Below are 144,179 nucleotides of genomic sequence, written 5' to 3' on the forward strand. Positions count from 1 at the left end.
ATCTTAACAATAAATTCTTAAAAAGAAAGAAAGACGTTAATCCACAAAATAATTTAATATGTAGACATGACAACGTAGTAGAGAAAATTACAATATTAAATGAATCAAAGGCATGCATGGAGGCAAAAAGTTTTAAGAATTTACACCGACAAACTAATTTTCTTTTTTAGAAATTGATTTCTCGATCTAAATGATTAAGATTTTTTGTTTTTAACGTAACTTTTACGTTCTATCATAAATTATTTCAATGGAATGAAAAAGGCACAGTATATATTGTCGTAATATCTCATTTATAGATAATTCAAAAAATACGATTGTAAAGTGTGCAATAAAAAAGATTTATACAACTTGAACACGAATGCATGTATGTATATTATTCATTTTTTTCCTTTTATTTTATTATCGTCATCTGTGTTTGTTTTTTATAAAAGAGGTGAGTAACAAGAAGAAAAATACTTTTGTATAAAGTACAGGAAATAGTAGTAATAACAATAATATTACTACTAAAATATATATCTTTAACCTTTTGATAGGTTGATTGATTGAATCGAAAGTACACGAAGTGGTTGATTAAAGTCTAAAATAGATCCAAGAATAAGCTAAGGTCCAACAATATTTAAAGTAACATTAAAAAAATTAACTAGTTGATCCATTAAATAATCTTCTAAACAAGGGAAAATGAGTTAAAAGGGTTATTTGAGAGTGGAATGAAGGATAGGAAAAATCTATTTCTTTTTCCTTTTCTTTTGTTATAAATATTTAATTAGGGGTTAATTATGAAGAGATGGAGTTGATTTAAAATATTTGTAAACTTAGGGTAAAAAATTAAAAGATCAAATTTTTTTAACAAAATCCAAAATTTCATCAATTTTCTCCATTTTTTAAACGCAATTCTTCCTATTTCTCTGTTCTCCTCTCTTCTCTTCTCTTTTCATTTTCCCAATTCTTTCTCCTTTATTCGAAAATCGAAGGTAGATCAGCAATATTTTGTCAGCTTTTAAGTTCACCTTGAAGACAATTTTAATTTTAAGGTAATATCATTTTTTTCCCTCTTCATGTTTTCCTCCTCTTGAATCAGTGAAATATTATATTATGTGAGACATAGTTGTATATGGAATTAATAATGGAAGTTGACATGTTTATATTTGTATTTGGATTGTGGTGGGTATATGATTGATTGTTCTCACTTTTTAATTCTTTTTGCCTTTAATTTTTGTTAGATGAGAATTGAATATTATTAACTCTTTAAGAAAAGTTGTATGTGCCGTAGGTGTTTGATAAATTTTCTAAGAGAATTGAGTTTTTATTAAGCTTCTAGATTCTTATGTCTCCTAGATTTAGTCTGATATAAGTATCAGTATCTTGCGAACTAATTGCGTCAAAGAATAACAGGGTTGATGTATAAGCAATTACATCTTTATTAAACAACATATTGTTGTTTATACATTGAGAAGGAAGTTGCACATGTTTCATGTCTAAACAAAACAGGTTGTTGTTTATGGATTAAATTCTGGAAAAAATGTCAATTTGTTGTATAAGTTTTTTTTTTCATAATTTATTTATTTATTTTATCTTATTAATAAAAATCCATAGTTCTAGAGTGTATTATGAGGATTTGGCTTATAATTGGCTAAGACAACTTGTTGGTGATTTTGTTCTAGCACTTTCTTGGATGTTTTTGCTTGTTAATTCATGGAGAAAAAAGTATGATTAGAAAGATTTTTTTTTCTGAACTTTTGTTAGCGTTAGATGTTTCAGAGTCCCAAATAATGATGTTTGATGGAAAAAAACAGATTAAAACACTTCTAGCATCTTAAGATGCTTGATCAAATTCTTTTCTTTTTCAAATTGGTGTTATTTTAGCTCTATGCTTGCAAGAAATATTTTATTTTGTGGCTGCTATTATTTCAGAATTTCTAAGTATTTTGTGGCTGCTATTGTTTTATAATTTCTTTTATGTGTAAATAATCGATGGTTGTTTAAACAACTTGTGTTTATTTTATAACTTCGAGAAGTTTATTCATTTGGTATATTGTTAATAATTTTATGATGCTTCATGTATGTAGATAAAATGGCTAGGTCAACGGAAGAGGAGTCCGCTTCTGCTCAAGAAGCGGATAGGTTTCCACAAGCTCAAAAAACAAAAGAATTGACCTCATCAGCTCGTGGTTCAGTTAGAGAAAAAGAAAGTGTAGAAGATGAGGAATCAATAAATCAGGAAGATAAAAATGAAAGTGGAAAAAAAAGCGTAGAAGATAAGGAATCAACGCATCAGGAAGGACAAAATGAAAGTGGAGAAGAAAATGCGGAAGATGAGAAATCAACGGATCAACAAGAAGAAAATGAAAGTGGAGAAGAAAGGAAAGAAGAAACAAATCATGTACTTTTCGAACAAAAGAAAAAAGTATTACATGATGAGAATGCTGCCCTTCAAGATCAAATGTGAGTGTTTTTTTAAATTGTCATTAATGAAAATAAAGAGTAGGTGTTTTAGCATTCATTAACTATTTTTTAGAAAACTACCCCCAGTTTAAACAATTAATGGATGCTTAAACACCTACTAATTGTTTATTGTAAACAAACAGTTGTTATTTAAGCATCAACTAGTTGTTTAAACTACCACCAGTTCAAACAACATATGTTTGTGGATTTTTTATACTTTTTTTTAATTAATCAATTTTATAATCATGTACAATTTGCTGATGATTCTGATACTGAGATTCCCGAATGTATCAAGTCCATTGATCTTATAAAATATAGCTTCAAGACACATTATTCCGCGCACGATGATATTTCGAGAAAGATTTTTGTAAAGTCACCTCTAAGAGGAAAAGCATTTCTTGAATTTAGAGGACTTCTAGTAGAACAAGGTATTTTAGATAGGTTAAAAAAAATTGTTTTGGGCATTTTATAGATATTTCGATGCAGCGGATAAATTTTGGATCGATGATAGTTCATGGTCTTCTACTCCGACGCATTATTTGTCAGAAAAAGATAGAGCTGTGATTTGAATATGAAAATATGCATGTGTGTTTTGGATTAAGGAAATTTGCCTTGATGACGGAACTACGGTGTCACCCTTTTTCTTCTGAAGAGGCATTGGGTAGTCGGGTAAAGAAGGGTGAACCATTATAAAAATTTATCTCCGAGGAAGGAAAAACTGTTACTGCAACTTCCTCCTTGAAAAGATCAAATCACCTGAAATATCAAAAAATTATAAGTTTTCACTTGCCTTGATTCGGTTCTATCACTGCATCTTATGTGCAAGAGATATATCATCAAGTGTTGATGCCGACATGACCAAGCTAGCTTGCAAGCCCTTTGTCTTCAATGAATATCCGTGGGGTCTCAAAAGCTATATTTTGACTATTGAGTATCTTGCAAAACCAATGAAATCTGAATACAACCTCTACGACTTTCCGTAGGCATTCCTGATAACTAAATATATTTTTTTAATATTATTTGCTTTTTATATTTATATTGATGGTAATTTATTGCTACGTAATTTAGGCTTGGGCTTTTGAAGCTATTTTGAAACTTCAATGAAATGCTAAGAATGTTTCCCTGAGAAGACATTGCCACGTATGCTAAGGTGGATGTCGTATGGAGGCCTAAAAAAATCTATGGATCCATTCGGTACCACTGATGAAAACGTAAGTCTCTAAAACTTGTTAAACAACCTAAGACTTGATTAAACAACCTAAGACTTGATTAAACAACTTGAGGTTGTTTGAACTAAATAATATTCAGTTGTTTAATATAAATGATGTTGTTTATAAAGGAAGATCATAACATTGATTTTTTTATTCTTTCTATGTAGGTAGTGCACCCTTTCCTGATTCCTACAAATGTAGAAAAAAGGGAAAAATACATGAAGGACCTTGAGCCATTTTCCAGTTAGGAAGCCGATGAGAAAATTGATATGTTAAAAGCAGAATTGGTTGAGGCGACAACAATCACAATGGGTGAAGTAGGAGCTAGGGAGGTTGGTGGTGAGGACAAGATCTCAGTAAGGAGTGGGGCAGAAGAAAGGAGCCTACCAAAGGTGGGGGTGTGGAAAGAAACACTCTAAGAGGGACGGGTGATGAAAGGAACCCGCGGAGCCCTTTAGTGAATTCTAGTGACAAATTTGTTGGTAGTCCAGTCAACTTTGATTTTGGTGGTCAGTATAGTGATGGAGGAGTTGGTGCAGGATCTTTTGGTGTTTGTCCTTCAAATGCAAAGTGCTTCTGTGAATGTCTCACTTTTGTGGAGAAATAAAGACAATTGGAGCTGAAAATTTCTAAAATGGAGGAGGAGTTCAAAGAAATAGGAAAGTCTGTCAAACAACTTATAGAAGAATTATCTACTTTGAATAAAAAGCTCGAGCCTAGGAGGATGTTAAGGAATTCCAAATACATAAGAACTCTATTTACGACTGGTGCACATAAAACGAAGAAGAGGATAAGTGTGATAAATCTACTACCTGATATTTACAAGCCTCTTGATATTGATAACAGCATGGAAAGAGTTGAACCATAAACTAGGGATGTGTTTGTTGGGATAATTTTTATTGATATGTTTGTGGTAGATCTTTTTGTTAGACTATTTCTTAATGTGGAAATATGATAACTATTTATGGATAATTTGTAGAAGATGTTATGGATCTTTTTATGATGTATATATATATTTATTTACTAAAACAACATGAAGTTAATTAACAGCTTCAGTGGTTTCTTAAACATTCACAGTAGTTGTTTATGATGTTTATAGATGGTTGTTTACTAAAATAACATGATATTGTTTAACAGCTTCAGTGGTTGCTTAAACATTAACAGTAGTTGTTTACGCTATTCATAAAAAACAGGTTTGTTTACAGTATAAAGTCTTTCCTTAAAAAGTAAGTAAACAACTAGTGGTTGCTTAAACAGACATTGGTTGCTTTAGAACATATCTAATTATTTATATTGAAAAATTATTGCTCATAAAAAATTATTAAACAAGTAGTGATTGCTTAAACAAATAATTGTTGCTTATACAATAACTTCATATCTCGTAAAAAGTAGGTAAACAATTAGGGGTTGCTTAAACAAATATTGATTGCTTACAATAAACAACTAGTGGCTGCTTAAACAACTATGGATTGTTTACTTTAAAATCCATCAAACGGAAAGTTGGATGTTCAGTTGTTTCAAGTCAATAAGTTAATGTTCAAATATTCATATAATCAAACAACATTGATTATATTATCACTTGATCAATAAGTTATAGTTATACTATTAGTAGGGTCAATCAGTTGATGATCAAATTACCAAATTGAATTTAATTACTAATTGAACGACTCGTTTGATGTGTTGTCAAGTCAATAAGATGATGTTCAAATATTCATATAAATGTCCAATTGAAATTCTTGTATAAGCAATAAGAAGTTGTTTGAACAACTTCTTGTTGTTTATTGTAAGCAATCAATATTTATTTAAGCAGTCATTAGTTGTTTCTAATAAGCAATCAGTATTTGTTTAAGCAACCCCTAGTTGTTTACCTACTTTTTACGAGATATGAAGTTATTGTATAAGCAATCAGGAGTTGCTTAAACAACTTCTTGTTGTTTTGTAAGAAACAATTATTTGTTTAAGCAATCACTACTTGCTTACCTACTTTTTACGAGATACAACGTTATTGTATAAGCAATCAGGAGTTGCTTGAACAACTTCTTGTTGTTTATCATATCGTTATTTGTTTAAACAATTGTCTATTGTTGCTGGAACAACTTCTTGTTACTTATCAATATTTTTATGAGCAATAATTTTCCAGTATAAATAATTAGATATTTTCTAAAATAACTAGTGTCTGTTTAAGCAACCACTAGTTGTTTACCTACTTTTTAAGCAAAAAACTTTAAACTGTTAACAAATAATATCCACATATAAAGACCAATAGAAAAAACAGCCAACTTAGTACATTGATTCAGTTTCAAGTACAAAATAGATTGATTCGGTTACAAGTACGAATTTAAGAAGCTACACTACTGCTTGTTCCTTCATTTTGTCTTGCTCTGAGACTACACGTAGTTCTTTTGTGACCAACTCTTTTGCATATGGAGCATTTATTTTTATTTTTCTTTGAACCCTGCTCCAAGACTGAAGGTGCACGTTTTCTCTTCTTTCGGCTCAGCTTGCGCACCACATATGGACAAGGTATTTTACTCTCCAAAAGCTCTGGAGGAAGCTCCCAAAATTCTTCAGATAATGCTGGATAAATTAATTTTTCATATGCATGTTTGTATGACCATACTGAATAATATGAAAAAAGAAAATCATAAACTCTTAATCCATAATCATCCCTGAACTGGGTTCTTATCGCTGCAATAGCATGTGGACAAGGTATTTTGTCCAAATCAAACTCTCTACAAGAACATGTTCTATTTTTTAGATCAACCATAGCCACTGAACCATGACCAATGATGCTAAAAGTGTGGAAGCTTATTTAATGGGCCAATAGTGTATTGCCTATAGTTACATTTTCTCTTATTTTTCTTTCAACAAAAGGGACACATATGGTTGATGTGTTGGCCAAAACCATATGCCTCTCATAAATTTTTTGAGCAAACCTCCTATTTATAGAATTGAATAGAGCAGTGATCGGGAATTCTCTTTCCGCCAAGAACATCGAGTTAATTGACTCAACAATATTGGTGGTCATTACATCATACCTAGAACATCAAGAAATACATACATATTAACTAAGAATCTACACCGTAAACAATCAGGAAGTGATTGAACAACTTCTTGTTGTTTAGTGTAAGCAATAGAAGTTGTTTAGTGTAAGCAAATATAATTTGTTTAAGCAACCAATGGTTGTTTGTAACGTATCTGTCATCAGGAAAGTGTGCTCTACTCCATCTGTGGAAACCAACATCCTCAAGATATTTGGCGACAGTCATATCCAAATCTTTGATTTGTTGAAAATGATCATTAAACTCGTCATTCTGATATGCTTTCGCTGCATCATAAAAATGGTGCATCCAATCTCCATAGTGAAAGTTTTTGCGGATGCTTTCACCAAAATGCCTCATGCAAACTCCATAATGAGCTTCAGTATAAATCTTCGAAACAGTTTTCTTTATAGATGGATGTCTATCAGAAATTATGCTCAACTCATTAGTGTTGGGGACGATCTCGAGCAATTGTTCAAAAAAGTACTGATATGAGGCATCACCCTCCGAATTTACTATACAAAATGCCAAGTGAAATATGTGATTTTCGGTATCCAACACCACAGCAGATAACAACACTACGCCATACTTTCCAAACAAATGTGTTCCATCAACAGCTAGGACTTTTCTTGTATAAGAAAATCCATTTATCCAAGCTCCATAGGATACAAAAAAATACAAGAACCTGCCACAAGAATCAACCTTCAAATCTGTCTTGCTTCCTTCATTTGTAACAAGAATCATATGACGATACTTATCTATAACTTCATATCCGTGTTCTGGCATTCCTCTTGTCAATGATTTTGCAATATAACTACCCGCCAAACATTTCTAGTAACTAATCTTACATCCCAATTCTACACGAATTGTTTCCTTAATTTCACTTGTAAATAGACTATTCCCCTCGATAAACTTATTTTCAATGTGTTTAGCAACGACTTCAGCGGTTGCATGTCGATGATGGCTTGTAAGATGTTGTACTCCATATGTGTGTATATTATGGTATGTGGTAATATGAAACCTATCAGTACCCTCAAACTTCATAGCTCGTAGTCGCCACTTTCAATTCTTATCTACACATTTGACATTATAGATTTTTTTTGTGCTCTTTACCTGCTCAAAACTAAAATTATTCTTCACAGCAGCAAGGTTCAATAGGATTTTTAATTCTTATTTCTTCTTGAAAGTTAGACCCAAGAAAAATTTTGTGCCATCATCACGACTGTGGCTACATTGTGTTGAGCCCTCAACCTCCTGTGTACTAAACAGATTAATAGAAGAATATGTATCTTCTTCTACCCTTTCTTCCTCTTCGGTATTGTAATCAAAATCTAAAAACTCTGAAGTAGCTTTAACTCTCGCTGTATTGTAATCAAATCCAGAACAATTTCCAGCTTCTTCTTGCCTTATTGTATTAGAGCCCGTTTGGATGCAAAACCAACTTAAAGCCCCTTTTTAGCTTTTGAACATGTTTGCTTAATGCTAACTTTAATCCATAAAGTTCTTAAAGTCAGTTAAAAATAAAAAGTTAGGATTTCTAACTTTTTTTTCTAAGTGCTTAAAGTCATTTTCTTTGACCATGAAAATTACTTTTATATCTCTTATATTTTAACTAAATTCTCAAATACCTTTTTTATTCTTTTAACCCTAAAATTCACCTCATTTTCCTCATTTAAACACTTTTATTCAAACACTCAACTATTTATTTATAAAAATAATTTTCAGCACTTCAAAGTTCTAAAAGTACTTCATACATAAAAGTTACTTTTTTTAAGTCCATTCAAACGGGCTCTTACTAGAAAGTCCAGGGAACACTCCAATTGCTTCTCTAGATTCTGAAACTTCTATCGGCCCAATTTCAATCACATTTATCCTTAGAATGGGCCAATGACGATCATCTTTGTCAACATCAGCTAAATAAGTGAGCAAATCATCATCATCCTTTATTTTAGAAAAATATGTTTTTTCTGTTGCAACAATGTTGAGCATGTAAGTGATTGAGAGATCCTTCGGTGAACAACATAACTTACACCTAGTAATGACGATATCAACAAACTCATCATACATAACATCCCTCCTCACTAGTATCGGTACTGTAAGACCACCCTTCGACTTCCAACTACAACACTCATCGGTCTCTATCCATTCACCATGTAGATCACCTGCTAATAGTATTGTGTCCCTCATTAATTTTTATAACACCTGCGGATATTAGATAGATACATATTATAATTTGTGACAGTATTATAGTCAATACAGTATTTATACATAGATAATTTATTTGCAGGTTCGCAGTGCAAATAACTTGTGGTTATTTAAACAAAGTTTGATGGTTTACATGGAGCCTGCATGTGCAGTGCAAACTCTTACCATAAATACCATGCAGTTGTTTAAACTACATATGAATATTTAAATAGTGTAGTTTTTTTTAGTGTAAACACTACATGGAGATTTTAAAAAATATATGATATTTATGTAAACACCATGTGCAATGCAAGTCATTTGTGTAAACATAATTCAGTTGTTTATAAACAACTGCATTTTGCTTATAAACAACGTGCAGTTGTTTATTAACAATATAGAAGAACATAATGTTTAATTTAGAAAATGATGAAGAACGTTAAATTATTACCTTAAATCACTGAGATGAAATATTTATCCCCTTTGAAGAAAATTCCCAAATAATGTATTAACAAATTATTACCAAGAACAGAGAAGTAACACAAATAAAAAAATCTTTGATTTAGTGATGATGAAGAAGGCAAATGCAGATTTCATTTTTATTCAATGAAGATAAATCTAACCCTAGTTTGAAGAGAGCAAGGCGTTTGGAAGATTGGACTGTGTTGAGATTGAAAAAAAAGAAAAAAAGAAGAAGATATGGAAGAAGACGAAGATGAATATGGGAAGGGCTGCTGCTGCTCCCGTTGAAAAAATGAGCAGATTTTCTGGAAATTGTTTGTTGCCCTTTTGGCTTAAAAACCCTTTTATATATTGGGCCTGTTTGTAAATAACAAAATTTTAGGGTGTATAAAAATATTTTTTTTAAATCAGCATAATCCATTAATACCTAATTATACTAGAGTCCCTTTTACCCAATTTTTAAAACTTGTGTCCTAAATCCTCAAATGCATAACTCAAAAGTCTCTTTTAAGTTTTAATTCTATCCCCCAAGTAAGTTGGAGATAGAATTAAAAGAGACTTTTGAGTTATCTATTTGAGAATTTAGGACACCAGTTTTAAAAATTAGGTAAAAGGGACTCTAGTATAATTAGGTATTAATGGATTATACTAATTTAAAAAAGAATATTTTTATACACCCCAAAGTTTTGCTATTTACAAACAGGCCCAACAGAAAATCTGCTCATTTTTAACGGGAGCAGCAGTAGCCCTTTCCACATTTATCTTCGTCTTCTTCCATATCTTCTTCTTCTTTTCTTTTTTTTCAATCTCAACACATTCCAGCCTCCAAACGCCTTGCTCTCTTCAAACTAGAATTAGATTTATCTTCATTGAACAAAAATAAAATCTGCATTTGCCTTCTTCTTCATCACTAAACCAAAGATTTTTTAATTTGTGTTACTTCTCTGTTCTTTATAGTAATTAGTTAATACATTGTTTGGGAATTTACTTCAAAGGGAATAAATATTTTATCTCAGTGATTTAAAGTAATAATTTAACATTCTTTATCATTTCCTAAATTAAACATTCTATTCTTCTATATTGTTAATAAACAACTACACGTTGTTTATAAACAACATGGAGTTATTTATGAACAACTGCATGTTGTTAAAACAACTGGATTATGTTTACACAAATGACCTGCATTGCACAGCATGATATTTATGCTAAGAGTTTGCACTGCACATGTAGGCTCCATATAAACAACCAAACTTTATTTAAACAACCAAAAGTTGTTTGCACTGCGAACCTGCAAATAAATTATAATATTGTCACAAATTATAATATGTATCTATCTAATATCCGCAGGTGTTGTAAAAATTAATGGGGGACACAATACTATTAGCAGGTGATCTACATGGTGAATGGATAGAGACCGATGAGTGTTATAGTTGGAAGTCGAAGGGTGGTCTTACAGTACCAATACTAGTGAGGAGGGATGTTATGTATGATGAGTTTGTTGATATCGTCATTACTAGGTGTAAGTTATGTTGTGCGCCGAAGGATCTCTCAATCACTTACATGCTCAGCATTGTTGCAACGAAAAAAACATATTTTTCTGAAATAAAAGATGATGATGATTTGCTCACTTATTTAGCTGATGTTGACAAAGATGATCGTCGTTAGCCCATTCTAAGGATAAATGTGGTTGAAATTTGGCCGATAGAAGTTCCATAATCTGAAGAAGCAATTGGAGTGTTCCATGGACTTGCTAGTAATACAATAAGGCAAGAAGAAGCTGGAAATTGTTCTGGATTTGATTACAATACAGCGAGAGTTAAAGCTACTTCAGAGTTTTTAGATTTTGATTACAATACCGAAGAGGAAGAAAGGGTAGAAGAAGATACATATTCTTCTATTAATCTGTTCAGTACACAGGAGGTTGAGGGCTCAACACAATGTAGCCACAGTCGTGATGATGGCACAAAATTTTTCTTGGGTCTAACTTTCAAGAAGAAATAAGAATTAAAAATCCTATTGAACCTTGCTGCTGTGAAGAATAATTTTAGTTTTGAGCAGGTAAAGAGCACAAAAAAAATCTATAATGTCAAATGTGTAGATAAGAATTGAAAGTGGCGACTACGAGCTATGAAGTTTGAGGGTACTGATAGGTTTCATATTACCACATACCATAATATACACACATATGGAGTACAACATCTTACAAGCCATCATCGACATGCAACCGCTGAAGTCGTTGCTAAACACATTGAAAATAAGTTTATCGAGGGAAATAGTCTCTCTACAAGAGAAATTAAGGAAACAATTTGTGTAGAATTGGAATGCAATATTAGTTACTAGAAATGTTTGGCGGGTAGTTATATTGCAAAATCATTGACAAGAGGAATGCCAGAACACGGATATGAAGTTATAGATAAGTATCGTCATATGATTCATGTTACAAATGAAGGAAGCAAGACAGATTTGAAGGTTGATTCTTGTGGCAGGTTCTTGTATATTTTTGTATCCTATGGAGCTTGGATAAATGGATTTTCTTATACAAGAAAAGTCCTAGCTGTTGATGGAACACATTTGTTTGGAAAGTATGGCGTAGTGTTGTTTTCTGCTGTGGTGTTGGATACCGAAAATTACATATTTCACTTGGCATTTTGTATAGTAAATTCACAGGGTGATGCCTCGTATCAGTACTTTTTTGAACAATTGCTCGAGATCGTCCCCAACACTAATGAGTTGAGCATAATTTTTGATAGACATCCATTTATAAAGAAAACTGTTTCAAAGATTTATACTGAAGCTTATTATGGAGTTTGCATGAGGCATTTTGGTGAAAGCATCCGCAAAAACTTTCACTATGGAGATTGGATGCACCATTTTTATGATGCAGCGAAAGCATATTAGAATGACGAGTTTAATGATCATTTTTAACAAATCAAAGATTTGGATATGACTGTCGCCAAATATCTTGAGGATGTTGGTTTCCACAGATGGAGTAGAGCACACTTTCCTGACAACAGATACGTTACAAACAACCATTGGTTGCTTAAACAAATTATATTTGCTTACACTAAACAACTTCTATTGCTTACACTAAACAACAAAAAGTTGTTCAATCACTTCCTGATTGTTTACGGTGTAGATTCTTAGTTAATATGTATGTATTTCTTGATGTTCTAGGTATGATGTAATGACCACCAATATTGTTGAGTCAATTAACTAGATGTTCTTGGCGGAAAGAGAATTCTCGATCACTGCTCTATTCAATTCTATAAATAGGAGGTTTGCTCAAAAGTTTCACGAGAGGCGTATGGTTTTGGCCAACACATCAACCATATGTGTCCCTTCTGTTGAAAGAAAAATAAGAGAAAATGTAACTATAGGCAATACACTATTGGCCTATTAAATAAACTTCCACACTTTTAGCATCATTGGTCATGGTTCAGTGGCTATGGTTGATCTAAAAAATAGAACATGTTCTTGTAGAGAGTTTGATTTGGACAAAATACCTTGTCCACATGCTATTGCAGCGATATGAACCCAGTTCGGGGATGATTATGGATTAAGAGTTTATGATTTTGTTTCTCTATATTATTCAGTATGGTCATACAAACATGCATACAAAAAATTAATTTATCCAGCGTTATCTGAAGAATTTTGGGAGCTTCCTCCAGAGCTTTCGGAGAGTAAAATACCTTGTCTATATGTGGTGCGCAAGCCGAGCCGAAAGAAGAGAAAACGTGCACTTTCAGTCTTGGAGCGGGGTTCAAAAAAAAAGAAAAATAAATGCTCCATATGCAAAAGAGTTGGTCACAAAAGAACTACGTGTAGTCTCAGAGCAAGACAAAATGAAGGAACAAGCAGTAGTATAGCTTCTTAAATTCGTACTTGTAACCGAATCAATCTATTTTGTACTTGAAACTGAATCAATGTACTAAGTTGGCTGTTTTTGCTATTGGTCTTTACATGTAGATATTGTTTGTTTACAGTTTAAAGTTTTTCCCTTAAAAAGTAGGTAAACAACTAGTGGTTGCTTAAACAGACACTAGTTGTTTCAGAAAATATCTAATTATTTATACTGGAAAATTATTGCTCATAAAAATATTGTTAAAAAAGTAGTGATTGCTTAAACAAATAATTGTTGCTTAGAATAAACAACAAGAAGTTGTTCAAACAACTCTTGATTGCTTATACAATAACTTCATATCTCGTAAAAAGTAGGTAAACAACTAGGGGTTGCTTAAACAAATACTGATTGCTTATAAGAAACAACTAATGGGTGCTTAAACAAATATTGATTGCTTATACAAGAATTTCAATACTGATACTTATATCAGACTAAATATAGGAGATATAAGAATCTAGAAGCTTAATAAAAACTCAATTCTCTTAGAAAATTTATCAAATGCCTACGGCACAAACAACTTCTCTTAAAGAGTTAATAATATTCAATTCTCATCTAACAAAAATTGAAGGCAGAAAGAATTGAAAAGTGAGAACAATCAATCATATACCCACCACAATCCAAATACAAATATAAACATGTCAATTTCCATTATTAATTCCATATAAAACTATGACATCACATAATATAATATTTCACTGATTCAAGATGAGGAAAACATGAAGAGGAAAAAAAATGAGATTATCTTAAAATTAAAATTGTCTTCAAGGTGAACTTGAAGGCTGACAAAATAATGCTGATCTACCTTCGATTTTTGAATAAAGGAGAAAGAATTGGGGAAAAGAAAAGAGAAGAGAAGAGAGGAGAGGAGAACAGAAAAAATCAAATAAAAGAGAAAGAATTGGAGAAAAGAAAAGAGGAGAAGAGAGGAGAGGAGAAAAGAACGTTTAAAAAAATTGAGAAAATGAATAGAATTTAGGTTTTTATTAAAAGTTTTGATATTTTAATTTTTTACCCTAAATTTAAAAATATTTCAAATCAACCCCATCTCTTTATAATTAACTTCTAATTAAATATTTATAACAAAATAAAAAGAAAAAGAAATACAAATCCCTTATCCTTCATTCCACTCTCAAAGATCCCATAAACTCAATCAATTCAACTGAAACGTGGAAAAATTTAACACCGAAAATTTTTTCTCCATTGGCTTATTCATAACGACGAGAACATGTCATTACAAGATGAAAAGAGACAAAAAGTCTATTGATCTTCTTCTCTTTTATTATTGTTTTAGAGTGTGTTCGGTAGGAATGAAATCATTTTTAGAAAAATAGTTATTAATTTTCTCATATTTGGTTGATTAAAATTTTTGTTAAATATTTTTTAGAGAACAAATTCTATAAAAATGATGAAAACGACTTTTCAAGTGATAATAGGAGAAATAAGCTCCACTATTGACATTCCACATTAATTATCCACCTCACCATTCAACGCACCTCATCTTCATCATCATCCTCTATAGCATCCCACACCACCCCTCATCCCACCCCAACCTCCCATAATATTTGTCTGGATTATGCGTGTGTTCGATATGAAAATGTTTTTCAAATTTTTCATGTTCGGTTGATCAAAATTTTTAAAAATTATTTTCACCACGAAAACTAGTTCCTTAAAAATGAGGAAAATGACTATTGAAAGAAGACAAAATTAAAAAAGTTTCACAAGTAGCATTCTATATTAAATGTGTCCTCTGAGGACGGAGCTAGTAAGGGATCAAAGAGAGAGATATTAAGCTCATTTCTTCTTGCGTTTACTTCTTCATATTTTGAACTCGTTATAATGAAAAAAATTAGTTTCGTCACTCACTAGTATCCTTCAACTCTTCAGGAAAAATGAGTTAAAAGGGTTATTTGACAGTGGAATGAAAGATAGGGGATTTCTATTTCTTTTTCCTTTTCTTTTGTTATAAACATTTAATTAGGAGTTAATTATGAAGAGATAGGGTTGATTTAAAATATTTGTAAACTTAGGATAAAAAATTAAAAGATCAAAAACTTTTAACAAAATCCAAAATTTCATCCATTTTCTTCATTTTCTAAACACATTTCTTCCTCTTTCTCTGTTCGCCTCTCCTCTCCTCTCTTCTCTTCTCTTTTCTTTTCCCCAATTCTTTCTCCTTTATTCGATTTTCTATGTTCTCCTCTCCTCTCTTCTCTTTTCTTTTCCCCAATTCTTTCACTCCAATTTGATTGTGAAAATTATAAAAAAATAATTGATGAAAAGAAAAGAGAGGAGAGGATATGCTGTTTATATAAACAAGAGTTGTTCAAGCAACCTAGAGATGTTGTTTAAATAACCCTAAGTTGTTTAGTTCAAACAACAGAAGTTGTTTAAACAATCAAAAGTTGTTTAGTTCAAACAACCAGAAGATATTTAAACAACCCTAAGTTATTTAGGTGTTTTTTATGATTCTTTAGTTAAAACAATGAGAATATTTTAAATATCAGCTAGTTGTTTGGAGAAATATGAAAATATTTGCTAATTATTTTAGAGATCGAGATATAAAAACATTTGTTAGTTGTTTAGACAAATATTTAAACATCTGCTAGTTGTTTGGAGGTGATGATGACGTGGAGAAATAATACAAATTAAAAAATCTTTGGTTTAGTGATGAAGAAGAAAGCAAATGCAGATTTTATTTTTGTTCAATGAAGATAAATCTAACCCTAGTTTGAAGAGAGCAAGGCGTTTGAAAGATTGGAATGTGTTGAGATTGAAAAAAAAGAAGAAAAGAAGAAGATATGGAAGAAGACGAAGATGAATGTGGGAAGGGCTGCTGCTGCTCCCGCTGAAAAAATGAGCAGATTTTCTGGAAATTGTTTGTTGCCCTTTTGGCTTAAAAATCCTTTTATATGTTGGGCCTATTTGTAAATAACAAAACTTTGGGGTGTATAGAAATATTCTTTTTTAAATCAGCATAATCCATTAATACCTAATTATACTAGAGTCCCTTTTACCCAATTTTTAAAACTTGTGTCCTAAATTCTCAAATAGATAACTCAAAGGTCTTTTTTAATTCTATCCCCCAACTCTCCAACACACCTCATCTCAGCCCCACCTCCATAGCCCACTACCACACCACTCTCCACCCCACTTCTCATAATATTTGTCTAAATTATCTATAAATAATTTTAAAATAATTTTTTATTTTTATACTGATTAAACCTATATATATATATATCCACTAATTTTCAAAAAAATATATTTTCCTTCATATAGGAAACATCCTTAATACTTTTATTTTATTTTATTTTTCAATAAGAAGGGGGCCATAAGAAAAATACTTTATACCGGGAAAGGAAATAATAATAATAATTATTATTATTATTTTTATTAAGTGAAGAAGCAAGAAACTTGTAGCAATTTAATTGGCACCGACAGCACTTGAAATATATAAAGGTGGCCCAGGACACCATAGCATATGCCTCTTTTTATGCCATATGTTTTAATGGAATATATATATATATATATATATATATATATATATATATATATATATATATGTTCCTTTTGATCTGTCGGTGAAGTGAATTCTTTCCCTTTTGGTTCAAATAGTTCAAAATCGGATCATAATTGATAATTTAAATTTTAAGAAAATTTATGAAGTTATAAGTATTAAATGATTAATTTAATGATTTTAAAATAATTCAGAATTCTATCATTTTTATATGAAATAAATCGATAATTCATTAACCGTCAATCAACAACTCTAGATATATTTATCCTAAAACATCTGTCTTCATTTGCCGCTCACCCAAATATCATCGCCATTGCTTATTAATTATATTCTCCATCAACAGCAATAATGTTATCCGATGAGTTTAGATCATTGGAATAAAGTGCGAAAATTGAATCGAACCACCTGATAGATACCCTTATTTTTTACTTTGTATTCTTACCTTTGTCTCTAACTTGTGAAACAAAATCATTCTCTTCACATTCATCATCTTTCACATAAGATGATACTTGATGTGACATGTAAAATTCAAGATCTAAGTCTTTGGGGGTGTTTAGGTATTGTCGTTGTTGTTGTTATTATTATTATTATTATTTATGAGGTTGGAGTACATTTGTCCCTCGTCAAGATTTTTGGGGTTAAAAATATAACGCTCTTAAAATAAAAATTGATCACTCTTACCTTGTTTTTTACTTGTTAAAAAAAATTATTATCGTCCTTTACACAACTTGATGTGACATGGATGGGCGGCTCAAACACTTTGATAACCTAAAATCAAAATAAATTGGAGGTCTTAAATTTTTAAATAATAGTTAATAATACATTTCTCATTCAAAGTTTTTTCTTTTAGTGTATTTTTTAATATACAAAGTTGATAATATATTTCTTACAAAATTATTTTGAGATCCAAAATTGAATATTTGTTTTTATAGGTGAAAAATATTATCTTTTCTATAAGTAATACTCTCTTCGTTTTCTGCGTTTTAATTTATTTATATGATTTTAACTTGACATAGGATTTGAAATTTAATAAGAAAGTAAAAAAAGTCTTTTAAATTTTGTATTATTAAACTACACAATCAGTACAATTTTTAAAAATATTTATAATAATTTTTTTATTATTAAAAAATGAGATTCCTCAAATTTGGGGCCTAACCCCAGGTGAGTTTCTTATTATTATTTTTTTTAATATAAAGCTGCCCCGGTGACATGTAATTCAGGTTTTATATGAGGTATCTAGGTATTGTTATTATTATTATTGTTGTTAATATTATTATCATTATCTTCAAATGAGTTGATTCTCACATTTGTTTGAATAAAAAACAATTGTCTTCTTAATAAGAAAATTAGAATACAACTGAAATAACCAACTATAGAATCTTCGTTGATTAAATAAAAATTTCCCAAAAGTAAAACCAAAATCTTTCCTACCATTTACCAATCTTCAAAATGTCATTTTCAAGTATTTGTTTGAATTTTAAAAAATGACACCATTATTCCCCAACGTGATTAAAAAAAAAATGACACTTTGAACTCCCTACCCCCACGCTACTCCACTCTCCCCCACCCTACCCACTAGGTATAAGATTTTTTTTTTTTCAACAACAAATATTTATGTATACAACAACAACATCAAATTCAATTTAATATTACAAAAGTAAATTTCGAGAGAATAGAGTATTCACAGATTTTATTACTATTTTGAAAGTATATTATAACAAATAATGTTTTTTAAATATAATTACTGTTATATTATATTTAGAATCAATAATAAATATGGGTATTTATAATCAATATTTTATATTAAAGTCACTAAAAACTTTAGCAACTTTGAATAGAATGACATTAACTCAATTATTGCTAAATATTTTGTCAAGTATTGATAAATATTTTACGACAATAAATATTGTTGCTAAAAGGAGAATCTATTAGTTATCACTTAATGTCTTTTTTTTATAGTAATAAAGAGATTGTTTTCAATAAATTCTCGATCAAAAAATATAAATATTTATGTATTTTACAAAAACAAAAAAACAAAAAAAAAGAGGAACTATTCTGATAGTTACACTTCCTGTTAATTTACTTATTTCTTTATTTCCTAAATAGTACATTGCCCATACTCTAACAGCAATTACTATTTTTTAAAATCAAAAATCAGTTTTGGCCCCAAATATTTTTGAATCCCAAAACAGCTCAAATTACCAAGCAAAAGAGGACAAGAAAACATTCTGCCACTGCACTATTTTATAAACTTATCCCTATAGATAACAAAATTTTCAAAGTGAAAGGAATTTTATGTGTCATTTGTGCTCCCAAGAAAGTAAAAAAATAATTAATGTTTAATTAAATGTAAATAGTCACATAGACAACATCAACCTATCCAGTAAGATAAGGTGTACGCAATCTTTTATTCTCTTCGTTTTATTTTAGTTGTTATATTATATTTTTTGAAAGTCAATTTGATTAATTTTTCAAGTTGAATTATATTACTTTAATTCAATATTATAAAGTAAAAAAATTAGATATTCAAAAATTATACAAAAAATATTATAAGTTATAATTTTTTTCATATCAATATGATAAAAAAATATATCTTAAAATGTTAGTCAAAGTTCATATAGTTTGACTCTCAAAAAGAAAACTATGATACCTAAAATGAGATGGAGGGAGTATTTATTTTGTGAGGGTAGAAAGACTATTTTCAATAAACCTTTAATCAAGTAAAACATATCAAAACAAATAAAAAAAATACAATAAAGAATATCAATAACTACTACAAATAATATAATAATTGAAATAAAAGAAATAATATATAATAATAAAATTGAAATATAAAAAGTAGGATAATAGAAAATAACCATACTACTAATGAGGAAAATTGATCAATAAACTACCTTCTAATTTTCTACGATAATTTTCAATCTCTATATCGTTTTATCTAAAATCATATTCTCGACAAGTTGCAAATATCTGATCTCTAATCTAAATAGCCACAAAACAAAACAATAAAATTAAGAACAAACACTTAGCAGTAGCATTAACAATACAGCAAAAACAATGAATAATACTGACAATAATTGAGAAAGCACTTAACAAAAGAACTTCTAATAGGGGTAAAAAAGTTACTTACTTTAACACATTCTTTAGTCTAAAGTGCCTAATTATGAGAATTTGAACAATCAAGCTTAACACTTTATACTAAAGCTTTAATGAGTGGTTGCATATCCTTTTCCAACATTGTACTGCAACCTCTCCCCCACTACCCCCACCCCCACACACAAAAAATATTCTTCGTTTCAATTTATTTATTTGATTTTAATTTACTATAGAGTTAAGAAAATTAACATCATCAGTTATTTATTATGTTTCGATTATTACACTATTTTGTTGTTTTTTATTCTTTCCTACACTATTTCTTCTTCTTTGTACTTCGATTTACTACACTTAAAATCGAAGGTTTTTTAAAAACATAAATTTGCCCTACTTGAGTTAAGGATCTTTTGAAAAACAGTATTTTTACCTCCACAAAATAGTAGTAAGATTTACATATCTAGCGAAATGAGAAATTTCATTGAGTATGCTATTGTTATTGAGTTAAGAAAATAAAAAAACTTTTGAATTTTATAGTTATGAACTAAAGATACATAAAATGTATTCAAATATTTTTTAATTATTTAATTTTAAATATATCTTTAAAAAAAGTTAAAATTAAAAAATTATTTTAAAAAGAGATAATTTTTTTGAATGAATTAAAATAAAAAAATAAGACAAACAAATTGAAACTGAAAAAGCAAATTAGTGCTAAAAGTTTAGTGGATAGGAAGTTTTATTTTAAAGCTCTGTTTAATCTCAATTACTCTATGACTTTATTCTTTCACCTAATTTCTCTACATTTAGTCAACACATAAAAACATTCTTCATATTTACAGTTCTAAATGGATGAAGATGACAGCTTGTGATTTTCTTTTACTTATTTTAGTACATAACTTTCACAGTTTAAATCCAAAAAAAAGTGGGAAGTAAAATTTTTCAAGAATTTGGGGAGGTGGGGGGTGGGTGGGTGGGGGTTTCATAGCTGGTAATTTATGGTATATACTTTCCTCTATAATGGTGCTTTGCTGCTTCTTTATTTTTAGTTGCTTGAGTTGCCTCTGAGAGAATGCAAAGAATCTTAACATTAAGAATCTTAACATTCTGTTGCATTTTTGTTAAGTAAAAAAATGGAGAGCTCTTGAATTTCTTTCATAGTGTAACAGAAAAACCTGTTCTTGATCTTTCAAGATCTGCTAAAATTTCTTGTTCCAAGTAGCTTAAATGGCTCCAAGATTGAATTTTTCTGACTGGTGGGGTAAAGATACACAAAGGGGAACCCCAGTTATAGTGAAAATGGAGAACCCCAATTTCTCCATTGTTGAAATTGATGGTCCTGATGCTGCATTTAAGCCAATAGAAAAGAGTAGAGGCAAGAATGCTAAACAAGTGACATGGGTTTTGTTGCTTAAAGCTAACCAAGCTGTTGGTTGTGTTGCTTGGCTTGCAACAATTTTATGGACTTTAATTGGAACAATCAAGAATAGGTTGATTTTGAGAAAAGGGGTTTCTCTTGCAAGTGAAAAACTTGGAAAGAGTAAACTACTTTTTAGAATAATTAAAGCTTGTTTGGGGGTTTCTTTGGTTATGTTAGCCTTTGAAGTGATTGCTTACTTCAAAGGTTGGCATTATTTCCAGAATCCAAATTTGTATATACCACATACTTCTGATGTTTTGGGGTTGTTCCATATAATATATGTTGTTTGGTTGGATTTTCGTGCTGATTATATTGCACCTTCAGTTCAAAAACTCTCCACATTCTGTACTGTTTTGTTCTTAATTCAGTCTTTAGATCGTTTAGTACTTTGTTTGGGTTGCTTTTATATAAAGTGCAAGAAGATTAAGCCAAGGATTGAAGGGGATCCATTTAAATCAGATGATATTGAGGGATCAAACAATAGCTACTATCCTATGGTTCTTGTGCAGATTCCTATGTGTAACGAAAGAGAGGTAATTTTGCTTTTGCTGCCCTTTTGAATTGTGAATATTTTATCTTCTCATTTTTGTACTGTGGTTTCTGTTTAATTTTTGAACTTCTCATTAGATGTCAACATGAATCACTTCTAGACTTTGAACTAGTTGAATTTTATCTGGTAATATACGTCCATTTAGGTGAATTCGACTAGTGAGGCTTGCTCGAGTGATTGAGCACCTCCACAAACAACCTGTATGTTGAGGGTTCGAGTTGTATCAGAGGGCAGGTGGGAACACTATTGATCCTCCTATTAGGAAAGAAAAAATGACCCAAATTTTTTTTTTAGGTGAATTCAACTCCTTTCTTGTGTTGTGGTGCTAAACCATTTATATTTATGGTTTCCTCTTTAGCTTCCTGATTATCACTTAATTTTTATGATTTCTTTCTGCCTTTGTTCTTTTTCCATAATAGTGGTATCTTTCTTACTTTTTCTGTTTTAGGTAACAGAAGTGGTTCAGGGATGTTCTCTAGTGATTGCTTGTATTTGGTGTGTACTTTTCTCTTCGCAATGGTATTGCAAGTTTTGTATCTTATTACCAACTAAGGACCTTGAGCATTTCTAGGATCTTTATCTAGATTTGGCACATAGTACTCAAGGTTTATGTTAATCGTGTTCTACATGCAAAAGGACATGGTTGTCAAAGATTGTTATGGTTTTCAATGAAACAAATATAATTTTCTTCTTACTTTTAACTTCTTCTTTTTTCATTCTGAGCAAGTATTCAAATGTTTTTCTCATTACTGATGCTGCACAGGTATATGAGATGTCTATATCAGCAGTTTGCCAGCTTGATTGGCCAAAAGATCGTTTGTTGATTCAAATTCTTGATGATTCCGACAATGAGTGCATCCAAGAGTTAATAAAGTCAGAGGTCGCTAAATGGAACCAAAAGGGTATCAACATAATTTACAGGCACCGGCTGGTTAGAACTGGTTACAAGGCAGGGAACCTGAAGTCCGCAATGAGTTGTGACTATGTGAAGGATTATGAATTTGTTGCAATCTTTGATGCAGACTTCCAACCAACTCCAGATTTTCTTAAGCAAACAGTCCCCCATTTCAAGGTGAAATATGTTTCTTCTTTTCTTCCTTTAGTGAGTTTGTTGATGTTATTGTTGACAATTAACGTGTATTCTTTGACTTTGCCACAGGATAACCCCGAACTAGGATTGGTTCAAACAAGATGGGCATTTGTTAACAAGGATGAGAACTTGCTGACTCGTCTCCAAAACATTAATCTGTGTTTTCATTTTGAGGTGGAACAGCAGGTGAACGGGGTATTCTTGAACTTCTTTGGTTTTAACGGAACTGCTGGTATTTGGAGAATCAAAGCTTTGGAAGAGTCTGGAGGTTGGCTTGAGAGGACAACTGTGGAGGATATGGATATTGCTGTTCGTGCGCATCTCAATGGTTGGAAGTTCATATATCTTAATGATGTGAGGGTAAGGATTGTCCACTTTCACATTTTTGTTAAATGTGCTAATGGTACCATATAGTGCTACTTTGACTAGCATTTGTTGCAAGTGGTTTTATTATTTCGAGAATTTAGTTGTAAATAGAACTAGTTCGGGATCAAGATGCAGTTGTTTTTTTTATTGTGTTGCACTTGCAAGTAGAAGCTGGAGTTTTATCGACTTGACTAAGATTCAAAGGTCAATAACTCCGTTCATTAGTTGCATTCTTTCTTTTGAAAGATAAAACTCATTCCATCCTCTTTCGTTCTTTAATTTAAAACATAGGTCTCCGTATTTATATCGTGAGATACCAAATGTTGATTTTAAACTGAAAAACCAAAAAAATGAGTCATTCACCCGAATTGCTCTCAGTTTATGAAACACTGTTTCATGGCCGTTTGATTGGTTCTCTCCTCTAGTCTTTTTTCTTTTTAAAATTTAAATGAAATCCTGTTTGATGAAACTTTTGCCAGGTCTTTCTACCTGTTAACTTTTTTGAATTTTTAAATTTAAACTATTCTTTGTGAATTTGGAAATCTAATCACAATGCTCATTGTATCAACATGGAAAAAATAGGTCCTGTGTGAAGTTCCCGAGTCTTTTGAAGCTTATAGGAAGCAACAACATCGATGGCATTCTGGCCCTATGCAACTTTTCCGAGTTTGTCTTCCTGCTATTGTTTCTTCCAAGGTACATTATTTCTTCTCTTCAGTTTTGCCAATTTTTTTGGGATCAAAAACTCTAATGAAGAGCATTTCTGATGTTAAATATTAGAATGAAAGAGGTGATGAAATGAATATCAAGGATTCATATAGCCAATCCCAACTAGCTTGAGATTGAAGCGTAGTTGTTATAAAATTTCTAATGGAACTTTTCTTTTGAAACTTTTGTGCAGATATCAGTATGGAAGAAAGCCAACTTAATACTTCTTTTCTTTTTGTTGAGAAAGCTCATTCTTCCCTTTTATTCATTCACATTGTTTTGTGTAGTTCTTCCTCTAACCATGTTCATCCCGGAAGCCGAGCTCCCTTTCTGGGTTGTTTGCTACATACCCATTCTTATGACACTTCTAAACATTCTTCCAGCACCAAAATCTATTCCTTTCATAGCCCCCTACCTCCTTTTCGAAAACACTATGTCAGTGACAAAGTTCAATGCTATGGTATCTGGACTTTTCCAATTGGGAAGCTCGTACGAGTGGGTTGTTACCAAAAAGGCAGGAAGGTCTTCTGAATCCGACCTACTGGCCGCTGCTGAAAAAGATTTAAAAGCATTTGGGGCACCACAGATCAGCAGAGGGGCTTCGGAAAGTGAACTTTCTGAGCTGAACCGATTGACCAAGCAGAAAGATGAAACTTCTACACCTGCCAAGAAGAGCAACAAAATATACAGAAAAGAGCTAGCTCTTGCTTTCTTACTCCTAACGGCGTCAGCCAGAAGCCTTTTATCTGCTCATGGACTCCACTTTTACTTCCTTCTTTTCCAAGGAGTGACATTCCTCCTTGTTGGTCTAGATCTTATCGGAGAGCAAATTAGTTAATATGGCTCAAGAGGGGAGAAACAGCAACCTACTTATTGTGTTCAAGAACTGATACACATCCTCTTGTCTGAACTTTGTACTGGCAGAACAACAGAGTCCAGGGAATAGCTCGGATATTTCCAGTTATCGACTTCTGCTATATGAAATGAAGCCAATTAGGATTTTGTACGCGAGACTTTCATGTCATTCCTGTGTGAGTTCCCTAATATCCTTAGATAGAGTAATTGTTGTCAGTCGTTTACAGAGAGTCAATTGTTTGTCAATAATACTATAGGTAGAAGCAATATCATTTTTTTTTAGTTCATTTTTTTCTGATTTGGGATTTCTCAAAACCAGTACTTGTGTTCAAGGCATTTCACATTCATCATATTATGTATATAAGGATTTTAAATGGCTAAATAAGGCTTAGTCAAACTTGCTTTTCAAATTCTTGGAATTTTCTGTTGTAATGAATAAGACACCTTACCATCCATGTACATTTGCTTTTGTTGGTTTTGCCATCTTTGGTTACCATGCTCTGGTGTAGGGTAATTGTTATCTGCACCTTATCTTTAGGTGACTTAGTAAGTGACTGATCTTGCAAGCCTTCATGATAAATATTCATGGTAGAGCCACGACGCTATAGTCATGGCCCCATGCGGTCGAGTTGGTAGCCCCGTGCCCTTCGCTATGTTGTCACTTCAAGCGGATGTGATTTGGTGTAAACATCGAGCACGAGTGAGATTTTCCATTTATGTTTGTGGTAAAACTTGGAATAGTCCTTGCCATGAAGTAAATTGAAATAAAAGATGAAGGGAGCAGGGCCCAACAGAGGAAAAGCTGGTTGCACTAAGTGGATGTTGGAATCACAGAACATTTGCTACCTCTCATCTTTAACAGATATCATAATAAATTTATTCATCCAGGCTTGGACATATAGGAAAAAATCGCCTTGCGTCTTTAATCTCTGCTCCCATAGGTTTCACTCACTTTAGTGACTGCTAGCAAGGGTATCAAATGGGCGAATTGGGCTGAAATTGAGTAAGTTAAAATGGATTGAGTTAATAAAGCTACTTGGACGAAAATGGACTAACAATTGTTGAGTACTTGTCCAGTTTGACGCAAATTTTTTGAATGGTCCACCTTTTCCCTACCATTTACTCAGATCCACCCCGCCCCTAAGTCGAGATTTGACCTCGACTCGAGACTAGCCTCGAATTTCATCCTTGAATCGAGACCCAGGACCTGACCTTGACCCTATTCTGAGTTGAGACACATGAATCGAGCCTCAACCCGACAGTTGGTACATGAAACTTGAGACCCGATTCGCTCCCAAGACTAACCTTGACTCAGGACCTGATCCTCGACCATCTATCTCAACTCGAGACCCAACTTTACCGTAACCTGGAACCCGACACCACCCACTTGAACAACGATCCAACCCAAACCCTAACTTGTGATTCAACTGCAACTCGAGACTTGGGACCTGACCCAGACCCTCGATCCGAGTCTCATGAACTACTCGAGCCTTGACCTAGCCTAACCCTAACCCTATCCTCGATCTTTACCCAAAACTTGACCTAAACTCCAAACCCAACTTGAGCCTCGAGACACAGGATCTGAACCAAGACCCGAGCCTTGCGACTTGAGACCCAATCCCAATCTGAGACCCGACCTTGACTCGTGACTCCACCTCAACCCGACCTTGACTCGTGACTCCACCTCAACCCGACCTTGACCCAAGTCTTGGGATCCGAGCCCCGACTCATTGAAAAACCAAAGTAAATCTCAAGTAGTAAACCCTTTAAGTAAATCTTAAATATGGATTAGTATTGGGCTAAATTGAAGATTATTTTTTGGTTAGATTATGCTAAAATAAACTCAGTATGAAACTTATCTTGTTCTCAACCCATCAAATTTTGAACAAACCATAAATTTTTGGGTCATATTTGACACCGTTGACGGCTAGACCACCCACTTAGAGTGCTATCTTACCAAGGCTTAGATATATTTGACAGAAATCACCTGAACTTTTTTGTCTCTTGAAATGTAAACTCTAATATCCCATAAATTTTCACTCACTTCATTGACTTGACACTTATGCCCTTCTATTGAGACCTCAAAATGGTCCTTCAAATGATGAGCTTCACCTCTATCTGGGGTGTGCATGAACAGAGCCTATTTTATTTTTGTAAGGTTCATTATTAAGACCAAAAAAAAAAAAGGTGTCGGCAGTGCAAAAAGAGATAGAACACATGAATCTTGAGTGGAAAAAATATAGGTCAGCACAAGACTTAAACTTTCATTTTACTTGCTATGGCATTGTTAACATAAGGGACCACATATCTTTTTGTGGGCAATTTGTAGATTTTTGTTCTTTTTTTTGTTTTTGTTTTGGCAAACACACCAAGAGTTAATTTTTGCGTTGTCTTTGTGGGGATGGGTGTGGAGGGGTATTGTTTTCGGTGGCAGAGCCACCTTATGATCAGGGGTTCATTCGAACCCTCTTCGACAGATAATTATACTGTTTATATATGGTTAAAATAATTTTTTATGTATATATAGTAGATGTTGAACCTACTTCGATTAGTTCGTGTGTCTACTTATTAAGATTTTGAATCTTCTTAGTCAAAATCCTAGTATCGTTACTGATTTTTTTGTGTTGGGATATGTATCCTTCTTTCATTGAACAACCTCTATGGTCCATGCCATTAAAATTTTGTCTTTGCAACTAGGAAGTATTTTTTTTGATCTGACAAGTTACCAAGTGATGGAGTCCCCTCCCCTTTGACATGTTACACATTTAATGACTTTTAGATATTCTCCAGCTAGGCATGAGTGTGTGCTTATTAATTTCCTTTTCACCTGTATCAATTTATAGAATGTACTTTCTTTTAGGTATTACATATTTTTAACCGAAAAAACCGCTGTTGTTTTTACTATGAAACTCAGTGGATAATGAGTCCGTCCTTTTCACCCATTTTCACTTAAATACGGGACTTTTTGAATTAGACATGGTTAACATTTTCACTATCCAAGTCATTAAGTGGTGAGTCCTCTTGCATATAATGTATATATATTAAAAAATTTATTAAATATTTATTGTTATGTATTGGATGTAACTTTCAAGTGAGCAAATTGGATGTAATTTTCCAAGTGGACTCCACTTTTAAGTGGCAACTTGCTCACTTGGTATTTGCTCTTCATCTTGTGTCTATATATAGGCAAGGTTGATATAAATGAAAAGATAGAACACAGAAAGAAAATATTGCAATACACGGCAAAATTCTTCTGCTCCTCTTGTTTTTTTTATCTTCCCGCATTAATTTGCCTTGTTAATTTATTTTATATCACGTTATCAGCACGAGCCTCCGTCGCTTTGAACTATATTTTTAAAAAGGTAATAAAGGGGTAAAAATTTTATTTTCTTAAAATATCTAATATTTCAAAACTTGAATTTGTTGCTCTTGATATTTCTGGAAAAGGCTACTCATCATGGGCACTTGATGCCGAAATTCATCTAGAATCGATGGGTCTGACAGACACCATCAAAGATGACAATACGACATCTAATCAAGACCGTGCCAAAACCATGATCTTTCTCCGCCACCATCCTGGCGAGGGGTTAAAATTACAATATCTCACATTAAAAGACCCCATTAAATTGTGGAAAAATTTAAAAGAAAGATATGACCACCTAAAGTTGGTCATGCTTCCATAAACACTTCATGATTGGCTAAACTTGCGATTAATGGATTTCAAAAATATAACTGAATATAATTCTGTCTTGTTTAGAATTATAGCTCAGTTAAATTTATGCGGAGAAGAGATCACTGAGCAAGATAAACTTGAAAAGACATACTCCACATTTCCACCCGCGAATATGCTCCTGCAGCAGCAATATCGCGAAAAAGATTTTAAAAAATATTCTGAATTACTATCTCGCCTTCTTATTGCTGAACGCCAAAATGAACTATTAATGAAAATTCATGATAGTCGGCCCATTGGTTCTTTGCCACTCCCTGAAGTGGATCAGGCAAATTATAACCAACGCGAAAGAGGCCATGGCCCCAGTCGTGGTCGTGGTCGTGGTCATGGTCGAAGAAGAAATTATAATCATGATGCTCGGCTAGCACCGAGAAATGATCAGCAATATAAAAGGCAGAGTAAAAGACCAGAATCTTTACCCAAGAAAAATTCAGAAAGCATATGTCATAGATGTGGAGGTATAGGGCACTGGTCGCGGACTTGTCGGTCATCAAAACGTCTGGTTCAGCTATATTAGGCATCCTTAAAGATGACAGAAAATAATCCAGAGATAAATTTTATCTCTGAAGATAATATTGAGCCTATGCATCTAGATGTAGCTGATTTCTTTAATTTTCCAGAAGAAAATATGAATATTGATAAGACTAATAATATTTAAATCATTTTCTTTTTTTTTATTTTATCTGTACTAAATATTATGTTTGTATTTTCCTAGTCCATAAATAAAATTTGTGTAATAAACCATATATTAATTATAATATTTACTTTATTTCCTTTTGAAGAAAAATATGAATATGCCTCAAATTTTGTTTGGATCAATGATCAATCACGAGGATATTTGTGTAATTGATAGTAGAGCAACTCATGCTATTTTTAAAAACGGAAAATATTTTTCCAACTTGCTTAGAAGGAAAGCAAATGTTACTACAATTTCTGGTAATTCATAAATGATTGAAGGCTCCGAAAGAGCTATTATAATTCTGCCTAAGGGGACAAAAATTGTTATAGAAGATGCACTATTCCCTTCTAAATCCCTAAGAAACTTGTTAAGTTTTAAAGATATCCGCAGAAATAAATATCATGTTGAGACACTAAATGAGATGAATACTGAATATCTTGGTATAACCAAGAGTGTCTCAAGCCAGAAATATATTTTGAAAAAATTATCAACTTTGTCGTCTGGCCTATATTATGCAAAAATTAGTGTAATTGAAGCACATATGATCGTAAACCAAAAGTTTACTGATCTAAATACATTTATGTTATGGCATGATCGAATAGGTCATCCTGGATCAATAATGATAAGACGAATTTGAAAATTCAACTGAACATCCATTAAAGAACCAGAAGATTCTTATGAATGATGAATTTTCATGTGCTGCTTGTTATCAAGGCAAATTAATTGCCAGACCATCGACCCTGAAGGTTGGCGTCGAATCTCCTAGCTTTTTAGAGCGTATACATGAAGATATATGTGGACCTATTCATCCACCTAGTGGATTGTTTAGATATTTTATGGTCCTAATAGATGCATCATCTAAATGATCTCATGTGTTCCTCTTATCATCCCACAACCTGACGTTTGCGAAGTTATTAACGCAAATAATAAGATTAAGAGCGCAATTCTCAGATTATCCAATTACGGCCATTCGCCTTGATAATGCTGGAGAATTTACATCTCAAGCTTTTAATGATTATTGCTTATCAATTGGGATAAAAATTAAACATCCTGTTGCTCATGTTCATACTCAAAATGGCCTTGCAGAGTCATTTATAAAGCGCCTACAATTGATAGCAAGACCTCTACTAATAAAAAATAAAATTATCAATTATTGTTTTGGGTCATGCTATCTTACATGCAGCAGCACTTGTACGTCTCATACCGACACATTTTAATAAATACTCTCCGTCACAATTAGTATTTGGACATGAGCCAAATATAGCCCATCTAAGAATTTTTGGTTGAGCGGTATACGTGCCTATAGCACCACCACAACGTACAAAGATGGGCCCTCAACGAAGGTTGGGCATATATGTTGGATTTGACTTACCCTCCATAATTCGATACCTTGAACCGTTGACTGGAGAATTATTCACTACTCGATTTGTAGATTGTCGGTTTGATGAAACAATTTTTCCGCCATTAGGGGAAGAGAAAAAGAAACCCGAAAAAAAATTGTGTGGAAAGTTTTATAACTATCTCATTTTGATCCACGTACCCGCACATATGAGTAGGAGGTCCAGAAGATCATCCACTTACAGAAAATAGCAAATCAAATGTCAGATGCATTTACTGATTTGAAACAGATAACTAAGTCATATATCCCTGCAGTGAATGTGCCTATCCGAATTGATGTTCCAAAAGGATCATCTACTAGTATCATAGCTTCTGAATCTCAAACACGCCTGAAGTGTGGTATACCATTGGGTTCAAAGGATAAAAATCCTAGAAAGAGAGGCGTAAGGAATAATAAAGATGACACTACACAAGAACCTCCTGAAGAAGGTTAAGATTTGAGTAATCTTGATATTCCTGAAGAAATCAGTGAACCTGAGACTCAAGTGAATGAAGAACTTTCAATAAGTTCTACCGATGATGAGATATATTTAGACCGATCGAAAATTATGGTGGATAATGTTTTTGCATATAATATTGCAATTAACCTCATACAAGATAGTGAAAGTCTTGAGCCTAAACCCGTCAAAGAATGTCGACGTAGATGTGATTGAACAGAATGGAAAAAGGCAATTCAATCAAAATTAGACTCACTTGCTAAACGTGAGATTTTTGGACCTGTAGTCCAAACCCCTGAAGGTGTAAAACCAGTTGGCTATAAATGGGTTTTTGTGCGAAAACGAAATAAGAGAAATGAAATTGTAAGATACAAGACACGCCTTGTTACAAAAGGATTCTCTCAAAGACCCGTGGTCAACTATGAAGAAACATATTCACCAGTTATGGATGGAATAACATTTCGATATCTCATCAGTCTAGTTGTAAATAAAAATCTTGAAATACATCTAATGGATGTAGTTACAGCTTACTTTTATGGTTCACTTGATAATGAAATTTACATGAAAATCCCAGAAGGATTAAAATTGCCTGAAGCATGTAATAAGTCTCGAGAGATGTACTCAATAAAACTGCAAAGATCATTATATAGTCTGAAACAATCAGGGCGTATGTGGTATAATCGCCTTAGTGAGTACGTAATAAATTAAGGATATATAAATGATGTTATTTGTCCATGTATTTTTATTAAAAAAATAAAATCAGATTTTGTTATACTCGCCATTTATGTTGATGACATAAATCTCATTGGAATCCCTGAAGAGGTCCAAAAGGCGATTGAATATCTAAAGAAAGAATTTGAGATGAAAGATCTTGAAAAGATAAAACTTTGTCTAGGTCTGCAAATTGAACATTTAGCAGATGAGGTATTTGTCCACCAATCTGTCTATACTGAGAAAATCTTAAAAAGATTTTACATGGACAAAGCACATACATTAAGTACTCCAATGGTTGTTTGATCACTTGAAGTGAAAAAATATCTATTTCGACCTCCAAAAGAGGATGAAGAACTTGTTGGTCCTGAAGTATCACATTTCAGTACAATTGGTGCACTTATGTATCTTGCTAACGCAACAAGACCTGATATAATATTTTATGTTAATTTGTTGGCAAGGTATAGTTCATCCCCAATGCGAAGGCATTAAAACGGTATCAAACATATTTTGCGATACCTGAAGGATATTATTGATATGAGTTTATTTTATACTAACAAAGGTTGTGCAGACCTTATTGATTATGCAGATGCAGGTTATTTATCAGACCCACATAAAGCTCGATCTCAAACATGATATTTATTTACACACGGAGGAACTGCTATATCATGACGATATACAAAGCAGTCCATTATTGCTACTTCTTCAAATCATGCTAAAATAATAGCAATTCATGAAACAAGTAGAGAATGTGTCTAGTTGAGATTGATGATATAGTTCATCAAATAAAGATGCGGCCTAGAAAATGATGTCAAGGTACCCACAATTATATTCAAAGACAGTGCCGCGTGCATAGCTCAATTGAAAGGTGATTTTATAAAAGGAGACAAAATGAAATATATTTCACCAAAATTATTCTTCACACATGATCTTCACAAGAATGGTGATATTAATGTACAACAAGTTCGTTCAAGTGATAATCTTGCAGATTTATTCACAAAGGCATTATCAACATCAACTTTTGAGAAGCTAAGATATAAGATTGGAATGCACCGTCTCCAAAATATCAAATGAAGTTTTCATCAGGGAGAGTAAAATACGCTCTGCACTCTTTTTCTCTTAAGCAAGGTTTTGTCCCACTGGATTTTCCTGGTAAGGTTTTTAATGAGGCATCACTCAAGGCGTATTACCATATGTGTGTACTCTTTTTCCTTCTTTAGGTTTTTTCCCACTGATTTTTTCTTAGTAAGGTTTTAACGAGACACAAAATCTATGAATATTGAAAATAACTATATATAGAGTTATTCTTTCGCTAATATTTTTCTTTTATATAGACATCCAAGAGGGAGTATTATGTATTGGATGTAACTTTCAAGTGAGTAAATTGGGTGTAATTTTCCAAGTGGATCCCACTTTTAAGTGGGCAACTTGCCCACTTGGTATTTGCTCTTCATCTTGTGCCTATATATAGGCAAGGTTGATGTAAATGAAAAGATAGAACACAGAGAGAAAATACTGTAATACACGGCAAAACTCTTTTGCTCCTCTTGTTTTCTTTTTATCTTCCCTGTATTAATTTGCTCAATTAATTTATTTTATATCATTTATAAATATTTGACTGTGAATCTAATTATTATTATAGTATTAACAAGATTTATTGTAGGAATCTATAAACTTTAGATTTTGAATCCTAATAAGGCACTTATTGAGAGGAAATGAGCATCCTAATGGAATGTTGATTTTAAGCTTGAAATGGTAGGGCTATTTTGAAGACCTAAGAAAAGGATAGAAAAGGTTAAGATGATAGATCAATATTTAATTTTCAAAATGTTTCAAGAATAGAACCTTTGGTAGATGAAGGGTATCATAATAGTTCATGTCCTATCTTGAGTTTTCAGTACCACATTTGTGCATTTCTGTTGCTACTTTGGATTTTTTATCTTAAGCTTTGATATATATATATATATATATATATATATATATATATATATATATATATATATATATTATATTTATATATATATATATTTATATTGTATTAATTGACAAAACAATCAAGGGTATCAATCAAAAATTTGAACTATATGGAGGGCATTTTAGAGAGTAGGAGTTTCAGGATAAATATAAATAAGACTAAATACGTGTATTGTAGGTTTAATCAGCATGAGAGAGGAGAAGTTGAGGTGAGAGTAGATGGAATTACAGCGCCAAAATGCCAGCAATTTGGATACCTAGGTTCATTGTTTCAAGAGAATGACATGATAGATGAAGATATTACTTATAAGATTAAAACTGGATGGTTGATAAGTGAAGTTGTTAAAAGGAGATGGGGTAGACTAAAATTATATGGAATGAAGTTTCAAAAAACCTACAAATGTTTGGTGTCAATGCAGACTTAGCTAAAGATAAAACACAATAGAAGAAAAATATTCATATAGGTAATAGCTACTTGAGAATAGGTTTCAGACTTTTTATGAAATTTTTTGTTATTGTTATTGTCATTGTTATTATTATTATTATTTATGAAACTTTTATTAGTGTTGTTGTTGTTATTATTATTATTTATGAAACTTTGATTATTATTGTTGGGGTGAGGGTGTTGATTTACCCGAAAGTGTATCTATTAGTCTAGTTGATGACTTAAATTAATATATTCTTTCTATTTCAATTTGTTTGTCCTATTAAAGAATAATATGTTTTAAAAAGATTTTTTTATTTATAATTCTTTAATTTTAATTTTCTACATGACATATTTAAAAGATCACGAGATTAAAAGATATTTTGGCACATTTGACATATCTTTAGTTTAAGTTCATAAAATTCAAAAAAAAATTAACTTTATTAAACTTCATGTCAAATAAAAAATGGACAAATAAATTAAAAAGGAGAAAGTATAAACATAACTTTTTATCAGAAAATTATACTCAATGACATTGAAAATGGATAGTTTCGAACTTTTAATCCTCGTTTGTTAATGGATAAACGAAATCAAAAGTTCAAAATCACTTACCTCTAAAATTATTCTGGTAAAAAATCATCAACTTTTCATAACATAATCTATCAGTATTATGACATAAATCCTCAAGTAAAACCATCAAAAACAAAAAACAAATAGCTCCTTTATGATAAATTGAGGGTTAAATTGTTGACCAAAACAATAAAGGCAAAAACTTATTCACGCTCTATATTTATATCAATTCAATAAATACATTACACATGTCTACATGTGTTGCTCTATCACTAAATCATAGTTAGTTAATGCACATTATATTTATTGACTAACAATGATAAATTAGAACTCCATTTGTCTTACATATGTTATGCACTTTGAATTAGCACGAAATCTAAGAATAAAAAAAACTTTTAAAATTTATGATTTAAGTAAATTATAGATATTTATGTGGTTATAAATCATTTTATTGAGTATAAATTGAAAACTCAAAGTTTAATTCTTTCTAAATATAGAACTAAATATAGAAAGATATCATATTTTTTATATAAATTAAATTTTTTTAAAACATATCATTTAACATAAATTTCGAGTGCGAATAAACTTTTATTTTTAATAACAAAGACACCAACATCATAATTGTCCCAACAAATAGGCACAAAACACAAAAAAATGTGAGTCTTGCTAGTTATACTTGGGTTGTATGTAGGGCCAAAAGCCCATTTCACTTTTTTGCATTCTTTATCTTGTTTGCTTACCGATCCACTTAGCTTAGTCCATTAAGGCCCAGGGCCCATTTCTAATTTGTTTCATGAAAAAGTTACGTATTTGGCCGTTGGACAAAAATAATTACAACTACTAGCCATCTACATATATACATTTGTCGGTTATTATTTTGATGGAAGGCTATACAGTATAAAAATCCCTATATAAGTGTATCTATTGTACAAATTTCCTTATTATTTTTCAATAATTTTTGTTTTCTTTATGTATGGTGTTTTTTGTTTTCTTGCTTATTTATTGTACATTTTTGCTAAGTTATCGGGTTGGGTCCACCCATAAGGAATGCTAATTAGCTCATTAATTTCTCCTTCTTGTAATAACCCTTAAAATGTAAAACTATACCATTATGAGTGTTGGAAAAGGAATGTTTTCCACCATAATAAACGGTAAGGGTTAGCTATTCAAATGAGAAAAGTGTTATGCATCTCTTGAAGGATATCTAGGCTATTAAAATAGGGATTCATCTGTTTTTTGAAGATTTCTAACGACTGATGACACAAGTCATGATTGTTGCAGATCTCGCTTCCGCTAAGGAGAAACTTGTAAGTCTCCAAAAATAATATTGACGATTCAAATATTAAAATGATATCAGAGCAAGATCCATGACTGATGTGAGATTTTTTGTCGTGCAAGAGGTGATAATATATCCCAATTCATAATTATACATGCTTTAGTCTGAACAGTGTTCAAGTGTGAAAGAAGGTGATGAGAAAAAATATCCCACATCGAACCAAAACGAAATTTTTAAACTCGTAATATGACTTAAGTAACTCTCGTTTCTTAAAGCTTGTTTTCAGGGTATAAATCACATCCAAAATTTATTTTAACCGATAAGATTGCATATAAGAGGAATATTCCAATAGTTGCACCAAAACAATCCACCCTAAGAAAAAAATACTTTGAATACTTCAACTTTAACATACAAAGTTGACTGTTATTGTTGCTTATATAAAAAAAAAATCATAAAAATTTCCTATAACAGCAGTTAAACAAGCTAGGACATTTTCCTGACAATTAGGGGTGTAGATTAGACGGTTCAGACGGTTATTTTTAAAAAATTATATCATTTTATTTTTTTGGATATTTTATAATGTGTAATTAAAATTAGATATTTTAAAACCATTTTAATTATATCGGGTTTTCTTCAGTATCAGTACAGTTCGATTAATTTTTAGTTTTTTTTTGCTTTTAAAGTATCACCTCAAAATATACTATTATTAAAAAATTTATTTCGCAAGTATGTTCGAAGCACTTCAATTCTTTGCCAAGAAGTTAGGAATGTAAAACTTTGTTGTCGTATTGTTTGATCTTAAATATTTAGTAGGAATGCTTGCATAGATTTTGCCGTATTGTTTGATGAAGTATCTATTATAGTATCTTTTAATTTTAAATCTAATAAATTAAAAGATAATTAAAGAGTAAAGACCCAAAATCATTCGGTCACTAACTAGAGGCCTAGGATCTAGGTTATATTTATATTTGAAGAATGTTATAAAATATATTTATATATTAAATTTAACATATTGTTAATATATAAATATATTTACATACATGTAAGGTTATTCGGTTCGGTTCGAATTTTTTTTTTGATTTTTTTTATAAATTAAAAAGACCATTCCAATTGTTCGAGACAGTTATACATTTAAATAAAAGTCCACAATTTTATTAAAAAATAATATAAATTAATTCGATACGATTAAATTTGATCGATTTTTCATATTCTTTTGACCCCGATTTTTATTTTATTTTCCACTTTTGACATCCCTAATGACTAGTGAAATTGGGTTGAGAAGATGAAAAACATGGTCTCTTGTCTTTTAAATTTATCAAAAATAAATATTTTTGATCTTCATCAAATATTTAACAAACTATATCTATTGTAAGAAAAAAAAAATACTTTTAAGCAGAAACACCTAGAAAATCTCATCAAATTTCCAGTCACTAACACCAAACAACAGAATTGCACCTTAAAAAAAACTACATCAGACAAAAAAAATAAATCAAGCAAAAACTTGAAAAACTTGCACCGCCAAATGTGAATTTTATTAAACCTGACATATGAATTTGTTAAATATTTTATGGAGATTTGGAAAATTTTAAAAATTAACATATGTTAGTTGCACAGAAATATATTTTAAAAATTATTTTAACCTATTCCCAAACATGATGAATTTAATTATTATTTTTTTCATTTTCTTAAATTAGAATCCTTATGACTTTAACTAGAAAGACCTTTTGAATATTTGCTTCATAAAACATCTTTTTTATGTTCTTTAGTTATTTTTTTTCCTCGTATCTTTATATAGATATTATTTGGAAAAAATGGTACACCTCCCCATCATTAAATAAATGTCCATCAACAACAACAACAGTAGGCCCAGTATAATCTCATCATGTGGGTCTGGGGAGGATAGAGTGTACGCAGACCTAACCCCCACCTTGAAAGGTAGGACGGTTTTCCGAAAGACCCTCGGCTTAATAGAGAAGAACAGGAGAGGAAAAACAAGAAAAACAAGACATAGGTCAGTAGAGCCAAGCATATTGAAAATAATATAAAAATATGAATAATGAGAGCGAGAAAATCAGGGTAAGAAAGACCAGAAAGAAAGGAGCATTAACTAATATAGATAAATAGGATACCCAAAATAAATCGGACCAACAAATATAAGCAGTAATCAAATACAGAAATCAAATGTTAATAAACAAATGAGCAAAACTACGACTACTATGGAGAAAAGATAAGTCACCTATCCCACTATCTTAGTCTGAGTCCTCCACAGCCTTCTATCTAAGGTCATGTCCTCGGTGAGCTGCAACTGTGCCATATCATGTCTAAATGTCCTCTAGTTACTAAAAATGATTCTAGAATAATAACAAATGATTTACTTTAAAATTCACTAAAAATTGACTCCTATAATTCATACAAAAATTAAATTACTTTTATTACAAAATCACCTTATTTAAATGTGATTTTTTATTTTTTTTTGATGCTTGCATAGTTCTATAGTGAGACTAGAAATAGGTCTCATTTTACTTGTGTTTCCAAATATTCAATTTTGTTGATGGCTTCTAAAAATATCTCGAAAAGCAACATCTCTAATATGTTATATAGGTTGACAATTTTTTTCTATTAAATTTCTATTTTTCCCATATATACCACAAAATCAAAAACTATAAAGATAGCATTTTAAGAGGATTGAGCATTGTCCTGCAGTAAGTCATATAAAATATTTTATATGCTTAAAGATTTATTTCTCTTAAATAAATAATGTTTATTTTTAAAATATTAATAATAGACAAAGTTCACTTTCCCAAATTAATTAGGCTTATTTCTTGAAAACTAATGTTTGTCTATATTCATTCTTTCGATTTAATTTAAGTTTATTTCTTAAAAATTAATACTGTATTTATTAGCCATGGCTTATTCCTCGAATTAGTTGTGTACATTTTCTTAAAAATTAATGTTAGTCAAAATTCATTCCCTCAAATTAATAAAATTATTCGGCAAAAATTAAAGTTACTTAAAATTCAGGAGGAAGTCAAAGATTCATTTTTTTTATTTTTTAATTATAAAAGTTTTAAATTATTATTTTTAGAATCAAACAACTCACAAGTTGGATCGGAATTCCAACCCCACTAATTGACCTACCTTTTTGACTTTCTCAATTACAGAATAAATTAGCAATTCTTCGAAAAAGACAAATCATGACGAATCTTAATAATTAAGTTTAAATTACAATAAATATAAAAGAATAATTTTCTTTTTCCAAGTAAAAAGTATATTAGTCAAACGTGAAAATTTCTAAACCTTCTCGATTGTCGTATTAAATAAAAAGTAGTCAAAATTTCCCAAATTTACAAACAGACCCTCAACTTCCACCCAACTATTGACTTTTCTATTCTTTAGTCTTCTCAAATGTCAATTCCACCCCCTTTACTACCCCGAAATTACAAAAAAAGGCCTAAATCTCTAACCCTAATCTTTCTCCCTTATTTTGTGCCGTTGACTCAAACACCATCATTCTCTCGCCGGAACTTCTAGCTCCGGCGAGGGCAACGTGACGATGCTCTCCTCCGTAAGTCACGATAAGCATTCCCGGATCATCGGTGGCTCTCTCTACATGCTTTCTCGCTGGGCATCCTCTTACGCTACTACATCGGTAATATCCCCTGAAAATTGAAAATGATAAAGGTTAGTTTCAGATCTGATCATTTTATTCGAAAAAACTGAAACGGTGAGGGTTGATTAAGGTATATGGTAATTACCGTGGGTATGGTGAACCTTTGATTGGCTTTTGACCGTATTTTCTCCATGAGTACTCATCTGCCGGAATATCAGCGGTTTTTGAACTGATCGCCGGCACTCTGATCACTTTTTTAACCCGAGATTTCCTGTTTGAAATGTAAAAAAGTTGATTACAAGGTCTGAAATTTCATCGGAGATGCTAAAATGTTAAATGCTTATAAAGAAAATACCAACCTCTTCTTGCAGTGACATTTGCCTGAGCTGGAGGTTATACCAGAAAATTCATCCGACAGATCATGATCACGACACCTTTTTCCGGCTATTGGAGGTTTCCCGGACGATACAGGCGGCCGTGGAGGTAAGTTCATCGACGAAAACTGTTTCCCGTTTGATACACTTCCTTCACCTGTAATCGTCGACATAAACGACGACGAAGTGGTCGAACTCGCCATCGGGACTGCTTCACAACCTATAGATTTAGCAACCTTTGGTTTCGTAAAGTCTAGAGTCACCGCCTTTGATGGCAGAGCAGTCGCCGTAACCTTCGCCGCCGGCTGTGTTTCCTCCGCTGCCGGAGATAAAGAAAGAGCAGTACATGAATCAGAAACCTGAACCGAACTACGTCTAAACCGGGCATGACCGGTCCGGTTCAAAATAGAAATAACCTTCCTAAAATTCGAAACAGTGTAATCAGTTATCTCTCTACAATCCGGCTGAGCCGTTTGGTTCTGCTGTTGCTGAAATGAAACGAACCGGATTAAATTATCCATAGATTTTAAACCGGCTGAAGCAGCTTCTTGTAAAGCTAATTGTTCCATCATATTTGAATAACCTAACAAATCTACAGCCATTTTTGTTTGTTTTGCAGATCTCTTAAGTATAACTTGATGATTGATGAGAGGAAGAAGGTTATATATAGGGAGAAGAGGATGACCGGTTAGCCGGGTAAGAGTCAAAGCTTTTGATCTAACGGCTGAGATTTGTTTAAAAATCTCTCTATTTTATTTAACAAAAAGACAAAATAGTAGCATGCTAATTGACAGCTTCCATTCCTTTATTCGAAGGGGAAAATGGTGGGACCCGCATTATAAAGAGGAAACAAATTTTTTTGTTGTTTATTTCAATATTCGAAATTAACTAATCCGAATGAATTAATTTTTATTTTTTGAGTTAAGGAGATTTGAAATGGGTAAAGAATAATAAGTTGAGTTGTATATACAAATGAAAGATTATGGTGATTTTGTTGGTATTATTAATGGGCGGTAATGTAAAATCAATGATTAATTATGTTTATATTTTGAAAACTTAATGTTAGTTAAGGTTCATTTCTTGAAAAATTAATATTAGTCAAGATTTATAGTCTCAAATTAATTAAGTTCATTTCTTGAAAATTAATGTTTGTCAAGATTTATTTCTTCGAATAAATGAGGTTCATTTTTTAAAATAATGTTAGTAAAGGTTAATTTCTCGAAAATTATTGTTAATCAAGGTTCATTTCCCCGAATTAACAAGGCTTGTTTCATGTAATTAAAGTTAATCAAAGATTCATTCACCCAAATTAAAAGATTTTTACTAATGTAGATTTGTTCCTAAATACAAAGGATGATTTATCTACCTATCTTTATACCATTTGTTGTTTTTGTTACTATTTCTTATTTTTTGTATTTTTATTACTCCCTCTTTTTACGGACAGTTGTGGATATTTTTTTCCTTAAGCTAACAGTCTATTGAAAATAACATATTTATCTCTAAATTAGATGTAAAGTCTGAATATACCCTGACCTTCTCCAAATTTACTTTGTGTTATTATACTTAATTTGTTGTTATTATTGTTTTAATCACATACTCTTAAAAATTCTTAATATTACATTACTTCCTACTTATTATTACAATCCATTAAATTTTCTATTAAAAAACGGAAAAAAAAGCCTAAAATATCTTCGAACTATAGAAAATGGTATAAAAATACTCCTCATTCATCTATTGACCCTAAAATGCCCCTGAAATCTATCTTTAGGTCCAAAAATGATATTTTCTTCAATGAAAAAGGGTATTTTTGTATAATTTTTAATAGTTCGAAAATATTTTAGGTCCAATATATGAATGAGTGACATTTTTTTATACCATTTTTAATAATTCAAAGACTTTTTAGGCCCTTTTCCGTTAAAAAAAAACTAATGGATAATTTAAAACAATGAAAACAATATTCTCATTTCCCCCCACCTGAAAACATATCTATAAAGGAAATTAAGCCTTCTACTTTTCCTAGTTGACTTTAAAAAGATAGTAGCACATAAAGAATAACAATAATTAAACAAAACCCACTTAAAACGTCAAATTGAATAAAATCTTTAAACGATTTGACTTTACATATTTCCCAAATTAAAAAAAACAGATTCCCAAAGCTAACATTTACTTAAATAGAGAAAAAAAAAATTAAAGCAAAAGAAAGCTGACTTTTCTTTTGGTGGAAGTCACATGGGAAGCACAGAGCCCTTTTCTTCTTTAGTTGACCCACTTTTGTCAACCGGCTATAGACGGTAAACTACTTTTCCTTCAATTTTGATCGTTAGATCAGATGAAAAGCAATCGGACGGTCATATTTTAGTTTTTGGAGTTGACGTAGACTTTTATTGGAAATCTAAAAATGTCAACTTCTAACACCTGTAAAAATTTGCCACGTGAAAAGCATAAACTTAATGCGTCTTTCAAGGAAGTAGAAGAAAGATAAATTGGTTTACGTGAAGGAAAAGTAGTCAATGAAAAATAGAGTTGACTTGACCAAGTGCGAAGTTAATAATTGATTGGTATTTTTTTTGTTTTTATTTTTATTTTTCGTTCTATTAAAATTTTAATTAATTTAAATTCGTTTGATATAAGATTTAATTAAGGTGAAAGCTTTTGTTATTAAATTTGAACTCAAGATATTTGATTATAAATGAGTAAATTTTATCTTCCACTATAATAAAAATATTATACATTATAATTTTTTTATATTAAAAAATTTTATGACGTTGGATTTTGGAAAAGTAAACAGATGAAAACGAGTCTACTTATGAGTATGGTCCATGTGGTATCTTATAGACATATGAAGCAATTTAACACGCCAAATGAAGTTTGTCGTACCATGCAAATTTCTCCGTGTTTTATGATTGTTTTTGTTTCTACTTTTCTCTCCAATTCTTAAATGCCGACTCCAAAAAGTTTTTGAAAAAACTTTAAAAATTAGTGTTTCGTCATATAATTTTTTATTATTTGACAAATATCTTAAGTTCTAGAAAAAATTAAAATTTGGGAAGTTTTAAAAATTATTCTAATTTTTTTATATTTTATAAAAATACTCATTATTTATTATCGGAAAGAGATTGTTCGTAGAATGTGAAAGATTTTATAAAAGAATAATTTGTTATTACCTCCTCCGAAAAAGAATAGTTTGAGTGATAAGATTGAAAAAAATAACAATTTATTTTTAATTTGATTAATGTATTACTCTTGTCCATATTGTTATTTTATTATTTTTTTATTTTTATTAATTATGTTATAAGACTTTTTTTAACGAAACATGTTCATCATAAAATGATAACACAAACTTATGAGTATGCCTAATAATTTTTATAACTTACGGGTATAAAATAATATTTTTTTGAAATAGTTAAATATTTTTTTAAAAAATTGTGATCAAATACATGATGAAACTTCACCTAAAAATTATTTTATCAAGAATATTTAGGAACTTGAGGCCAAACTTTAGCTTAGGGTCATTTTCTTTGAAATACAAACAATTTACTATAGTGTTAGAATATCGAAAAGCTGTTCTAGCTGGAGATATACTTTGGATGCATTGAAAAAAAAAATCTACTAAATAAATGATTTTATTTTTATTTTTTCGTGTATTCAATAAATAAGCAAAAATTATTAACTTAAAAATATTTATATACAGTTTAAATAAACACTAATTAAAATATCTACACCATTGACACCTCTAGTATCTAATATAGTGTGCTCAATGTTGGGGTACGTGTATAAGAAAGACTTAAGGGTATGGATTTGACTTTTTATTAGCATTTAATTAAGTTTAAAAAAAAATGAAATTGACTATATAAGTTTTCACATGGGGCAAAAGTTATCATGTAATTGAGATTTGGTGTAATTACACTCTTTAGTATGTTTGGTAAATCAAGTAATTACTTGGTGAGAAACGAATTGAGTGTAATTGAAGGGATGTTATTACAATCTTCAATTCCCAAGAGAATGTAATGAATTGGTGTAATTACACCATCTAATTATATAAAACTTTTAAAAATTCTTCTTTTATTTATATTTATATATATTTTTTATTTAATTTTTATTTCTATTATTTATAAAATATTTTTATTATTCTAATATTTTCTAAAAATGTATTTTTTATTTTTAATTATTTATATATTATTTTCTTTTCATTCTCAACCTTTACTTTTTCATGTGATTCTATGCAATTTTTCATATTATTTATTTATTTATTATTCTATTTTTATTTGCATAATTGTTTTAGTATTCTAATTTTTAAATTGAAGTAGAATTCGTTATTAAATAAGGTTATAGACTTACATTTTTCTTTTCTTTTAAATCATATTTATGTACGCTGTGTTGAAATTTGATATAAGAGTATATGTTAAATTTTTTGTTTTGAATTTAGAATTTATGTCATATTTTCAATTTTATTTATTTTAGTGTATTGACTTGATATTTCATATTACAAACCATTTATTTTTTAGTTAAACTTGATAGATTATTTTTTTTGTCAAATGTTTTAATAATTTTATGACATTATATTTATAGTATTAATATTTTTGTCAAACATACATTTCATGATGTTCATAAAAATCTTATACTTTTAATTTTTATGATTAAATTAATTTAAATATACTAATTTAAAAAATATAAATAAATTTATTTTTATAATATTAGTTAAGAACATATGTTTATTTATTTTAATTAATATATAATATACTCTTCTGATCAGGCTCTTCACTGGACCCCGCGCATAGCGGGAATTTTAGTGCACCGGGCTGCCCTTTAATATATATCTTAAATATTTAATTTAATATCATTTGTAAAGTTCCTTATTTGTCTAATATAATTTTTAAATTTAAATGATTAACTTTTATTTTTAAAATTTAATATAACCTTATGATTACACTTGTGCAACCAAACAGTACATTTGTAATTACATTATAATTACACTCTGACAAACAAACAGGTCACTATAATTACTAAACTGTATAATTATTAGACTGATAATTACTACCCTAATAATTAAATCAATTTCAATTATTAGGTGACTTCCCAAACTGACCCATAATGTATTGAAGACTTTGCTGTTGAAACTTCTCGAAGTTCAAAGGAGATACTTTTATTGTTTTCATTTGTTCAAAAGGAGTGGATCATTTGTAGTGTGTTTGACCAAAATTCTTTGAGAGGCCAACATTTTTTATTTTAAAAAGGAAAAAGAGTAAAAAATATATTTTAAAAATAAAATAGATTATTTTTTCTTTTTATTATATTTTTGACTCAAAAATATAATCTCCATCAGTCAACAATAATAACAACATACTCCGTCAAGTTTCATAAGTGGGGACTGGAGAGAGTAGAGTGTACGCAAACTTTACCACTATCTCATAGAGATAAATAAGTTTTTTTCGAAAGACCCTTAGCTCAAAAGTATCTGTCCCAAAAAAAGAGAGAGCGACAGTATATATACAAATCATATCATGCAAATTCTACAAGACAAAAACAATATCAATAGCAAAATAAAGTGATAATCAAAGGGCAATAACAACACAACTATACTGGCACACTTAGACCTAAGAGTAATCCTAAACCGTCACAGGACAAGACAACATTCTACCCTAATACGCGACCTCCACTCTTTTCTATCTAAGGTCATGTCCTCGGTGATATGAAATTGTACTATATCTTGTCTAATCACCCCTCCCCAATACTTTTTCGGTCTATCCCTACCCCTCCGTATAACTCCCAAATCCAACCGCTCGCACCTTCTAACTGAGGCGTCGACATACTTCCTCTGCACATGCCCAAACCATCTCAGTCTCGCTTCACTCATCTTGTCTGCCACAGAGGCCACTCTCACCTTCTCCCGAATAACGTCATTCCTAATCTTATCACTCCTAGGATAATCTTATATTGTACAAATGGCATACTATTCCTTCCATTTTAATTTTATTTTTATGATTTTGACTTGACACAAAGTTTAAGAAAATAACAAAAATAATTTGAATTTTGTGGTTTTTATTAAAGATATGTAGAATGTATCACTTTTTTTTAATCGTGTGGTCTTAAACATGTCACGTTGAAAGTTAGAATTAATGAGTTCCCAAAAAAGAAAAGAAGCACTCTTATTGAAACAGAACAAAAAGAAAAAGTAAGACAAACAAATTGAAACGAAGAAAGAACTATATTTATATCTGTATACTACATATTATATTTGTATATTATATTGTATAATATGAATACTGTGAATACTTGTATGCTAAATAATATTCACAATTAATTAGTGGTATTGTATAGTATATATAACATGAATATTGTTAATCATGATTTAGTGCAATGTGTGTGTGGAATGATATTCACGATAGATTTGTATATTTCGAACATCATTTAATATATCAGTAATCAATGTATACCGTTATTCAACCGTAGTCAATAATATAATCCAAAATAACTAAAATTTTAGATTTTGTTATTAATCTAAATAAGAACAAAATATCATTGAATTGAAACTTAGATGTGAAGAATATAATTTAGGAAGGTCAATTTTGAAATATTTTATATATTTTTATTTTATTTTAGTGGCAGTAAGATAATCAAATTACCGGGTTGAAGGATGGATATGATGATGGGTTGAGTTTGGACTGGTTCATGGGTTGACATTGGGCTAGCTTTTATCATGGGTTAAGAAGAGTTGTGTCCAAACTTAGCCTATGTGTAAGCGAAACTTACACAAATCTTACTAATTTAGGAGTCAATTATTTAAATATATTTTAGTGTATAATATTATGAATCTTATTAGATTTGGTGCGTTCATATACGTCCAGATACATGTATCTCGAAGTACATGAAGTCAAAATTAGGTGTAATTTGTTCTAGATACACTGTATTCAAGTGGATTCACATGTATATGAGGTACATAGACAAATATCGCTTGCTTCCCTCACCTCCTTCCCATCTCCCATATGGTATCCCAGATACATGCGAATCACACCAGATACATGCATATACATGTATCTAGTGTGTATCTATAGTGATTCGCATGTATCCCGAATACATGACTATCTCGCTCGCTTTTCTCCCTATTTTTAGTTTATTTGATAACAAAAATACATGTATCTAAGTGTATCTTAACTAGCAAACTATAAGATATTAGACTATAATAGAAAAGCTACACTTATTAGACATAAAAACAAACTAATTATTCACCCATAACCTACACTTAATTAACTCTCTTAATGTATCGTTCAATATTTGTGCAATTTTTTCTGAATGTTTGTCATGGTATCATTGAGAAATTTAGAAGTGTCGAGGTTTAACTTGGTGAAATAGTGGTTGTTCTCCAATTATACAATTTTAATATCATGATAATATATAAATATACTGTAGTAGTATCATTCATGTACCATCGAATAACTAAGGAAAATCTTATGATACCATAGCAATATATATATATATATATATATATACACATACACACACATATATATATATATGTTATGATGGTATTATTCAGTATTTGTGCATTTTCAATGGCGAAAATCCAGTTGCATTTGCATATTTAATCTCGATGTTTTTAGAAGCAACAATTTTGATTTGATTTGAGATTTGTGTGAAATCGAGTGTTGATTTGAACGGGAGAAGAAGAAGTGGGAAGAAGAAAAATTGGGAAAGAAGTGGTGAATTGAAGAAAATGAAGAAAAAAGAATTGGGAAAAAGAAACAACTGGAGAAGAAAAAGAAGAATTGGGGAATAAGAAGCAAACTTGAGAAGAATAAAAAGAATGAAAAAATTAAGATATAAACTGTAAAGGAATATTTATCTATAATTATTTTATTTTTATGGGACATGAACTTAAAGTCTGTTTGGATGGATTTATTTTAAGTAACTTATAAGTTGAAAACAACTTATAAGTCAAAAACAAAAGGAAAAATTACTTGATTGAGTGCTTTTTAAAAATTAATTACTGATTTTAGCGATATTTTTTATTTATTACCATTTATAGCAATATTATGATAAATCTACACTTGTATTAAAAGTGAATTATGCATACAATATAAATGTATTATAAATATTTTAAAATATATATTATGTTTGTGTAGTAAGTTTATGTAAGTTTCCCAAAACAAAATAAGTAGGTGCAACCCATTTTTTTTTTTTTACTTATAAGCTGTTTTCAACTTATAAGTTGCTTAAAATAAGTCCATCCAAACAAATTCAATTATTTATTAAGATTTATTTTAAGCACAAAATAATTTTACGTTGATCAACCAAACACTTAAAAAAGCTAAAAATAACTTATAAGTCCAATCCATTAAAACTTGAATGGAATTTTTTTTTTTTTTTTTTTTTATGGGAACAGACCCTACACGAGGCTCCCACCTCTCGTGCACAGTCAGGGGTTGAGCAGCACCCCCAAGCCTTAACATAAATAATCAAAATAAAATACAAGGAGGGGGACATAAACCTTACCTCCGATCCTATGGTGGTTCATAAGTCGGCTAACCTATTAAGGTCGGCTAACTCATCCCCGATACAAAAAGAGACTAACTATAACTAGAAAGCATTAAACCTGTGAGAGGAATCCTCTCGGTACAAATCAACTAAGAAAGCATAAATGAGGGAGACTCTCCCCTTCCACGAGAATACAAGAAAGTAACCTACACTAGTCCTATTCAAGAACAAGTATACGAACCTTCTATCTCGCATGGGTTGGGGAAATTCTTTTCATCTTTGCTCTTTTTAGACATGTCGTACCAAGTAGGTCCAAGGAAAGTTGCAGCAACACCAATCGTAGCCAAGTTGGAAAATTAAAGATAAACATGTTCAAGAAGGTTGTTTTATCCTTTTTAATCTTCTTCTCCTGAAGCTTGCCATTCCTATCTTGTCTAGCTTTATGTAGCCCTTGGTTTCTTGTGGAAGTTGTTGAAGGTTGTAGAAGTGTTGTGTATTATCAAGTGTATGGCTGTACTTAGATAATGTATCAGCTGGAAAATTTGCTTCCCGAAAAACATGTTTGCATTGGAAGTATTCTAGCAGTTGGACCAGTTGTTGGAGTTCATTAACGTAGTTTTGAATGTTCCAGGGTGGTTTGATGTCCAGATTCAGCCACTTGATCACAAGTTCCGAATCTACTTCCAATATTACTCTATTATAACCATGTTGAATGCACCAATTAATGCCAACACTGGTTGCCTGCACTTCCGCTTGATTATTTGTTCCAACTCCCAAAGGAGAGGCAAAAGCATATATCAAATTACCCTTATGATCCCTTATTATGCCTCCTGCTCCTATCTTTCCTGGGTTGCCTATGGCACTCCCATCAGTGTTAAGTTTAACTATGTTAGGGGGGGGTTTGAGCCATTTAACCTGGGTTACTTTTATGTCATGCTTACAGTTTTCTATCCAAATAATTAGATCTTTCCAAGCTGGTGGCCATTGGATATATGGAAAAACTGTGGTAATAAGCATGTATATTTCTTTGATTATATTGAACTTCACCCTAGTAGTACTAGATTTCTTTCCTCCATATTTACTTGCACACCTGTTCTTCCAGACATTCCAGCAAATAAATATAGGGAGGGCTTGCAACATGAGTTTATGTACAGCATTGTTTGGTTTGTAGGTCCACCATCTCATCAAGATGTCTCTAATGGAGTTGTGGTCCTGCCTGATTCCCCCCCAGTTGGAGAAATATGTCCAGATGTGTTTAGCAAAGCTTCCAGAAACAAATATGTGATCTATGTTGTCCAAACCAGGCCTGTAGCAGCATGAGCACTCTGCAGTTTCTCTCCCAAAAGAAATCAGTTTATCATTGGTTGGCAGTTTGTGTCTCAATGCTCTCCAAAGCAAGAATGAAGCCTTGAAAGGGATGTTAGTATGCCATGTCATCCTATCTATCAATGTGTTGTTTTTTTTCTTTCTCACATTTTCCCAAGCTGATTTACAAGTGAAATTACCATGTGATTGCAGCTTCCATTGAGCTTGATCTAATGTGTTTTGTTGGTACATGATTTTAGTATTGAGAATTGTGTGTATCATGTGTTGAGGGGCCTGTTGCCTGATTTTCTCTTCATTCCATTTTCCAATTGTCAAGAACATGGAGACAGTGGAGTTATTGAATCTTGAAATATATTCATAGTGATTGGCTAGAGGGCCAATACCCAACCAATCATCCCACCAGAAACTGCAGTTCCCTGAACATAAGGTCCACTTAATGTGAGGTTCTATGTCACCTTTGTTCTTCATCATGTTCTTCCACATGAGAGATTGACCTGTGTGCCACTTTTTTGTGACAGGGTGAGCTCTTTGGCAGTATTTAGCTCTCAAGAAATCCCCCCATAAAGATCTCTTAGTTCTGAACAACCACCAATGTTTGTATTGCATTGCCAGACATATATCTTCCAAGTTTTTTACACCAATACCTCCCTCCTCATATGGTAAGCTAAGGGTTTCCCAAGAGGCCCAATGGTACTTCCTTTTCTCCTTATCCCAACCCCAGAAGAAGTCAGCAATAAGGCATTTTATTTGTTTCAAAGTGGTTCTGGTAGGGGTTATGGCAGATAACAGATGTATAGGAAGTGATTGAAGCACTGATTTGATCAAAGTGGCTCTCCCCCCATAGCTTAGCATCTTTGTCTGCCACCCTTGAATTTTAGCAATCACTTTTGAAACTATACCAGTGAAATATATGACCCTTTGTCTTCCTATATACAATGGACATCCCAAGTATATCATAGGCCCATGAGTGCATTTATAACCAGTGATGTTCACTACTCTATCCATTATATCATCAGGGGTATTGGTAGGGATTAAGATTTGGCTTTTGTCCTTATTAATAAGCTGCCCAGAAATGCCTTCATACATCTGAAGAGTCTTCATGATGAGTTGAAGGGAATACTTGGAAGTTGAGGTGAAGATAATAATGTCATCTGCAAAACTCAAGTGGTTAATTTGAGGACCCCTTTTCTCCATTTTAAAACCAGTGTATAGATAGTGCTGATGAAGGTTGTTTAACATTCTGGTCAGTACTTCTGCACCAAGAACAAAGAGAGCAGGAGAGAGTGGGTCTCCCTGCTTGAGACCTCTTGTTGAGTGGAAAAAACCATGCCTGCTGCCATTTATGATGACAGAGTACCAATTGTTAGACATTATTCTCCATACCATGTCTATGAAGGTTTCCCCAAATCCCATCTTTCTCATGACAAGACAGATAAAGGACCATGAGACTCTATCATAAGCCTTGGCCATGTCAAGTTTAATAACCACATTATCTCCAATTTTGGGTTTGTTTATGTTATGCATAATTTCTTGAGCCAGCATAATGTTCTCAGATATGCTCCTTCCTTGGACAAATCCAGACTGATTATCAGAAATAAGATGTGGAAGGATGGGAGCCAGTCTGCTACTAAGGAGTTTGGATATAATTTTGCTACTAAAATTGCTGAGAGATATAGGTCTGAATTCAGATAGTCTATTAGGATGTTCAACTTTTGGGAGTAGAACCAGACATGCATGGGAGACGTATTTTGGGATGTCATGGCCATTAAAGAAAAACAGAATCAGCTCCAAAAGGTCCTCACTGATAATGTCCCAGCATACCTGGAAAAACTTGCCACTCATCCCATCAGGACCTGCAGCAGAAGTACCATTCATAGAGAAAATCACTTTCTGTAACTCCTCTTTAGTAGGTACCTTTTGCAACATGTGGTTTTGATTGTCACTGACCTTTCTAGGTATGTACTTAAGGAAATCTTCATTGATTTTCTTGTTGTCTGTAGTAAATATCTTTTCAAAGTAATGACATGCAGCCTTGGCAATTTCCTCATTTCCCTGGATACTATTACCCTGATCATCCTCAATTTTGTGAATATACAGTCTTCTCCTTCTCCCTCTAATGATAGCATGGAAGTAATTGGAGTTGGCATCCCCTTCCTTAAACCATTGTAGTTGAGTTTTTTGTTTGAGGATGGATTGCTCTATCTTCAGATACCTGATGTATTTGGCATTGATCAAGTTCAACTTGGTTCTATTATCTTCGGAGTTATCACTAATTATTGCATCCTCAGCCTCTCTAACTTTTGTCTCAAAATCAGTGATGGAAGAGAAAATATCACCATATTCTTGTCTTGACCACTTACTCAGAGTGCTTCGCACTCTTTTCATTTTTTCCTGAAATCTTCTCATAGGATTTCCTGCGGCAGGTTTTCCCCAGCACGTTTTCACTACGTCGAGGAAGCTATCATTATCAACCCAGCAGTGTAGAAACTTAAAATACTTAGGGGCACTGTTCTGTCTCTCTGCACACTCCATGAATAAAGGGCAATGGTCTGATCCAGTGGAAGCTAAATGAGTAATAGTAGTCATGGGCATCATGTCTAACCACTTGTCATTTACCATAGCTCTATCTAGTCTCTTCCAAATCCTGACATCATTATCTCTGTTGTTACACCATGTATACTTTGCACCATGAAAACCCAAGTCTATGAGTCCACAAGCTTCAATAGTACTTATGAATTCAAAACTTTTGTTCATGTTGTAGGGTATTCCCCCCAGCTTCTCTTCAATGCCAGTGATTACATTAAAATCCCCTATTGTACACCATGGTTTGCCTACACTGGAATATAGCAGTAGTTTATCCCAAAGATCTCTTCTCAAATGATCTTTACATTTAGCATAAACAAAGGTTGTGAGATAGGTAATATGCCATGTAACATGTTTGATCTCACAGGTAATCTGCTGCTCATCCTGATCTATAATGGAGCATGCTACATCTTTATTCCAGAAGAGCCAAATTTTGTTGTTGGAATTATGAATAGCACTGTCCATATTAAGCTGAATTTTATGTGAATTGAGGTGTGATTGGTTTGAGAATGGTTCAAGAATTGCCATCATAGATATTTTGTGATAGTCTTTGAGTTTTTGAAGTCTATCTAGTGAACCCTGAGTATCAATACTCCTTGCATTCCAACATAGGGTATTAATCATTGAGACTTATTTGATTTGGACCTTGTTTTGATGCCACTTTTGCAAATAGCATTATCAGAACTTGTTGTGTTATCTTGTTGCTTCTTTTTCCTATTTTCTTGCTGACCCCTGGTAGAAAGAGCCCTCCTTTCCTCCTCTTCTTTTTGAACCTCATCATATTGGTCAGGGTCTTCCTCATCCTCAGAATGTGTGACTCTGTATTCATCTGTTAGTTCTTGTGGAGTAATTTCCTTGTTAAGGGCACATTTTCCATTATTCGGTTCCTGAATTTGCAAAGCTGTCACATGGATGCCTGCATGTTCCACCACCAGTACATCATGTAAGCTCTGTTGTCCTGATTGCATTTCCTTAATAATTTTCTTCTTCAACGCATCCCTTTTCTTCTTACTAAGTGCTAATGTAGACTTGTTGTTAAACGCCTGAGGACTCTCATTTTGCCTTTTCGGATCCGGAGGTTCCTTATCCATTGTGTAGCAGTCCTCTTCTTGTTGTGAGTATTCATTGTACCTCTCCTTTCTGGTTACAGTTGTAGTAGTTACCTCTGTGGTAGCAGGAGCTCTAATGTCTTTCCTATGGTCAACCAAATTACTTTCCCTCCCTCTGGTAACCCCTTCCTGCAAGTTAGTGGGTTCCTCCTGTATTCCCCCATCCTCACCTCCATAAACTACAACAGCTACATCATTCACAACAATAAAATTATTGGGGGAGCCATGAGGCTGTGGGAGAGATAAGTCAATACCTGGCTCCTTCATTTTTGTAATATTGCAGTCATCCTCAAGTGTATCATTTGTGTCTGCATTTAAACCAATAATCGGGACTTGGGGGTGTGGGAGAGAAAAGTCAATACCTGAATCCTTTCTTTTTGTCGTATTGCAGTCATCATCCAGTGTGTCATTTGTGTTAGCATCTAAATCATTAATGGGGACTTGGGGGTGTGGGAGAGATAAGTCAATACCTGAATCCTTCCTTTTTTTTTGTTGCAGTCGTCATCCATTGTGTCATTTGCATCCGTATCTAAGCCATTAATGGGGACTTGGGGGGATGGGAGAGATAAGTCAATACCTGTTTGCTTTGCTAGATTCTGCTTTGATTGAACATTCTTTTGTTGTTCCTTCTGTCTTGGTTTTTTCTGAATTTGCCATTCTTGTTGTTCCTCCTTGTTTTTGTTCCTATTTTGGTGTTGTCTCTGTCTCCCAGCTTGATTTTCTTTTGTACCTGCATTAGTTAAAGATATATTATTCTCAGGCATTTGTACAGTGGTTAAGGGACATACCTGGTTGTCATCTTCTTTCCTGGTTTTATTATTCCTTGCTTCTTCAGCTTCTTTTCTTTCTTCATCTCTCTTCTTGACATTACATCTTGTCATAGTATGTCCTTGATGCTTACAGTAAGAACAGTATTCAGGTAAACCTTCATATTGTATAGCTTGCCATCTGCCTTTATTGTGATCCTCTTCATCAATTCCTAACCATACATGTTGAGGCCTTTCCTTGGTGATATCCATTTGTATCCTTACTTTTGCAACACTGCCTCTAGTTTTTTTAAGAGATGCTGCATCCAGGTACAGGGTTTTACCAATCGGGTCTAAAAGGGTGGTTATAAACTCTTTATTGTAACAATGCCACGGTAGTTCTGGTAGTATGACCCAAACTGGTACGATAGGAGTTTCCTCCTCTGGCCTGAAGGTTGGAGTCCACAATTGTAGTCGCATAAGTTGCCCATCAATATACATTTTCTGTTTATTCCATACTGAAATATGATCTTCCTCATTATCAAGATCAATGTAAATGTGTCTTGCATTGAAATGAGCAATTTTGACACCTCCGGTGAGTTGAGTCTGCTGAATAAAGCTTCTTCTGATAAGCTCTATCTTGGGCATTGTATTGGTGAATTTTCCTATTAAAGTATACTTACATCTAGACGCAAGTTTCACAAAAAAGTCTTCCTTTTTATAGATTATAGCTGGTAGGCCCTGTCTTGTGGTGTAGACAGGAGGTGAAATATTAATAGGCGCTTCAGTTCTATTTTGGTTAACTCTTAGTCTAGTCGCATAAGTTTGTATAACTGTAAATGGACTTGGTTCTGGGACAGAATCTATTTTGGAGCTCTGCAACTGAGGTAGCTGTTTTGGTTTTGTGGGAGGTTTGTCATTTGAATTCTGGATATTTGGTTTATACTGAGGGTTGTGTTTAACAAAGTTGGATGTTAGCTTGGTAAGATCATGAGGGAGTTGAGTCTTGTTAGATGCTGAATTGTTATGATTAATCTTGGTACTGTTATTACATGCATCATTTTTTTCCTATGTTGTCCTGAGTATCAGTTTCTATAGCGATAGGATTCAACTCATTTTCACCCTTATTTTCCTTATTTACCTCTTTCGACTTATGTTCAATCGGAATAGATACACTCTTACCTGGATTGATTTGGATATTGCTCCTTGTCGTTTCTTCACTCTCGATATTCGACTGTTTCGAGATCCTTTCCTGTGAGGCATTTCCAGCACCAGTTGATACGCTCGCCGAGTCCTCCACATTTTGTGTACCTGTGTCGAATCTCTTCAAATTCAAGAAGTTCTCATCTGAGTTAGAGAACTCTTTATCAGAGGAACCACTCTCAGTATCCGAATCACCTTGGGTATCCCCATATTTTCCGATTGGGAGTGTGAAATCGTTTGAGATTTGCTGTGAATCAGACTTCGCGTCTTTACCCTGAGTTTCACCATTGCTTCTATTTTGTGACCAGGAGATGATTTTTTGTGCCCAAGCTAGCTGTTCCTTCGAAATCTCTACAGGGGTCGCAGTGTTGTAGCCGAAGCTAGGTGTTGATTCCAGTTGGGTCTTGTTCCTAGGTGAGAGACGCTCCTCTTGGACTGTCGCCGTTTGAGTATAGAGCGAAGGAAGAGTATTGTACAGAGAGAGATTGCTAAGCTCGTTGAAGCTCTCCTTTTGGCGTTGAAATCCGGATTCTTGTAAAGAAATGCATTTTTGAGCACAGTTCAAATCTTCTTTTGAAATTGCTATATCGTTCTCTTCCTGCAGATTCGAAGAAATATGATTTGAATTAGGGGATAATACCTGATGGGTTTGGATCAATTGAGGATTATGCAACTTTTGGGACTGATCCGGTGGTTTGAAGAGTTCCACCGGCGTTGACGACGCCATTCCGGTAGGGCTACAGTGTAGCGGCTACAGAGGAAAGAAGAGAGAAGGCAGAGCGATGTTTTAGAGGGAGAAAAAGAAGTGATAGCAAAACTTGAATGGAATGAACAGGTCAAATGTGCTTTAGATTGAATTTGTCACCCCTATACCTGACCACAAGAAATGAACTTCTACAAATATATTATGTTTTTTTTTTTCTTTCTATCATAAGATATAAATATGAAAAACATATCATCTAGCATTACAATAATTTATTAATTTGTTCACTTTTTAACTTAGGAAAAATTCGATGTATGCTATTGAAGAAATTAATTAGCTCCCACCGATGAAGAGCTGGATCCAACTTATCAATAGTTTATCTTGCATCAAGTATTATCAGTGCCTAATTCTGATGATCTAATCCAGAATCATTACTCATCTTAATTAATTCACAAATTTGAAATTTAAATTAACAAAGTTTTAGTTAATTATATTCAAAAGTTCATTAAAAGTGAGATGGCAAATAAAGCATTCAATCATCTAGAAAATAAGTAGGGAATGACTCATTGACCATGACTACTTGTTACTTTCCACAAGAAATGAATTAATTAAAAAAATAGAAAGAGGAGAAAAATAAAAGAAGATTCAAGTCAAACTTTGCTACTTTAATTAGAAAAAGAAATTGAAAAATACAAATCAACTTCTTAATTATTTTTTATGGCTCTTAATTAACTTCTTAATTACTTAGGACATAGTAACCAAATTGGAAACAAATTCTTCAATATTTTTATCTGAACTTCCTCCTTCATCCACAACATTTCTAGCCAATTCCTTCCATTTCTTTGCATTTTCCCTAATTAATTTCCCTTTCTCTTCTTCCATTACTAGCTTTATACATTCTTCAATAATTTCTCTTCTAACTATCCCTTTTTCATCTTGTTTGGCTTTAACTCCCATTTCCCAAACATCCTTCACAAGTTTTGCATTTGTTGGTTGATCTGACCATTGTGGCATTGTCACCATTGGCACTCCCAAACTAATTGCTTCCAAAGTCGAATTCCATCCACAGTGCGTTAAAAAACAACCTATTGATTCATGTTCCAACACTTGTAACTGTGGACACCATGACACTACTAGGCCTTTATTATTGCCACTTTCCAATTTTAGTTCCTCTAAAAAGTTCTTGGGAAGTTTGGGTTCTTCAGTGGACCTAACAACCCACAAGTAGTTCTTGTTGCTATTCTTCAAACCCCATGCCAATTCTTCCATTTGCTCAGCTTCTACTTTGGCTAAACTTCCAAATGATACATACACTACTGAGCTAATTGGTTGATGGTTTAACCAATTTAGGCATTCATTTGTCATTGGCTTGAAGATACTAAGGCCATACTCTTTGTCATCATGTAGCCTCTTGTCTAGGTACATGGATGGTATTGTTGGTCCAATTGTCTTGATTGGATAAATCTTGGACATCCAATCAATTACCTGCATGTCAAACAATTAGAAACAGAATAAGATTTCATGTAACTTAGGTGATTAGAAAATGAACTCCCACATTGTGGTTTAATTCCTTACATGTGTTCCCTATTCTTTCTACTCCCTCCATTTGATTTAAGTTATTAGTTTGATTAGACATGGAGTTTTAAAAAAAGGAGATCTTCAAATGTTATTAAATTAAGATGTATGTAATGTATCAAAAATGTTCTTTGAATCTTGTGGTTTTAAACAAACTACATAGAATATTGAAATTAGAGAGTAATCAAATATAGAAACAAACATTCTATTTTAAACGAATCAAAAAAAAAAGAAAATAATACACTTAAATTGAAATAAAAGGTTACTACACACACTCTTAAAAAGACGGTTATGGTCAATACCATGGGTGACAAAATCAACCCCATGAAAATGTGACCAGACAATCTGCGCAAGTTTGACTGATCATTCACCCTCTCTCATTTATTAATTCATCCCATAAAAAAATTGGATTGATATATATGCTGCTCAAATTGATCCATGAAAAATTATTAAAATATTTTCAAAAGACTTTATTCATTTAATATGTAATATATAGCCGATACAAAGAAATAAAATAGTTTTTATCAGGTATTAAAAGATTAAAAAATAACAAATAAAAAAATAAAACTTAATAAGAATTAGACGGATTGAGTTATGTCCCTCTTTTTACGCCATTTCAGCCTAAGCCACTTTTAGATGGATCAATAATCCGTTCATTTATTGACTTGTCCCATTTTAATTTCAAATTGCCCAATGGAATATATCTGACTGGTTCTGTGACTCTGGATGAGAACATTAAGGAACCTACGCAGCCAACAAATTAACTTCCAAATGGAACAGACAAAGAAAAACATACGTAGGTTAGACAACTTGTACACTTAACAACATTTTTTTAAGATACGCTTTGTCGGTTCATTTTTTATATAACTTCAATTCAATGGTTTAAGAACCTGAAGAAGAAACAGAACAATAAAAATATCTTACCTCTTTCTCCAATTCATAGATGCTGTTGATTAGGACCCAATCCACTTTGTCAAGATTTGAGAATTGATTCACCAACATTTCAAGTATTCTTTCTGCTTCAGGATTAATAACAAAAGTTGGTACATCTAACGTTTCGATTGGACATGAAAATCCAGGAATTAAGATCTCTTGATCAACGTCGATAGGAGGAAGTTTTATTACCCCTTTATGTACATGGTAATAAATGTTATCCACTGCACAATTTTGTGTGAAAAATGCAACACTAACTAATCCAAAATTCTTTGCTACTTCAACAGCCCAAGGAAGAAATGGATCATACACTATGCAATTTACTGGGCATGCACAGTTTGTCAATTTTCGAATAAGTTGAGACAGAGTATCTGAGCCAACTTCTTTGAATCTTGTAACGTAGTCAACGAAAGATCCTGCTTGATCGCGACCACCATCATCATAGCCATCAGAGATGGCCTCGATTGACACTGAAGTTGGCAATTCTTTCATGTTTTTCAAGAAGGATTTTGTAGGTGCTATAGTGATTTTGACACCTTTGGATTGTAAACGTTTGGAGAATTGGAGCATTGGGTTGATATGACCTTGGGCTGGATATGGTAAGATCAAGCAATGTGCTTTGTGTGTTGTCATTTCTTTTGCAACTTCACAATTGATGACTACAAAAAATAAATCAATCAACTTTAGTCTAAAATCGTACCTGACTAATAGAATCGTTTCAGTATTTTGTGGAAGATCATTTTCCTCCTCCTCAAAATCTCTTGCAACTTTTCAATTGATGGAATGAATGGCAAATTAGGATTTAGGAAGGATGGGAAAATGTGGTTCTTATATATAGTTTGTCGATAGAGTTGAAGTGTACAATTTGGATCAATATGCCTTTCCTTCTTGGTGGAAATCACATGTGAAGCACACAGCCCTTTTCCTTCAATTTTGATCGTTAGATCATATGAAAAGAAATCGGACGGTCAGATTTTAGTTTTAGGAATTGACGTAGACTTTTATTAGAAATCTAAAAATGTCAACTTCTAACACCTGTAAAAATTGTGCCTGGTATGCAGACGTGTGGATGTAAACTTCCACCTTTTCACTCCACTTCAATTTATCTAATTAGTCCCCCCAATCAACTTGTTATTTCATCTTGCTATTATGTAAATAGATGACAGGAAATTTCTGATCCGCTCCTTCTTATTTTCTCTTACTCTTTGCTTTTTATTTTATTAATTTAGTTTATTTATAACACTTTATTAGTATGAGTTTCTATTGCTTTGAACTATATTTTTAAGAAGATAATAAAAAGGGTAAAATTTTTATTTTTTTTAAAAGGTGTAATATTTCTAAATTTGAATTTATTGCTCTTGACATATCTGAAAAATGCTACTTATCATGGGCACTAGATGTCGAAATACATTTAGAATCGATGAGTTTGACAGACACCATCAAAGATGACAATTCGGCATCTAGTCAAGACCGTGTCAAAGCCATGATATTTCTCCGCTACCATCTTGACGAGGGATTAAAATTACAATACCTCACATTAAAAGACCCCATTAAACTGTGGAAGAATCTTAAAGAAAGATATGACCACCTAAAGTTGGTCATCTTTCCACAGGCACGTCATGATTGGCTAAATCTGAGATTAATGAATTTTAAAAATATAACTGAATATAATTCTGCTTTGTTTAGAATTATAGCCCAGTTAAATTTATGCGAAAAAGAAATCACTGAACAAGATAAACTTGAAAAAATATACTCCACATTTTCACCCGCGAATATGCTCCTACAACAACAATATCGCAAAAAGGGTTTTAAGAAATATTCTGAATTGCTTTCTCACCTTCTGATTGTTGAACATCACAATGAACTATTAATGAAAAATTATGATAGTCGGTCCGTTGGTTCTTTGCCACTCCCTGAAGTGAATCAGACAAATTATAACCAACGAGAAAGAGGTCATGACCCCAGTTGTGGTCGTGGTCATGGTGGAAGAAAAAATTATAATCATGATGCTCGATTGACACCGAAAAATGACCAGCAGTATAAAAAGAAGAGTGAAAAGCCAGAAGCTTTACCAAAGAAAAATTCATAAAGTATATGTCATAGATATGGAAGTATGGGACCCTGATCGCGGACTTACCGGTCATCAAAACGCCTGGTTAAGCTATATCAGACATACTTGAAGAGGACAGAAAATAATCCAGAGGCAAGATTTATCTCTGAAGATAATATTGAGCCTATGCATCTGGATGTAACTGATTTCTTTAATTTTCTAGAAGACAATATGAATATTGATAAGCCCAATAATATTTAAATAATTTTCTTTTTTTAATTTTTCTGTACTAAATGATATATTTATATTTTTTTAATCCATGTAAATAAATAAAATTTGTGTAATTAGCCATGTTTTCCTCTTATCATCTCGCAACCGGGTGTATATGAAGTTGTTAGCACAAATAATAAGATTAAGGGCACAATTTTCAGATTATCCAGTTAAGGTCATTCGCCTTGATAATGCTGAAGAATTTACATCCCAAGCTTTTGATGATTATTGCTTATCAATTGGGATAAAATTGAACATCCTATTGCTCATGTTCATATTCAAAATGGCCTTGCAGAGTTATTTATTAAGCGTCTATAATTGATAGCCAGACCTCTACTAATGAAAACGAAATTGTCAATTACTATTTAAGGTCATACTATCTTACATGCAACAACACTTGTACGTTTCAGACCGACACATAATAATAAATACTCTCCATCACAATTAGTATTTGATCATGAGCCAAATATAGTCCATCTATGATTTTTTGGTTGTGCGGTATACGTGTCTGTAGCACCATCATAACGTACAAAGATGGGCCCTCAACGAAGGTTGGGCATATATGTTAGGTTTGACTCACCCTCCATAATTCGCTACCTTGAACTGTTGACATGAAAGTTATTTATTGCTCGATTTGGAGATTGTCGGTTTGATGAAATAATTTTTCCACCATTAGGGGAGATAAAAAGGACCCGCAAGAGAAATTGCGTGAAAGGTTTCATCACTATCTCATTTTGATCCACGTACCCGTACATGTGAGCAGGAAGTCCAGAAGATCATCCACTTACAGACTATAGCAAATCAAATGTCAGATGCATTTACTGATTTGAAACGGATAACTAAGTCACATATCCCTGTAGTGAATGTGCCTATACGGATTGATGTCCCAAAAGGACCATTTACTAGTATCATAGCTTCTGAATCTCAAACACGCTTGAAGCGTGGTAGACCATTGGGTTCGAAGGATAAAAATCCTAGAAAGAGAAGCGTAAGGAATAACAAAAATGATTCTACAAAAGAAACCTTTGAAGGTCAAGATTTGAGTAATTCTGATAATCCTGAAAAAATCAGTGAACCTGAGACTCAAGTGAATGAAGAACTTTCAATAAGTTCTACTGGTGATGAAATAAATTTAGATCCATCAAAAATTACGGTGGATAATATTTTTGCGTACAATGTTGCAATTAACCTCATACAAGATAGTGAAAGTCTTGTGCCTAATTCCATCGAAGAATGTCGATGTAGATATGATTAGCCTGAATGGCAAAAGGCAATTCAATCAGAATTAGACTCACTTGCTAAATGTGAAATTTTTGGACTTGTAGTCCAAACCCCTGAATGTGTAAAACCAGTTGATTATAAATGGGTTTTTGTGCAAAAATAAAATGATAAAAATGAAATTGTAAGATACAAGACACGCCTTATTGCACAAGGATTCTCTCTATGATCCGGGGTCAACTATGAAGAAACATATTCACCTGATATGAATGGAATAACTTTTCGATATTTTGTCAGTTTAGTTGTACATGAAAATCTTGAAATACATCTTGTAGCTTGAAGTTGAGAAATCAATCTATGGACTTGTGAAAGAGATCTTAAACTTGGAGTCTTTAGATCTCCCAATTTTGGAGAAATCCCTTTCTTAAAGTTCTTGATCTTTGGAAGAAGGAGAATTTGGGATTTTGAGAGTATCTCTACGTATAAGAATGTTATTAGATTGAAATATTGAGAAAAATCACCTTTTAATAAATTCTGTTGGTAATTTCGGCAAGTCGCCAAAGGGTGTTTTAGCCCGTCTAAAATAACAATTTATGGAGGATTTTGGATCCAATCGACGAGCTTAATCGTCTTGTCACTGAACCATTCGACGAGTTGCCAAATTGGCAGGTGAGCTCGCCGAATTGTCCTATCCGGACATGCTTCAGTAAAACGATTATAATTTTTTAATCCGAACTCCAAATGAGGCAAACTTAGTGGTGTTGAAAAGAGGACACAAAGATCTTTGATTTGATAGGTCTTGAGATATATAACTCTTAATATTATGAGAGATATGATCATTTGAAGTTGACCCTCATATGATCTTATACGAACACTCAATCGGTAAAGAATATTTGAACTCGACTTAGTACTAGAGGTTCCTTATGACCATAATTCACCTCCAATACACCTCAAATACTTAGAAATTGATTCTAAAATATATATACAATTATAATTCATCAGGCTTAGGCCTATACCATAAGAAGAATGACTCAGATTTTATCTTAAATTTTTTTGGGGTATAACAAGTATGTATCAGTACGTGAAATGTACTGAGTATGAAAGGGACACCAACATACTCACATAAAATAACAAATGGAGAAATAGTGAAATAAAGTTTCTAAAATCATAATCAAAATAAAGGAATTGAAAAGAAACACTTGAAATCCGTGTATATTTATCAGTTTAAAATATTCTTTCAAAGCATATATATAAAGATGAGTCTAAATCACTAGCCTTGCACAATCATATACATAAAGTAGCATGCTTAAAATCAATTAATTCTTTTGAATTCTAGAATTACTATTTATTTCACTAGCCAATAATGTAATCACATGTTAAAATACGAACTATATCATAAGTTTCACTGTCTAAAATTGAAATAAAAATAAACGGTGTTCTTCTCATAAAATAATAATTATTAGTTAAGTGACTATATGAGACATCCAATCTAGTGTAAAGTCGTACCTGACTAATAGAATTGTTTCAGTACTTTCTATAAAATCATTTTTGTTCTTCTTAAATACTTCACCAGAGGAAAAAGAGGAGAGTTTTTGAGGATGGGAAAATCGTGTAGTGAAAATGTGGATCTTATAGTTTGGTGATAGAGTTTGAAGTGTCCAATTTGGACATACATACAATTCGTTTGATACGAGGGATAAGAGATAACTAATTTTAAGATTAATTTTAAAATAAGTTATTTTATGTTTGGTTAGAATAAAATCGCAGGATAACTTATTCCATAATCATGTAGTGAAAATGTGGATCTTATAGTTTGGTGATATTGTTTCAAGTGTCCAATTTGGGCATACATATAATTTATTTGATATGAGGAATAAGAGATGACTAATTTCAAGATTAGTTTTAAGATGAGTTATTTTATGTTTGATTATAATAAAATCGCAGAATAACTTATTTCATAATTATAGTGTTATTTTTATTTCATATTATGAGTGATATAATAATTTTGAAATGACTAATTTCGAGATGATTAACATGTGCAGTGACATAAGCATGGCATATGCATTTAAGTGGACAAATAAAAATCATCCAATATGGTTTCTAAGAAACGATTATTATATCATTAACAATTTGGTCGTTTATGTGTGTAGTCTATATACTTGGAAGATGCCTTTTGTAATGCCTTGTTGTAGATATTAATTTTTAATTGCTGAATTTAAATTCATAAGAAAATTGGATTGCATCCTAAATTCAAATGTTAATATTAGTCCCAACAAAAATTACGGACAATATAATTGAATTTATGAAAAAGGGTTAAAAATATCTTTTAATTATGCGAAATTAAATTGAAATGTCATTAATTAATAATTTAATTTAAAATGATTTTACCGTCAATTCTTTGATCTAAAAATATCATATTATTACTAATTAATAAATTTATGTTTTTTTTCAATGTGGATAACGACAACAACGATATTAATCAATACAGTAAGGATTACCACATGATTACTTATTTAAATTATTCTTATAATCGATTCATCTGATGCTCAACGTGCATTACAAATAGGGGTGGAGTTAAGTAGGGATTAGGGGGTTCGAACGAATCTAATAGTCTTTTCGTAGATTCTGCATTTGTATTAGAATATTATATATATAAATTTGTGAACTCCTAACAAAACTAATTGAAGTTTAGTGGTAAGAAAGAGGCCATGAAAATGCTTTCCTACACTAAAGTTGTGGGTTTGAACCCCAATATCATCAAAAGTTTCTCTTTCTTTTTAAAAGGAAGCATGCCTTGTAATATTTTTCTCTTCTTTAGAACCTCCAAACTCCTAATCTTGACACCGCCTTGCTTACAAAGTGTGTTGGCTAGCACACGCTCAATGTATGTTACTTGTTTTTAAACATAATCTTGAAAATAGGTATAAAGAAATTCCATGAAAACGTACTTTCTTGGAACACCTTTTTGAAATAATGCACTTGACATTAAATATACTCTCTTAAACTCTTTCTTGAAGTTAAAAATACTTTCTTGAAATACTTCTTCTGAATCTTGAAACTTGCTTTTAGTTATGTAACGACCTAGCCCGTCGTTATTAAAAATATTTGCGGTAAAGATATATGAATCTCATTCTTCGTATGACTAGGATCAATTCCTTGCATGCAAGTGCATTAGTTGTGAATTAAGGTCGTACGATGCCCCTAGCACAAAGTTAAGTTGCAAGTGTTTTTTCGATTTAGTTTAGGACTTGAGTTTAAACTAGAGTCAACTTCAAACGACCATAGCTCTCAACCTATAATGAATTATGTGTCTCATGACCTATCAAATTAAAGGTGTATGAGAGAAGAAAGGCTACAACCCATGAATTTTAGGCCCATCTCCATAGTTGCTCCCTTCTGAAGTCAGAGATCATGCTATGATCTTTCTACAATTGTTTGGCGCCGAGGTAGGCTAAGTTTCTCTAATTGAGTAGTTGTAAATATGTTCCCATGCATTCTATACTATAGTTGACGGGAGATTTCATGCTTAGGCCTCCGGGCACAAAGTCTGGATGGTTAAATGATGGTCAATTGTTGTTTAGAGTGGGGAATGTATGATGTGGGTAATGATTATTATGTGACTAGTGATAAAGGTCTAATCTTTGAATGTTAACCTTGGTGAAATTGTTTAGAAGGTCAATTACTCTTGTGATTTTATTTGTAAACAATAGTTATGTCATAGCAAAATCCTAAGACTTGGGGATTATGGGCTATTGATGGATATGGTAGGATGTGTTTATACAAATAATTATGGTTGTTCATGCTGATTATTCTCTGTGAATTACTTGAGTAATGTGAATCATGAAATAAAAGGTTAATATGAATGACTTAGGGTTGATAAATCTCATGTCATGAACCAATGTGATTACCTATGACTCTAGATTATAGTTTAGTTTATATCATATAGGGATTCTTATAGTGAGAAATGTTGTAAAGTTTTCTATGCGTTTAATTATTGTGGTTGGGTGATTGATATGTTGTAGTAATTGGTTTATAATTTCAAGATCGTGAAATGTATAATCTTGAACCTGCTCTACTAAAAGTGATGCATTGAGTAAAGAAGGCTTGATGAAATATTGTTAACGAAGGTAAAGATAGAACAAAACTAATGAAATGACTATTTATGAACAATTGCATGCAATGAACCAGTTACTTGATTGTATAAGTATGTGAACTATTCGTTGTGGACTGTGATAATGGTTGTGATTGTGATATTGGATCGGGTTTCATATTCCAACACATATATAGGATCGGATGTCACATTCTGACACATATATTGACTGTTGTATTTAAAATTTACCTTGTGAAACTGTATATTTCTCCTGAAATGGTAAATTAATAATGTGTTCCTGTATATGCTTGTTTGGATTATGTTATGGGTGCTAGATGCATCCGCATCATAGATATGAGGTCATGGATAAACAAGTGGAGAGCAGTTGATGTGTTGTTTAGTGGAATTAGTGACTTAAAGTCGGATATTAATGGTGTCTTGTTGGTACATGTGCTAAATAGGGGAATTGGAAAGAATTCAAATATTCTGTCTCTGGGAGGGCTACCCTGGCGTAAGAAATCTCGCTGTGGCGGGGCCGCCATAGCAGGATAGATCCCGCAATGGCGGGCCAATATGGTTATGAGGTGAGTCTTAATCCACCTAAGTGTTTTCCTCTTTCAAGTGAGATGTTAATTATTCTATGGTTAAGTGTTGGTGTAAAGGCTAAAGATAATAGACTGGTTAGACAAAGTGTATGGTGGCCTGTCGTTCGAAAACTTTTCTATGTGTTAGAAAGGCTAGGCCTTGATCTGTATTAGAGTTGGCAGCGGACCAACTAGAAGGGATGAGAGTTAGGCTTGAACGACTTTAATAAGGTTAATATAAATGATAAGAGTTTGCGCATAAATGTTTGGCGAGTGTATTTCTTTAAGAGCGTATTTCCTTCTTGTTGATTTCTTTATATTATGCGGTGGATGTCGGATTGACTGATGATGCCCAATACGTGTTTTTTGTACTGATACTACTCTTACTATGCCACTTGGCATAGTTTGGTTATAGGGTCAGTGATGTCTCTAGTCAAGACGAAGATGATTCTCCAACAACTTCTACTCTTCCTTCTTTATGATAGAAGCCGTGTCATTATTTTATTGTATATTGTATCCTTAGAAGTTCTTGTACCTATTTAGACTAGTATCATTGGGGGTGTTAAGGTATTTCTTGTAATCAATCTTGGAGTTTTAAATTAATTTATAATGTCTTCACTACTCTTTTTGACTATTAATGGCATTTTATCAAACTTTCGCATGATATTTTTGTAAGAGTTCTCCTATCTAGGTGTTAGAGTAAGTGCTCGCACGGCCTGGTGGATTGGGTCGTGACAATTCATAAAAACAATGAATGCTAATACTATGCAAGGTTTTCAAATAACTTTAGCTAAAAGGATCTATGTGGTAGAATAAGTATGAACCATGAATCAAAGATCATTAATGCTATGAAATACTATAATTTTGATAATAAAATCAAGAATCGATGATAGGAGATAGAGGGAATTTGAAACCTTAGTCTTTGGGGGTAAAAATTGTAGCTCTGATCTTACTAACTAAAATTGTAGATGTATGATATGAGGAAGAACATAATTCCTCACTATAATAGCCTTACATACCTTACACGCTCTAAATTCTTAAGAAAGGTGTGATCTTTGGAGAAAAAAAAGGCAATAATTCGTTTCGTGAACTTTAGAGGTGAGTTTTCTTGAAAAGTTATGCATTCCATGGGTAGAAGGTGTTAGTTTATGTTTAGATGAAGAAATCATCAATATTCTATGGTCAAATCTTACCTTGAATGATGGATGAACCTTGGAGAAAGTTGGGTCATTGAAAGCTTTTTTTTCTAGGGAAAATTTTCAGACTAGGAAAGTGAACCACGACTCTAGAGTCTTTTGTAGTTTTTTTGATGTGCCCTGTTGCACAAATAACGTCTTGGGTGCACAACAAGGCAGCGTGACATTGTGTTATATTGAAGAACAGATCTAAATTTAGACAAATTAAGAACTTGAGTTTGTGATAATTTGTAAAATACATATGCTTGTGACAAGTAGGATAAATCACAAAAAAATATGTGAATTTTTATTACTAATATTATAAAGTGACTTTTTATAGTCGAAATAAACATAAAGTGAATTTTATTATTATTATTAATTTTTTCTCGATTTATTTCATTATTGAAAATGGATTTCTCAATCAATTTGTTTGTTGATTCAAGAAAGAGTTGTGTAGTAATTCTAGGAATATTAATGATAGATAAAAATAGATCGATGTATAATCTTTGAATGAATAATTTTATAAAATAATGGAATTTCCATATTACTCGAGTATTTCTGTTTTTTAATATTTGGAAAAAAGTTTTTGGCGATTCAAATTTTTTAATATTATTTGTTTTATTAGGCCTAATGTCTATTTCTGGAGTTACTTTATTTTTTTCTTTTGTAATTCTTTCTATTTCATTTTTTATTGTACTTGTTCTATTAATCAAATCCTTCATTTTTGTTTCTATCAGTGAAGAATTTGGTCAATTTCCAGATTGAATTTGACTAAATGATTTGTTAATTATTTGATTACTAATTAGATAATCTTTTTCTTTTTTTGTTTCATTCGATTCAGATATTTTTTTGAATCTAAATAATACAATTGGATTTGAACCACGACTCTATAGTCTTTTGTAGTTTTTTTGATGTGCCCTGTTGCACAAATAACGTCTTGGGTGCACAACAAGGCAGTGTTTACTGCCTTCAGTGCACTATATGCCGCAACTGACTGTGTGGGCGTGTAACAAGACATTGTCTAATAAAATGGGCAAAATTTTATGTACAAATTATTGAATTGACTAACTATTTATTACGTTGAAAATTAGACTCAAATATCTTTAATTTAATAGATTATAATCTACATAACTTTTCATATTCTATAATACATGTTCGATTGAAGTTTATCCTTATAAAAAATTATATCGAAACTCAATCGGTAAAAGTAGGTTAAAGCTGACATGATAAAATAAGTTGGGCTCACAAAGTTCAACTGAGAGAATAAATCTTTGATGGGACATACAAGCAATTATGTAAAATATTGGTCGTATTTTTGGCCTAACAGAGAAGAAGTACATCTAAAAAGCAACAAAGATACAAAAATTTGAAGTGTGAAGTGTCAAAAATATACATTATCTGTGTTTTTAAATTTCACACCTAAATTATTTAAAATGCTAAAAATACATCTTAAGTATCATTTATAAGTTTGAAAAGCTCACCTAAAATAATATGTGATCATGTATGTATTACACTCTCTATTTTATAAAAATAAATTGCCATATAGAAAACAGTTTCACTATGAAAAAAGTGGCAACACATAACTAACACATATAACAATTTCAGTTGAAAATATAAATTGAAACACATAACTTCAGTCTTTACAAATCAATTGAAAATATAGAAATAGAAAGTAATTTTTTTTTAAAAAAGTGTCAACAAAAAGAAAGAGAGTCAGGTGGACGAAATTCAGGGCAAACACGCTTAAGTGTGTGTCTATACACATATTTGATTCATTTAGTATTGAAGTGTATTTTTCTCAAATTAATGAATGATAGTATAAGAGAGTTTCTCACACTCTTAATAATTTTATGTATGAAACTCAACTTAAAAAGGATAGTTTAAGTGTATTTTTGACACTCAACTCCAAAAAAATGTGTCAGCAAGAAAAAAGTCACATGAACGAAAATTTTGGGACAAATGCACCAGTGTGTGTATACACACTTTTGGTCCAACTAGCATTGATGTGTTTCTCAAACTAATGAGTGATAGTTTAGGTGTGTTAAAGAAACTAAAAAATAGAGAGGATATTTTATATGAGATTTTGACACTTAACTCATGTATTATAGAACAAAGATTAAAAATATCATAAATAACCGTGTCGTACAAGCATGCATGTTGCCGAAGACATGCCTACTTATAGACTCTTCTATATAGTAGTAATATATTGTCGATAAAGTGAGGTCCTCTCACGTTAGCTTATTTTCATTTTAAAACTTAGGTTGATATCTCAAAAAAAACTTACATATCTAAGCAAATATATCTACTATATTTATAATACATTGCTATAGTTTTAAAATATTACTTAATATATCTATATTTAGGATTTTATATCAAATCTATAAATACCTACGCACCAAATGACCTTTAAAAGTACCTCAAAACCAAACATTTCTGCATTGCTTTTCATTATATTATTGAGTATATTGTTCTGCTAGTTGTACTCATCAGAGTGTCTCATTATATGTTCAATGTATGAGAAATTAAAATTGCATGTAACTTATCCATAATAATAATAACCTGGAATAAGCTAGTAAGTTAATCATGATATTTGAATTAGTGAAGCAATTTTTTTGTTCTTAAAAAAATATACATGGGATGGGAGTCAAGTCAAACTTTGCTACTTTAAGTCATGATTGGATATGTCTTGGACATCCAATCAATTACCTAGATGATAAACAATACAAGCAAAATAAGATGTATGCTTGAATAAGTAGCTTATGGAGGAGCCCTAATTTGAAGAAAAATAATATCTTGAATTTTTTTTAATACTCCTTTATAACGTGTATTAAAAGTTTCCATGAGAACATTTATTAAAAGAAATATTAACCTAGATAGTTATTAGACACCCCTTATAAGGAAAGACACTCAATATATAGCGATAATCATAAAATTTAGTCAAATTAGTCAAAATGATTAATATTTGGAATCCAATGAGAACATTAAGGAACATATATGCAGCCAACAAATAAACTTCCAGATGGAACAAACAAAGAAAAACAAAGGTTAGACAAGTTGTACACTTAACTCCAATCAAATTGAGACGAAAATTCTTACAACTACGAAAACTAAAACAACCTTAATGAACATAAGATTTTGCCAATTCATTTTTTATATAACTTCAACTCAGCAATCAAGAAGATTTAAAAGATAGAAAAAGCACCAAAAAGACAAAAATATCTTACCTCTTTCTCCAATTCATAGATTTAATAAATGTCACTCAACTAATATTTATTATCTCAGAAAATCATGACTTTTTTTATTGAAGAAAATTGAAATCAAAAAACAAAAATGACTTTCTGAGATAATAACTACAGTATTAGTTGAATGATCATCTGAGAAATCAAATCTACTCTAAAGTCGTACCTAACTAATAGAATCGTTTCAATACTTAGTAGAAAATCGTTTTCGTTGGTCTTAAAAAATCTTCCGAAAAGAAAATTGTGTAGTGAAATGCGGTTCTTATAGCTTGTTGATAGAGTTTGAAGTGTCCAATTTGGACATACATTAATTCCACGGACTCGTTTGGTACGAGTGAGAAGGGATCACTGATGGAAGGATTAAAATTAGGATGAGTTCATGTTAAATTAGGATAAATTGCAAGATTATTTATTTCAAGATTGTAAAGTTATTTTTATTTCATATTAAAGATGGTATATCAATCTTAGATTAAGTAATCTCAAGATAATTAATTTCAGAATAACTTGTTACAAATCAAAACAAGTCCTTAAGAGATTGCCAACATGTGCAGTGACATAAGCAGGTCATATGCATTGAGGGGAACAGGTACAATAATCCAAAATGTTTTCTAAAAAACGATTATTATATCATTAATAATTTTGCCATATTCTGTGTGTAGTCTATTTACTTGGAAGATGCCTTTTGTAATGCCTAGCTTGTTGTAGACATTTAAAGTTTAATTACTGAATTTAAATTCATAAAATAATTGGATGCTGTGTCCTAAATTCAAATGATCATATTAGTCCCTATAAAATATTACGAACTAATATAATTGAAATTTATTACATAAGTCATCATATATGGATTAATTAATGCCAAACTTCATTGAGTTAGTCCATCTAGTTGGGATATAAAATATTACGAACTAATATAATTGAAATTTATTACATAAGTCATCATATATGGATTAATTAATGCCAAACTTCATTGAGTTAGTCCATCTAGTTGGGTTTCAAATCAAGGACAAAACAAAAACATATCACATGCCCAAGTGACTATCAAAAGGATCAATCAAATGTATTTTAGTGTTCAAATGGCATACTTCAACAAACTAAATACAAATTTATCACATAGTTTACGTGATAGATTTGATGACTTAAGTCGAAATTAAATATTTTTCAAATAATAAACTTCAACAAATCATATACAATTTTATCACACAGTTTTTGGGATAGATTTGACGACTTAAGTCGTCCAATTAAATTGAAAAAATAAAGTTTGTATTCGTCTCAAGTCTCCAAAATAAAAATCATAATTTACCCTTTAAGCCTATGAGAAGTATCATTTAGGGAGATAGGGTCCTAATACTCAAAACGATCGGACGAATTATTACAATGCGTTTGTTGATTTGCTTTCCTCGACAATAAAATTAATTTAAGGATGCCATTTTAGGGTAATATTTGAAGACTTTATAGCATGTAATTCAATTATTTAATTTGTGAACATTGTCATATTGAATAATTTTTTTTAGTAATTTTACCATATACATATCATAGTAAGTGACCAAAAATAATTTTATGACTTCCTATTCATTTCGAAACTGTTACGACCTGTCCTCATCGTTATGGATAGGCCAATGGGGAAGAATTTTGGGCCAGAAAACTTCGGATAGTAACTTCAAAAAATTTAGCCTAGGCCAGACTCAGACGAATTCTGAGTCAGGTGAGGTCTAGGGTGGCCTGCTGAATGGTGGGGGATTGAATTTCTATTTTTATTGTGTAAGCTGATAGCCAAGAAGATACGGAGCATTTACGGCTTTGCGAAATCGCATTGGGCGAGTAAAACTTCCGAAATTAGGCTTGACGTGAAGAGTATATTTTAATACGCCTTTAGAAAGGGGTGTGTTGTGAAATGGGGGCTTGGAGTTCAAACTCCGAGCTCACTATTTCCGTGCAACCCACCAGAGTGGAATTTGTTCCGCCAGAGTGGGACAATCGCGACTTAAGTCGGAAAAAATCCCAGAAACGGTCTTTTTTTGCAAAAAAAGTTTCTAGAACTACAAGAAGCGACCTAGGGAGATTTTCATCAATTTCCCATGAATTTTCACACTTAAGATAAGGATTTTACTCCCTACACCCATCCTTTGATTCCTAAAACCTAGAACCTAGAAACTATGGTTGGTAATTATTAGGAAAGGGTTTGAACTGAAAACTAATGGTGGAAATAGCCCTAGGGTGGGGTTAGGATCATGGTTGTTGGCCTTGGGTAAGAATTGAGTTATAATTCTCATGAATTAGGCTACTTTATTGATCCTTGTGTATATGTGACTTGTTTTTAGACCAAGAACTACCGGAAAGAGCCCGGAAAGGAAAAGCTCTTGCCCTCTAGAGTTGTTGAAATTTGAATTTGAGCTAAGTGATGATTTTGTTTCCCGAATGTGTTTTATATACTTGTTAGATTGCTTCATGATATGCATATATATATATGAATAAGAAAACATGCTAGATTATATGTGAAATGATTATTTGCTGGCATATTTTGTGATGAACTTGTTTTTGGTGATATAATGATGGATAATGAATGAAATTGTGGTTGTTTGTATGTTGGAATCGGGTGTCACATCCCGATACATAAATTGAATCGGATGTTATATTCTGACATATATTTGGATCGGGTGTCATGTTCTAATATATATTTGGATCAGGTGTCATGTTTTGACATAAACCATGTACCGAGTGTCACGTTCCGACATAATTTGAGTGTTTGTAGGTCCCATGAAAGGATCTTTATATGAAATTACATGATATGGACTTGGATGAATTGTGATCTTGTTGAGTATTGGATTGGGTAGAAAAGGTTAACTTATTCTATATATATATATGTGCTTATCGTGTCGAATTTACTTGTCTATGATCCGCTTACTGGCTAACCGCGTGATCCTATCAGTACACTGTTGATTTTTTATACTGATACTACATTTGCTCTGTCTTTGTTGAGTATAGGACATATTCAGCCGGCTGCGGAGAGACCTTGACTAGAGAAGTAGTTATCCTGTTTGAGTCTAAAGGTGAGCTATTCTGTCATGCTATTGTGGACTATCTAATCTATTCTAGTCCTTATTTTGGGGCTTAGATGTGCAAACATTTTTTAGTTCTTAATGATTTTTTTTGGGAATTGCATTTTCCTTTCTAGACTTGTTTACTTTTAGAGTTTTGGTACGATGACTTTTAATGCATAGGATTTTTTTATTTCCGTATGTTTGGGGTCGATAACTAGATGGTTTTTGAGTATAAGGGAACTCAGTAGTTAATTCTTGATTTAAACTTGCTTCTGTATCTTTAAACTTTTGTATACATTGCGATTCTTTTTAGTTAAGCTAAAAAGATGGTTCTCCTACTAGAGGGTTAATGTGGGTGTCAGTTACGATGGGCCAGGATCATGACAAAGTTGATATCAGAATCACATTCATTGATCTCGTCGTACCAAAATGAGTCTAGTATAGTATTGCGAAACGGTATGGAGACGTCTTTACTTTTCTTCGAGAGGCTATGGGATTTTAGGAAAAAATTTGTTATCTTCTTTCCTTCGTGCTATAACTTGATTCCAATTGGTATCTAGAGATCCAAATCGGTATCTAACCTCTTTCACTCTCTTGTCCGCAGATGGTTAACACACGCTATAATGGTGTACGGCTCATAGATCTAGTGGATCTAGAGAAAGAGCCTGTTGTTCGAGGGAGAGACGAGGTAGAGAAAGAATAAAGAGACGAGGGCAGGGGAAGAGGGAGAGCAGCACCTGCCAGAGTGGAGGTTCCAATTGAGGAATTCCTGCTCTCCAGGATGACTTATAGGGAGAGGTAGAGGTTGGAGAAGGAGAGGAGAATGCTCAACAGGAGGAGGACACCCAGACTGGGGATGTTGGTATTCCCCCTTTGGACCCTATTTTGGCTCAACAGATTATGTCCTTTTTGAGTGGACTGGCTTGCACTGGAGCCATTCCCACCATGCATGCAGCACCAGCTCCTGTTGTTCGTCCATTCGCTGCTGAAGCTCCACTTGCAGATGAGGTGGTAGGTACATATGCCTTCTTTAGACCACTAATATGACCGGTAATGAGCATAACACGCTCATTAAGTTCCTAAAACTCAAACCTTTAGTCTCCCATGATATCGAGAATGAAGATTCTTATGAGTTTATCCTTGATTGCTATGAGAGGTTGCACAAGCTGGGTATAGTCACCAACATGAAGTGAAGTTTGTGACATTTCAGCTGCAGGTTAAAGTCAAGCAGTAGTGGAGGGCTTATGTAGAATATCGTTCGACTATGTTTCCCTCACTTACTTGGGTTCAGTTTCATACCTTATTTCTAGAAAAATATGTACCCGATACTTTGAGAGATGGAAGAAGGATGAGTTTATTGCACTGGAGCAGGGAGGGTTATTAGTAGCTGCTTATGAGGCTAAGTTTCATGCATTGTCCAGGTTTGCTATTCAGTTGGTCATTACCGAGGAGAAAATGATCAGGTTTTTTGTGAATGGGCTGAAGTTCGAGTTGCAGGTACTGTCCGTCCATATGACTTCATCAAAAAGGAGTTTCAACGAAGTCACGGACTTTATAAAAAAAGTGGAAAGTGTGAGAAGAGATGGGCAGGCCAAGGATTTGGCTAAGAAGTCCAAGAGCGCAGGTAATTTTTAGGGATCCTATTTTAAAGGGTCAGGCAGGCTGGTAATTGTAACCCGACTGATTCAGACAGTGCTGCCCGCTTCTACTGACAGTTTTTAAGGTACTCCATAGTAGCATTCGGCCCATGAGGGTTAGAGAACATAATTCCTAATAACAAGCCACTTTTTATCACGGTTGTTTTAATTGAGGAGAGTTGGGACATATATGGAAGGAGTGTCCTCACCCCCGCGGGATAGTTTCAGCACCTTATCAGGCCTGAGCAGTAGCACCAGCGGCTGGGGGGAGCAATGGTAGATGACGTCTGTAGGGTGGGTGAGGAGGAAATCCAAGAGGTCATAAGGGCCGAGGTAATGGAAATGCAGGTCGAGGAGCAACCCAGCCAGGCAGGGAGTAGCCTGTCAGGATGACCGAGCTTAGTTTTATGCATTTTTAGGCAAGACCGAGTGAGACATCTGACGTAGTGATCACAAGTACTATTTTTTTTGTGACCAGATAGCTATTGTTTTGCTTGATCCGGGTTCTACTTATTCTTACGTGTCAGTGAAACATTCCTTGCATTTTGATACACTGTGTGATATATTAGATGCCCTTGTTCATGTTTCTACCCTATTGAAAAATTAGTAATAATCACCCATGTGTATCGTGCTTGTTTTGTAGTGTTTATGGGATACCAGACTTGGGTGGACTTAGTGATTTTAGATATGACAAATTTTGATGTGATCTTAGGCATGACTTGGTTGTCCCCCTATTTTGTTGTGCTTAATTGTAATGCAAAAATTATCGCTCTAGAAATCCAGGAGAGGAAAAAGGTTAGAGTGAGAAGGGGTGTACAAGCCTAAGCCAGCTAAAGTCACATCTTTTCTTCAAGCTAAAAAAATGGTCGGACAGGGTTGTTTGGCCTATTATCCCATATTTGGAATGTGGATATAGAGTCTCTTTCTATTGAGTCTATTCTAGTTGTGTGCGAATTTTCAAAAGTATTTTCTTCAAACTTGCCTGTTATGCCTCCTGACCGAGATATAGATTTATGCTTTAACTTAGAGCCTGGAACTCTACAAATTTCCATTCCTCCCTACTGTATGGATCTGGCAAAGTTGTAAGAGCTTAAGGCTTAAATCTAGGAGATTCTTGATAAGGGGTTCATTCATCCCAGTGCTTTCCCTTGGGGTGCTCTGATGTTATTTGTCAAGAAAAAGGATGGTAGTATAAGAATGTGCACTGACTATCGACAACTAATTAAGGTTATCATAAAAAATAAATACCTTTTGCCTCATATTGATGATCTTTTTGATCAGTTATGAGGTGCCTCAATTTTCTCAAAGATTGATCTTAGGTCTAGGTATCACCAGTTGAGAATTAGGCCTGAGGATGCACTAAAAATAGATTTTAGAATCAGGTATGTGCACTATGAATTTTTTGTGATGTCTTTTGGGCTGATCAATGCACCTGCAGCCTTCACGAGTTTGATGAATGAGGTGTTCAAGCCGTTCCTAAATTCGTTTGTAATAGTGTTTATAGATGATATATATGTATATTCAAAGAGTGAACAGGAACATGCAGACCATTTTCGAATTGTTTTGGGTGTTTTGGGAAGACAAAAGTTATACGCAAAATTATCTAAGTATAAATTCTGGTTGCCTTTAATTGCCGTTTTAGGCTATGTTATTTCAAAGGAAGTAGTAATGGTAGACCCATAAAAGATTGAGGCAGTTAATAACCAGGCTCGGTCTAGTTCGTAACCGAGGTTAGAAGTTTAATGAGACTGGCCAGTTATTATCTCTGGTTCGTAAAAAACTTTGTTTCTATTGCATTTGAATAGGCTGACTAAAAAAGAGGTGTCATTCGAGTGGACTGACAAGTGTGAAGAAAGCTTCCAAAAGCTCAAGACTCTTCTGACCACAACACCAATTTTGACCCTACCGGTCGAAGGTAAAGACTTCATTATTTATTATGATGCTTCACATTATGGTGTGGGTGCTGTGTTGATGCAGGATAAGAATGTTATAGCATATGTTTCGCAATAGTTGAAGGTGCATGAGAGAACTATCCGACTCATGACTTAGAGCTGGCAGAGGTAGTGTTTGTACTAAAAATGTGGAGTCATTATCTACATGGCGTCAAGTGTGAGGTGTTTACTGATCACCACAGTTTACAACATGTTTTCACCCAGAAGAACTTAAATTTGAGACAACACAGGTAGATGGATTTGCTCAAAGACTATGATGTCACTATCCAGTATCATTCAAGTAAAGCTAATGTGGTGGCAGACGCACTGAGCCGGAAACCAGTTAGCATGGGTGGTCTAGCCTATTTGGGAGCCCTTAAGCAGCCCTTGTCTAAAGAAATTCAAGCCTTGGAGGCCAGGTTCATGAGGCTAGGCATCTCAGAGAAAGGTGGTATAATGGCCGGAGTTGATCCAAGGCCTACTTTTATAGATGAGATCAACACCAAACAGTTTGAGGATATTAACTTAAAAGAAATTAAAGGAAATGTGTTGATGGGTAAGGATTAAGACTCAATGCTTGATGTAGGTGGGGTGCTTCACTCCAGGGGAAGGATTTGCGCTCCCTGGGTAAATGGCTTAATTCAGAAAATCCTATCTAAATCCTATGGTTCTCGATACTCTATTCACCCTGGAGTGACTAAAATGTATCAAGACTTGAAACAATTATATTGGTGGCCGAGGATGAAGAAAGACATAACTGAATATTTAGCCAAGTGTCAGAACAACCAACAGGTAAAATATGAGTACCAACGACCTGCACGTTTGCTTCAAAGAATGTCCATTCCAAAATGGAAATGAGAAAGAATAGATATGGACTTCTTAGTGGGACTTCCTAAGACCTTGGAAATGTATGACTCCATTTGGATGGTGGTTGATAGGTTAAACAAAGTTAGCACACTTTATCCCGGTTAGAGTGGACTATAATGCATGACAGTTGACAAGGATTTATGTGAAGGGGATAGTAAGGCTGTACGGGTTGCCCCTCTCTATCATTTCAGATCGTGGTACGCAGTTCACTTCTAAATTTTGGGGAAAGTTGCACGAAGAGTTAGGCACTTAACTCATTTTTAGCACAGCCTTCCATCCACAAACAGATGGGCAGTCAGAAAGGACTATCCAAGTGTTGGAAGATATGTTGAGGGTATGTGTGATCGACTTTGGGACAAGTTCTTGCCTTTGTGTGAGTTCTCCTACAACAATAGCTACCACTCCAACATCGAGATAGCACCATTTGAAGCCCTTTATGGGAGGGGATGCAGGTCCTCCATAGGGTGGTTTGAAGCTGGAGAAGTAGAGCCATTAGGGGTAAACTTAGTGAGGGATGCCAATGATAAGGTAAGGAGCATCCAAACTGAGCTTCTAGCAGCTTAAAGTCATCAAAAAGAGTATGCTTACCGTAAGGTAAGGGATATGGCATTCAAGGCTGGTGAGTAAGTACTTCTAAAAGTGTCACCCATAAAAAGGTTAATGAGGTTTGGTAAAAAGGGCAAACTCAGTCCTCGCTATATTGGTCCTTTTGAGATTCTTGACTGCGTAGGGCCAGTAGCGTACAGGTTGGCCATACCACCTAGTTTGTCTGGGTACATCCAGTGTTTCATGTATTAATGCTGAAAAAGTACCATAGAGATGGGAACTACATTATTAAATGGGACTCGGTGCTGTTAGACAAGGAACTTCAGTATGAGGAAGAGCCAATTGCAATCCTGGATCGTGATGTTTGGAAGTTGAGGACTAAAGAGATCAATATGGTTAAAGTACAATAGAAACATCGTTCAGTAGAAGAAGCTACTCGGGAGACTGAGAAGGACATGTGAGATAAGTATCATCAATTATTCGATGAAATAGGTACTACTCTATCTCTACTTTAGCCCCATTATCCCTGGTTAGTCACTCGGGGACGAGTGATGGATAAATTGGTATCTATTGTAACAACCTATCCTCGTCATTATAGATAGGCCAATGGGGAAGGATTTTGGCCAGAAAATTTCGGGTAGTAATTTGAAAAAATTTAGCCTTGGCCAAATTCGAATGAATTCTGAGTCAGGTGAGGTTAGGGTAGCCTAGTGAATGGTAGGGGATCAAATCTCTATTTTGATTGGGTAAGCTGATAGCCAAGACGATATAGAGTATTTAAGGCTTCACAGAATCGCACTCGTTCTTGTTTCGATTATATCCAGAGAAAGAGATTAATTATCTAGAATTTCAAGTCGATTTGGCGAGTAAAACTCCCAAAATTGAGCGTAGTATGAAGGGTATATTTTAATACGCCTTTGGAAAGGGGTGTGTTGTGAAATAGGGGTCTGAAGTTCAAACTTTGAGCTCACTTGTCCTGCTAGAGCAGGATGGGTCCCGTGAGAGCAGGACAGTCGCGACTTAAGTCAGAAAAAATCCCAAAAATGATCTTTTTCTGCAAAAATAATTTCTAGAACAATAAGAGGCGACCTAGGGCGATTTTCATCAATTTCCCACGAATTTCCACGCTTAAGATAAGGATTTTACTCCCTAAACTCATTCTTTGATTTCTAGAACCAAGAAACTATGGTTGGTAATCATTGGGGGAGGGTTTGAATTGAAAACTAATGGTGGAAAATAGCCCTAGGGTGGGGTTAGGATCATGGATGTTGGCCTTGGGTAAGAATTGAGTTATAATTCTCATGAATTAGACTACTTTATTAATCCTTGTGTATATGTGACTTATTTTTAGACCAAGAACTAGCTGAAAGAACCCGAAAAGGGAAAACTCTTGCACTCTAGAGTTGTTGAAGCTTGAATTTAAGTTAGGTGATGGTTTTGTTTCCCGTATGTGTTTCATATACTTGTTAAATTACTTCAAGATATGCATATATGTATATAAATAGAGAAACATGCTAGATTATATGTGAAATTATCAATTGCTGGCCTGTTTTGTGATGAACCTATTCTTGGTGATATAATGATGAATAATGAATGAAATTATGGTTGTTTGTATATTGAGATCGAGTGTCACGTTCTGACATATTAATTAGATTAGGTGTTAAGTTCTCACACACATTTGGATCGGGTGTCATGTTCTGACACAAATCTTGAATCGGGTATCCCATTCCGACATAACTTGAGTGTTTGTAGGTCCCATGAGATAATCCTTATGTGAAATTGTATGATATGGACTTGGATGAACTGTGATCTTGTTGAGTATTGGATTGGGTGGAAAAGATTAGCTTATTGTATATATATATATATATATATATATATATATATATATATATATATATATATATATATTTGTGTGCGCGTGCGCTTATCGTGTCGAGTTTACTTGTCTATGATCCGCTTACTGGCTAACCACATGATTCTACCAATACACTATTGATTTTTTGTACTGATACTATATTTGCTCTATCTTTGTTGAGTATAGGGCATATTCATCCGGCTGCGGAGAGACCTCGCTTAGAGGAGTAGTTATCTTGTTCGAGTCCAAGAGTGAATTATTTTGTCATGCTACCGTGGACTCTCTCATCTATTCCAGTCCTTCTTTCAGGACTGAGATGTTCAGACATTTTGTTAGTTCTTAATGATTTCTTTTGGGAATTGCATTTTCCTTTCTAGACTTGTTTACTTTTAGAGTTTTGGTACGATGACTTTTAGGTCATAGAATTTTTTTAATTTCCGTATGTTTAGGGTCGATAACTAGATGGTTTTTGAGTATGTGGGAGCTCAGTAGTTAATTCTTTATTTGAACCTGTTTCTGCATCTTTAAACTTTTGTATACATTGCGATTCTTGTTAGTTAGGCTAAAAAGATGGTTCTCCCACTGGAGGGTTAATGTGGGTGCCAGTCACGGCAGATCAGGTCATGACAGAAACTCTTGCAAAACTTGCTCCAACGAAATTCACATTTCAATTGCACATTCTTCTCTCTCTATATATATAGAATAATATATTCGTAAAAAAAAATTTATCCACCTCCAATGACTATAGTAGAAACTACATGATTTTGTGTAATACCGGTCATTTTCTACTACTAAATTTAATGTAATGACAAGAGAATTGTTCGGATGGTAAATATTTTCTACTTTCAATTTTAAAATTGTAAATTCTAGTCACTAATTAAGCAAAAAAAAAAGCACTTAGAAAGGAGATTTAATTTTAATAATAATAATATAAAAAAATCATGTAGCAAATTGCATGTCTTGTTTTTTTTCCAGGTTATTAGTGCATTTATTTTAAATAGTTGTTTATAATTAAAAATCCAATTTAACTTCTAAATATGAAAGTGCACGTATAAGAGAACTCCACTTTTTACCATACTATCCCACGAGCAGGGGCGGGAATTAGAAACTCAGATACAGATTTAGTCAAATTTAATAATTTTTATTTGAATGATATATTTATGTTTAAAATTTTTATTATATATATAATTATTAAATTTAGAATTTAATTAATTAACATGTAAAGTAAATTTTTAAAAAAATTAAAATTCATAAAATTAAAATCATGACCCCTCTACTTATATATCTATACGACATAAAAGGAATCGATCACTAAATTATTGATACATTTTCTGATGTCATTGCACACATTGGCAGTGAAAAGTCGATATCAACAATAATAGTAACTTAGTAAGAAGCCAAGACACTCTCAATAGTAGAAACCAAATAAGTAGGTGTTTCATCATAGAATCATAAGATCGTAGGTTTGTCTTTTTAATGGACTGGTCTTTAATATTATTCTTTGAATATGTTGATTTTTAATTTTTGCTTAATAGCAATTGAATTTATAATTAGTGGAACATAAGTTTTTTAGAAATTAAAATCATGTCCAGACATAATTTATGAGACAATACGATATAAAAATATAAATATATATACTACGAAAAAGTTGTTTGTTATGAGGATTACAAATTAAAGACAAACATAAAATAGGGACAAAAATGCAAATGACCCAATATTTTCATTTCATTTTATAACCCCCTCCCCCCTACTTATTTCTAAAAATTAGCAAAATAATTATATAACTTGATTAATTAACCGAAACATACCGTACGAAATCTAATATATGAAAGTAATATCTCATAACACTTAGTCACATGATATCATAAATTGAGTCCCCAATTTTTTTGAAGTACGCAAAAATTGTTTCACTAATTCAAATGTTATGATTAATATATACAAGCTTATTTGAAGTTATTAAATATATTATCACTATCTATTGTGGATAAGTTGCATGTACTTCCAATTTCATGTACATAAAATTATGAGATCCTTGAATACTTGATAATATATGTGTTCATTAGATTTAATTTTTTTTCTTTTACTATTATCAGCTTAAATTAACTTGTACTTCTAAAATTAAAAAAAAAAATGAGCCCATGTGAGAAATGAGGAGGACACTTTGTTTTTTTATGATCAGGGAAACCCTCCGCTGTTGCTCTTTGGGTGCGCACATGATAAAACTTCAGCTTCTATGTAATAGCTCTCAAACCGCATAGGAGAGGTAACCGACACTAAGCAAGCTTGATGCGAAGAGCTCGACCTAGAAGGTAAACCCCTTATTTTCACTGACAAGAGGTTTCAAACTCGAGACCTCCAACATGGAAGTTCCAAGTCCAAAGCATTGGGGCACCACGAAGGGCATGTGAGAAGGACACTTTATTAGGCATGTTGATCCAAATTGGACACTACAACTCTATCAACCAACTATAAGAACCACATTTGTCACCACATGATTTTCTCAAATATTAATCTTGTCATATCATATCCACAATTATGAAGTTGCAAAATATGAGTACTACCCACATAGCTCATTGCTTGTTTTTGAATTTTTTTTATAAAAGACTATTTTACCCCTCTTGATAGTCTTGCCGAATCATAATTGATTGATAAATGATGTTGATTCCGTAGTTTTCTTGAAAAATTGAGATTTTTGGTAAACTTTGAGTTTAGAGGTTTAGAATGACTCAAAAGTGGTATTTGAAATCGTTCAAAATTTTGAATTTTGGAACGGAATTTCATCGATTTCATCAGTTCCAGAATATTGAAATTGGTCTAGAAGGGCTGACGGAATCGCATTTGGGGTCATATCGTGGATTTGAGGGGTTGAGTTGGAAATAGTTGAGTTTGTGACCACAGGTTTGACTTTGGTCAATATTTGAGGATCGGATGCTCGGAATTGAATTTCGATGACTCCGTTGGATTCGAAAGGTGATTTTAGGCCTACAGAGAGTTTCTGTGTCATTTTTGGAAGCTCTGAGGTTGTTTTGGACTTTAAAGGCATAAAGTGGTTTTAGTTGCGACTTTTTGGTTTTCGGATCAAGAAGGCCTCAAAATCGAATTCTGATGGATCTGTGGAGTCTAAAATATCGAATTTAGTAGAGTTGCATATATGGTTTGTCCATACGGGTTTTCTGAACGAATTCCGAGAGTTGATTCCGAGAATTTTGGAGAATTGAAAAGTGTTGTCATCTGGTGCTTGAGAATCCTTCTCCGCGTTAGCAGAGGCTTGTCCCCGTTAGTGGAAGGACAATTGTCCCGTCTCCGCCTTCTCGAAGCTTATGTCGCATTCTCGGAGGTACGTCTGGTTAGTCTCCGCATTCGTGGAGTTAGTGACCCGCATTTGTGGAGAGCAAATGATCCCTGAACAGTGACAAAGTCGAGGTTTAGCCCATTTTCACTATTTTTGGTGATTTGGGAGCTCGGGAAGGCGATTTTCAGAGGAGACTTCATGGGAAAACTTTGGGGTAAGTGATTCTAACATCAAATCTTGATTACCCATTGATTATTTAAGAATCTTAAGATGTAATTGAGGTTTTTGGATTGAAGAATTTGGGGTTTCCAAGAAATTGAATTAGATTCAATGTTTTGATGATTGTGAGCTCGTTTTAGGTCCAAATCCACTTCTGGTTTCACTAGTGAACTTCAAATAATGTGAGGATGTTGCTTATGTAAAAATTTCTGATATTTTCTACTAGTTTCAAAATCGGGTTTTTCGGACATTTTAGGTTAATTTCGGTCCGATTTCCAAAAATATGATATGGATATCACTGGTTCCGTATTTTGATTGAAACTTGAATTTGTATAGATTGTGGAGAATTGGAGTACAATCGGAAGGGAAAAGCTCACGTGGATTGATTGATCACATCTTGGCTAAGACAAGTGGACTCTTATAACCCTGTGAATCTCTTAGAATTCCTGAATATCCCGTTGTATACATGTTGGGGCATAAAGGGGATGAGGTTACAGATTTAATTATGATATGAACTAATTTAATGAAACGATGGGGTTAATAAAAGACTATGTGTGATATTGTTGAGTATTGAAACTTGCATGTCGTAATCTAGATATCTATGTGTATTTGATGAAATACTTGATAGTGTAATTGTGATTGCGTTGATGTGATTATTCCTCATTACTTGTGTAAGCATGGTATTTGCATTGGTTCTGAAATACTATGATGAGAGGTATATGATTGTGAGACCGAGGTCTTTTCTGATCATAAATGTGGTATGGCCGAGCTCATTTTCGGTAAAATTATGTTGACGAGGTCATTTTTAGCGTGATTATATTATCGAGGTCATTTCCAGTGGATTTATATTTCCGAGGTCATTTTCAACGTGATTTTATTACCTACGTCATTTTCAGCGAGATTATATTGCTGAGATCTTTTCCGATGCGATTACATTGCCGAGGTCATTTTCGATCAGAGTTTTTCATGCCGAGGTCTTTGTCGGTAATTGCACACATGCATGATCATTGAGTGTGCATATACATATTCGGCATATCTGTGTTGACATTTGATGCTTGTTTGTGACTTATGAGTACTTGTATGATACATCTTGTGATATTGAGCCGTGATCTTTATCTTGTTGAACTGTATAGTATGAACTGTTAGGTTGGGCTGATTTTTTTTGTAGGTTGTAGTCTAGAGGTTCGGTTGGGTTGGAAATGAAGTTCGTGGATTCTTTTAGATTTACTTAGTTTTTCTAGTTAGCTTGCTGGGTACCACGTTGTTTGGTACTCACCCTTGCTTCTACACTTGTGTAGGTTCCAAGTCTGGACTTTGATCACTGACTATTTTCTTGATCATTCGAGGCTTCTGGGAGTTGAGAGAGGTAGCCATTGATATTCAGTGAACTCTCATACTTTCTGTATTTTTATTCTTTACTCTGTTTGAGAGTTGAAGACATATTGAGAACTTGTACTTTCATTGCAGTTTTACCATCTTTAGTGGCATGTACATGTGACAAGCAGTCTTTGGAGATATTTAAGTGAAAGACTTTCGCCTTTTGATTATTATTTACTTATTTAGATTGTTTCTGCTTTATTTAATTGAAATGTTGGATTTTAGGTTGACTTGTCCGATGAAAAAGGACAGGTGCCATCACACCAGGATTCGGATCATGACACCAATTCTCCAAACGTTTACAAATCAAAGATGTTAAAATCACTATTGCACCTACAAAATCCTTCTTAAAAAAAGTGAAAGAATTGCCAACTTCCATGTCAATCGAGGCCATATCCGATGACTACGATGAGGGTGGCATCGATCAAGCACGATCCGTTGTGGCCTACATAACACGATTCAAAGAAGTTGGATCGGATACTCTGTCTCACCTTATTCAAAAATTGACAAATTGTGGATGCCCTGTAAATTGCATAGTGTATGATTCAGTCCTTCCTTGGGCTGTTTAAGTAGCAAAGAATTTTGGATTAGTTACTGCTGCATTTTTAACACAAAATTGTGTAGTGGATAATATTTTTTACCATGTACATAAAGGGGTAATAACACTTCCTCCTAGTACTCAAGTTGCTCAAGAAATATTAATTCCTGGATTATCATGTACAATTGAGTGTTCAGATGTGCCTAGTTTTAAATCTACTCCTGAATCAGATACATTAGTTGAAATGTTGGTGAATCAATTCTCAAATCTTGACAAAGTGGATTGGGTCCTAATAAACAGCTTCTATGAATGGGAGAAAGAGTTAAGAGAAATATTCTTCAACTTCAACATATATGTTTTTTAAAGTTCTAATTATATGATGCATTTACCTTTCTATATTTAAAAATAATTTAATTTTACCATATTGTTCTAGTAGAATGTTAATTAAGTGAAACATTTACAAAGAAAGTAAATGGTAGTTTTAACAAATACTCTTATGATTAAGGCTATTCAATTTCTTTCCTAAGCATATGTTAAACTTTTTTTAAAAAAAAAGATACAATAGGGAGTGAATGTAGCAACACTTTTGAAGTAAATGATACTAGTCTAACAGAAACTATAAGTAGCAACAACATACTTAGTATGGTCTCACTTGTGAGGTCTTTGGAAGATGATGTGTACGCAAATCTTACTCATGCCTTTGTGGGGTAGGAGAGACTATTTCTGATATACCCTTGGCTCAAGAGAATAGATTTGAAAAAAAGAAATGCAGGAGTAAAAATCCAATAGTAATTGAATTGAAGAACAAGCTAATGCTAGCATAGTAAGAAATTAGAAGTATTACCTAATAAAATTTGCAACTGAACTATTATAATACTAACAAGTTAAGTTGCACTACTATATAGTGTACAAATATCTTAATTTACATGAAAACATATTTATCATGTATCTAATTGTTTGTCATGTAGGTAATTGATTGGATGTCCAAGATTTATTCAATCAAGATTATTGGACCAACAATACCATCTATGTACCTAGACAAGAGGCTACATGATGACAATGACAAATGAATGCCTAAGTTGGTTGAACCATCAACCAATTAGCTCAGTGTTGTATGTATCATTTGGAAGTATGGCCAAATTAGAAGCTGAGCAAATGGAAGAATTAGCATGGAGTTCGAAAAAAAGCAACAAAAACTTCTTGTGGGTAGTTAGATCCACTGAAGAATCCAAACTTCCCAAGAACTTTTTGGAGGAATTAAAGTTAACAAGTGGCAATAATAAAGGCTTAGTGGTGTCATGGTGTCCACAATTACAAGTGTTAGAACATAAATCAATAGGGTGTTTCCTGATGCACTGTGGGTGGAATTCGACTTTGGAAGCAATTAGTTTGGGAGTGCCAATGGTAACAATGCCACAATGGTCAGATCAGTTCACAAATACAAGGCTTGTGCAAGATGTTTGGGAGATAGGAGTTAGAGCCAAACAAGATGACAAAGGAATAGTTAGAAGAGAAGTTATTGAAGAATGTATAAAACTAGTGATGGAAGAAGAGAAAGGAAAATTGATTAGGGAAAATGCAAAGAAATGGAAAAAATTGGCCAGAAATGCTGTGAATGAAGGTGGAAGTTCAGATAAAAACATTGAAGAATTTGTTTCCAAGTTGGTGACTATTTCTCCTAAGTAGGAAATTGAGCCATAGAAAAATAAACAAGTGTATTTATAGAAAATCTTCCTTTATTTTCTCCTTTTTCCCCATTTTTGTGGGAGGCTAAAGCAATTTGGCTGATTATGTAACAAACTATAATTGTAATATTGTCTATCTATTGATGACATGTGATGGTCAATGGGTCATTCCCTGCCTATTTGCTAAGACTATTTAAGCTTGTTAAGCTGACCCGGCCCACTAATGTTTTCGGCCACCGGGTTACCGGGCCAGGTAGAGCCCCTTTTTCCCTTGCTGGGCCGGTCTAGTCCGGGCCCAATAGTGTCAAAATGTCAGACAACCCAGCCCATGATCCATTAAGGATACAATGGCCAGGTTGGGTTGGGCCCATTGGACTGGATTTTTTATGCGACATTATGTATTCGAAAATTTGAGTCAATCATTAATATAGTGTATCGTTATCAATTTAATTTAAAAGTAATTATAACAATTTATATTCTTAAAATATATAATAATATACTTACATTATATTACATATATACTTACAATATATATCTAATATACTTACAATATACTATCTATTATAGTGATATACTTACATTATATTATATACACTTACAAGATATATCAAATATACTCACAATATAGTAAATATTATAGTGATATACTCACATTATACTGTATAAACTTACAATGTATATCTAATATACTCACAATATATTATCTGTTATAGCGATATACTTTATATAAGTACTATTTATAGCAAATATACTCACAATATACTATCTATTATAGTGATATACTTACATTATATTATATATACATACAATGTATATCAAATATACTCACAATATACTATCTATTATAGTGATATACTTATATTATATTATATATACATATAATATATATCAAATATACTCACAATATACTATCTATTATAGTGATATACTTACATTATATTATATATACTTACAATGTATATCACATATACTCACAATATACTATCTATTAATATATATATATATATATATATATACCAAATATACTCACAATATACTATCTATTATAATTATAATTTTTCAAATATTGAAATCTTATAGTGACTACAAATTTAATTTTCAATATATGATTATGTAGAGTAAATAAAATTATTTAATTGAATCATACAAAATTTATGGGGAAAAAATTAAGAAATACAAAGACTTACATACAAAGTTACAAACTTACATCTAGTTGTATATAATAAATTATAATTTCTATATATTTCGAATCATTTTCTCCAATTCATCTGTATTAACATTACAAGAATTGACTCATAATTTTTAAAATTAACTAATTCATAATTTGAATTAGCATGTGCCGAAGGATCTCCAATTAACATGATTTCTTCAAGTTCTTCTTCTTCTTCCGTATTTTGTGGTCTTCCTTTATTTCTTCGCTCTGATCTAATCTAATCTCTGAGGCAAACTAAAATATTCATGATATTGCTCCTCAAAGAGTGTTGATTATCTTTGATCTGCTATCTTCCTTGACTAAATGCGTCATCCGATGCAACTGTTGATAGTAGAACATGTAGCACATCCCTAGCCAAGATTGATAGTACTGGATATTTTTTTTGATTGTTCTTCCACCATTTCAGTGTGGTGACACTATCTTCATCATTGGTTTTGGGGCATGTCTCAAATAATAATTAAACTCGTCTCGATTTATGCTCTGTTGTGATATAAGTTGTATTATATTCCAAACAGATAAATTAGTAACACAATAGACAGGCATATCATGTACTTGTCTTTTAGAAGATGATGACTTGTCAGAAGGACTATCTGTTGTTACTGAACCTGCTTGATTCATTGTGGCTCAGCCCACATGCATCATTTGATGGGTATAGAGGAACAATATGAGTAGTTGTAGCATTATCAAGTAAATCGATATAATCATTAGATAATGCTTGAATATGATCATTTGTATAACCTATTGTCTTAAACATACTAGGTTCTTCATCCTTTTTAATGTCTAAAGAATTATATATAATCGAACAAATTCAGATATAGTAGTAAATTTCATATATAGATTTAACATAGCACCAATTAAATAAATAGGATGAATATGTAAAAAAAATACTTTTTAAATTTTTCTATCATTCCAATTACAGCTTCTTTGTAATCATTTTTCTATTTATACTCTACAAGCAATAAAGAAATTTCAGCTATATAAGCTAAAATATTACAAACAGTAGGATAATAAGCACAAAAAAATTTAATAGTAGCCAAATAATTTTTTGAAAAAATGTAACAACATCATTAATTTTAGTCCAATCATATTCTTGCGACATGACTTCAGAAAATTTATATGCATATTGATTAAAAGTTGTAGTTATAGGGGCTTTATAAATATTGCAAGCCTTTAAAAAATCATAAGTAAAATTTTACCTAATCTCAATTTTTTCGGACATTGTTCTTGGTCTAAGATTATTTTTCTCGCATTTTCTTTTAAATTCGTTAAATTCAGCTTTTCTATTATTTTCTTGAATTAAACCAACTACATGCCTAATTTTTTCAATTGTTGGCTCAAAAAAATAAAAAGTTCAGTTTTACAATTAAATTATATATATGACAGGCATATCTAATATGAAAATATCCTCTAAGGACGGAGGGGGGGAGCTCAAATTTAAAGAATTAATAGCAACGGTGTTGTTAGATGCATTATCAGAAGAAATACATAAAACTTTGTGTTGAAGACCATAATCTTTTGCAATCATTGATATAAAATCAGAAATAAATTGTGCAATATATTTTTGATCTTCATCATATTAAAATGCTAAAATACATTTTTGCATGACAAAATCGCTATCTATTTAATGACAAGTAACAATTAAATAATCATTTTTATTTATAGCACGACCAAGATCAGAAATAAGTGAAACTCTACACGAAAGATTTGTTAATAACCACTGTAAATAATATGCATATTGTCCATAAAGTTTAAAAAATATCTGATCTACAAGTACTTCTAGGAATATTTTTAAACATGAGATTATAAATTGATTGTATATAATGAATAAAAGCATCAAAAGAAACAAATGAAAAAGGTAGAAAATCCAAAATTATCATTTTCGCTAACTCTTCATGGTCCCTCATTTTATTATATATCTTCATTAATTTTTTAGTATGTGGGTTTAATCTACATTGAACTGGCCCAGTAGCACTCCCTATTCGTTCTCTCCAACCAGTATACTGATTATCTAGATGTCTAGTCAATTGATCCGTCCCACATTTATTACCCTCAGTCTTATGCTCGAAAATTGCTTGACGGTCTTTACATTGAACTGTAGTTGTTCCGGCTATGCGTTCAAAATAATGTCATATTAAACTAGTTTTTTCTTTTCTTTTACAGGTCTTGGAGGAACATTAACAGTTCTAGATTGAGCATTACTTATATCAACATCCGGAATTGTTGGTGTAACATCCTCAACATTATTATCTTGTTCTATTTCTACTTCAACTTCATTTGGTTTTTCTATATCGTAAGTTTCTTGATATTCATATTCATTTATATCATGTGCACCTACACCTATTTCTCCAAATTCACTCGGTGGTGCTTTAGGCATACGAAAATAATTTCTACTTGTACTATCTCTACTTGAAGCACTTTTTTTCTTACTATCACTATCTCCGAAACACAAATTTTTAACACTTTTACCTAATTTTTTAATTTATCTAGTATGCAAATTAAAATAATAAAAATTATAATTACAAAAATTAAATATTTAAATATACTAGAATTAATTTACTAAATAAAAGCAAAAGAATGAACGATTATACCAAATTGTCGGAATCAAACAAAGAATCGTAAAATTGATGAAATGTTGAACACTTGAAAGTTGAAAACTTCCACTTGAAGGTTTTAATTGCAAAAAATAATAAAAGATTGATATCATTTTAAGAGAGAATTGAGAAATTGAGAGAGAATTGAGAAAATTAGATGATTGTTGGTAGGAAAAAATAAGTTAATATTGTAGGTATTTATAGAAACAAAATTTGATTAATATTTTTTTTTTGAAAAAATATACAATTTTGGCCACTTTAATGGATATATGGCCATTAATAATAATAATAAAAAAATAGAAAAATTACTTAATTGAGTGCTTTTTAAAAATTAATTACTGATTTTAGCGATATTTTTTATTTATTACAATTTATAGCAATACATAGCAATATTATGATAAATATACATTTGTATTAAAAGTGAATTATGCATACAATATAAATGTATTATAAGTATTTTAAAATATATATTATGTTTGTGTAGTAAGAAACTGACACAATGTATTATAAGGTTATTAAAGTATGTGAAAAATGTATTATCCATCTATAAAACTTGTATATATATGTTTTATAAATAGTTCTTTGCAATAGGTATTAAAACTGTATTATAAATGTATTATAACTGTTCAGTGAATTTTTTTTTATTGCTATAAATGGTAAATATTTTCTTAATATTGTATATTTATGTAAGTTTTCCTAAAAAAATTTACCCTTACAAAGCCGGTGGACTGGTCCCTTACTGGGCCTGTCTTACCAGGCTAGACCCAAAATTAAACCGGGTTGTTCTAGTCTATTAAAAACGTGGGCAGGTACCGGTCCGGGCTTACCGGTGTAGGGCCTTAGTGGGCTGGTGTTAATTGGCCTGCTACCGAAATGACCGACCCAGTTGACGGGTATAAGACTATTAGATTAATTTTTGGAAAACTTACATAAATATACAATATTAAGAAAATATTTACCATTTATAGCAATAAAAAATAATTTCACTGAACACTTAGAATACATTTATAATACAATTTTAATACATATTGCAGAGAACTATTTATAAAACATATATAATACAAGTTTTATAGATGGATAATACATTTATCACATATTTTAATAGACTTATAATACATTATGTTAGTTTCTTACTACACAAACATAATATATATATTTTAAAACACTTATAATATATTTATATTGTATGCATAATTCACTTTTAATACAAGTGTAAATTTATCATAATATTGCTATTTATTGCTATAAATGGTAATAAATAAAAAATATCGCTAAAATCAGTAATTAATTTTTAAAAAGCACTCAATCAAGTAATTTTTCCTCAATTTTTTTTGCAATTTGGCTTTTAACTCAACTTTTGAATGTAATTTTATCTACCTTTAGATGATTGATAATTCACGGATCCCTGTTGTGGTATCCCTTCTATTTTTGTGTGCCTATAAATTATTTATTTATGGAAAAATCAACATTTTAGCATTAAATAGGACTCTATAGCTATAATTTGCATAATTATAGATAATAGCAAATATTAGGAGAGGAGTGAGGAGAGAGGCGAGCGAGATCTGGAAGAGAGAGGATAGAGTGTATTTTTTCGCTGATTTTGGAGAAAAAGAATACAAAATCAAAAATGTTTTGTATCAAAATGAATACATATTAATTTAAAACGAAGGTGCGCACGTGTAAGAGGTAAAATTAGGATTCCTTTTTTCTTTCTCTAAATGAATGTACACACGTGTAAGACCGCTATTCTTTTCTTAAACTGAATGTGTTTTTCGATGGTAAAATTGATAATTATGGTGTTTGTACCAATTTGCATGCATCTTAATTAATTTAACGAGATATCTGTTACTTTCCACCAATAACATACAGGTACAAGTAAATATGTCATTAGATTTAAATTTTCATTTAGTGTTATCAACTTAATTTAACTTATCTACTACTTTCCACCAGCAATATACATGTACCAGTAAGTATGTCATTAGATTTAAATTTTTGTTTAGTGTTATCAACTTAATTTAACATCTTGATGCATTTATGATGACTACTTGTATGTTGTTAAAAATTCAATTGTGACTATCTTCTAAAATGAAAGTGAGCACATGTGAGAGGACTTACATTTTTCCATCCCTCTTCCCATGAGTAGAACATACGAGATGCATAACACAATGAGCGGTACTATCTCACGAATGACTACTTCTTCACTTTCTTCGGAGTAGAGTCGTTATCAACCCCTACCCTACCTACATAATAGAAAAATAATTGATCAGACAATGGACCCTATAATTTTCTTATGTCATTGCACATGTTAGGCATGTTGATCCAAATTGGACACTTCAACCCTATCGACAAACTATAAGTGCCACATTTTTACCACATAATTTCCCCATCCTTTCTCAAATCTTAATTTGCCATTCCATCCAAAAAAAAAATAAATAAAAATGGCTACTCACAAAGCTCATTGCTTGATTTTGGCATATCCACTTCAAGGTCATATCAACCCAATGCTCCAATTCTCCAAACGTTTGCAATCCAAAGGTGTTAAAATCACTATAGCACTTACAAAATCATTCTTGAAAAACATGAAAGAATTGCCAACTTCAGTGTCAACCGAGGCCATCTCTGATGGCTACGATGAGGGTGGCATCGACCAAGCAGGATCTTATGTGTCATACATAAAAAGATTCAAAGAAGTTGGCTCGGATACTCTGTCTCACCTTATTCAAAAATTGACAAATTGTGGATGCCCTGTAAATTGCATAGTGTATGATTCAGTCCTTCCTTGGGCTGTTGAAGTAGCAAAGAATTTTGGATTATTTAGTGCTGCATTTTTAACACAAAATTGTGTAGTGGATAATATTTATTACCATGTACATAAAGGGGTAATAACACTTCCTCCTTGTACTCAAGTTGATCAAGAAATATTAATTCCTGGATTATCATGTATAATTGAGAGTTCAGATGTGCCTAGTTTTGAGTCAAATCCTGAACCAGATACATTAGTTGGCTTTATGGTGAATCAATTCTCAAATCTTGACAAAGTGGATTGGGTCCTAATAAACAGCTTCTATGAATTGGAGAATGAGGTAAGAGAAACATTCTTCAACTTCAACATATACGTTTTTCAAAGTTCTAATTATATGATGCATTTCTATATTTAAAAATAATTTAGTTTTACCATATTGTTCTAGTAGAGTGTTAATTAAGTGAAACATTTACAAAAAAAGATACAATAGGGAGTGAATGTAGTAACACTTTTGAAGTAAATAATAGTACTAGTTTAATAGATTTTATAAGTAACAACAACATACTCAGTGTAATCTCACAAGTTAGGTCTTTGGAGGATGGGTGTACGCAAATCTTATCCATGCCTTTGTGGGAATAGAGAGACTGTTTCTGATATATCATTGGCTCAAGAGAATTTGTGTTTCAAAATAGATTTGAAAAAAAAAATGCATGAGTAAAAAATTATGATGAAAATACTGAAGAAAGAAAAATATTGGCTGTAAAAATAGTAAAGCAATACAAAGTAAAAAAAAAAACAATGGTAATAGAGTTTGAAGAATAAGTTAATGCTAGCATAGTAAGAAATTATAAGTATTACCTAATAAAGATCTTAATTTACATAACTAAGTATTATAATATTAAAAAGTTAAGTTGCACTACTATGTAGTGTACAAAGATCTTAATTTACATAACTTATTTACCATGTATCTAATTGTTTTTTCATGTAGGTAATTGATTGGATGTCCAAGATTTATCCAATCAAGACAATTGGACCAACAATACCATCCATGTACTTAGACAAGAGGCTACATGATGACAAAGAGTATGGGCTTAGTATCTTCAAGCCAATGACAAATGAATGCCTAAATTGGTTAAACCAACAACCAATTAGGTCAGTGTTGTATGTATCATTTGGAAGTATGGCCAAATTAAAAGCTGAGCAAATGGAAGAATTGGCATGTAGTTTGAAGAAAAGCAACAGAAACTTCTTATGGGTAGTTAGATCCTCTGAAGAATCCAAACTTCCCAACAACTTTTTGGAGGAATTAAAACTAACAAGTGGCAATAATAAAGGCTTAGTGGTGTCATGGTGTCCACAATTACAAGTGTTGGAACATGAATCAATAGGGTGTTTCCTGACGCACTGTGGGTGGAATTCGACTTTAGAAGCAATTAGTTTGGGAGTGCCAATGGTGACAATGCCACAATGGACAGATCAACCAACAAATGCAAAACTTGTGAAGGATGTTTGGGAGATGGGAGTTAAAGCCAAACAAGATGAAAAAGGGATAGTTAGAAGAGAAGTTATTGAAGAATGTATAAAGCTAGTGATGGAAGAAGAGAAAGGAAAATTGATTAGGGAAAATGCAAAGAAATGGAAAGAATTGGCTAGAAATGCTATGAATGAAGGTGGAAGTTCAGAGAAAAACATTGAAGAATTTGTTTCCAAGTTGGTGATTATTTCTCCTAAGTGATTAAGTAGTTAATTAAGAGCCATAAAATATATTGAAGAAGTTAATTTGTATTTTGCAATTTCTTTTTCTGATTGAAGTAGCAAAGTTTGACCTGAATATTCCTTCTTTTTTTCTCATCTTTCGAATTTTTTCCCTATATTTTCTATGTAGAACTGACCTCCACCCCTCTGAATGGGACATTTACGAAATTTAGGAAGGTGCACCTAGATATGTGTGTTTTTGCTACCAGATACATTAAAATAGGGAGCGAGCTAAACGAGATAGTCATGCATCGCAGATACATTTGAATCACACTAGATATATACTTGATACATCTATATGTACGTACCTGGTGTGATTCGCATGTATTTGAGATACAAAATATATAGGAGAGTGGCGAGCGAGATTATTCTGTGTATTGTAGATACATGTGAATCCACTTGGATACAATATATTTAAAATATATTACACCTAATTTTGAACTTATGTATTCCGAGATACACGTATCTGGACGCACTGAAATTTGAGAAAATTCGTAATATTGTAAATTAGAGTTTATCTAAGTAATTACCTCCTAAACTAGTTGGTTTATGTAATTTAACATAGCAAAAATGGGTTAAACAAAAAGGGGCAAAATCTAAATCGTCCATATTTAATACAAAATTAAAAAATGAGTTAACCGATGGATAATATTATCCATTATTATCTATATTTTCAAGAATAAACTAAAAATCAAAATAAGTTTTAGACTCTCCACAAAAACAAAATACTTATGGTAGATATTTACGATACTCTGAAGGGAAAATTACAATTATTTAGTTCAAATAACTATAGTTTAGATAGTTTACAATTCGCCACAAATATTTAGCGTTAGTTAGTATTTGAGTTTGTATAATTCACACGTTTGTATAATTTGAAATTTGTATAACTTTTGTATAATGTAATTTTGCATAATATAATTTGTATAACTGCTTAAAATTCAGATTTTTGTGTTTGTATAAATTCGTTATTTTGAGTTTATACAAAAATAGCTCAATTATCCGTAAATTATACAAAACCCGCAAATTATACAAACGAGACATCTTAAACTATAGCTATAGCCCATAAATATGTAAACTATAGCTAAGAAGCCTAATTAAATTTATTATACTGATTAATTGGTTATTTGCGAAATTTCACCTACTCTCAAAGGGGTTATTGCGGGACCTTGTGAATGACACTTTGTCTTGAAAAGCTTTATTGGTACAGTTAAATATTTTAAAGCTTTAAATTCTATAAGTTTATTATTTATTTAAATTGATTATTGCAAATAATGGAGAATATTTTTAGAGTATAAATGTCAATTTTGAGAAAATTTGATGATAAAGATTAGAATTGGTTTAGTTGGTATTCCATATTGAAATTCTAAAAAGGATGAAGAATAATATATAGTATGTATTTTGTATGTCCAATGGGTATTTTATTTGTATCTCAAATTATATGTTTTTACCAAATTGCATTATTTCATCATATTATATATATTTTGTAAAAGAACTATTGTTATTTTTTGAAAAATATAAGATATTTTGGTAAATCAGATTATTTTACCCCTAATTTTATGTCTCAAGATAAAAGCCTCTTACCAAATCACCTTTGTTCTTTGTTGATTTAAGAGGATGCATTTGTTGTTCTTGTTATACATGAACATTTAGAAGATCTCCTCTTGAATTGTTTATCTTTTGCATGTGTTTGTTGATTTGATTTCTTTCACAACAAAATTAATTTAAAGATGTCATTTTAGGGGAGAAATTTAAAGACTTTATTGTTATATTTGTAAGTATGTTAGTAGATTTAAATTTTCTGTTACCATTATCAGCTTAATTCGAGCGTCTGTCTCCACGAGGTGATTGGAAAAGAAAGGAATATTTCATTCTTTTACAGCCTTCCATTTCACTATTCTGATCGAATTAATTGCTCTTCTGAAAGACCAAATCATAATGAATGATATCAGTATCAGGAACACTCTATAGGATATAATCCCTGCTCACCTTGAATTTAACCAACTCTATTTGCCGCTTCTTCCCCTATGCTGCCTATTAGCGCCAGTAGATTAGAATTGGTCGTGTTGTAAATGCCCTAGCTAAACCTATTTAACTTATTGTACTCTATAATGTTGCATGCCTTGTTTTCTCAGGTAACTGATGCATTTAGGATGAATATTTGTATGTAGTTGAAAATTCAATTTTAACTTCTAAAACGAGAGTGAACATATGGGAGGAGACCTAGACCTAACTTTTTCCCATTCCTCTTCTCACGAGCAGATGAGAACATACTGTAAGAATTGTGTCTTCTTTTTTATGAGACTTTAATGAAGACCATATATTTGATAATTAAATATTATCTTGTGTTTCAAATAAAGTAATAAATTAGTTAATTACTTTTTCTCATAGTATTTCTTTGATGACAAAAAATAATTATGAAAAGCTTTTAGGGTTAAAATTCTTTGCCTAAAAATTCCTAGCCTATCTATAAATATGCATGTGACTCCATCAATCTGATATACACTTCAATTTTTCCGCTGCATTTGAATTTATGATATATGCTGAATTTCAACACAATGGGTATTGTCCAACGAATGATGACTTCTTCACTTCCGAGTAAACTTATTGTCAATCCCTATCCTACCTATAATTTTCTTACGTCATTGCATATGTTGGCAATAAAAAGTTGGAAGAAGCCAAGACACTTTGTTACCACATGATTGGACACTTAAACAAACTATAAGAACCACATTTTTACTACATGGTTTTTTATCATCCGTTCTCATATCTTAATGGGCCATCCAATGAGAAAAAAAATGAAAACTCACGAAGCTCTTGCTTGATTTTGCCATATCCACTTCAAGGTCATATCAACCCAATGCTCCAATTCTCCAAACGTTTGCAATCCAAAGGAGTTAAAATTACTATAGCAGCCACAAAATCCTTCTCGAAAAACATGAAAGAATTGTCATATATTTGAATTAGGGCTATATAGGACAAATCGATAAATCGTACCAAACCAACAAATCGAACCAAACTGGAAAAAAACCCGACTAGTGGTTTGGTTTGACTTGGTTTGGTGTTTGGAAATAAAAACTGACCATTATAGGGTTGATTTGGTTTTAACTAAACAAAGTCAAACCGAACCCAAACCGACCCGATTATAGATATACTACGTTTAAATTATGTTATACATAAAAATATTTATTAAAATGTAATTTATAAATATTTTTTTAAAAGTTTTCATAATTTTTGTTTTCTTTCTTACATTTAGATTTGGACTTGAGAAGCCCATCTAAATAATATACAAAAAAAGTCCATCTTATGAAGTTATATTATAAAGTTAAAACTTCAAATAATGTTCTGTCTCCATCTTATATGTTGATATTTTGTACGAGAACTCTTTTTAATATTAGATACTATGAAAAACCCTGAAAAACCCGAGAAAAACTGATATCTAAAAACCCGACTTTTATTGGTTTGGTTTGGTTTATAGATTTAATAATCCGACACAAATGATTTGGTTTGGTTTGTAAAAAAAATCAGAACCAACCCGATCCATGTACACCCCTAAATTTTGAATTATATGGGAGACTAAGCTCAAAGGGGCTTTATTCTGAGGGGCCGCCTTACGCAGCTTTTGAAAGAAGAGAATGACTTTCTGAAATTTTCTCCAACCCTTTCTATCTATCTTTAAAAGTAGGGCGAGAGAAAGTCAATATTCATATCTTAAAATAGTCTGAATTTAGGCTATAATTCATATCATGCAAAATTCCATGCTTAAGAATCATAAGGTTTATGGAACCATAAAAATCATGTTAATTCAGTACAACAAGACTTCTAAAATCAAAAAGGAAACAATGAAAATATGAGTTAGTGAAGGAAGATCATAATTTCATAAAAATCTTAACCATACTTCATAAAATCTTGTAAATCATATAAAAAGAAACAATCATTTAGGCATGAGGGTAAAAGGATACCCTCATTGAAGCCTTACATATCCAAAAGGAAAAACATTGACTTGAAACCTTGAACTAAGGCTTGAATGTGAAGAACCTTAGCTTCTTCCTTGAGAGAACTTAGAACGTGGAAATTTGATTTGTCTGAGAATGGAGCATGAATGTGGAGGTTAGCATATTATAAGATAGACTTAGGAAAGTTAATTAAGGGTAAATGGTCAAGAATACCCTTCTAGAAATATAAGAATACCATAAAAATCAAAGAAAATGACCTTTTAATGAATCTCATCGGTCAAATAGACGATCTAGAGGTCTCCTCACTGAACTATTCGGCGAGTCGCCGAAAGAGCAATTTAGATCACCAAATTAGTAGATGAGCTCGCCGAATTGTCCAGTCCGAATAAGCTCAAGTAAAACAATCATAATTTTTTACTCCAAACTTGAAACGATGCAAATTGGCGGCGTTGGAAAGATGACTCATAAACCTTTAATATGATAAGTCACAGTCCATCTAATTTTTTATATGCTGATAGATATGGCCATTTGAAGTTGACTTTTATATGAACTTATGTGAAAATTTAGCCGATAGAAAAGCTATGAACTCAACTTAGTGCTAGAGATCTCTTATGACACTAGACCACATATGATATACTTCCTACTCTTGGTAAAAGACCTTAACACACATGAACAAATAGGACATCACCCCATATAAGCTTATACACTTACAACGGACAGACCTATGTCAAGATCGTTACCAAATTCATTGATTAAAATCAAGAACTCGTCAATTTCGACGGTGAAGTAAGACCAAGCTCATGAGCTTCCTAGACCCCCTAATATAAGACCCGATCCTAGAAAGTTCGAATTCTTAGGATAGAACTTGTGGAGTGTTACATATGATACTCTGAAAGAGGTCATTGTGGGACCTTGTTAATGACACTTTGTCTAATGGGTATTTTATTTGTATCTCAAATTATATGTTTTTACCAAATTGTATTATTTTAATCAGATTATATATATTTTGTAAAAGAACTATTGTTATTTTTTGAAAAATATAAGATATTTCGATAAATCAGATAATTTTATCCTTAATTTTATGTCTCTAGATAAATCAGATAATTTTACCCTTAATTTTATGTCTCTAGATAAAACCCTCTTACCAAATTGCCGCTATTCTTTGTTGATTTAAGTAAATGCATATATTGTTCTTGTTATACATGAATGTTTAGAAGATCTCCTCTTCGATGTGTTTGTTGATTTGTTTCCTTTCACAATAAAATTAATTTAAAGATGTTATTTTAGGGCAAAATTTAAATACTTTATTGTTATACTTGGTAAGTATGTCATTAGATTTAAATTGAGATAAATGTCAAAAACATACTTAAACTATCCTTTTTTTTTAATTTCATACCTAAACTATTGGAAATGTGAGTTTCATACCTATACTATCACTTATTTGTTTGAGAAACACACTTCAGTGGTGTGTGTAATATACTCTATTTACTCTCTCTATTTTTTGAAAAAACCTTATCACATGACATTCTACATGGATAAAATATTTCACCTTGACAAAAATTAGATAAACTATTAATATTAGTTAAAAGTTAAAAATTAAAGTAATCCCCAAAAAAAAGAAATTATTTTTTTATAAAAGGAATTACTTTTTTAAAAAAATAAAATTAAAAATATTTTGCTCAGCAGTTCACCACCTCTCCCTTCCCCCTCCCCCCCATCCCACAATCCTCGTCCTTTTATTTTTTAATTTTTTTTTATAAAATTTTTTTAAAAAATTCATACTTCACCCCCTCCCCACTTCTTCCTAAAAAAATGTTATTATTTTTTTTAAAAAATAAAATTATATCCACTCCATCTAACCCTCCACTCTTAATTTATATATTTTTTATATTTTTCTCGTTTTATGTTAGATATGTACATATATTTTTAGGAAAATATTTTTTTCTACTTGTGTACCAAATATAACAGAAATAAAAATTTAAAATTATTTCTTAAAATTATAGTAGCTTTTTGTTACCTTAATTTAACTTATTGTACTCTTCAATGTTGCATGCCTTATTTTTTCAGGTAATTGATGCATTTAGGATGAATACTTGTACGTAATCTTGACTTCTAACACGAAAGGGAGACCTAACCTTTTCCCATTTCTCTTCTTACGAGCAGATGAGAACACACGAGATGCATAAAACAATACCAACGACGACTTCTTCACTTCAAGTAAATCATTGTCAATCCCTATAACCCTGCAAAGATTTTTGGATTACTAAGTGCTGCATTTTTCACACAAAATTGTGTAGTGGATAATATACATTATCATGTATATAAAGGGGTAATAAAACTTCCTCCTAGTACTCAAGTTGATCAAGAAATATTAATTCCTGGATTATCATGTACAATTGAGAGTTCATATGTGCCTAGTTTTGAGTCAAATTCTGAATCAGATAAATTAGTTGAAATGTTGGCGAATCAATTCTCAAATCTTGACAAAGTGGATTGGGTCCTAATTAACAGTTTCTATAAGGTGGAGAAAGAGGTAAGATATTTTGGGCATTCTGTTTCTTCTTTGGGTTCTTAGCTATTGAATTGAAGTTATATAGAAAATGAACCGACAAAGCATATGTTCATGAAGATTGTTGTAGTTTTTGAATTTTATAAGAGAAAAAAATCTCACGGTTTAGTTAGTGTTCAGTGTACAACTTATCTAACCTATGCTTTTCTTTGTTAGAGATATATTCCATTAATTGTTTTGACTAATTGACTGACTCTTATGATTAATACTATGTATGTCTTTCTTAAAGGGTGTCTACCGACTATCTAAGTTAATTCTTCTTTTAATAAAAAAATTTCATGGAAACTCTCAATACATGTAAAGCAGTACTAATTTTTCTGGTCACCTAAGTTTTGTTGCAAAATATTCAAATAGTTGCATGAAATTCTGTTTTTATTGTTTGACATGTAGGTAGTTGATAGGATGTCCAAGCTCTATCCAATCAAGACAATTGGACCAACAATACCATCAATGTACCTAGACAAGAGGCTACACGATGACAAAGAGTATGACCTTAGTGTCTTCAAGCCAATGACAAATGAATGCCTAAATTGGTTAAACCATCAACCAATTAGCTCAGTAGTGTATGTATCATTTGTAAGTTTAGCCAAATTAGAAGCTGAGCAAATGGAGGAATTGGCATGGGGTTTGAAGAATAGCAACAAGAACTTCTTGTGGGTAGTTAGGTCCACTGAAGAACCCAAACTTCCCAAGAACTTTTTAGAGGAACTAAAATGTACAAGTGGTAATAATAAAGGCCTAGTGGTGTCATGGTGTCCACAATTACAAGCGTTGGAACATGAATCAATAGGTTGTTTTTTGACGCACTGTGGGTGGAATTCGACTTTGGAAGCAATTAGTTTGGGAGTGCCAATGGTGGCAATGCCACAATGGTCAGATCAACCAACAAATGCAAAGCTTGTGAAGGATGTTTGGGAAATGGGAGTTAAAGCCAAACAAGATGAAAAAGGGATAGTTAGAAGAGAAGTTATTGAAGAATGTATAAAGGTAGTGATGGAAGAAGAGAGAGGAAAATTGATTAGGGAAAATGCAAAGAAATGGAAAGAATTGGCTAGAAATGCTATGGATGGAGGTGGAAGTTCAGAGAAAAAAATTGAAGAATTTGTTTCCAAGGTGGTGACTATTTCTCTTAGCCATAAAATATATTTTGAAGAAGCTGATTTGTATTTTGCAGTTTCTTTTCCTGATTGAAGTAGCAAAGTTTGACCTGAATCTTCCTTTGTTTCTCATCTTTCTAAAACAATATATCATATTTTCTATGTAGCACTGACCTCCACCCCTCTGAATGGGACATTTCAGACTGAAAAGATAAAACTAAACTTGTCTAATATTGGACAGCAATGGTACATTATACATAGCTAAAGTGGAGAAAACATTATGTTATACTGACTTGCAGGCAAGAAACATACCATTCTATCTAGTTGTGCATCAACTTCGTTCATCATATCAGCTTACAATACAGCTTTTCCAAATGGGCCCCTTGAATACATGATCATCGAAAATCTCGCAACATCCCTTGGAAGTGTTTTTGCCCGGTGGGTTATAACTCACTATGTAACAAATATGATGTATTTCTAAGTAATAGAAATCTCAGGTATCAGAAATTATCTATTCCAATCTAAATGTTGGTCCCATGCTTGCACAGGCTACTCTCATCTAGTAATAATAGAAGAGAATGAATTTGGGCCCTTTTGAATCAAAAGGTTTAAGATGATGAATCGAAACATGATATTCATCTTGCCAGAGAACAATAGAGAACAATATTGTACAGGGAAAGAACAAGTGAACACCTAAAGCAAGTCTATCTACACCTAAGTTCCCGAAAAACAAAGATCTAGCGACTCTTCAAGATAACACATACAATTTCCTTGTCCAAAGAACTTCAGCCGAACACATGTGTATGTAGTAAAAACAAACAGTTCTAAATTTCAAACATGTTGGAACATTTGAGCCAAAAAAACAGATAGGACCAATAAGATGTTAATATCGAACCAAATATTCAGAGGAACATCAATCTGAGTTTAAGACAATCTTCTTCTTACAATCTTCTTCTTGCTTGTTAAAAAAAAAAAAACATAGCAACAGGAGTTGTAATATGAAGGACAGCTAGCCATATATTTGCAGGGAAAAGAAAAGTCACCCGCATTTTTTGGAGCACAAGACTGACTATTTGAACAAGGTGATATTTTGGGCAATATCAAACACATAGTAGCAATTTTACAGCATAGGGATCATTGACGAGATGAGGGAACATTACAAGTTTCAATATTTTTCGCTTTATCGAAGCTACTGCACGAAATGTTATCTAGGAAACACACACATCTAGGAAAAGGAAATCCCATTTACATCTAAGAGATTTGTATACCAAAGAGATGGAAAATAACAACACATTTAAGTATACCAGGACTCTAAAAACTGCATCTACAAAGCAAACGAACAATTCCAGATTCATCAATCCACGCACTCATTTAGTGCTACTAGTTGTACCCTTCTTGTTGGAGTTGGAAAGAAGAGGGGTAGAGGGTATAGTATCATCCATAATTTTGGGGCTGGTGAAGCTGAAATCTGAGGCTTTTATCTCACTGTACTCAGAATTTTGTTGAAGAAAAGCACCTACTTCTGTAAAAGATCTGAGTTTCTTCCCTGAAGGAGTGAAATAATAAGCATCCATCTTAGAGTAATCTCTTCTCAGGTACAATTCTCTCTTAAACCCAGACGGGGTTTTAGGCAGATTGGGCTTGTCAATAACCCAAGTTCGAGAAGAATCATACTCAATATCAGCAGGGTCATCACAAGAACCATTTGGTTTGTTGTCGCAGTTAAAGGGTTCTTCAATAAACCTACTTCTGATTTCCTCAAATTCTTCCTGCGTTGAAATCGTCCTCCATTTCAAGCATTTCCCACATTGTGCCGCCCATATGCTCACTGATGGATTCGTTGCCAACCTCGACGACGACGTCTGTCACAAAATAAACTACCTCTGTTATACTCTAATCAAAAGCTAAAATTTATTCCAACTTTCAGCAAAAACTAGAAGTAGCCGCATCTATTCTATTAGCATTTCAAAAATCAGCAAATCAACAGAGAAGTATAAAGAGAAATTATTCATTCGAAAATTTACCTTGGGAGTTTTTGGAGAATCTTTCGCCATTTCTGAGAGCAATCAAATCGAGCAACCGTGTAACTTCCCAAAATGGAGACCTGCTTAACAATTTAGGATTATGTAATTTAATCCCCTTTTTTTTTTGAAAATCTAGTTCATATATAGCTTTGTAAATGATTACTATTGCACTAAATATAGTTGTTGTTCTGTGTTGTCTCAAAATTATTTGATCCATATTAGAAGGGTATGATTGTTTTGCCAATGACGAATTTTGCGCCATTTTTCAAATCTGACAGTAATCCTCAGTATTTGTAGTATTGATTTTACACCTACTTAACATTTGGAGTTTAGAATTTTTCTTTGCCTCAGTGAATTATTCTTGTTGTTCATGCTTATATGTCAATCAAATTCAGTGAAATCTAAACCCTAAACAAAAAAGGAACAAACTAACAGTTATCGAAATGCCCATAAATATCAGAAATCGACAACCCTAATTTCATGAAGAGATAGAATACACAAAATCACCACAAAAATAGACAGAAATAACAATTTCTAACAGTTATCGAGTTGATATATACAGATTTTGAGAAATTTTATGCAGATTTAAGGGTAAAAACCATACCTTTTTGTTGAATCTTCTCTGTGTAGCCCTCAAACTAAACTTTCTCTGTATACATGTTTTGATGTGTACTGGGAGCGAGTGTTAAATGGGTTTTCACATTGGGTGGGTCGGGTAGAATGCTAAAGGGTGGGCTGTGGATGGGTGATTACTAATTACTTTATATTTTGTGTCTAATTAGTTTAGTTTTCTCAATATTAATTACGAAGTAAATTTTTAATTGCATGATAAATATATATATCTCTATGTAGAAGCTACGTGGGATGATAAAAATAGTGACATGATATTTAAATATTCAAAGGAAAATATGTGTTTAAATATATGGAAAAAAAATTGACGAAAGGTAAATGTATTTTTTTTTTAAGAATATAAGGGCAAATATGATCTTTTTCTATTTAATTTATGTCATGTATCCTCAATCCAAATAAGAATTTGAGAAAAATGGAGAGATGAAAAATAGAGAGGAGACGAGTGATACTTAGTATGGATATTTTATTTATTATATATAGGTATTTCGTTTATTATATATGGGTATTACGCCAATAAGATTAGTGTAGCACAAGATGTCTTATTGCATATTTTAGTTGGCTAGTATTTTAGGGAATTCTCTCATTTGTTAATTATAGATCTGCAATTTGTCCTGTTCCACATTAATTTTTAAAATAATTATTTCAATTTGTCTTATTCTATCCCGTCCCGCATAATGTTAAACTCGCATCTACTCTATATAGCCCAAAAAATCCGAGCCCCCCCCCCCTTATCTGCCCCGTTGTCATTCTTAAATTTGTATGTTCGATGGGTATGTTATTTGTATGTCTAATTATATATTTTTACCGAAATATATATCTTTATCTTAATATATATATGTTGGAAAAGAACTATTGTTGTTTTTTGAAAAACAAGGTATTTCAGTAAATCAGATAATTTTAACCCTAATTTTATGTCTCTAGATAAAAGTTTCTTATCAAACCGGCTGCTATTTGTTGGTTTAAATGGATGCATTTATTGTTCTTGACTTCTTGTTAGAAGAACTTCTCTAGCTTGAAGTGCCTCGCTCCTTGCATGTGTTTGTTGATTTGTTTCCTTTCACAATAAGATTAATTTTAAAATGCCATTTTAGGGTAAAATTTAAAGATTTTATTATTGCCATGACCTAAATTACAAGATTGTGCCGATACCTACTTTATTCTTATAGATAGAAGAATCCTTATCATCCAATCAAAAATATGCGGAAAAATCAATTACTGACCATTTTGATAATAACAAATATGTTTCTTTAATATCAAATTTTATGAAATCCCCCAACTTTACACATAAAATCAACAAACTAAATAAACAACTTCCACGACGTAATCTAGGTATGTACAAGAGCTTCTAAATGGAGTAAAATAATAAAGACACAACTTTCGCCGAGAAAAGAGATATGGAAGTTGTAGATGATTACTCGCCGCTTCACATAAGTAACTTCAATTACCATGCAATGCAACTACACCTCAAAAGGATATAACAAAAATAGTATCAGTACACCATACATACCAATAAGCATCATCGGTCGATCAAGGTTATGCCACATAACATATGATGGAAATCACAATAATCATGAAGGTCCTACCCACCACAATCACCCCCCATTCACCTTTACTTATTAGTTTAACCAACAAGATTCATGATACACCAAACAGTAACACAACCTAGACCCCCAACCTATGATTACCACATATGTCATACCATACCCAGTAGATTACAAGTCATAAAGAAGCACAAGAGTTATACAAGACTCACAATGAAAGCAACACCATCTCAAAACATGGACGCATATCCATATTAGCACCATTAAATTATATCAGTATCACACTCTCACATCTGCACACACGCTAAGAGTCTTATTTATGTACAATGGTCATGACTTGCAGAGGACTAGTTTCGTTCATATACTATAGGGATATGGTAGTCGAACCTCCAAATATATGTAACTGCTCATCTGAAAGCTCACCTCGGTTCTGAGCCACTCATCTAATCGTAAGGTCATTGTTACCTTTATCCCTCCTACTCATATAATTCAATATACCACAATTGTAAATATACTTGCAACACAAGAAATTCAATGATTTCATCAAGCGATAACTCATGCAATCTTAAGCATCACAATTTACAGCACCAATTACAAACATATCTGAAGACCAATGAACAAGCATTCAACTTAAGAGCGTACATGAATTTAAGTCAAGTCTAAACTCCAATTAACAACGAGACCCCTCCCTTATCGTAATTGTTAGCCTAGTAACTAAGTAGCAATGTTAACCTCTCTCGACAACACACTATGACAAGTTCATCCTCGTTGATGATAAAGCCTATTACCTTAGATTACAAAGTCATGCAATTCCTCTACATTATCCAGGGGCGGATTCAGGATTTTGAATCTCTGAGCGTCACGCTGCTTTGAACAGTAACCTATGGCAAAAACTCCAGCGTAGAGCAAGATAATACTTAATATTTATTAGCAAATTTGCATACAAAATTTAGACTTGTTCTGTTGGTCTAGTTAAGATTTTTACTTACAAGAGGTCTAGAATTCTAATCTACTTATTAACAATTCTTTTTTTAATAAAATCGCTACCTATGTCTTGCATGATAAAAAAGTTTTTAAGAAATACACCTCACAATAGGGCTCGAACTTGCATTCCTATTGTAGTAAACCTAAGCTTTAACAACTAGCACCACAAGACACATTATTTCCAAGGGTGCCACGTTTAATATTTATACTTTCCTTATAAATATATATATACGAATATACATGAATATACAGATTTTCAATAGAGATCAGGGGGTGGCGTGGCACCCCCTCGGAACAACATAGATCCGCCCCTGACGTTACCCATCTTCACGTCTTTACCCTATAATACATCACATAAAATATATAAACAAAAACACCCATCAAGGAATTCTTACGATAACGTGATATCATCATACAATAGATCACTTTTACTTATATTTCATGTTTTATCTATCCAAACATCGTGCATGCGGGTCTAATCATGATTCTCTCGTTAAATCTATATTATGTACACATTTTCTACTCGCTTTCTACTACTCATAAATCATAACCTACCTAGGCACCAAGCTACTGCTACAGAGTGCCTGGAACCTAATTGTTCCTTGGTTCTGTTCTAGTGAGATTGATGAAGAGTTTTGCAAAGACAAAGTTGGAGAGCGCTTCTTAGGAACCTTGTTTCTCCATTATCAAGGTTTTTCTCTTAAGATAGCCCCAGGCGTTTTTTAAGAGCAGCCAACTCTTTTGAATTTGGACTGGAAAGAAAAGGGTTTTAAAATTCATTGGTGTCACTGCCTGGCGCCGCGACGGCGTCCCACACTATAGCGGCCAAGGGATCCATATAGCAGTCCTAGGCAGTATCCTCTCGTTCCTCCCGCGTAAAAGAACATTTATGTCGATCAAGGCGGGGTATCCCGGCTTAACTCAACTATATTTGGTACATTTTGGCGTTACTTATTGCATAATTTTCTTAAGTCATTGCACATGTTGGCAATGAAAAGTCGGTATCAATAATAATAGGAAGCAACCAAGACACTCTCTCCAAACTGAATGATGTGTTTCAATGGTAAAATTAGGATTCCTTTTTCTTTCCTTATAATAGTTCATTAGATTATTTTAAAATATATATATATATATATATATATATATATATATATATATATATATATATATATATAATTGTGGTGTTTGAACTAGTTTATGTATCTAGATTAATTTCATGAGATATCTTATATTTCCCACCAGAAATATGTATCAGATAAGTAAGTCACTAAATTTAAATTTTCTTTTAGTGTTATCCGGTTAATTTAACTTCTTGTACCCTACAATGTTGGGTACTTGATGCATTTATGATGAGTACTTGTATGTTGTTAAAAATGTAAAACAAAAGTGTACATATGTATGAGGTACCCTACTTTTTTTCATTCCTCTTCTCACGAGTAGAACATATGATTAAGAGTTCAAATGTGCATAGTTTTGTATTTAGTCCTAAATCAAATAAATTAGTTGAAATGTGGTGAATCAATTTTCAATTCTTGACAAAGTGATTGAGTTTTAGAGCTTATTTGGATTGACTTATTTTAAGTTTTCTTAAGTCAAAATAATTTTTAAGCACTTTTAGAATGTTTGGATAAATTAAAAAATACTTATAAGCACTTAATTTTAAGCTAAAATGATTTTAAAAAAAAAGAAGCTAAAACCCAAAAACCAAAAATCAAAAGTCAAAAGTCATTCCAAACATGCTCTTAATCAAGAGTTTCTATGAGTTGGACAAAAAAGGTAAGAGAAACAATCTAAATATCTCGTTAAAGGTAAAGTAAGGCAAGAAATTTTAAAAGTATTTTTATGTTTCTTAAATTTGCATCCATCAAAGTGCATCACACAAATTGAAATGAGGGAAGTAATTGTTTTGCCAAATTGAACTTATTTTGAAATATTTGACTATTTCAGAACGCAAAAATAGTCATTTATTACCTTGTTGATCTAATTTACTATATTGTTCTAGTACTAGATTGTTAATTAAGTGAAGCATTTACCAAGAAAGTAAATGGTAGTTTTAACAAATACTCTTATGTTTAAGGCTATTAAATTTCTCTTAAGCATGCGATAAATCTTAAAGAAAAGATGCTTGTTCAACAATAACATATCAGGAGTAGTCACATAAGTGGGTTTTGAGAGGATGAGATATATGCAGATCTTAACCCCTATCTTTGTGTGGTAGAAATAGATATTGTTTTCGATAAACGCTCGACTCAAGAGAATTCGTAAGTTTGAAAAAAAAATACACTAGTAAAAAGGTATGATAAAAATATTGAAAAAATAATAAAGAAAATCAAAGTAAAAGAAACAATAACAGTAGTAGAATTGACGAACAAGCTAATGCTAGTGTAATAAGAAATTATAAGTATTACCACGAATATATTACGCTGGTCTTTTTGCCTTATCAAATCATCTATCAGATAATTTCAGATAACCATCTAATAACTTAAAAAGTTAAAATGAATAATATTTTACTACAGATTAAAAGAGAAGGATAGTATAAAAAATCGTTAAAATATCCATAAGTGGCATTTTGCCTCCTCCTCAACCCCAACACCCCATTCCACCCAAATCCTACCACATGGTATTTTCCTAGAGTACTTACCAAAAAGTTAGAATAAATTTACTCTTCATTTAAATTTGATATCAAATATGCCTTTATCATAAAATGTTCTTAAATCTATTAACAAGAGAAGTTGATTATCATACTATAAATTGGTTCAATAATAAATTAATTTAAGTCTCAATTCTAAATTAATAAATATAAAATCTTAATTTGAAGGGCATATAGACTTATAATAGTAATTAATCATTTAACTAAAAAAGTTTGCAACCATACCAACATTAATACTGGAATCAAACTTAATTTGAATGACATACCGAAATAAATACTAGAATCTATTTAATATCTCAAAATGTCACTCAATTATAAATTTATTTAGCAAAGTCATTCACCTTTGTTTTATATCAATAAAATCACTTAATTTGAGATTTTTATAATTAAAAAACAATCTATATACCTTTAAAATGTTGATTGAATTTTTTTCCCTTCATTTCATTGAAAGATCATCCTTTAGACACAATTGTCTTTTATTATTTTCCTCTAATTTTTATCAACTAAATATTAAAATAATTATTATTTTTTAAAAATCAATAACTAAAGAGTCTGAATTCATTAAATGATATAATTCCCATAAAAACGTAATTAAATTAGAGACTCCAATGCCATAATACTTACACTTGAACTATAACACCTACCACCTAACAAACAATTTTTTTCCTATAACATATTTCCTATATATATCCCTCTTCAACCAGAATTGTTGCGTCTCTAATTTTTCCTTAATCGTCATATTATAATATCATTACTCTCTTTATCTTCTCATAAGTTTTTGATACCTATTTTTTCATGAGTAAATTTGACAAAATACATTCTATTCTTTGTCAAAGATTTTCTGTTTTTGATTGCTTTCATCATGTTTTGCAGAGAAGAAGACATTGGATAACTATAAACAATGAATAATTGTCTTCTTAAGGGCTCAAACTTAGATCAGCCCTCGAATCATTCAGTTAGATTTGTCCACAAGGTAAAAATTATTTACATCAGATATTTACATCAAATCAATAAATATAACATGTGTCTGAATATACATATTTGTTACTTAATTATAATTAATTAATAGTAAATTTAAAATTATATTTTGGTTTTGCATATATTTTATGTTGGATTGAAAAATAAAACTTTATCATAAAATTGATACAAATTATCTTTTCCCTAATTTAATTGCATACAATTCTATTCCTTCTTGAATATATAGTGGAAGGGTAGTAGCTCATAACTAAGTTGTCACACCTGGAGATTTGATATTTAATGAATTTTGTATTATTTATTATTGTAACATCACCCTCCAGCACAGTAAATTTATCTTGAATGGAATTTTATTTCACATCATAGTGTAGTTATATACTTTTGATTATTTGTTCATAATCAGGTTTTGAGAACTATTATTCCCAAAAGAAAATCTATTGTTTTAGACAAAAACAAAAAGTATATCAAATTTTAGAAAATAATAGGTTGAATAACCTAGAAATTGTTCTATATAAAGTTAATTAATTTAAGTGTAGAACAAGTATTCTAATTCACTGAGAAAAAGAGGTCCAAGTTTTAATTACCGTTCTACCACCTCATTGATTTTAATGTTTTTTCTTCTGCTTGCGTATAATCCTTAGTCATTGATTCATTGGTTTTTATGTTCATAACTTGAAAGTTTAAAAATAATGATATATCGATTATGATTAATTTTTTCTCAACTCCATTACTATATGTTGTTCTTTTACCTAGATTATTGAATTATTTCATTGTAGTTTTTATCTTTTTTCTTTTTCTTATTATCTAATGCTTGCAATATTTTTCTTACTTCGTCATGATTCATTCAAATTATTATTTTTTGATCCTAGAATCTATCAGAAATAACCTCTCTATCACTAAGGTTTGTTTACACTCTACCCTTTCTAACCCCCACTTTTCTTCTTATTATTATTTCTCAAATGTAAAAACTTCTAATATTTAATTATTTACAATTTGTTTCTTAATTCTTTCCTTATTTGATTATGTGTAGAACTAAATAAACATATTATTTTATTGTTTAATATTTGGTTTAAAGACTTAAAAATAATAACATATTTGATCTACAATATTTATCTATATCATTTAGATACATATATATTTATTTTAATGTCAATTGCTATTTTTTATTAATTTAACTATTTTATATCTAATTTTATTGATTGACGTGAGACACACATGCAAAACACGTATACTAAACTAGGAAATATGGATCCACGATTAATGTTGGTATTTTTTTTTCTTTGTAGACATGAAAAGAAAGTCCTAAAAATTATGGTAAGGAAAAAAAGGAAAAATATGTTGTTGTTTTTGTTGTTCTTAAAAAAAGAAGCCCTTAAATTTATGGTAAGAGAAAAAAGAAATATATGAAATTTTTATTTTCGAAATTAATAGTAATAGTAACACTAAAGCATTCCTTTTATTTTTAGGAGTCTTTTTAATAAATAAAAATACTCAATAATGTCACATTAGAAAACATTGAAGCTCTCCTTTTATGTTTAGGAGTCTTCTTTTTGTTATTAAATTTTAACCAATTAATTATTCAATTTCAAAATATCAGATTAAAATCATAACCAAACCAATTTAATCGGTTTTTAAATGTCTAAAATCATAACCAAACCAAGTAAAATAATAACCATCGGTTTGGTTATTGTCGATTTAGTTCGGTTATTCGGTTTATGACTAGCCGGGACAATTCAAATATTCTCTCTCTACATTTTTCAAATTTCTTATGAATCTCTTTTTTCCTCACGACCCACAGGGGCGAACGTTGCTGCATATTGAGGGAAAGATATGCTGATGGCAAATCAGGTGGACCAAACTTGCAACACAGTTTAGATTTAAAAGAACAAGTCAAACAGAGGTTCCAAAATACAAACAACTTTGTCAATTAAAATGAAAAAATTACATATTTAAACTAAACTAACTAGAGAATCCATAATATAATCAAAAGTTGGGCTTGGATTGTTGGACTTGGACATATGCTGCTTAGTGCTTACGACTTATTAGAATTTAGAGTTGGGCTTGGATTGTTGGACCAGGACATATTCTTTTAAGACATGGGCCTTAAAAATAAGTAGATCAAAATTAAATTAATAATTAAAAGGTATAAAATATCTTTAATTATTTATGAAAAGCTAATATTATATATATAAATAATTATAAATTTTATGTATATAATTATCGGTTTGGTTTGGTTATTTATTCGGTTATTTTTTACTATAACCATAACCAAACCAAATATTATCGGTTTTTTAAATTTAAAACCAAACCAAACCAAATATCGATTTTTTATTTGGTTTGGTTAAATTTTCGATTTGGTTTTAATTTTAACCAAAACTGTGAACAGCCCTACGTACACTAAATTAGTCAACATAAAATTCCAAAGAAAAAATGCAATTAAAAGATTAACTTAAAAAGAAATTGAAAGATAGAATCGGTAAGCTATTAATTAAAAAATATCTCGCCAATAAATACTAACGTAGGAAAAAAATAAGTAGGAAGAAGATTTTTTTTACTATATTTATGGACAAGATAATATGTTGTTACAATTGTGGAATTATAACAATTTTAAAACCAAACTCTATCAACTAACTATAAGATAGGAAGAAGCCAACATACTTTCTTAGCCGCAAGATTTTTCTCATCCTCTCTTAAATCTTAATTATCCATTCCATTCATTGAGAAGTTGCAAGAAAAAATAAAAAATGACTACTCACAAAGCTCACTGCTTGGTGTTTCCATTTCCAGGCCAAGGTCATATCAACCCAATGCTCCAATTCTCCAAACGTTTACAATCCAAAGGTGTCAAAATTACTATAGCAACCACAAAATTCTTCTTGAAAACAATGCAAGATTTGCCAACTTCAGTGTCAATCGAGGCCATCTCTGATGGCTACGACGATGGTGGTTTCCACCAAGCAAAAACTTTCGTAGACTACATAACGCAATTCAAAGAAGTTGGCTCGGATACTCTGTCTCAGCTTATTCAAAAATTAGAAAATTGTGGATGTCCTGTGAATTGCATAGTTTATGATCCATTCCTTCCTTGGGCTGTTGAAGTGTCAAAGAATTTTGGATTAGTTAGTGTTGCATTTTTCACACAAAATTGTGTAGTGGATAATATTTATTACCATGTACATAAACGGGTACTAAAACTTCCTTCTACTCGAGTTGATCAAGAAATATTAATTCCTGGACTAACATGTATGATTGAGAGTTCAGATATGCCTAGTTTTGATTCTAATCCTGAAGCAGAAAGAATACTTGAAATGTTGGCGAATCAATTCTCAAATCTTGACAAAGTAGATTGGGTCCTAATCAACAGCTTCTATGAATTGGAGAAAGAGGTAAGATATTGTTGTCGTTCTGTTTCTTCTTCAGGTTCTTAACTATTGAATTGAAGTTATATAAAAAATGAACGGACAAAGCATATGTTCATGAAAATTGTTGTAGTTTTCATATTTACAACTAACAATTTTTCTCATGGTTTAGTTGGTGTTCAGTGTTCTACTTGCTTAACTTATGCTTTCTTTGTCATAAATATATTCCATTAGTTGTTTTGAGTAATTGACTAAATCTTATGATAAATGCTATGTATGTCTTTTTTGAGAAGTGTATAACGACTATTTAGGTTAATTCTTTTAATAAAATGTTCTCATGGAAACTTTTAATACATGTAAAGCAGTACTAATATTTTTTCATAGCAGGGCTTCTCCATAAGCTACTTATTCAATCTTACATATTAGAAGTTTCATAAAAAAAATATAGAGGTATTATGTAGTAGCCAAGGGCAGAGCCAAGTGGGAGGAAGAGGGTTCGGGTTGAACCCTCTTTGGTGAAAAATTACACTGTATATTTAAGATGAAAATTATCTTTTTTATGTATATATAGTAGATGTTGAATCTCCTTAACTTTTTCATGTGTTTACTTCTTCATATTTTAATTCCCTTTAATAAAAATTCTGACTTTCTCATGAATAACAGAGAACATAGAAGGAATTAAACCACATAATACCTCAGACTTTATTTTCTAGTCACCTAAGTTATTGTACAAAATATCAAATAGTTACATGAAATCTTGTTCTGTTTCTAATTGTTTGACATGTAGGTAATTGATTGGATGTCCAAGATTTATCCAATCATGACAATTGGACCAACAATACCATCCATGTACCTAGACAAGAGGCTACATGATGACAAAGAGTATGACCTTAGTATCTTCAAGCCAATGACAAATGAATGCCTAAATTGGTTAAACCATCAACCAATTAGCTCAGTAGTGTATGTATCATTTGGAAGTATAACCAGCTTAGAAGGTGAGCAAATGGAAGAATTGGCATGGGGTTTGAAGAATAGCAACAACAACTTCTTGTGGGTTGTTAGGTCCACTGAACAGTCCAAACTTCCCAAGAACTTTTTAGAGGAACTTAAATTGACAAGTAGCAAAAATAAAGGCTTAGTGGTGTCATGGTGTCCACAATTACAAATGTTGGAACATGAATCAATAGGGTGTTTTTTGACGCATTGTGGATGGAATTCGACTTTAGAAGCAATTAGTTTGGGAGTGCCGATGGTGACAATGCCACAATGGTCAGATCAACCAACAAATGCAAAGCTTGTGAAGGATGTTTGGGAAATGGGAGTTAGAGCCAAACAAGATGAAAAAGGGATAGTTAGAAGAGAAGTTATTGAAGAATGTATAAAGCTAGTGATGGAAGAAGAGAAAGGAAAATTGATTAGGGAAAATGCAAAGAAATGGAAGGAATTAGCTAGAAATGCAATGGATGAAGGTGGAAGTTCAGAGAAAAACATTGAAGAATTTGTTTCCATGCTGATTACTATTTCTCCTAAGTAGGAAATTGAGCTAGTGTATTTTGGCTGATTATGTAACAAGCTATAATTGTATTATTGTCTATTGATTGTATGGATTGAGGACATTTGCTTAAGACTATTGGATTGATTTATTTGCATTCCGACTTTAACTAAATTTTTGAATGTAATTAGTTATGATTTTAATTTTTATACACTGATCTTCTTTATTTTATCAGTTCTGATGTCAGATAACTTTAGATAATCATTTAATAACCTGAAAAATAAGGCAGATAACATGCTATAACAAGTCAAAATACAATAATAATAGCATAGAAGTTAAACTACTGATATATATTAGTTGAACTCTGTAATGAAAGATTTATGAAATTCAACTTAAGTTTTATAAAAAGGGAAAAGGGTTTGATACACCCCTTAACTTTGTCATTTAGAGCTGATATATACATCGTTATGAAAGTGGCTCATATATACCCTTGTTGTTGCACAAATGGCCACATATACTCTTTTCTTCTAACGGATATGAAAAAAAATAATTTTAAATTAATTTTTAAAAGTTTTTTATTAAAAAAATAATACATATAAGGGTATATTTGATCCTTCTCACTAGGGCTGGGCATAAAATATCGAAAACCGAATTACTGAACTGAACCGGCTATTTTGGTATTTCGGTAATTCGGTAATTCGATTTGGTATTCGGTACTGAAATATAAAATTCGATATTTCGATTTTGGTATTCGATATTTCAGTTTTGGTATTCGAGAAATACCGAATATCGATTTTTTTTATTATTATTAATACAAAAAAACTGGAAAAAAAAGAAGAAAAATTATCAAAAAGAGAAGAGTTTAGTAGGAGGAAACTATCCTATTTTTTCATTTTTCTTACTACTTCCATTTCAACTTTCTCACGTTTACAGCATACTATATGCACACTTTCAAACATGTACATTATGGATAACTGCTAAAATTTAAATTCATGTACAGGTAAAAATTATAAATTCTAATTTCAAATTTATGCAATTGGTTAAGAATTCTAATTTTACTTTGCATGATTCACCACGTCAGTTATCTACATAAACTGTTTGGTAGTTACATTGAAAACGAAAGATTCCAACTCTTTCATATCTTTGCAGGAACTAATTAATAATTAGTGTAGTGATGTATAATTTTTGGATAATTCAAAGAAAAACATATGTATAAAAATTATGTGTGATATATTAGAGATTTTTGTTTTCACTCTTTTTCATCATTTTTATTACATGATAATATTTTTTTTATTTTATATCTATTCATAAATTATTTTCTCTTTATTTACGATGTATCATTTCTCCTCCGTAGAATGTGGCTTCAGAGCAATTTCAATTTCGATATTCGGTAAGTTAAAATGCATATATTACTTAATTATGGTGTAGTAATAAAAATGTAAGTTAAGATATGTATTCTTTAGGTTAATGTAAATATTAAATGTGGATAAATTTTTATTGTACATTAACTATTTAAAAAATATGGTATTACCGAATACCGTACCGAATCAAAGTTTGATCTACTGATTACCGAACCGAAGTTTGAAAGTTCGGTATTTGGTATATACTTTGAATTACCAATTATCGAATTATCGAATTCGAACTTTGAAAATACCTAACCGAATACCGAACTCCCAACCCTACTTCTCACACATAATTTATTTTTTTGGCTTTTTTGATTCAACGGTTAATTTGAATTTACTATTTTGATGGTCAAATTTATTTATTTTCACTACTTCTATTGCAAAATTTATTATACATGCTCCAAAAAATTTTATAGATACAAAAAATAAATTACAATACAATAGAAAAAAATAGTTTTAAATTATAATATAGCTGCAAAAAAATAATTTTAATTTTTTTTCTTATTTTTTTCTCTTTTTTCAATTCACACTTTTTTATTTCTCTTATGTTTACTCCAAAAAATGAAAAAAAACAAACTCATATAATGATAATCAAAGAAGTCAAAACATAATTCATGCCCGAAAAAGATTATATATACCCCTAAACTTTGAAAAAAAATTAAATTACATGTATGGGTATGTATATTTTTTTTTATTTTTTTACTTTCCCCCCAAAAATATATACCCCATACATGAATTTTTTTAAAATTAAAAATTAAAAATTATTTTTTTCACTTTCTTAAGATGACAAGGGTATATGTGAACTATTTTTATAACGGTGGGGGTATATGTAAGCAACTTTTGTAACGAGGGTTATATATGAGCTATTTATATAATGATAGAGATATATATGAGTCACTTTTATAATAGAAATATATCAACTCTAAATGACTAAGTTGAGGAGTATATCATGACATTTTTCCTTATAAAAATGACGATGAGCACATAATATTGGATCGTATTAAATTTTTTTTCTTTTTTCCAACCCATGTGAAGTAAAATGGGCCGGGTACGGGTTATTTGTAGTAAGGCCCATTCTTAACCAAAACTGGGCCTACCCAGTTGTTCACCAGAAAAACAACAACTTTTGCGTCAGATCTAAGATAATCACCGTCGTCTTCATACTTGTCAACCGAAAAAGGGAAATTATATATATATAATATTATATGTATATAATATAACTATTTATATTCAGAGTAAAAAAGAATTGAAATTTCATACAAATTTCTATTTCAGATTTCAATATAGAATTCTCAAGGTAACCGAATCGTTTATTTCATTTCCCGTATTTGAATCTTTCAAATTAGGTTTTTTTTTCCTGAGTTTTTTTGGATTTTTTGCAGTTTGATTGTTGAAGGGTAATGGTGTTAGAAAAGCATTAATTGAATTGCAGCTGTATCTGATCGAAATTGGATGGACAAGAACAAGAACCGAACCGATCTGCTTGCTGCTGGTCGTAAAAAGGTAAACATTTTAGTTTAGGTGGCAGAGTAACTCGGTATTTGTGCGGGTGTGGATGGATGTAGCAGGTACCTGGCAGAATAGTTGAGCTTGTCGTAAAAATGTGTTGCTAAGCTGTGTGATAATTGCAGTTGTGAAATATAAGAAATAGCTAGTCCTAAGACCAAATAATAGAGGAGGATTGAGTTAGACTAGAAATAGTTTAAATGACTAGATAGGAGGCTATGGAGGACTCGGACTAAGATAGTGGGCTAGGTGGCCGATCGGTTCTCCATAGTTGTCGTAGTCGCGCTCATCTGTCTTAACATATGATTTTGCATGGGATTACTGCTTATATTAGTTGGCCCAGTCTACTTTGGGTATCCTATTTTATCTATAGTAGTTAATGCTCCTTTATCCCCGATCTTTCCTACCCTGACTTTATCGCTTTATCGCTCTCATTATTCATATCTTTATATTGTCTGTTATATGCCTGGCTTTACTGACCTATGTCTTGTTTTTCCTTGTTTCTCCTCCCTTGTTTCTTCTCTCTTAAGCCGAGGGTCTTTCGGAAACAGCCGCCCTACCTTTTAAGGTGGGGGTTAGGTCTGCGTACACTCTACCCTCCCCAGACCCCACATGGTGGGATCACACTGGGTTCGTTGTTGTTGTTGTTGTTGACGATGAATCTTCGTTATACTGAATTCTGAGACCTGCCCATGCTGTAATATAGAGAAAAATACGGACTGGTTTTGCATTGAGGTGTAGTTGATATAAAAAGAGAAAATGGAGAAGTAAATGGTTGTAGTATTTCTTCTAGTATTACCTTTTACTTGTTATTTAGTACTCCATCTGTTTCAATTTGTTTGTTTGATCTGACTTGACACGGAGTTTAATACTTTTAAATCTTATGGTCTTGAATTAAAGATAAATAGAATGTACTAGAATTTCCTTTAATCCTATTGTTTTAAAGATGTTATATGGAAAGTTAAAATTAAAGAGTTGTCAAAAAAGGAAATAGATATTCTTTTTGGAACGGACTGAAAATGAAATTAAGACAAACAAATTGAAACAGAAGGATTAACTTCTTTTGACCCGCAAAGAAATTAGTATGTGCACAACTAGCTGTCCTACATATGTTTGTGAGCGAGTTTTTATTTTTAATGTTACACTTTGAAGTTACAATAGAGATAATATGTGAGTGATAAAACTACTTCAATCTCTTTGCTGTCGGGTATCAAATGTCTCTTCTTTACATTTATTAAGTACAATTCTTTATCCATGAGTATTACTGGAGCATCTGCTCTGATTACTGACCACGTTCTACCATAGGTATTAAGATCCCCATTTTGACGAATTAAGAGAAGAAAATTAAGACTGATATTGGCCTTATGGGTGATTTTGACCAGGCATGGTTTTTTCGAGTAGAACTCAATAAAACATCGTTCAGTGACCTTGATATTCAGTACCAAGCTGGATAAAGTAAACTACTCCCTTGTGTGTTGGTTTCTTTTGTTAAATGGATTAAAATAGATATTGGAGCATCACCGAATATCTGTAGAGAAAGGAAGGTAGCATGAAAGACATTTGGAAGGAAATTAATTGGAGAACCAGGATGCTGAAACAGATATAAATAGCATCATTTTTTTTTTGGGGGGGGGGGGTCATATTTCATGTATGTGTAAGGAGAAGATACATAGATGTATAGACTATAGTCTAAAGATCATATGGATAGTAGATGACTGTGGGTAAGTTTACTAGTTCGTAAGTCAACATCATGTTTTAACTTGCATCAGCAAGAAACATTATAAGATGCTGGGACAAGTGTATAGCAGATATGAGCATGATGTTTTTGCTGCATATAATGTTTTTTTTTCCATCTTTCTCAAAAAAGGAACATTATAAGCGACAACCCCATAATGCTCATATCTACTATACACTTGTCCAGCATGTTTTTCAAGCACAATACTTTAGTGAAAATGTTATATACCTCATGCTTTATGCAAGTATGAAAATTAGTCTATGAGTAGGGTTGTCAACTTCAAAGCTCTTAAACTCTTTTTTACTTCTAACTGCACTATCCATGCGATAATTTCTACAATATATTGACATTACCAGAGAATTGGGCATTTGATCATTAGGAACAATAATATAGGATTACCCTTAAATTCTGCTGTTTTCCCTTAACCTTTGCTAAACCCAGCTCTAATTATGAGTTAATCTCGAAGCTAGGAATACTCATGATGCAACTCAACCCAATCCCATAAGGTTCAAGTCTAAATCTTACTTTCGAGTTTCATTGATCGGAAAAAGAACCTTAATTTTGAGTCTTGAAGAATCTCGATCTTGATTATGTTCACCCTAATATTCTCATTTTATCCAGCGATTGCTAATAACTATCAAAAATCCCTGATACATATTAGCGTTGAAGCTTATATAGTTAGAGTGTAAAAGCGTTAAAATCTCCAAAACATCTCACCAAAACGGGATTTACCGCGATGCTTTAATCCTTGTGCATCACTGTAATCCTCACCTTTGGATGCCAAACTATTGTTTCACTGTGTCAGAATACATTTCTTCTTCTTGATGAGGTTGCCTTCTTTACTTTGGCCACCGTAGCCTCAGCATTGGTCTTCTTCCCAACCAACAACCTGTTGTCATCAAACATTTAATTCATGCTTTCCATTCTTAGGCATATTGTTTTTTGTTTCTTTTTAAATCTAACACTTTTTGATGCTGTCCAGCATGCCTTCAATGCTGAGGAATACACATTTACCAATTTCAAAAAAATGTTTGTGTTGTATGTTCTTTTTAGTTATCAACACAATTTGATGAATTATTTATGGTCTCTATATGCATATGCATGCATGTAAATTATTCAAAAAACGAAGAAGAAAAGGATCTAATTTTGGAAGATTTCACATGTTCATGTGTGACTCAATGTCGTATAGGACTTGTGAGACTCGTATCTTGTGACTGTGCTACTAGTATTAGAGGAAACTCAAATTATAAAGATTTCACTGATGATGTATGGATGACTTTCTTTATGTCCTGTATGATCTCTTACGTAAAATAACTATCCTGCTTTATTCTGATTAAATGTGATATTTTTTGTTTACCAGCTTCAACAATTCAGACAGAAGAAAGACGGTAAAGGTGGTAAATCAAGTAAAGCCAGTAGATCTTCTGGTGATGCTACTCCAGATCTTGTTGATGTGACGGCAAAATCAGACCAAGTTCCTGATGGAGAAAAACCACTTCACAGAGGTGATGGTATTCCTTCTTCCTCGGAGTCTCTCACCAAAAAACATGCTGAAACTCCTCTTAATGAGTCAAACAATGTTGACATAGTTGAAACAACACCAGCCAGTGGCAAGCTGGTAAAAGAGCATGCTGGAGAACTTGAAGCTGCATTGAATTCAGATTCTGGTGATCAGGGTATTGTTGATTCATCTTTAGTTTCTGAACATGCTAATGCCAAAATGGTAAATGAGGATGTAAAGGATGATCATTTGGAAGCTCCAGGAATTATTGCTTCTGATGTGCCCACTAAAAGTTCTGCAACGGATGTGCCTGTTGAATTCTCATCTTATTCCGGTGTTGATGAAGCAGTTTCTCACCAAGTAGAAGTGGAAAGGCTGCATGTGCAGGAGCAGGTAACAGATGTAGGTTGTGCCTTCTCTCTTGACATCCATACCCTTTGCATATCATATAGTCAATTGTGCATATTTTCCTGTAATGAAAGTCTCATTGTTGTTGGGTAGGGACAATGCAGGAATCACATAATTCAGGTTCGAAGAAAGGTGATTCAAGCAGTGAGGTAGAGATTGAAGGAGACAAGAAGCTTCCGTTGAACGAACCAAGTGAGACTTCTATTAGCCAGACAGCCACTCTAGTGGGAGATCAGGCCAAGGAGGAGATAAAAGCTGAGTACATTGAACTCAGCGAGCCAAACAATGTTCCATCAACTGTTTTAGCAACTCAGAATGCTGAAATTGCTGAGGGCAAGGGTAAGGCAACCAAATACCGTTTACTCTTTACATGAAATGGATGAACTCTCTTTAATAAGTTCTCAAATGGTAGGTCATCAGATGGAAGATGCAGTTTCTGGTTCACGCAAGGAAGAAAAACTTGAAATGCCTTCAGGTTCTGGTGAATATGAAAATTACAAGGATGAGGTTCAAATTTCTGACTCCAGAGATATTGTTTCTGAAAATTCTGTGGAGAATAGGATGGTGAACATCTCATCTAGGTCAGATGCAAGTTATATTAGCTTGTGTCAACTAGCGGAGGTGGTACGAGACCTTGATGAAGATGACTTTAAGTTCTTGCTCATGTGCAGAGACTCAGCTCCAAATGCACCTTCTCTGAAACTTTTTGATGTTTTTGAGAAGCTCAAAGAACAGCTATACCTTGCAAGTCTTGTAAAAGATGTATCTTGTTTGCAGCTAGCTGAAGAGTCAGAACTTCAGATGGAACTCAGTCGTCAACATCATAAGTTGACTGATCAAATATCTGCGGCCAAAGCTTCATCGACTGAACTTGGAGAGAAGAATGATGTCCTTGCTGATCAACTTGCACAATCAAGATCTGAATTTCAATTGATTGTATCTGAAAGGGATGACCTCCAAAAGCAGCTTCACATTTCTAAAGGTGAGGTTGGAGAATTTGCTGATAGAATAAATGAGTTGCAGACTAAATTGGAAATGTCACTTGGTGAAAATGCAAGTCTGTCTTCAGAGATGGTTGACTGCCGGAATTTGGTGGCAACTTTACAGGTTCGAAATGAGAGCTTAATAGGAAGCCTTAATTTGTTGTCTGAAGAGAATAAAAAGCTTTTGGAGGAGAAGGAAAATCTTGTTCTTGAGAATAAGAAATTGGGAACAGATCTAGCACAGTCTAAAGCTTTGTTCGGATCATTGCAGTTGGATAATGAAGATTTATCACAGAACTTCACTTCTTTGAGTGAGGAGACGATGAAACTTCATGGAGAGAAGGAACTCCTAATCAGTGAGAACGAGAATCTGTTTGCTCAATTGTCGGACTACAAAAATGTTGTGGAAGCTCTTCAGGTTGAGAACAAGAACATAAATGAGAGTTTGGTATCTGTAACAGAAGCAAAGAACCAGCTTCAGGAGGAGAATAAGTCTTTGCTCAGTGAAGCTGAGAAACTAGGATCGGAGTTTTCGGAGTCGAAGTCTCTAATTGAAGCTCTGCAGATGGAAGTGGCTGAAGCAAAGGGGCAGTTGACCTCGGTGATGGAAGAGAGAAACGAGCTTGAGGAGCAGAAGAAGTGTCTTTTCAGTGAGACTGAGAAACAGTCATTTCAGTTGGCAGAATACAAGAACTCGTGCAATAAGGTGGAAGATGACCTGAAAGACGCAAGTCTGCATATTGAACATCTAACTGAGGAGAACATGCATCTGAAGAGAAGATTGGAATTGTCTGAAACGATGAAAACAGAGTCACCTAACCAAAGTAGCTTTGCATATCAATCTAAGGAAGAAGCTGGGCATCAACTTGAAGGTTCTTGCCACTCTAAATTTGCACCAGAAATTGATGATGATGGCTCAAATTGGTTTGGAGTTGTGAAAAGACACATGGACGAGGCAGATAGAGTACTTGAAAAGCTTGAGAATGCAATTGAAGATATGCACTGTCAGTTAATTTCTATGAGTAGGTCGTCTGGTAAAGCAGTTTCACCTGGTGTGTCAAAACTTATTCAAGCTTTTGAGGCAAAGGACCATGATGATGAGCACCAACCAGAGGAGTTCCAGTCGTCTGAAAATCGAACAGATGCAGATCCCTATGTGCTAATTCAAGGGCTAACAAAAACATTAAGGGCGCTGCTGAAAGATTTGGTGTTGGCTGCTGCCAATGGCTACCAATTTCTCGAAGGAGAGAAGAGTAGTAAAACAGCCACTGAGGTTGCTGCTGAAGAACTGAGGGCCAAATGCGAGTCTCTGAATGAACACATTGATCTTTTGGGAGGAGCAAACATTGAGCTAATGGTTTTCAATGAAAGTTTAGGGGGATGTCTCTGGAATGCTAAAGAAAGGGAGGGAGAGCTTATGGTCCTAAATGAAGCTTTGCACAAGCAAGAAGTCGCTACAAAAGCTGAGAACAGTCAGTTAAGGGAGAATCTTAGTAGCATTCAGGAAAAACTTTCTATTTTGCAGAACCAGCTGGGTGAAATGCGTGAAAGCTGCAAAGAAATGGGTTCTTGCATCTCTAATCAGGTTGAAGGTCTTTTCAAGGAAGTTGCTGACAGAGGTTCAATACTCCAAGAAGAATGGAACTCTACAATTGATCAGATTTTTCAGACACTACGGAGGCTAGATTTATCTGTTGAATCTGTTGGCTTCTCTTCGCCTTCAAGAGTAGACAATGATCCAGGGTGCATAAACTTAAGTTATCGTACTGCTGCATCTATTAATGCTGCTATCACTGTGATTGAGGCATTTCAGGGTCAAGTTGAAGCTGCTCGCCATGAGTCAATATTGAGTACCTCCCGTGAAGCTAACGAGAAGTTAGACTTCTTGCAAGTTGAGAATGAAAAGTCTATCAGTCTTTTATATAAGATTTATGATAACCTCAAGAAACTTGTGACTGAAATACCAGGGAATCTACAAGAAGCTGAAGTTGACGATCCCAAGAAATCTGTAGATCTTTCTCATCCTGGTGCTTTTGATTCCCTACTGGAGCAGTTGCAAAGGTTTCTTGATGAGAAAACACAAGTTGAGTCTGCAAATGAAAAGCTGAAATCTGAGTTGATGGCCAGGACAAAAGATTTTGAAGAACTGAGCAAAAGATCCCTTGGATCAGATTCTATTTTAAAGGTGGTTCAAGTGGTTGGGGGAGTCATTTCTCTAGATAGCTTTGAAATCAACATTAATGAGCCAGTATCATGTCTAGAGTCCCTAACCTCTCTCCTCGTTCAGAAATATAAAGAGGCAACTGAAGATGTGAAGTTGTCCAGGGAGGAATGTGCTTCCAAGGAAGCACAAGTGATTGATTTGCAAGGACAAATGGATCACTTGAGCTCATTGCTTGTTCAATGTGAAAGTGAAGTCGTAGTCCTTAGAGAAAGTTTGAAGAGAGTTGAGGAGGATGTTGTATCTATTGGTTCTCAATATCAAGAGAAAGTTGTTGAATTTGAACAGTCTGAGCAACGGGTGTCATCTCTAAGAGAGAAGCTTGGCATAGCAGTCACCAAAGGCAAAGGTCTGATTGTGCAGCGTGACAGTCTTAAACAATCTCTTGCAGACATATCCTCTGAACTGCAGAAATGCTCTGAGGAGTTACAGTTGAAAGATGCAATGCTTCAGGAAGTCGAAATGAAACTCAAGACCTATTCGGAGGCAGGTGAGCGCAGGGAAGCTCTGGAATCTGAGCTCTCGTACATTCGCAACTCTACTACTAAATTAAGGGAGTCATTCCTTCTCAAAGACTCTGTTCTTCAGAAAATAGAGGAGATTTTAGAAGATTTGGAGCTTCCGGATCATTTCCATTCAAAGGATATCATTGATAAAGTTCATTGGTTGGCGAAGTCAGTTTCTGGGAACTCTTTAGCTCTGACTGATTGGGATCACAAGAGCTCTATTGGAGGATCATACTCTGATGCAGGATATGCACTTGGTGATGGATGGAAAGAGGCGTCACAGCCAAGTTTGGGTTCTTCCGAAGACCTTAAAATAAGATTTGAGGAGCTCCAGGGCAAGTTTTATGGGTTGGCAGAACAAAATGAGATGCTTGAACAATCCTTGATGGAAGGAAACAACCTTGTTCAGAAGTGGGAAAAGATTTTGGACAGGATAGACATGCCTTCACACTTAAGATCTCTGGATCCAGAAGACCGGATTGGTTGGTTAGTGCTTGCTGTTTCAGAAGCTGAAAACCAGTATAACTCTCTCCAACAAAAGTATGATAATTCTGAATCATTATTTGCATCAACAAGTGCTGAACTTGAAGAGTCAAATAGAAAAATATCTGAGCTTGAAAATGCATATCAATTGGTTGTCAGTGAGAAAGAGTTACTTTTGAAGAGTATGGAGTCTCTGAACTTTGATTTCGAGGAGATGTCAAGGAAGGCTGCCCAATATGAAATGAGTAATGATGACTTGCAGAGCAGAGTAGGTGACTTGCAGAAGAAACTGAATGAAATGCTTGGAGCAGAGGAGCGTATTCATCATCTTGAAGGTGAAATAAGAAGATCGGAAGATGTGATCAAAGATTTCCTTTCGACTTCTGAAACTGATGATGTGTTATTTAGCTCTGGTAGCACTGAATCTTTGGAGCAGCTAATTAGGAAGCTCATAGATAAGTATACCACACTCTCTTTGGGGAAACCTTCTGAGTCTGATACAACTCCTCTTGAGCATGTTGGTAAAGATCTCTCTCATGAAGAAAAGAGAGAAAGTAATGTCGTTTGTGATGACGATGCAGATGGAGGTGCTCTCAACAGAAAATTGGAGGATGCTCTAAGCGACTTGTTGTCATTGAAGGAGGAGAAGGAGAATATTGCGTTGCAAAATCAATCATTGGTTCGTGAACTGGAAGAATTGGGTATCAGAAATAAAGAACTGCAAGATCTACTCAATCAAGAAGAACAAAAGTCATCTTCTTTAAGAGAAAAATTGAATGTTGCAGTTAGGAAAGGTAAGTTGTTGGTGCAACATCGGGATAGCCTGAAGCAATCAATTGAAGAGCTGAATGGTGACGTTGAGCGCTTAAAGTCCGAGATCAGATTGCAGGAAAATGCTATTTCTGACTACGAAGTAAGGATAAAAGATTTATCTGTATACCCTGAGAGGATCAAGACCATAGAATCTGAGTGTTCAATCCTGAGAGATCAGTTGGACGAAAAAGAGTACACCTTGAGCATGATTTTGAGTACCCTGGATGAAGTTAATGTTGGCTCTAACATCGATAATCCAGTCGAGAAGCTAAAAAGAGTTGGGCAATTATGCCATGATTTGCAATCAGCTCTTGCATCTTCTGAACATGAAGCAAAGAAATCTAAAAGAGCAGCTGAGCTACTTCTTGCCGAGTTAAATGAGGTGCAAGAAAGAAATGATGGCCTCCAAGAGGAGCTAGCAAAGTCTCTGAGTGAACTCTCTGGACTGTCCAAGCAAAAAGAATCTGCTGAAGTTGCTAAACATGAAGCTCTTGCACGTTTAGAAAAGCTATCTTCCGTTCACTCAGAAGAAAGAAAGAACCAATTAGCTGAAATTACGATGCTAAAATCTGGAGTGGATCAGCTAGGGGAGGATCTCTATGTTGTTGACCGTTTGCTCACTGATGTTTTATCCATGGATTTGGAGACTATGCACCATCTTGGTACTAGTATGAAAGTTTGCCAAGAACCAACTGATCAAAATCACTTTCCTCTACTTGTGGCTGATTCAAGTGGCCTTACCTTCGCGGAAATAGAAAACAAGGTACCTTAGTGTTATGTCATTTCATGTTACTTTTCTTAATGCTTATAAATATCTTTGGGCTGTGAAGTTCCAATTCTATCATCTTCCTATTGTTTTGTGAAAAAGGTGACAGGATCATCTAGAAAACAGATTACTTCTTTCTCCTGCCCATTTGCTCTACGGTTGATTTTTTTCTGCTTGGGTTGTGGGGTTGACTTGTATTTTTTTTTTCATATTTATTTCAATGTTTTTTAGTTTTTTTTTGGGCATTTTATGATTTCCCAATCAGTCTTTTGCAAAAAAAAGAAAAATCCTTCTCAAAAAGATTTCCTAATCAGCCTTTTAACCTAGTTTGTTTGATGACGTGGCATCTAATGATCAAGAACTTTGATGATCTTATTAAGGTTGATAAAGGTGGATTTCCTCTTAATGTTCATTCTGGGGTGAGAATGATATACATTCTAGACATGCTTCAATATTTGAAAATTGCTGAAGTAGTTGCTTTTCAACTTCTCAAAATAAAAATAAGGTAGTTGATTTTCAAAAAGTTTGGTGGAGGAAAGATGATGGTTTTTTCTTTGGGGGGGGGGGGGGAGTGAAGCAGGAAGTACATTTTCATGTTCGCACTAAATTTGTTTCTCTCTCCTGCAATTGATTTACCATATGTCAGGGAAATTTACCAGACAGATTAGTAAATCCTGTTAGTGTCAAACCTTTTGAAATTCACTGTACCAGTTCTCATTGATTCTTTACCAGATTAGGAGTAGGAATTTTTTAGTGTTATTGTCTCTTGATGTAATTTTTTTTGAGTTCCCTTCCTATCTTGTAATAGTCAGATGACAGCTCTGTTTTATACATTTCCTGCTTCCTCATTCTCTGTTCGGCTGCTTTCTTTTGTGCTTTTAGTTACTGACTTACTTCTGCCTTGAATAGCTGTTTACATTGTTTAAGTTGAATTACTGTTTGCATAAAATTGAAATTTGCTACTTCATTTTTCATCCTCATCTGCTTTTCTTTCTTGAAAAGATATGTTAGTCTCGGATCTTTTCAACTTTTTGTGTCAAACAATTTGTTAGTTTAATGCCATTTCTAATCTGAACTTCATTTAGGACAATTCCATTCTATAGATTCTCCCTCAAATTCTTAGATGGAGAATTGAAAGGACTATTGAAGTAAGAATGTTTGTGTACTTGCTGCAGGTGTTTGGGAAAGAAATTGGTTCTATCAACCAAAAGTTAAACAGGCACTCACATTTATTGCATGAAGAAGCTGCTCGTTTATCTGAAATATTAAGAACCATACATGAAGAAATATCCCACCACAAGCAGCACTCAAATTCATTGAAGGCAGATCTGATGCATTTAGAATCTATTCAAAAGGAGAAAGATGCAGAATTGCTTATGGTGCAAAGATACAATGCTATGCTTTATGAAGCTTGTACCACTTTGGTCATGGAAATTGAAAGCAGAAAATCCCAATTGGTTGGAAGCAGCTTAGCTTCTGGAGCTCCCAAAATCGATTCTGTGTATCAAAGTTTAGCAGAAGGAAATGATTTGGCTGAGATGACTGACCGGTTTTCTGAGGAACGTATTAGGTCAGTAATAGAGAGATTATTCATGGCTGTGAAAGATATTATGAGTGTGCAAAATGATATCGCTGAATTTGGTCAAAAGGATATGAAAGCTGCTATATCAAATCTGCAGAAAGAACTTCAGGAGAAAGATGTTCAGAGAGAGAAAATATGTGCAGAACTTGTTAGTCAGATTAAGGAAGCTGAATCTATTTCAAAGAGTTATTCACAAGAGCTTCAGATAGCAAAATCTCAGATGGATGATTTGCACAGGAAGGTGAAACTGATGGAGGAGGAACGAGATTCTCTGACACACAGGATAAAAGAACTGCAAGATCAGGAATCTAACTTCCCTGACCTACAGTTACGAGTTAAATCACTTGAAGACATGCTAGCGGCAAAGGAACAAGGTGATTTTATTGAAGTTTTGAACTTAAATCTTTTTATTGTTATCAGCTTTTATCTGAACTCTAACTTAGTAGAAGTTACATTTTGTATTATAACAATAGAAAACGAGGCACTGATGGAAGCACTTGAGGAGGAGGAGGCCCAAATGGAAGACATGACAAACAAAATTGAGGAAATGGAGAGAGTCCTGCTTCAAAAAAATAAAGATACGGAGAACCTTGAAGTGTCCCGTGGAAAGACTATGAAGAAGCTTTCTGTTACAGTAAGCAAATTTGATGAACTTCATCAACTATCTGAAAGCCTTCTGTCCGAGGTTGAGAATCTTCAGTCGCAATTACAAGAGCGAGATACAGAGATTTCTTTCTTGAGGCAAGAAGTTACTAGATGCACTAATGATGCAATAGCTTCTGCTCAGATGAGTAGCAAAAGAGATAGTGATGAAATCCATGACTTTTTGACATGGGTAGACAAGATGATTTCTCGAGTCCAGGCTCATGATATGGATTATGATGATGCAAAAGTTAACCAGATTCATGAATATAAAGAAATGTTAGAGAAACAGGTGGTGGCTGTGATATCTGAGCTGGAGGATCTGCGTTCACTGGCACAGACGAGAGATTCAATGTTGAAAGTAGAGAAAGATAAAGTAGAACAGCTGGTGAGGAAAGAAGAATTTCTTGAGAACTCTTTACGTGACAAGGAATCTCAATTAGCCATGCTTCGAGGTGCTAGTGACATTGGGCAACTAGCAAATTCTTCATCAGAGATTATAGAGATAGAGCCAGTGGTATGTCGTTTCATTTATTTAGTTCTATTCATTAAATTTTGTTTGTTGTTTCCATCATGCTGCCTCGACTGCTTTATCATTGATAATATTACATATCCACCAATTAAAAGTGTAACATATTTCAATTTCAAATAAATAAATAAAGTTTAGCATATTAAGATATTTATTTGCTTTCTGCATATTTTTGTTTTCTAAATTTTGTTTTCTTAATTGCTGATCCACTTTTGCCATTTATACAACAACAACATCATACCCAGTGTAGTCCCACTAAGTGGGGTCTAGGGAAGGTAGAGTGTATGCAGACCTTACCCCTACCTTAGAGGTAGAAAGACGGTTTCCGATACCCTCGGCTTAAGGAAAAATAGTTCAAAGCAATCCCAAAAAGGATTAACGGAAGTAAAAGAAACAAGATATAATAATAAACACAACTGATAGAAACAAAACAAAAACTATAACAAAACAATACGATAATCATGGTACAAAAAACAACAGGTAGTAACAAAAATCAAAGGCAAAGAAATTACAAGAGCAATACTACGACTACTAATATGAATGGACTCTGCCAATGATCCTTCATAATAACTAAACAGACTACTATCATCCACCTTAGTTGGAAGAACATGTGAAGGATGTACAATAATAAATGAATATCTGAGGACACATAGAGTCTGCTCATCATTCTGTTCAAAGTATATGTACTTTGTGCCAATGTCCGCTAAAGTTTGAGTTCTGAAGAACACTAGAACCACCTCCTACTTAAAAGAAAAATAGAATCACCAAGCTATAGACCTGTAGTAAGACTAAGAGTGTACTTGATATAGAAAACCTAGTTTGAATTGGAATATGACAATTACATGCTATGGATTTGCACTGAAAGCTCTTTGTATCTTATCTCTGAAATATCTTCAGTATTTCGTTTCTAAGCCTCATGTTCCTGGGGCTATACTTCTTGGCATTACTTTCTTCTGATTTTCAATGCAGGCCAACAAAAGGGTAGTGCCTGGAACTGTTGCATCTCAAGTTCGCAGTCTGCGAAAAACTAATAATGACCAAGTAGCTATTGCTATAGATGTGAATCCTGATAGTGGGAAACTAGATGATGAAGATGATGATAAGGGTAATGACTTCCTATTGCTAGTTTATTTTGAAGCTTTCTGATTGTTAAGCATGTTTACTGTATTCTATTTCTTGTTTTCCGGTCATTTATTGTGAGTAGAGTCCAATGTTTATAATAATGTCAAATGGTTTGAGATTGAGCTTCCTTTCACTTTGATTGTGAATGTGGCTTTGTTAGGGATGTAACATAGTGCATGAAAGTCTTCAAACATCATAAACCCGATGACAGGAGTTTCCTCTTGTATAACCTTGATAGTTTCAACGATAAAAAAAAATAACCTCGATAGTTTCACTTCTTTTTTCTAACCTTGTGGTGTTTCATGCCTTGTCAGGTTTGTCTTTTTTTTTCTTTTTTGTTTTTGATTTATACTCATTCTTGCTGGGTGGTAGATTGTGTTTTCTTGATGATATATAATCTTAGAAAGACATTATGATTTTAAGAGAACACTCCAATGGTTGGTTAGGAAATATGAAAGTCCTTTCTTCCCCCTTTGATTTGCTTTCTCTTCTGGGTGGTAGGGCACAGGGTGTAGGAAGAGGAAGGGTATTTGATCTTTAACATCTGTATATGAGGTCATATTTTGAGCTGGGTATGCAGTTGTGGAACTTTCTGTTAGTGACATGTTTTGTGTCTTGGTTACATTCATTTATGCAGTCTTCTTGTCTTCTCCTCCTTATGGTTTGGTTGGTATTCACATCTTTGAACTGCTGATAACACCTTTCTTTCCTCTCAGCTCATGGTTTCAAGCCAATGACGACATCAAGAATCGTCCCACGGTTTACAAGACCCATAACCGACATGATAGATGGTCTATGGTAGACAAATTTCATCTCTTGCTTTTATTTTTCAATGCTTCTGAAATGTTGTTAACTAACTAAAGCAATATTGTGTTTGAACACTACTAGGGTATCCTGTGATCGGACACTAATGCGGCAGCCTGTTCTACGGCTTAGTGTGATCATCTATTGGGTTGTGTTGCATGCTCTTCTTGCGACATTTGTAGTATGAGAGCAGAATAGGTCAGATCTTTTTTCTCATCTCCCCTCCTTTTGTTCTCTGCTGTACTTTGATCCAAGTACTGAGTTTTCTTTACATATTTCTTCTTTCTGTATGTGGAGAATTAAGTTACCTAAATGAATTGATGATAAGATCCTAATTTTTTTTATCTGTGATAAGCCAGTATTGGCATATTTTATGTTAGCACTGGTGTTGACACGACAAGGTCATGGGTGTTGGGTATTGTTTCAAATGTGGTTGAATGATTAACTTCCAGTTCGGGCTGAAGGGCCCCAGCAGTTTGGAATCCTCCACGCATGTGGCTCTTCAATTATTCAAGAAACGTATCAGTAGCAGACATAAGTTGGGCTGACTTTAGCACCAGCGAAAAACCTTATCAGGGGAAAAAAAGAAGAAGAAAAAGTACAGACAACAAACAAACAAGGCCAACTTGGTACACGTATTACAAGTCTGATGATCAACACTTGATCATTTTAGCAGTGTTCAATAAATATTTATTGATCTCATCAATAGCAAGTGTTTAAATGAACATTGAGAATTTTTTTGCCCTGCTGATAGAAGTTAGATGAAATAGGAAGTGTCATCGAAGTTTATGTTGTAGGAGGAACCTACCAAAGTGAAAGCCAAGTTTTATAATATGCTTTGTGATATAAACTGTATGCAGTTTGACCGAGGTCATTAGATGTAAGAAATAGACTGGGGAATTTTGAGTTTTTGTTTTCCTTTTTCTAAAATCAATAAGACTATAAGGTGGCTGGTTCCATTTAAAGAAAATAGAAGGAAGTATTAACTGGGATTTCACTGGGTATGTTGTTGTAGAAGAAAACTAAAGGGGGACTGGGTAGAAGCCTCTACAAAAAATACAAATGGTGAGTTTAAGGGTGTACCTCTAAATCTCTATGCTAGTAATTTGTATTAACTAAGGAATATATTACTGTCGGAGTTGGACTTGATTATTTTACAAATTTGATACAATTCCTTCATAATTGTAAGAGAATGGATTTTAGGAATCTTGGAATCCCTTGTTTAATTATTCTCTTCCTCATACGCATGAAGTTTCAACGCTTCACAGGTCTTAATTTCTTATTCAGTGATGAAATACAGTTTTGCTGATTGTCTCCATATTCTGCAGGTCCGTTGTCTGATTTTCTCACTGCGATTAGTTGTGGAGTCACGGGCAAGATAGTGCATGGCTGTCTTCACAATTTTCTGTAAATCATCCAAGTTAGTTTTGACCAGATTGTGGTTGATCACTTCATTATTTTGCTCAACCAAGGAATTCGTGATTTGTTCTGTTTTTTTTCGTGAATCACGTTCTTGGTTGTACTCATATAGGAAAATCCATAGTACTGTAATTCTGTAATTCAAATAAGATATTTCATAGCAGTAGCGGGGGCACATGGTGGGAAATTAGTTTACTGAGATCACAGTCAAAAGATGTATAAATTTTTTAGTACCCATTTGTTAAAGACTTTCTTAATAAGATATGTGTAAGTGGTTCTTGTACTACCACATTGCTTTTTGTCTATTAATTTTGCCTCATTCACCTATATTGTGATGGAAATGTGAAATTATACGGTGAATGTACTTTTTTTCTTGTGGTTATATGCAATGATCCTGAAGGTCATTTTTGGCATTTTCAATAAATTATCGTTTTACCCCTCTCGTTAGTTTCTCCGAGTCACTTTTGTTTGGGTTTGAAAGTTAGTTTTTGGAAATTTTATGAAAAGTTGAGGGTTTGCTTGAGAAATAGGTTTTAAAGGCTTAATTTGTCAAATTTTGAGTTTCGGAGTCATTTGGAATTTCGAGTCTTGGATTAGATTTGGAGTTAAAACGTGGAATTTAGATTTGAAGTTGGAAATTGAGTTAAAGTTTGATCCAAATTTGACTTTAGTCAACATTTGAGGTTCGAAAATTTCTAACAATTCCAATGGTTTCAAGAGGTGATTCTAATGCTAAAAATGACTTAGTTATAATTTTTAGAGGTCCCGAGAGTATTTTGAGTATTTGAGTTTAGTTGTAACTTATCAAATTTTGGGTCAAAGAGGCCTCGAATTCGAATTTCGACGATTTCATTGAGTTCGGAACGTCGAATTTAGTAGGATTACATATATGGTTTGTGTATATGGGATTCCGAACGAATCCAGAGGGTTGTTTCGGATGTTTTGAGACTTAGAGAATTTGAGTTGCTGATCTCTGGTGCAATCGCTTTAAGCGAGGGTGGGTCGCTTTAGCAGCGATCGCTTTAGCGACCCCCTCGTCTATTTTGCGAGGCAGGCCATTTAAGCGGGGTTCGCTTAAGCGAGCCTCGGATTGCAAAAGCGATGGTCCGCTTTAGCGACACCACGTCGCTTTAGCGACATCAGAAAGGGGTTTAGATGATGTTTAAGATATTTTCACAATTTTTAACATTCCAAGCTCGGTTTAGGCGATTTTTCTTTGAGATTTTTCACGTCAAAACTGTTGGGTAATGTATTTCTAATACTTTCCCGTAATTTCCATTGAATAATTTCGTATTTTAACTTCAAATTGTGGATTTCAAATTGGGCATTTTGGGTTTTTCAAGAACAATGTAAATTTGATTTTTTAATGATTTTCAACTTGTTTTAACTCCATTTTGATACGGATTTCACCATTAGATTCCTTATTACTTGGAGAATGTTTTCATCCAAAAATAATCAGATTTCGAGTTCAATTTTCGATAAGAGATTTTTGACCATTTTATTTTTTTCACTCGAATTTCTTGATTTTAGTGTCAATAGTTTCGAAATGTGATTGTGAGTCTATATTTGATAGATTATGGTGATTTGGAGTATCGTCGGAGGAGAAAAACTTTGAGTTCGGATTGTTCGTAACTTTTTGCTAAGGCGAGTGGAATTTTAACCTTTGTTAAGTATGTTGAACCTTCTATTTTCCTATGTGAGGGGATTAGGGTGTGTTGGGTCATTAAATTGAATTAAACTATATGAGTTGAAGTGTGATAGTAGAATTTGAATAAGGGTAATTGTCTAAGTGTTGTGGATTACAAGACATTGATATATTATGTGATTATGAACTACGTGACATCTTGCACGAATATTTATTCTGTTTCACTCATTACTTGTGCATACATTATATCTGTGATGGATGAGAAATGATATGAGTAAGGTACTGGATATTGGGACTGAGGTCTCTATCGGTCGAGGTGATTTGCCGAGGTTTCTTCCGACGGCCGAGGACTCTTCTGGTAGCTATTGGCCAAGGTCATTTTCGGCGGATACATGGTCTATGTGAGGCCCCCATGAGTTCCGGTCTGAGGTGATCAACGAATGTGTATCGTAGGACAGACATGAATCACGATATTTGACATTGCATTTGTATTAATTTATTTCTGTGATTGATTATGATCTAAGATTATATGTGTTTGCCTAAGTATAGCGGTGATAGTGTATTTGTGCCTTCTATTGTGGACTGTCTAGTATTCTATTACAATTGTGATATAAACTGTATCGATTGGGTTGTTTGAGTGCACGTGTGTAGTTGTGGCAGATTGTGGTTGGGATGTCAGGAGTACCTATGTTTCGTATTGCTTTACTTAGGGTTTAGTTTTCATTTTGCTGAGTACCGTGTAATTGGTGCTCACCTCATGCTTTTACATTTATGTAGGATTTGAGCCCGGCACCTCCTATTCATAGTACTCTTTGACTGGTCCGAGCTTCTGTATGTTTGAGATGTAGTAGTTTGTCCTCTTCGGCAGACTCTCGTCGTCCATTATCTTATATTTTGTTCTACTTTGGAATTGAGAAATATATATACTTGTATCTCTTTCATTTCTGTGATACCAAGTCTTGGGTAATTTAGAATCTAGTTTCTTATTATCCTTATTTATATCATGTTAGACTTTACATTTCCACTTTTATTCTCGATTTCTTTAAATTGTTTAGACTCTTAGGCTGACTCGTCTTGGTGGGTTAGGCAAGTGCCATCACACCCGATTCTGGGTCATGACAAATTGGTATCAGAGCCCTAGGTTCATAGGTCTCACATGTGTAAAAGCCAAGTCTAGTAGAGCCTTGATGATCGATGCGGAGACGTTTGTTACTTATTTTCGAGGGGCTATGAAGACTGTTAGAAAATTCTCTTTTATTTCTTTCAATTTTGTCATGCGTGGGTTTTTGTGTAAGTGCTGAGTTATCGCGTGTTCTTTCGGCAGATGGATGGGACTCGAGAATCAGTTTCTACTGGACGAGGGGAGCCAGCCCCCGAGGTTGTTACTGAGACCCCAACTCAGGGTAGAGGTAGAGGCAAGGCCAGAGGTCGAGGTAGGGGCTGGGCCAAAGAGCAGCACCAGCCCGAGATCATGAGAGGGGCATTTCCCCTGAGCCGGTGATAGAGGCTAGAAGGGAGCAGGTTCCTCCTAAGTATGTGGCAACACCATTACTACAGGACACTTTATTGAGGGTGTTGGGCGTGCTCGAGACTATGACATAGACTGGAAGTGCAACAAGCACACCCGGTACATCATAGACCCGAGTGGGGGTCTAGGTCCCAAACCAACAGCGGGCTCTTGAGGCTCAGAGACAGGTGGGACAGCCACTAGTAGTCCCTATAGATGAGGTTCTTCCAACTTCAGTAGTCGAGGTTTAGGACGCACTAGTAGGTGCATTGACTGAGGATGAGCAGCATCGTTATGAGAAGTTCAGAAAGATGGACCCACCTCAGTTCCAGAGTGGGAAGATTGAGAATATATATGATTTCTTGACCACCTGCAGGGAGTCGCTTGAGACAGTTGGGTTGGCTGAGTCCCACAGTGTTTGGTATGTTACTCTTCAGCTTCCAATGCTTTTTATGATCGTTTCATCCCTTGGAGTGTAAGGGAGGAGAGTCACCTCGGATTTGAGAGCCTGAGGCAGGATGGGATGTTCGTTTCTGAGTATGAGGTTTGCTTTTGTCAGCTAAACAAATATGACACCGCTATCATCCCCGATGAGACTGAGAGAGTTCACCGTTTTGTGAGAGGTTTGACTTATTCTATCAGGCAGTCGGTATCCTGGGTATCTAGAGATAAAGCTTCCTTTCAGTTGGTGGTTAGTGTCGCTAAGGAGGTGGAGTTAATGGAGAAGGAGGAGTTCGGGGACCCCAAGAGGGCCTGTGCTTCTGGGCAATTTTTGTGTACCTTATCTGGAGGTAGAGGTTATTACAAAGAAGCTGGTTCCCTTTAACGCAGAGGGTCGGTTCATGCCTCTATGCCAACATCTAAGTTAGGGTTTATTCGGTTCACAGCATAGGCCTACGGGTCGAGGTGGTTACAATATTCCTCCTATCTCTCCACATCAGCCGTCTGTTCCGAGATTGTATTTTGGGTGTGGATCCCCGGACCATATGGTATGATAGTGCCCCATGCAGACTCATTCAGGTATATACTATACTTACACATTAACGTCAGTCAAGGGTTCGACGCCGCCAGTCAGAGGTTCAGCCCTACCGACCCAGGGTCGTGGTAAGGATCAATTCGATAGAGGTAGTCATATCGAAGGTAGAGGGAGTGGGTGATGCCTTAGCACAACAGGGTTGAAGAGGAGTTGCCTAGATAGGTGGCGAACGTAGAGCTCATTGTTATGCTTTTCCAAGTAGACTTGAGGCTGAGGCCTTCAATGTAGTCATCACAGGTATTTTTCCGGTTTGTCATTGCCCTACATATGTGTTATTTGATCCTGAATACACTTATTCATATGTGTCAGCATATTTCTCTTCTGGGTTTGACTTGCCATGTGATATTATGCTTGTGCCCCAGTAGGAGAGCCCTTAGTAGTGGATCGGGTGTACCGATCCTGTCTTGTGTCTTTGGCGAGTTATGAGATGTGGGTGGACATGATTATCCTTGATATGGTGGACTTCGACATCATCTTGGTATATATTGGTTATATCTGTATCGTGTTATTCTTGATTGTTATGCCAAGACGGTGACACTATGCCTGGTAGACCCAGGTAAAGTGGAAGGGTTCGAGTGTTTCCTATCGTAGTAGGGTTATTTCTGGTATCCGGGCCCAATGATTGATCGATAAGGGTTGTTTGGCGTATTTGGCATTTATTCATGATACTAATGTTGAGTCGCCTTCTATGGAGTCTATTCGTGTGGTTCAAGAGTTTATGAATGTATTTCCTACTGATCTTTCAGGGGTTTCACTTGACAATGATATTGACGTTGCTATTGACCTCGAGTCGAGCACCAAGCCCATTTTTATTTTTTCTTGTTGTATGGCTTCAGATGAGTTGAAAGAGCTAAATGAGCGGCTTCAGGATCTGTTGAGTAAAGGGTTTATTCACCCTAGTGTTTCGCCTTGGGGTGCTCCGGTGCTATTTGTGAAGAAGAAAGTGTCACGACCCAACCCCGTAGGCCGCGACTGGTGCCCGAATTGGACACCCAAACGTACCCTAATCCCAAATTAGTTTTTTTTTTATCCGAATAAACAAATGTAGTGATTAGTAGAAATTGCTAAATATATCATAAAAGTAGATATAGGCACGAGGGTTGATAGACCGTCACAAAACACACAAAATCCAAACCATATATACAAAACCCACAACATAACTCTGTCTACAGACCTCTACAGATGATAGCATAGTCATAAGACGGGACAGGGCCCCGTCGTACCCTTGACCAACATATCCAAATATATAGAAATAAAGTCAGTACCAAAATACAAGCTCCGAACAAGGGAGCACTGTCAATAACACAACAGATGTCCTAAATAAGCGGCTCAGCAAAACGAACGTCGGTACCTGCGGGCATGTAACGCAGCCTCCGAAGAAAGGGGGTCAGTACGGAAAATGTACTGAATATGTAAAGCATGCACTGTACTATATAAAATCATAATCTGAATAGTATATGTAAAACATGAAATCAACGTTTAGAATTTCAAAATGCTTATCAAAATCTCAAACCATATATGCACAGACATATGCCATATCCGGCCTCATTATGGACTCGGTGAACAAAGTGTGGTTGCCCTCCCATCTTCGGCATCACGACACAGCATAACACCAGAGTAGGAAATATCTCCGTAACAAATCATATCATATCAGATGGCCATATCAAATCATATCATATCATATCATATCATATCACAAACATATATGTACATGGCACAGCATAACTCCGTGGCATAATATTTACCATCCCATTTACATGTCATACCTGCCCCCTCACGTCGGGACACGGCGAACAATGCAGAGAAATACGCACGAAAACATATCCTGGCCCAGGCTCAGTGAAGGAAGCATTGAGGCATCCACGAGTGGAGTAGTGAGAAACTAAATGCAATTTAAATTACAAAACATTTATACAGACTCGATGGCATAATTTCGATAACAAATCATAAAAGGAAACTTGAATAATAATAATAGTATAAGTACTTCCAATATCACAATAGTCTACGTAAAAATAGTATTTTCCGAATCATCTCCGTACTTCCAAATATATTATGGGAATTAACGGAATAATTATTCATATAATATTAGGAAGCATAGCAAAGAGTTTTTTTCAAATTCTACCTACCGTAATTCAAATAGAATAACGACGAAAAATTCGAAATAGTGGGGCCCACCTCGATCAAATGAAGTGGCATATACAAATCACGTGCGTTAGACTTCATAACATTATTTAGAAGAGTTTCAAGGTATTCGGAATTCATTTGTGCAAAATCTAGAAGTTTAGACAATTTTTCCAAAACTATTCATAATTACCTAATTCAATTCTATTGAATAGAAAAGGAAAATTTTCGAGCGTCGATTCCGAAGAGTAGAGTGATCCCCGAGGTTCGTATTCACTCCTATTACATCTAGAACATGCCAAGAGAAGAAAATGTAAAGCTTTACATACCTTTTTGGCCTTTTACGGTTGTCCAAGTTCAATTCCCGTTTCCTCCAAAATCTACAATTGGTCACATTTACCAATTACTATTCATAAGACTTTAAGAATTCAATTTTTCAATACTTGTCTACAAAAATTTCGGCAGCATCTCCCCTATATATATGACAACCCCGAGATTACAACTCGGCCACAATATCAACAACCAAGCCAACAACAACACCAATTCCATCAATAATCAATTTAAACACACCATAACATAAATTGGTGTAATTTTCCAATTAGTGCAACAACTTTCAACCAAATTTTGTATTTCCAAATAAATATGAATATCTCATATCCATAATTAATTTCAACTCATTCCAACATAAGTGAAAAATATTCCAAGTAAGCTATCCAATTTTTATCAACTCCATATTTCACTCAAAAATTCCATAAATACAACAAAAATATTATAATTCATTTTCTTTCTTCAACTTCATAATCAACAACAACAATCCATACTTTTAATAACTTACCTCCATATTCTTATAATATCATACTAAAATTACATAATTCCTACAACCCATTTTAATACCAACTTACCCCATTTAAACTTCATTTATATTCCCAAAATCATAACCACAACTAACAAATTATACAAACTTAATTTTTTTCTATTACATCACCTAACTCATATTTCCAACTTCAATAAATTTCATCCAACTTCCATCTTCAACATCAAATAACTATTATAATTACTATTCAAATACTACACAAAAATACTACACAAAAATTGAGTAAATCTTACTCATATAAGAACATGTATACATGGCACCATATTACCATGAAAACTTCCATATTTTCATAAATTTCATACACCTCCACATACTACAACATCAACAAACTTCATAACACAAAGCAATTAGATTAATTCTTACCTTTTCTTTCACTTCTCCAAATCTCCAAATCAACTAAACAAGTCTCCAAACTTCCAAAATAACTACACCATGTTGTAGAGTACCCTTGATTTAGTAGGAATACTAGAAAATTATAATTTTTGGGGATGAAATTTGAAGGGTTAATTTACTCCCTCTCTTGGCCGATTTTCTCTCTAATTTTTCCATAAGTTTTCTTGCTTCCAACTCTCTCAAAATGTCTAGAAATCTCTAGGATTTAGATGACTTAAAGGCTTCCATGTGAAATTACCAATTTGCCCCTCACCTTTTCTAATATTTCCAAGTTGAAATTCCACCTTTGCCCTTAACCTTTTATAGTATTTCCATATGTAAAATTCCAATTT

General features: G+C 33.0%; 8 protein-coding genes and 1 pseudogene across 13 annotated transcripts; 6 read left to right on the forward strand and 3 right to left on the reverse strand.

The window, feature by feature from the left end:
* The first annotated feature begins 20,836 nt into the window (after window positions 1-20,836).
* On the forward strand, window positions 20,837-25,287 carry LOC129888890 (probable xyloglucan glycosyltransferase 5). Its single transcript, XM_055963947.1, has 5 exons — window positions 20,837-21,792; window positions 22,573-22,881; window positions 22,969-23,259; window positions 23,848-23,961; window positions 24,167-25,287. Exons 1-5 carry the CDS (start codon window positions 21,067-21,069, stop codon window positions 24,809-24,811), a joined length of 2,085 nt encoding a protein of 694 aa, XP_055819922.1. The 5' UTR covers window positions 20,837-21,066; the 3' UTR covers window positions 24,812-25,287.
* Window positions 25,288-39,219: 13,932 nt separating this feature from the next.
* LOC129888892 (probable WRKY transcription factor 11) lies at window positions 39,220-40,655 on the reverse strand. The gene is made up of 3 exons (XM_055963949.1): window positions 39,997-40,655; window positions 39,783-39,908; window positions 39,220-39,686 (listed from the first exon to the last, which is right to left on the reverse strand). The coding sequence occupies exons 1-3, from the start codon at window positions 40,611-40,613 to the stop codon at window positions 39,479-39,481; spliced, it is 951 nt and encodes a 316-aa protein (XP_055819924.1). The 5' UTR covers window positions 40,614-40,655; the 3' UTR covers window positions 39,220-39,478.
* A 16,132-nt stretch (window positions 40,656-56,787) lies between these two features.
* Window positions 56,788-59,485, reverse strand: LOC129888891 (UDP-glycosyltransferase 74G1-like). Its single transcript, XM_055963948.1, has 2 exons — window positions 58,653-59,485; window positions 56,788-57,638 (listed from the first exon to the last, which is right to left on the reverse strand). Exons 1-2 carry the CDS (start codon window positions 59,292-59,294, stop codon window positions 56,898-56,900), a joined length of 1,383 nt encoding a protein of 460 aa, XP_055819923.1. The 5' UTR covers window positions 59,295-59,485; the 3' UTR covers window positions 56,788-56,897.
* Window positions 59,486-84,312: 24,827 nt separating this feature from the next.
* Window positions 84,313-88,273, forward strand: LOC129890270 (UDP-glycosyltransferase 74G1-like; annotated as a pseudogene).
* Window positions 88,274-94,453: 6,180 nt separating this feature from the next.
* LOC129888893 (UDP-glycosyltransferase 74G1-like) lies at window positions 94,454-96,650 on the forward strand. The gene is made up of 2 exons (XM_055963950.1): window positions 94,454-95,159; window positions 95,808-96,650. The coding sequence occupies exons 1-2, from the start codon at window positions 94,515-94,517 to the stop codon at window positions 96,552-96,554; spliced, it is 1,392 nt and encodes a 463-aa protein (XP_055819925.1). The 5' UTR covers window positions 94,454-94,514; the 3' UTR covers window positions 96,555-96,650.
* Window positions 96,651-102,706: 6,056 nt separating this feature from the next.
* Window positions 102,707-104,370, forward strand: LOC129890363 (UDP-glycosyltransferase 74G1-like). The gene is made up of 2 exons (XM_055965922.1): window positions 102,707-103,060; window positions 103,487-104,370. Exons 1-2 carry the CDS (start codon window positions 102,983-102,985, stop codon window positions 104,285-104,287), a joined length of 879 nt encoding a protein of 292 aa, XP_055821897.1. The 5' UTR covers window positions 102,707-102,982; the 3' UTR covers window positions 104,288-104,370.
* Window positions 104,371-105,263: 893 nt separating this feature from the next.
* LOC129890364 (methyl-CpG-binding domain-containing protein 4-like) lies at window positions 105,264-106,919 on the reverse strand. The gene is made up of 3 exons (XM_055965924.1): window positions 106,822-106,919; window positions 106,218-106,297; window positions 105,264-106,055 (listed from the first exon to the last, which is right to left on the reverse strand). The coding sequence occupies exons 2-3, from the start codon at window positions 106,245-106,247 to the stop codon at window positions 105,561-105,563; spliced, it is 525 nt and encodes a 174-aa protein (XP_055821899.1). The 5' UTR covers window positions 106,248-106,297; window positions 106,822-106,919; the 3' UTR covers window positions 105,264-105,560.
* A 5,864-nt stretch (window positions 106,920-112,783) lies between these two features.
* LOC129890365 (UDP-glycosyltransferase 74G1-like) lies at window positions 112,784-118,025 on the forward strand. Of its 2 annotated transcripts, XM_055965926.1 has the most exons (3): window positions 112,784-112,995; window positions 115,785-116,383; window positions 117,144-118,025. In XM_055965926.1, exons 2-3 carry the CDS (start codon window positions 115,805-115,807, stop codon window positions 117,888-117,890), a joined length of 1,326 nt encoding a protein of 441 aa, XP_055821901.1. In that variant the 5' UTR covers window positions 112,784-112,995; window positions 115,785-115,804; the 3' UTR covers window positions 117,891-118,025. The 2 variants fall into 2 exon arrangements, with proteins under 2 accessions (XP_055821901.1, XP_055821900.1); XM_055965925.1 differs by lacking the exon at window positions 112,784-112,995 and having other exon boundaries at window positions 115,653-116,383.
* Window positions 118,026-120,463: 2,438 nt separating this feature from the next.
* LOC129888894 (trans-Golgi network-localized SYP41-interacting protein 1) lies at window positions 120,464-136,598 on the forward strand. Of its 5 annotated transcripts, none has more exons than XM_055963951.1 (11): window positions 120,464-120,548; window positions 120,634-120,754; window positions 123,853-124,399; window positions 124,495-124,740; window positions 124,814-130,170; window positions 131,349-132,129; window positions 132,229-132,914; window positions 133,896-134,031; window positions 134,765-134,846; window positions 134,937-135,050; window positions 136,181-136,598. In XM_055963951.1, the coding sequence occupies exons 2-10, from the start codon at window positions 120,704-120,706 to the stop codon at window positions 135,037-135,039; spliced, it is 7,989 nt and encodes a 2,662-aa protein (XP_055819926.1). In that variant the 5' UTR covers window positions 120,464-120,548; window positions 120,634-120,703; the 3' UTR covers window positions 135,040-135,050; window positions 136,181-136,598. The 5 variants fall into 5 exon arrangements, with proteins under 5 accessions (XP_055819926.1, XP_055819927.1, XP_055819928.1 ...); XM_055963952.1 differs by having other exon boundaries at window positions 123,853-124,395; window positions 124,506-124,740; XM_055963953.1 differs by having other exon boundaries at window positions 123,853-124,386; window positions 124,506-124,740.
* Window positions 136,599-144,179: the final 7,581 nt, after the last annotated feature.

This window comes from Solanum dulcamara, chromosome 5 (genome assembly GCF_947179165.1).
Source record: "Solanum dulcamara chromosome 5, daSolDulc1.2, whole genome shotgun sequence".
Taxonomy (NCBI): Eukaryota; Viridiplantae; Streptophyta; class Magnoliopsida; order Solanales; family Solanaceae; genus Solanum; species Solanum dulcamara.

Excerpts from the sequence above, each read along its gene's own strand:
- LOC129888893 (XM_055963950.1), top strand. The coding sequence starts at position 94,515 with ATGGCTACTCACAAAGCTCATTGCTTGATTTTGGCATATCCACTTCAA. Across the intron at positions 95,160-95,807 it reads TCTATGAATTGGAGAATGAG|GTAATTGATTGGATGTCCAA; the intron begins GTAAGAGAAACA and ends TTTTTCATGTAG.
- LOC129888891 (XM_055963948.1), bottom strand. The coding sequence starts at position 59,294 with ATGACAACACACAAAGCACATTGCTTGATCTTACCATATCCAGCCCAA. Across the intron at positions 57,639-58,652 it reads TCTATGAATTGGAGAAAGAG|GTAATTGATTGGATGTCCAA; the intron begins GTAAGATATTTT and ends TTTGACATGCAG.
- LOC129888894 (XM_055963951.1), top strand. The coding sequence starts at position 120,704 with ATGGACAAGAACAAGAACCGAACCGATCTGCTTGCTGCTGGTCGTAAA. Across the intron at positions 124,400-124,494 it reads GGAGCAGGTAACAGATGTAG|GGACAATGCAGGAATCACAT; the intron begins GTTGTGCCTTCT and ends GTTGTTGGGTAG. Across the intron at positions 130,171-131,348 it reads TCGCGGAAATAGAAAACAAG|GTGTTTGGGAAAGAAATTGG; the intron begins GTACCTTAGTGT and ends TACTTGCTGCAG.
- LOC129888890 (XM_055963947.1), top strand. The coding sequence starts at position 21,067 with ATGGCTCCAAGATTGAATTTTTCTGACTGGTGGGGTAAAGATACACAA. Across the intron at positions 21,793-22,572 it reads CTATGTGTAACGAAAGAGAG|GTATATGAGATGTCTATATC; the intron begins GTAATTTTGCTT and ends GATGCTGCACAG. Across the intron at positions 23,962-24,166 it reads CTGCTATTGTTTCTTCCAAG|ATATCAGTATGGAAGAAAGC; the intron begins GTACATTATTTC and ends ACTTTTGTGCAG.
- LOC129890365 (XM_055965925.1), top strand. The coding sequence starts at position 115,742 with ATGACTACTCACAAAGCTCACTGCTTGGTGTTTCCATTTCCAGGCCAA. Across the intron at positions 116,384-117,143 it reads TCTATGAATTGGAGAAAGAG|GTAATTGATTGGATGTCCAA; the intron begins GTAAGATATTGT and ends TTTGACATGTAG.
- LOC129888892 (XM_055963949.1), bottom strand. The coding sequence starts at position 40,613 with ATGGCTGTAGATTTGTTAGGTTATTCAAATATGATGGAACAATTAGCT. Across the intron at positions 39,909-39,996 it reads AAATGTCACTGCAAGAAGAG|GAAATCTCGGGTTAAAAAAG; the intron begins GTTGGTATTTTC and ends CATTTCAAACAG. Across the intron at positions 39,687-39,782 it reads AAAGGTTCACCATACCCACG|GGGATATTACCGATGTAGTA; the intron begins GTAATTACCATA and ends TTCAATTTTCAG.
- LOC129890363 (XM_055965922.1), top strand. The coding sequence starts at position 102,983 with ATGTTGGCGAATCAATTCTCAAATCTTGACAAAGTGGATTGGGTCCTA. Across the intron at positions 103,061-103,486 it reads TCTATAAGGTGGAGAAAGAG|GTAGTTGATAGGATGTCCAA; the intron begins GTAAGATATTTT and ends TTTGACATGTAG.
- LOC129890364 (XM_055965924.1), bottom strand. The coding sequence starts at position 106,247 with ATGGCGAAAGATTCTCCAAAAACTCCCAAG. Across the intron at positions 106,056-106,217 it reads ATTCTCCAAAAACTCCCAAG|ACGTCGTCGTCGAGGTTGGC; the intron begins GTAAATTTTCGA and ends ATTTTGTGACAG.